General features: G+C 41.9%; 8 protein-coding genes and 1 non-coding gene across 10 annotated transcripts in view; 6 read left to right on the top strand and 3 right to left on the bottom strand.

Moving 5' to 3' along the window:
• The first annotated feature begins 11002 nt into the window (after positions 1 to 11002).
• Positions 11003 to 12698, top strand: cryba1b (crystallin, beta A1b). Its single transcript, XM_072374838.1, has 5 exons — positions 11003 to 11085; positions 11159 to 11277; positions 11360 to 11501; positions 11582 to 11724; positions 12344 to 12698. Exons 1-5 carry the CDS (start codon positions 11047 to 11049, stop codon positions 12489 to 12491), a joined length of 591 nt encoding a protein of 196 aa, XP_072230939.1. The 5' UTR covers positions 11003 to 11046; the 3' UTR covers positions 12492 to 12698.
• Positions 12699 to 14808: 2110 nt separating this feature from the next.
• On the top strand, positions 14809 to 22530 carry LOC140279963 (Golgi SNAP receptor complex member 1-like). 2 transcript variants are annotated; one of them, XM_072375185.1, is made up of 9 exons: positions 14809 to 14885; positions 15882 to 15996; positions 16241 to 16316; positions 16520 to 16627; positions 16718 to 16809; positions 18344 to 18418; positions 21812 to 21841; positions 21992 to 22074; positions 22296 to 22529. In XM_072375185.1, the coding sequence occupies exons 1-9, from the start codon at positions 14846 to 14848 to the stop codon at positions 22418 to 22420; spliced, it is 744 nt and encodes a 247-aa protein (XP_072231286.1). In that variant the 5' UTR covers positions 14809 to 14845; the 3' UTR covers positions 22421 to 22529. The 2 variants fall into 2 exon arrangements, with proteins under 2 accessions (XP_072231286.1, XP_072231287.1); XM_072375186.1 differs by having other exon boundaries at positions 14840 to 14885; positions 15896 to 15996; positions 22296 to 22530.
• A 128-nt stretch (positions 22531 to 22658) lies between these two features.
• On the bottom strand, positions 22659 to 24256 carry trarg1b (trafficking regulator of GLUT4 (SLC2A4) 1b). Its single transcript, XM_072374966.1, has 3 exons — positions 23541 to 24256; positions 23313 to 23439; positions 22659 to 23238 (listed from the first exon to the last, which is right to left on the bottom strand). The coding sequence occupies exons 1-3, from the start codon at positions 23940 to 23942 to the stop codon at positions 23225 to 23227; spliced, it is 543 nt and encodes a 180-aa protein (XP_072231067.1). The 5' UTR covers positions 23943 to 24256; the 3' UTR covers positions 22659 to 23224.
• Positions 24257 to 39931: 15675 nt separating this feature from the next.
• On the top strand, positions 39932 to 40003 carry trnaw-cca (transfer RNA tryptophan (anticodon CCA)). Its single transcript has one exon. It is a non-coding gene; the product is annotated as a tRNA-Trp (tRNA).
• Positions 40004 to 40382: 379 nt separating this feature from the next.
• Positions 40383 to 41681, top strand: liat1 (ligand of ATE1). Its single transcript, XM_072375308.1, has 2 exons — positions 40383 to 40709; positions 41008 to 41681. The coding sequence occupies exons 1-2, from the start codon at positions 40592 to 40594 to the stop codon at positions 41397 to 41399; spliced, it is 510 nt and encodes a 169-aa protein (XP_072231409.1). The 5' UTR covers positions 40383 to 40591; the 3' UTR covers positions 41400 to 41681.
• A 4436-nt stretch (positions 41682 to 46117) lies between these two features.
• On the bottom strand, positions 46118 to 89044 carry aifm5 (apoptosis inducing factor mitochondria associated 5). Its single transcript, XM_072374846.1, has 18 exons — positions 88971 to 89044; positions 88752 to 88861; positions 88490 to 88599; positions 88369 to 88413; positions 87691 to 87772; positions 87144 to 87256; positions 86989 to 87075; positions 86821 to 86912; positions 83687 to 83817; positions 82758 to 82873; positions 82618 to 82689; positions 82476 to 82539; positions 72685 to 72761; positions 72422 to 72539; positions 71569 to 71667; positions 71329 to 71404; positions 71138 to 71242; positions 46118 to 46728 (listed from the first exon to the last, which is right to left on the bottom strand). Exons 1-18 carry the CDS (start codon positions 89003 to 89005, stop codon positions 46695 to 46697), a joined length of 1566 nt encoding a protein of 521 aa, XP_072230947.1. The 5' UTR covers positions 89006 to 89044; the 3' UTR covers positions 46118 to 46694.
• Positions 89045 to 93555: 4511 nt separating this feature from the next.
• LOC140280295 (F-box only protein 40-like) lies at positions 93556 to 112262 on the bottom strand. The gene is made up of 8 exons (XM_072375595.1): positions 112193 to 112262; positions 111709 to 111811; positions 111562 to 111666; positions 110242 to 111406; positions 102739 to 103025; positions 102517 to 102648; positions 93893 to 94184; positions 93556 to 93774 (listed from the first exon to the last, which is right to left on the bottom strand). Exons 1-8 carry the CDS (start codon positions 112260 to 112262, stop codon positions 93556 to 93558), a joined length of 2373 nt encoding a protein of 790 aa, XP_072231696.1.
• A 2397-nt stretch (positions 112263 to 114659) lies between these two features.
• On the top strand, positions 114660 to 119366 carry LOC140280294 (F-box only protein 40-like). Its single transcript, XM_072375594.1, has 3 exons — positions 114660 to 114833; positions 118356 to 118502; positions 118785 to 119366. Exons 1-3 carry the CDS (start codon positions 114660 to 114662, stop codon positions 119364 to 119366), a joined length of 903 nt encoding a protein of 300 aa, XP_072231695.1.
• A 296-nt stretch (positions 119367 to 119662) lies between these two features.
• LOC140280293 (F-box only protein 40-like) overlaps positions 119663 to 124735 on the top strand; it is a 5581-nt gene continuing 508 nt past the window's right edge. Inside the window, exons 1-5 of the mRNA XM_072375593.1 lie at positions 119663 to 120163; positions 120378 to 120557; positions 120625 to 120866; positions 121211 to 121342; positions 124642 to 124735. The exon at positions 124642 to 124735 is cut by the window's right edge and continues 201 nt beyond it. Coding sequence (XP_072231694.1) covers positions 119663 to 120163; positions 120378 to 120557; positions 120625 to 120866; positions 121211 to 121342; positions 124642 to 124735 — 1149 coding nt within the window. The remainder of the gene's footprint in view (positions 120164 to 120377; positions 120558 to 120624; positions 120867 to 121210; positions 121343 to 124641) is intronic.

Below are 124735 nucleotides of genomic sequence, written 5' to 3'. Positions count from 1 at the left end.
CGGGACTCAGGAGCAGGACTCAGGACTCAGGAGCAGGACTCAGGAGCAGGACTCAGGAGCAGGACTCAGGAGCAGGACTCAGATGCAGGACCCAGGACCCAGGAACAGGACCCAGGAGCAGGACTCAGGAGCAGGACTCAGGAGCCAGGACTCAGGAGCAGGACTCAGGAGCCAGGACTCAGGAGCAGGACCCAGGAGCAGGACCCAGGAGCAGGATCCAGGAGCAGGATTCAGGAGCGGGACCCAGGAGCGGGACTCAGGAGCAGGACTCAGGACTCAGGAGCAGGACTCAGGAGCAGGACTCAGGAGCAGGACTCAGGAGCAGGACTCAGATGCAGGACCCAGGAGCGGGACCCAGGAGCAGGACCCAGGAGCAGGACTCAGGAGCAGGACTCAGGAGCAGGACTCAGATGCAGGACCCAGGAGCAGGACCCAGGAGCCAGGACTCAGGAGCAGGACTCAGGAGCAGGACCCAGGAGCAGGAGCAGGACCCAGGAGCAGGAGCAGGACCCAGGAGCAGGACCCAGGAGCAGGACTCAGATGCAGGACCCAGGAGCAGGACTCAGGAGCAGGACCCGGACAGGAGCAGGACTCAGGAGCAGGACTCAGGAGCCAGGACCCAGGAGCAGGACTCAGGAGCAGGACCCAGGAGCAGGACCCAGGAGCAGGACCCAGGAGCGGGACCCAGGAGCGGGACCCAGGAGCGGGACCCAGGAGCGGGACTCAGGAGCGGGACTCAGGAGCCAGAAGCAGGACTCAGGAGCAGGACCCAGGAGCGGGACCCAGGAGCAGGACCCAGGAGCAGGACTCAGGAGCAGGACCCAGGAGCAGGACTCAGGAGCAGGACTCAGGAGCAGGACTCAGGAGCAGGACCCAGGAGCGGGACCCAGGAGCAGGACCCAGGAGCAGGACTCAGGAGCAGGACTCAGGAGCAGGACTCAGGAGCAGGACTCAGATGCAGGACCCAGGAGCGGGACCCAGGAGCAGGACCCAGGAGCCAGGATCCAGGAGCAGGACTCAGGAGCAGGACCCAGGAGCGGGACCCAGGAGCGGGACTCAGGAGCAGGACTCAGGAGCCAGAAGCAGGACTCAGGAGCAGGACCCAGGAGCAGGACTCAGGAGCAGGACCCAGGAGCAGGACCCAGGAGCAGGAGCAGGACCCAGGAGCAGGACTCAGATGCAGGACCCAGGAGCAGGACTCAGGAGCAGGACCCGGACAGGAGCCAGAGGTAAACTCAAACTAGAGTGAGCATAGATGAGTTGGCAGCTAGAAAATGCCCCAGAGAACTAACAAAAGTAAACTATGCAACGTTAGGAAGGAAAACCACAGGGAGGAAGACTGAGGGAGCCGGTGTGGATCTGACAAAGACTGAGAGGAAGCCTGGAGACTAAATACTGTGATTAGTGATCAGCAACACCTGAGGAGAATTAGCACGATGGGAGCTGAGGGAAACAGGAAATGACAAGAACAGACTAGAAAGTAGAAAACCAGAATATAAAACTGAACCAGGAAAATACAAAACAACCAGGATCAGGTTGAATGAGCAGTGAAAGCAGAAAAAAAAAACATTTTGGAGGTTTGGAGACGTAAAACAAGCAGGAAGTTGGCCAGTTATGGACTTTAGCTACAAAGCAGTATCCTTTCTCAGGAGGAACTTCAGAGGAAGTCCCTGAATGTCCCGCTGGAGATCACATGACCATCCATCTGCGGTGAGACGATAACAGACCAACTGCAACTGCTGACAGCAGCAGCCGAAACAGCCGTTTGGACTCTTCTCCAGAGGGATTCTGAACTTTTCTAAGGCCTGAAAACATGTGGTTTGCATGAGGTTTGGATGGAAATGTTGCACCCTACAGGTAGTCTCTGTTTACTGCGAAATGAATGCTGATGGTTGGTCCTGTTCAGGAGGATTTTAATTAAAAGGATGCATCAGCATCACCTTTTCTGCCTCCTTCACCTTCTCATCATCAGTCACAAATCTCAGAAACATCTCCAAACTCAGTCCTATTCTCTCCCTCTCAGGTGCTGAAAAGCTCGTCCAAAGCCCTCCAGACTGGACTATCCCAGGTAAGAGCCTTCAGAGGCCAGGACCCCCCCCCCATCCTCCACTTACTCCACCGGCTTCCTGTCTCCACCAGGACTGAGTTTCCCTCCCTAAACAACCCGTTTATCTCTCTTAAAGTTCCTCCATCCACCCAGAACCAAGCTCAGGACCATGGGATGGAGCTTTCTGTGCCCCCCCGACACCCTGAGTGCACCACAACGCACTGACTCTTCTAAAAGGGGCCTAAAGACATCTCTTTTTAGCATTAAATATGCCCCCCCCCCGCTTAGAAGTCTGCCAAATTCTTTTAGCTTTTATACTGAACTGCTTACTTGTTTTATGCTTTATTGTTTTATCTTTATTGCTTGTTTCTATTTTATTTTTTAAACCGTAGCCCTTTGAGATCTTGCCATTTATAGCACACTACAAATAAAATGTGTTATTATTAGTTATTAGCCATTTAAAGCTACATTACAAATAAAATGTGTTATTAGCCATTTAAAGCTACATTACAAATAAAATGTGTTATTATTAGTTATTAGCCATTTAAAGCTACATTACAAATAAAATGTGTTATTATTAGTTATTAGCCATTTAAAGCACACTACAAATAAAATGTGTTATTATTAGTTATTAGCCATTTATAGCACACTACAAATAAAATGTGTTATTATTAGTTATTAGCCATTTAAAGCACACTACAAATAAAATGTGTTATTATTAGTTATTAGCCATTTAAAGCTACATTACAAATAAAATGTGTTATCATTAGTTATTAGCCATTTATAGCACACTACAAATAAAATGTGTTATTATCAGTTATTAGCCATTTAAAGCACACTGCAAATAAAATGTGTTATTATCAGTTATTAGCCATTTAAAGCACACTACAAATAAAATGTGTTATTATTAGTTATTAGCCATTTAAAGCACACTATAAATAAAATGTGTTATTATTAGTTATTAGCCATTTATAGCAAACTACAAATAAAATGTGTTATTATTAGTTATTAGCCATTTATAGCACACTACAAATAAAATGTGTTATTATTAGTTATTAGCCATTTAAAGCACACTACAAATAAAATGTGTTATTATTAGTTATTAGCCATTTAAAGCACACTACAAATAAAATGTGTTATTATCAGTTATTAGCCATTTATAGCACACTACAAATAAAATGTGTTATTATCAGTTATTAGCCATTTAAAGCACACTACAAATAAAATGTGTTATTATTAGTTATTAGCCATTTATAGCACACTACAAATAAAATGTGTTATTATTAGTTATTAGCCATTTAAAGCACACTACAAATAAAATGTGTTATTATTAGTTATTAGCCATTTAAAGCACACTACAAATAAAATGTGTTATTATCAGTTATTAGCCATTTATAGCACACTACAAATAAAATGTGTTATTATCAGTTATTAGCCATTTATAACACACTACAAATAAAATGTGTTATTATCAGTTATTAGCCATTTAAAGAGCACTACAAATAAAATGTGTTATTATCAGTTATTAGCCATTTAAAGCACACTACAAATAAAATGTGTTATTATCAGTTATTAGCCATTTAAAGCACACTACAAATAAAATGTGTTATTAGCCATTTAAAGCTACATTACAAATAAAATGTGTTATTATCAGTTATTAGCCATTTATAGCACACTACAAATAAAATGTGTTATTATTAGTTATTAGCCATTTAAAGCACACTACAAATAAAATGTGTTATTATCAGTTATTAGCCAATTAAAGCTACATTACAAATAAAATGTGTTATTATTAGTTATTAGCCATTTAAAGCACACTACAAATAAAATGTATTATCATTAGTTATTAACCATTTAAAGCACACTACAAATAAAATGTGTTATTATTAGTTATTAGCCATTTATAGCACAGTACAAATAAAATGTGTTATTATTAGTTATTAGCCATTTAAAGCACTCTACAAATAAAATGTGTTATTATCAGTTATTAGCCATTTATAGCACACTACAAATAAAATGTGTTATTATCAGTTATTAGCCATTTATAGCACACTACAAATAAAATGTGTTATTATCAGTTATTAACCATTTAAAGCACACTATAAATAAAATGTGTTATTATTAGTTATTAGCCATTTAAAGCACACTACAAATAAAATGTGTTATTAGCCATTTAAAGCTACATTACAAATAAAATGTGTTATTAGCTATTTAAAGCACTCTACAAATAAAATGTGTTATTAGCCATTTAAAGCTACATTACAAATAAAATGTGTTATTAGCCATTTAAAGCTACATTACAAATAAAATGTATTATTATCAGTTATTAGCCATTTATAGCACACTACAAATAAAATGTGTTATTATTAGTTATTAGCCAGTTAAAGCACACTACAAATAAAATGTGTTATTATTAGTTATTAACCATTTAAAGCACACTACAAATAAAATGTGTTATTATTAGTTATTAGCCATTTATAGCACACTACAAATAAAATGTGTTATTATCAGTTATTAACCATTTAAAGCACACTATAAATAAAATGTGTTATTATTAGTTATTAGCCATTTATAGCACACTACAAATAAAATGTGTTATTATCAGTTATTAGCCATTTAAAGCACACTACAAATAAAATGTGTTATTATTAGTTATTAGCCATTTAAAGCACACTACAAATAAAATGTGTTATTATCAGTTATTAACCATTTAAAGCACACTATAAATAAAATGTGTTATTATTAGTTATTAACCATTTAAAGCACACTATAAATAAAATGTGTTATTATTAGTTATTAGCCATTTATAGCACTCTACAAATAAAATGTGTTATTATCAGTTATTAGCCATTTAAAGCACACTACAAATAAAATGTGTTATTATCAGTTATTAACCATTTAAAGCACACTATAAATAAAATGTGTTATTATTAGTTATTAGCCATTTATAGCACTCTACAAATAAAATGTGTTATTATTAGTTATTAGCCATTTAAAGCACACTACAAATAAAATGTGTTATTATCAGTTATTAGCCATTTAAAGCACACTACAAATAAAATGTGTTATTATCAGTTATTAGCCATTTATAGCACACTACACATAAAATGTGTTATTATTAGTTATTAGCCATTTATAGCACTCTACAAATAAAATGTGTTATTATTAGTTATTAGCCATTTAAAGCACACTACAAATAAAATGTGTTATTATCAGTTATTAGCCATTTAAAGCACACTACAAATAAAATGTGTTATTATCAGTTATTAGCCATTTAAAGCACACTACAAATAAAATGTGTTATTATTAGTTATTAGCCATTTAAAGCACACTACAAATAAAATGTGTTATTATCAGTTATTAGCCATTTATAGCACACTACAAATAAAATGTGTTATTATTAGTTATTAGCCATTTAAAGCACACTACAAATAAAATGTTGTGTTATTATCAGTTATTAGCCATTTATAGCACACTACAAATAAAATGTGTTATTATCAGTTATTAGCCATTTAAAGCACACTATAAATAAAATGTGTTATTATTAGTTATTAACCATTTAAAGCACACTATAAATAAAATGTGTTATTATTAGTTATTAGCCATTTATAGCACACTACAAATAAAATGTGTTATTATTAGTTATTAGCCATTTATAGCACTCTACAAATAAAATGTGTTATTATTAGTTATTAGCCATTTAAAGCACACTACAAATAAAATGTGTTATTATCAGTTATTAGCCATTTAAAGCACACTATAAATAAAATGTGTTATTATTAGTTATTAACCATTTAAAGCACACTATAAATAAAATGTGTTATTATTAGTTATTAGCCATTTATAGCACTCTTCAAATAAAATGTGTTATTATTAGTTATTAGCCATTTAAAGCACACTACAAATAAAATGTGTTATTATTAGTTATTAGCCATTTAAAGCACACTACAAATAAAATGTGTTATTATTAGTTATTAGCCATTTAAAGCTACATTACAAATAAAATGTGTTATTATTAGTTATTAGCCATTTAAAGCACACTACAAATAAAATGTGTTATTATCAGTTATTAGCCATTTATAGCACACTACACATAAAATGTGTTATTATTAGTTATTAGCCATTTATAGCAAACTACAAATAAAATGTGTTATTATCAGTTATTAGCCATTTATAGCACACTACAAATAAAATGTGTTATTATCAGTTATTAGCCATTTATAGCACACTACACATAAAATGTGTTATTATTAGTTATTAGCCATTTATAGCAAACTACAAATAAAATGTGTTATTATCAGTTATTAGCCATTTATAGCACACTACAAATAAAATGTGTTATTATCAGTTATTAGCCATTTAAAGCACACTACAAATAAAATGTGTTATTATTAGTTATTAACCATTTAAAGCACACTATAAATAAAATGTGTTATTATTAGTTATTAGCCATTTATAGCACTCTACAAATAAAATGTGTTATTATTAGTTATTAGCCATTTAAAGCACACTATAAATAAAATGTGTTATTATCAGTTATTAGCCATTTAAAGCACACTATAAATAAAATGTGTTATTATTAGTTATTAACCATTTAAAGCACACTATAAATAAAATGTGTTATTATTAGTTATTAGCCATTTATAGCACTCTACAAATAAAATGTGTTATTATTAGTTATTAGCCATTTAAAGCACACTATAAATAAAATGTGTTATTATCAGTTATTAGCCATTTAAAGCACACTATAAATAAAATGTGTTATTATTAGTTATTAGCCATTTAAAGCACACTACAAATAAAATGTGTTATTATCAGTTATTAGCCATTTAAAGCACACTATAAATAAAATGTGTTATTATTAGTTATTAACCATTTAAAGCACACTATAAATAAAATGTGTTATTATTAGTTATTAGCCATTTATAGCACTCTACAAATAAAATGTGTTATTATTAGTTATTAGCCATTTAAAGCACACTACAAATAAAATGTGTTATTATTAGTTATTAGCCATTTATAGCAAACTACAAATAAAATGTGTTATTATTAGTTATTAGCCATTTAAAGCTACATTACAAATAAAATGTGTTAATATTAGTTATTAGCCATTTAAAGCACACTACAAATAAAATGTGTTATTATTAGTTATTAGCCATTTAAAGCACACTACACATAAAATGTGTTATTATTAGTTATTAGCCATTTAAAGCACACTACAAATGAAATGTGTTATTATTAGTTATTAGCCATTTAAAGCACACTACAAATAAAATGTGTTATTATTAGTTATTAGCCATTTAAAGCTACATTACAAATAAAATGTGTTATTATCAGTTATTAGCCATTTAAAGCACACTACAAATAAAATGTGTTATTATTAGTTATTAGCCATTTAAAGCACACTACAAATAAAATGTGTTATTATCAGTTATTAGCCATTTATAGCACACTACAAATAAAATGTGTTATTATCAGTTATTAGCCATTTATAGCACAGTACAAATAAAATGTGTTATTATCAGTTATTAGCCATTTAAAGCTACATTACAAATAAAATGTGTTATTATTAGTTATTAGCCATTTAAAGCTACATTACAAATAAAATGTGTTATTATCAGTTATTAGCCATTTAAAGCTACATTACAAATAAAATGTGTTATTATTAGTTATTAGCCATTTAAAGCTACATTACAAATAAAATGTGTTATTATCAGTTATTAGCCATTTAAAGCACACTACAAATAAAATGTGTTATTATTAGTTATTAACCATTTAAAGCACACTATAAATAAAATGTGTTATTATTAGTTATTAGCCATTTATAGCACTCTACAAATAAAATGTGTTATTATTAGTTATTAGCCATTTAAAGCACACTATAAATAAAATGTGTTATTATCAGTTATTAGCCATTTAAAGCACACTATAAATAAAATGTGTTATTATTAGTTATTAGCCATTTAAAGCACACTATAAATAAAATGTGTTATTATTAGTTATTAACCATTTAAAGCACACTATAAATAAAATGTGTTATTATTAGTTATTAACCATTTAAAGCACACTATAAATAAAATGTGTTATTATTAGTTATTAGCCATTTATAGCACTCTACAAATAAAATGTGTTATTATTAGTTATTAGCCATTTAAAGCACACTATAAATAAAATGTGTTATTATCAGTTATTAGCCATTTAAAGCACACTATAAATAAAATGTGTTATTATTAGTTATTAGCCATTTAAAGCACACTACAAATAAAATGTGTTATTATCAGTTATTAGCCATTTAAAGCACACTATAAATAAAATGTGTTATTATTAGTTATTAACCATTTAAAGCACACTATAAATAAAATGTGTTATTATTAGTTATTAGCCATTTATAGCACTCTACAAATAAAATGTGTTATTATTAGTTATTAGCCATTTAAAGCACACTACAAATAAAATGTGTTATTATTAGTTATTAGCCATTTATAGCAAACTACAAATAAAATGTGTTATTATTAGTTATTAGCCATTTAAAGCTACATTACAAATAAAATGTGTTAATATTAGTTATTAGCCATTTAAAGCACACTACAAATAAAATGTGTTATTATTAGTTATTAGCCATTTAAAGCACACTACACATAAAATGTGTTATTATTAGTTATTAGCCATTTAAAGCACACTACAAATGAAATGTGTTATTATTAGTTATTAGCCATTTAAAGCACACTACAAATAAAATGTGTTATTATTAGTTATTAGCCATTTAAAGCTACATTACAAATAAAATGTGTTATTATCAGTTATTAGCCATTTAAAGCACACTACAAATAAAATGTGTTATTATCAGTTATTAGCCATTTAAAGCACACTACAAATAAAATGTGTTATTATCAGTTATTAGCCATTTATAGCACAGTACAAATAAAATGTGTTATTATCAGTTATTAGCCATTTAAAGCTACATTACAAATAAAATGTGTTATTATCAGTTATTAGCCATTTATAGCACACTACAAATAAAATGTGTTATTATCAGTTATTAGCCATTTATAGCACAGTACAAATAAAATGTGTTATTATCAGTTATTAGCCATTTAAAGCTACATTACAAATAAAATGTGTTATTATTAGTTATTAGCCATTTAAAGCTACATTACAAATAAAATGTGTTATTATCAGTTATTAGCCATTTAAAGCTACATTACAAATAAAATGTGTTATTATTAGTTATTAGCCATTTAAAGCTACATTACAAATAAAATGTGTTATTAGCCATTTAAAGCTACATTAAAGGCAGCTTTTCAGAGTCCGTCAGCTGAGAGGAGTAAAAGTCTCTCCGCTCTCAGCTCCATGAGGAGCTTTGACTCGACTTTATTTAATTTTCCACAGGTAAGCGTGTGCACGAGGTGTTCGGCTGCAGGTGAATCTGAGCCCCCCACAGAGGAAAAAACGGGGGTTTCGCTCCCTGGATGTGTGTGAAATCTGTATGAGAGTCGGCTATATGGTCGCTGTGGGCTCTTCACATGGACCTGCTGAGTTTGCTTGTCCTTTTGTCACGTCTGAGCTGCCGGTGCTATCATCAGCAGAAACACACGTGCACACGTGCACACGTGCACACTCACACATGCATACATCCCTCTCTGGGCACGCATGTAGACCTGAATAAATTCACTATCAAGTCCCAAAACGCTTTTATTTGAAGGTCTGCATCCAGCTGTTCGTCTCATTTTGTGCTCGATGCACCCAGGACACACACATGTACACACACACACACACACACACACACACACACACCCTCACGTGCACAGACAGAGAGTCTGGGCAATGTGCTGACACCAGTAAGCCATTCCTAAATGTTTATTGTTCGGTGCAGCAAGAGGAGAGAGAAGGGTGAATGCTCAGCTCTGCACCGGCCGGCTTCTCACTCTCTTTTAATCACACAAATGCTGAAAAATATCCACCTTTTTCCCCTTTTTTTTAATAAAGACTCGCTCCTTCTTCTGCCACACATGCTGCAGTGTGAGGAGAACCAGCCGAGCAGCGGCATCTGAAAGTTAGGCTGCCAGTTGCAGCTCATGGGCCGGTGCCAAAGGGCTGCCGGAGCTGCCAATGAGACCTTTCACATGGTGCCGCTGCCCTCTGCTAACCTTTATTAGCATGATATTATTCAGCTGTGCACATTTACCAAAGACAGCAGCAGGTTTCTGCTCCTCTGCAACACGAGCTGCAGCGTAATGATGATCCATAAAAGCACCATTGATCCGGTTTATCCATTAAACTAACTAGTTAAAACACTAAAAAGTAACCACAGTGACCCCAACGCATTGAATTCACTGCAGAATGATTGATTTCTGATTAAGGATTGATGGTTTTCCATAAACAGCTGATTTCTCCTCCATGAGTGTAATTTGAAATGTGTCTAAAAGCTTGTGCTGGAGTCCTTTCCTGCAGGTGATTTAATGCAAAGGCCTATAAATAAATCCCCCCCCCCTGCTGTGGAAAGCCACACTGCCCCCCCCCCTAACATATAGCACCGTATAGCCGTGCGGCCCTTTGTCTTTGGATGAATCGACGTGTGTTAACCCCTCTGTGGCTCACACAACAACACAATGGAGTCCAAAGCAAAGTGCTGACATGAGCCCAGGCGTGCCGGCCCCCCGGCCCCCGACACCCCTGGGTGTATATATACCCCCATAAACACACTGTGCCTGCAGACTGTTCAGTGGAACCCTGCGACACATAGCTCACCACTTTGGGTAGGTCAAACCAGTTAATAATGCAGCACAGTTTCCCAATCTATGGACATCAAGCCTCTAATTATCAACCTGGAACAGGGAGTCTTTACTGAGCTTCTTTACTGTCTTTACTGCATTTAAAGCGGTTAATGAGGGTGAAAGAGAACTGAGGGTGCATAGATGATACAGAGACAGTGTTTTTCTTCCTCTGCCCTGACTGTTGGTGCATTCTCCCAACAGGTACTGCTGAAAAAGAAAAGCAACATGGCTCTGACAAACCCCATGCCCATGGGCCCCTGGAAGGTAAGCAGACACCTCCTCCTGAACTGTCCCTGCCTCCATCAGCTGCATTAAGCGCCTCCTTGTGTGGTTGCAGATCACCGTGTACGATCAGGAGTACTTCCAGGGCAGACGTATGGAGTTCACCGCCAGCTGCCAGAACATCATGGAGTGTGGGATGGAGAACATCCGCTCCCTGAAGGTCGAGTGTGGCGCGTATGTATCCCCAGAGCCAACTCTTTTGGGCACATTCAGGGGCTTAAACACGGTGCTGAGTGTCTGTTTTCACGGCTTGCAGTTGGGTGGGATACGAGCACTCCAGCTTCTGCGGCCAGCAGTTCATCCTGGAGAAGGGAGACTACCCTCGCTTTGAGGCCTACAGCGGCAGCAACTCCTACCGCATTGAGAGGATGATCTCCTTCAGGCCCGTTTGCTGCGCTGTAGGTCCAGCAGAACTCACCACAACAGCCGCTGAGCTTCGCCTCAAGCCACGCTAACTGACTTTTCCTCCTTTCCACAGAACCACAAGGACTCCCGCATGACCATCTTTGAGATGGAGAACATGACGGGCCGTCAGTTTGAGCTGTGTGACGATTATCCCTCTCTGCAGGCCATGGGCTGGATGAACAACGAGGTCGGATCCATGCACATCCAGAGTGGAGCGTAGGTTCAGCTTTTCGTGATGTTTGATAAGACCTGAGGCTTCCCAGCCGGAAACAGATCCCCGGGACACTCCGACGCCACTTCTTTTACTCGATTATGCTGAAATTCCCTTTGCTTTTCTGTCTCCCTGCAGCTTTGTGTGCTACCAGTTCCCTGGTTACTGAGTGCTGAGATATTTTAAAATAGATTTTATTCCTTCTACAACTAAACTAACATGATTATCTTTGAATGGAGCCTCCAGTCACCTGCATGCCCAACTGGAATGAGGGATTATGTTCCAAAAAAACAGCCAACCACTGTTTTTCCCAGATTTATTTGACTTTGTTCTTAATTTATCATTTGGAGAGGCTATTTTTCTATTCTTTGGGGCGTTTTCTGCCATCTCTAAGGGGGAGACTGAGTAGCAGTGCTGCCATTTTGCATGTGTGCTCCATTGTGTGGTTTAAGTCCCTTTAAGATGGCTGTGAATAGGTATATTGTTAATAAAGTCTATATTTTTTTGTATAGCAGTCTCTGGTTCTGGCTTCCCAGCCGGAAACAGATCCCCGGGACACTCCGACGCCACTTCTTTTACTCGATTATGCTGAAATTCCCTTTGCTTTTCTGTGTCTCCCTGCAGCTTTGTGTGCTACCAGTTCCCTGGTTACCGTGGCTACCAGTACATCATGGAGTGCGACTGTCACGGAGGAGAGTACAAGTGTTACCGTGAGTTTGGTTTCCACGCCCAGACTCCCCAGATTCAGTCCATCAGGAGGATCCAGCACTGAGAGGGAAGCGCTTCCCCTCCTCCTGCACTTCCATCCCTCCTTCTTCTTCCTCCACTCCCACACATCTATCTCCCCGGCTCTGTCGGTCCAGTCGGTCAAAGCCAGATCCTGAACTGGACTTCAGGCGCTTACCTACGTCAGTGGTTCACTGCACTTTTGATTATCTTTTCTTTAAATGAAGCATCATTAAGAAAAGGAAAAATGTGAGAAAGACAGAAAACAGGAGAGAAAAGCCTCGTCTGCTGAGGTTTGCTGCAGAACACCTTAAAGTTTTCTTTGCTCGTTTCCACCTTTGATGGCACCGTCATCATCACTGTCTTCTTCTGCATCAGCACAACCAGACCCGCTGTTATTGTGACATCCATGACTGCCTGTGTTCAAGACAATGAATAAAGAGAATGAGCAAAGAGAGATTCATGATACTGACATGTGATTCAGCTCCATCTGTGTCTTCTTTTCCTTTAGCAGCTTCATCAAGCAGCTCAAATAACTGTCATCAGCATGCAAAACACAGACCTCTAAGGCTTAAAATCCTTAAAACCAAAGCTCTAACAGCCTGAAAGGGGAAATGTGAGCAAACACACCCAAAGTGATGCCACTGATGGCTCCAAACGCTCTAATTCCTGAGCTGCAATGTGTTTTAAAATGCTTAAACCAGCAGAAAGGGGCAGGAACATGAGTTCAGTTCATGCTTAAACAGTATTTTGAAGTCTGCTGAACACTAAACTAGTATTTGTTTTATTCAGTGGGAATAAGAAAGACTGATGAACCATTCAGATTATAACTGAATTATAATCTGTGTGACTGACGCAGCCACATTTATTCAGTTTTACTCAAAGTCCTTCGATGAAATATTCATAGTTTCATAGTTTTACTGCAGAAAAAAGATCAAAAATCTGATGTAGAGTTAAAGGACTCAGCCACACATTGATTAAGGTTGGTGTGTAATCAGCTTTTTACAGATCTAAGTTGGAGGGGAAGAAATGTTTTAAATTACATGAAATAAAGTGACTTTTAATCACCTGTTTTTGGGAAATCAGAGCAGATTCATTCCATTTATTCTAAATGTTTTATTTGAATGACTCATCTTAATAAGAAGTTGGTTAAACTGACAGAAACATATACGTCTATTTTAAATCACTGATCAAACGCCCTTACAGCCAGTTAAAAGTTGTATAAAAAAAGTATAATATAAGTGCAAATATATATATATAAGAGCAGTCCCTGACCAGGCTTATGGTAATTACTTTCCACCGCTTGCAGCAATAAAACCTTTAAATAAAGCCTTTTAAAAGCACTTTGAAGAAGGGGTCCAAATTAAGGTGATTTATAATAAAATATAAATAAAATAAAATAAAATAAAATAAAATAAAATAAAAAATAATATAATAAAAAATAATAAAATAAAATAAAATAAAAAATAATATAATAAAAAATAATAAAATAAAATAAAATAAAATAAAATAAAATAAAATAAAATAAAATAAAATAAAATAAAATATAATATACTTACTTTTTAGATGTTTGAAAGCATGATTTTAATATTATCATTTAGCTGTTTTATTTGTTGTATGAACTGTTTGAAGGCAATCTATGTTGGGAGGGGACTGATCTACTGGATGAGTGTTTAAAGACTGAGTGCTGAGATATTTTATAATAGATTTTATTCCTTCCACAACTAAACTAACATGATTATCTCTGAATGGAGCCTCCAGTCACCTGCATGCCCAACTGGAATGAGGGATTATGTTCCAAAAAACAGCCAATCACTGTTTTTACCAGATTTATATGAGTTTGTTCTTAATTTATCATTTGGAGAGGCTATTTTTCTATTCTTTGGGGCGTTTTCTGCCATCTCTAAGGGGGGAGACTGAGTAGCAGTGCTGCCATTTTGCATGTGTGCTCCATTGTGTGGTTTAAGTCCCTTTAAGATGCCTGTGAATAGGTAAACTGAGTGTTCGATCTCATTTAAATTGGGTTGTGTGTAGTGGTGTTTCAGTCACAAATTGCCATGTATTTGTGATTTTTTTCTCTTGCTGTGCATAACTTCACAAGTCTAGTCCCAGGGCTGTTTTCATTTGAACCATTTCATGTTTGGTTTGATTTAGTCTTTTATTATTTACTCACTCTAGAGATCTGTATTTTATCAAATAAAATAAAGTCTATATTTTTTTGTATAGCAGTCTCTGGTTCCAGTTTATTCGGGGTCTATCACTTGGTCACATTTGGAAACAGCTGTAAAGGAAAAGCTGTGCGAGGGCAATGAAATTGGTGTTACACGTGTCGCCACTAGAGGGAGCTGTGGGTGAGCAGAGAAGCGCGACAGTTGTTTTTCCTTTACGGCTGATGATGACATGTCAACAACAAACATGGCAGCCAGCAGCTACTGGGAAGGTAAATTATGTCAGAGCACCGATTTTATTGTCTGTTAAAGCTTGTACATCTTGTATTAGTCTCCCCCGACGTAGACCGGCCACAGACGCTACGTTGATAAAGTTTATTCCTGCAGAGCAACGACATTTTAGGTGTTTGAAAGCTAATATTTGAGGCTAATCTGTTAGCTTGGTGAACGGAAGCGGCGAAGTTGAAAAGTTTCCTTTGACAGTCAGAAAAGCTGGTTAAAGTTTCGTTTAAGTTCACAATCTGCTGCCTGTTATTAAAAACTATTTCAGAAAGTAAGACATTTCAACGGCGATAAAAGTTTACCTGAATACATTAAAGCAAGTCGTGTGCCGTGAATGTAATTTAATGTAATTTAATGTAAGCTGTACCTTAATTTAATGTAATTTAATGTAATTTAATGTAAGCTGTACCTTAATTTAATGTAATTTAATGTAATTTAATGTAAGCTGTACCTTAATTTAATGTAATTTAATGTAATTTAATGTAAACTGTACCTTAATTTAATGTAATTTAATGTAATTTAATGTAAGCTGTACCTTAATTTATTGTAATTTAATGTAATTTAATGTAAGCTGTACCTTAATTTAATGTGATTTAATGTAATTTAATGTAAGCTGTACCTTAAAGTTTGTTTTTCCCATAAAAGCATTTACTCCAGAACTCAAACACATGTTTTAAACTGTTGAGCAGCAATATAATTTAATGTATTTTGACTTCTATTCTTGTGTTTCTTTGATTTAATGGTGTCATACAGTAACTCTGGAGCTCTGTTGCACAGAAGATCAGATATTATTTCCCCCACTACTATACTGTGTGTCTTTCTGAGTGGTTTAATTTCAAAGTTATTTACTTTATGTGATTTACTTTAGTGCTTTTACTTTAGAAAAGTACTGAACTTGTTGGGAAAGCTGTTTTCTGGCTTCAGGAATGAACAGAAATCTCCCTGCAGCGCTGCAGATTCATTTGTTTCTCTGTTCCTTCTCTCAGATTTACGTAAACAGGCCAGACAGCTGGAGAATGAGCTGGACCTGAAGCTGGTCTCCTTCAGCAAGCTGTGCACCAGCTACAGCAGCAGCCGTGAGCAGCGGCCCAGAGACAGCCGGTAGCAGCAGCCTCACCAAACGGATGTTCTCTGACTTAAAGAGCATCCTCACACGTTTAAAGTTGTTTCATCCAGACTTTTGTTGTTGTTTTTAACATTTTAAAACTGTAACTGAACAGATGTTGCACATAATGCTAGTTTTATCTCAGATGTACACTTGGTAACAGGAATAAAACTCCACTTCTTTATAAACTAAATGCTTTTTTGTGGAAAAACAAGTGAAACACTTTCCTTCTCATATCAGGTCTGACTCTTTTGGTCCCTCTCAAGACAATATGCTCGTCGCCATGACGACTGAACTGGAGCAGCTCTTGGCCAAAGTAGGTGAAATGTCATCTGAATGCTTTTCAGTTGGTTTTTCCTGGATGTTTCCTGCTTTTTATCATTTTTATTGACTGCATTAGTTTGAACTTGTTGTTTCATTGTGTAATAAGTTGGATTCCTTTTTATTTTAAAGCCACTCAGCCCTTAAAGTCATTACGGCGATGCTTTCCTGATGTTGACTTTGTGTTTTTTACGGCAGCTTTCGGCGGCCAATGACCAAATGGCCGAGTACACGAACACGCCTGGAACGTCTTCGCAGAACGCGGCGTTAATGCACACTTTACAGCGGCACAGAGACATTCTGCAGGTACGAGCCGCTTCTCTCTCTGGGGAAAGGGAGCTGCTGTAAATATGTTTCTGTGCTTTGTACCAGTACCACCGGGCTTTTGTCTTGTAGGACTACACTCACGAGTTCCACAAAACCAGAAACAACTTCGTCAGCCTGCGAGAGCGAGAGGATCTGCTGGGCTCCGTTCACAGAGACATTGAGTAAGCACATTTCCATCTTCTCACCAGCAGAATAACACCAGCTGATCCTCAGTGAAGGTGCTTCTGGGTTGCACATGTAGAGATTTTCACCTTTTATCACTTCTTTTACTTTTATTAACCTTTATTTATACAGGTAAAATCTCATTGAGACCCAGGGTCTCATTTGCAAGAGAGACCTGTTCTTTAAAAGGGATAAAAGGTTTATTCTGGTAAAATTAATCTGCATTTGAAGATGATCTAACTTTATTTAACCACATCTGTTTCCAGTTAAATTGAATGTGTTGCCCTTTAATATCCTCTTAGATCTCTATTCCTCCAGTGATTAGTTGTTACATGTTAAAATAGTTGCATGTTGCATTGCAAAAACTCCTAAAATGACGATTCTGTTACTGCAAATATCAGAGAAAACAGTTGTTTACAGTCGAGAAAGTTGGAACCAAGCAAAGTTTTTGCTTTTTGACTTGAATAAAATTGTTAGAATTAATTTATTCATTAATTTTCTGTTCAGAAAACTATTGACATGTCCTTAATGCAGCTCAGTTAAGACTCTGACACTTAAAAGAATGTTATTTCTGCCTGTTTTGCGTCCTGAAACTTCATGGACATGAATTCATGGATTAATGAGTCCTTTCTGCATCTTTGTGGCAGCTTTCTGTCCTGAACTCTTTCTATTCTTCACACGGTTTCTTTAATCTTTCTCTCGTTCCTTTCAGATTTATTCTTCTGTGCATTTCCTTATCCTCCAGCTATGCTGTTCTTAACCAGCAGGAGGCAGAGATGTCCTCTCTGTCTGATTCCCCCAGCCTTTTAACACTCTCCCTTCCCTCTATCACATTACACTCCCTAATAAGAGGAACCTCCTCTCATTATCCTGTCATCCCTCCTTCTTTCTCTGTCTGTTTCTCTCTCTTTCTCTGGGGGAAACCTTCCCTAAGTGCCCTCTACAGTAAATCAAACCACAGGGCTTTCATTTGCCCGAAGCTGAGGGAGAGTGGTTACATCTTGCCATCCCCAGTGCAGATAAATGCTTTATCAGGGCAGGAGAAGGAGAGCGAGGCAGCCGGAGGGAGATGGAGAGATGTGTCCTGATCTGAAGTTGACTGATAACAAAAAGGATGAGAGTAGATTTTAATTATTTCCTTAAAGATGAGCGGCGACGTGTGTTGGAAACAGAGCAGATGATGAATTGAATAGATCATGAGTGCAGAAAGCAGAGCAATGCTTTAAGGAAGAGATGGAGGATAGTGTTTAGAATTAAGCTGATCACTTAAAAGCCTGAGCTCAGGAAGCACGTCATGCAGGTATCGCTTTACAAGAGTTAAACACCTGTTGGTGGCAAACCTGTGAAAGATGGGGGTCTCTTCTGTTAGCATCTGACTGGATCCCCCTTTTCCTCTGACTCTGTGGGCTTGAGAAGCTTTCTTTAGGAGCACATATCTGAAAGCTAACTGGGAAAGTGACCAGATGGTTTTCATTTGATTTCCTTTGCCGAGTGCAGTTCACCATCTGATGTTTGCTCTCTTTTCTGACTCAGGTCCTACAAAAGCAGCTCAGGGGTGAATAACAGAAGAACTGAGCTCCTCCTGAAGGAAAGTGAACATCTCAGAAAGTAAGGGACTGTTTCGTTCTCCTCAGAGCAACTTTTTAGGGGAAAAACCCAACAAATAATTGATAAAATGTTGAAAAGGTCAGAAATGATTCAAAAAGGTCAGAACATGCACTCAAACAGCAGGGCGCTAAAAAAGAGAAAGACTGAGGTGGGTTTGTAGCACAGCTGGTGCACACCTGAAATTCAGCATGCTTTACTAATAATCAAATAAAGAAAATAGAAAAATAACAGATTAATTAAGAAAAAGGAACACGTGTATGCAAAAGACAACAAACCAGAGTGAATGAAATAGAACTGCAGGATCAAAATGTAGGTGTAAATGTATAAATGTATGTATAAATGTATTAATGTAGGTATAAATGTATAAATGTAGGTATAAATGTATAAATCTAGGTATAAATGTAGGTATAGATGTATAAATGTAGGTATAAATGTATAAATCTAGGTATAAATGTAGGTATAGATGTATAAATGTAGGTATAAATGTATAAATCTAGGTATAAATGTAGGTATTAATGTGTAAATGTAGGTATAAATGTATAAATGTAGGTATAGATGTAGGTATAGATGTATAAATGTATAAATGTAGGTATAGATGTATAAATGTAGGTATTAATGTGTAAATCTAGGTATAAATGTAGGTGTAGGTATAAATGTAGGTATAGATGTATAAATGTAGGTATAAATGTAGGTATAGATGTATAAATGTAGGTATAAATGTATAAATGTAGGTATAGATGTATAAATGTAGGTATAGATGTATAAATGTAGGTATAAATGTAGGTATAGATGTATAAATGTAGGTATAGATGTATAAATGTAGGTATAAATGTATAAATGTAGGTATAGATGTATAAATGTAGGTATAGATGTAGGTATAGATGTATAAATGTAGGTATAAATGTAGGTATAAATGTATAAATGTAGGTATAGATGTATAAATGTAGGTATAGATATAGGTATAGATGTATAAATGTAGGTATAGATGTATAAATGTAGGTATAAATGTATAAATGTAGGTATAGATGTAGGTATAAATGTATAAATGTAGGTATAGATGTATAAATGTAGGTATTAATGTAGGTATAGATGTATAAATCTAGGTATAAATGTATAAATGTAGGTATAAATGTATAAATCTAGGTATAAATGTAGGTATAGATTTATAAATCTAGGTATAAATGTATTAATGTAGGTATAAATGTATAATTGTAGGTATAGATGTATAAATGTAGGTATAGATATAGGTATAGATGTATAAATGTATAAATGTAGGTATAGATATATAAATGTAGGTATAAATGTATAAATGTAGGTATAGATGTAGGTATAAATGTATTAATGTAGGTATAAATGTATAAATGTAGGTATAAATGTATAAATGTAGGTATAAATGTATAAATCTAGGTATAGATGTATAAATGTAGGTATTAATGTGTAAATGTAGGTATAGATGTAGGTATAAATGTATTAATGTAGGTATAAATGTATAAATCTAGGTATAGATGTATAAATGTAGGTATTAATGTGTAAATGTAGGTATAGATGTAGGTATAAATGTATTAATGTAGGTATAAATGTATAAATCTAGGTATAAATGTATAAATGTAGGTATAAATGTAGGTATAGATGTATTAATGTAGGTATAAATGTAGGTATAGATGTATAAATCTAGGTATAAATGTATAAATGTAGGTATAAATGTAGGTATAGATTTATAAATCTAGGTATAAATGTATTAATGTAGGTATAAATGTATAAATCTAGGTATAAATGTAAGTATAGATGTATAAATGTAGGTATACATGTATAAATGTAGGTATAAATGTATAAATATAGGTATAAATGTAGGTATAAATGTATAAATGTAGGTATAAATGTATAAATGTAGGTATAAATGTAGGTATAGATGTATAAATGTAGGTATAGATGTATAAATCTAGGTATAAATGTCGGTATAAATGTATAAATGTATTTATATAGGTATAAAGGTATAAATGTAGGTATAAATGTATAAATGTAGGTATAGATGTATAAATGTAGGTATAAATGTCGGTATAAATGTATAAATGTAGGTTTAGATGTAGGTATAAATGTATAAATGTATTAATATAGGTATAAATGTGATAAAGCAGCTAATGTCTCTCTGTAGTTTGGGCCCTAGTTTCAGTTTTAGATTAAAAAGGAGAACAGGGAGAACATGCTTTCAGGCCTCCTGTTCGTCTGCTTTCGATGTGCACAGCATGTTCAGAAGCCGTAACCAAGCCGTAACCAAGCCGTAACCAAGCCGTAACCAAGCCGTAACCAAGCCGTAACCAAGCCGTAACCAAGCCGTAACCAAGCGGCGTTCAGAAGACCAGCCGTAACCAAGCCGTAACCAAGCCGTAACCAAGCGGCGTTCAAAAGACAAGCCGTAACCAAGCCGTAACCAAGCGGCGTTCAGAAGACCAGCCGTAACCAAGCGGCGTTCAGAAGACCAGCCGTAACCAAGCCGTAACCAAGCGGCGTTCAGAAGACCAGCCGTAACCAAGCCGTAACCAAGCCGTAACCAAGCCGTAACCAAGCCATAACCAAGCCGTAACCAAGCCGTAACCAAGCCGTAACCAAGCGGCGTTCAGAAGACCAGCCGTAACCAAGCCGTAACCAAGCCGTAACCAAGCCGTAACCAAGCCGTAACCAAGCCATAACCAAGCCGTAACCAAGCCGTAACCAAGCCGTAACCAAGCCGTAACCAAGCCGTAACCAAGCGGCGTTCAGAAGACCAGCCGTAACCAAGCGGCGTTCAGAAGACCAGCCGTAACCAAGCGGCGTTCAGAAGACCAGCCGTAACCAAGCCGTAACCAAGCTGCGTTCAGAAGACCAGCCGTAACCAAGCCGTAACCAAGCCGTAACCAAGCCGTAACCAAGCCGTAACCAAGCCGTAACCACACCCATGACCCAGGGTTCTTCACACAGCTGTTCACAGCTGCACATAAGTGGGCAGCACATGTGTTCGGTGCCAGAACAGGAGCAGGGTGGTGGGGAGGGAATAGATGGAGGAAATATAAATCACAGTATTGATTTTTGGTCTCCAGTGGAGTCTGAAAGGAAGCGCACGCTGCCCTCGTGCGCTCTGCTAAACCCTCGGCCGAACACTTCATTTATCTCAGCAGCTAATGGCCGCCAGAAAGCTCACTGCTGTGTTTTCCATCGGTCTGCAGCACGAAGCCGGTCTCACATCCCCACCTTAAAATTTTATCCACTTTCTGCTCTTACAGGAAGTGCTTTTCTGTCTTTTTTGGGTTCTGTTCCACCTCCTGACCCACACGAATGTGCTTAAATCTTCGTGGAAGGTTATTTTAGGGAGTGTGTCTCTGCTGGTTAACTGTTGTCTTCTTCTTCTGCTGTTCACAGCTCAGACAGCCTGATTGACAGTGCAATAAGGTAAGCTTTCCTGCTCCACCGCGCTCTGAGCACGAGGAACCGTGATTGGTCGATTAAAACAGACCTTCTTGCTCTCATTAAAAGCAGCATAAGTGTGACGCTGTAAAGACTAACGCTAACTTTTCCTGTTCTCGGCTCGTCTCCATCCAGCATCGCCATGGCGACCAAGGAGAACATCACATTTCAGCGTGGGACGTTGAAGTCCATTCAAACCAGGGTCACGACTCTGGCCAGTATCCTTTCCGGCCTGATTCTCCTCCTCCTCCAGGCTACTTTCTCTGGGTTTGATAAGAACACAAACGTTAGCTTAAAGCGTCTCAGCTGAGCCCAAATCATTAGCCTCCATTTGCAGGTGGCTCGGCTGCGTCGGGAATCCTGCTGATGGATTTTCCCTCATGCTTTCTGCCTGAAAGGCGTTTGGATCTGGATCATTTTCCTTCACCACACTTCTCAGATCGTTTCCCTGCCATCAACGGCCTCATCCAGAAAATCAATTTGCGCAAGAGGCGGGACTCTCTGATTCTGGGCGGGGTGATTGGCGTTTGCACCATTCTCCTGTTGCTCTACACTTTCCGTTGATCCAAGGCTTCATGCTTTCTCCTTTCAGTTTCAATCACTCCCCATAAAACATGTGCTGAAAGAGCACTAATGATGTCATTTCTGTGTGTTTTTACTGGGATTGTATGCTGCTGATGTCATACTTTGTTAATTAAAGGTGATGAGCTCACATCATGCTCATTCAAGTTTATTTCAGACATGCAGAACTATGGCACAGTCGTACAGTATAAATGTATAAACATGAACATCAGAGTGGAAAGACAGCGGGAAAACAGCCTCAGGCACCATTTGCAGCAGATTATAAACAGAACGAGGTTCAGAGATCCACAGAAACGGTAAGAAAACATCTTCCAACAGTCAAAAGTCTGCCGTCAAACACAAAGGAACAGCTCAGAAGCAGATATTACGGAGAAGCAGGGCAGGCAGAAGGGAAATTACAGACTAGAGATGCTACCTGTTGTTTCTGTCTGTCCACAGCTCACATAATTAGTTTCTTAATGATTCTTTAGGCTTTAAGGAAGGTCTTTTTGGTGAGAGTGAGTCAGTGCACCGCTCCTTTGGTCTATATGAAGCTTGCATTGCCTCCACATTGTTTCCTCTTCATTCCTGAGTTCGGAAGGCGGGGGGGGGGGGGTTATCGAGCAAGAGTCCATAGTCTATAGTTCATAGCAGAAAAGAACAAACAGAAAAACAACTTTAGCGTCTCTTCAGCCTTTTTCAACTCATATTTGTGCTTTTTGGTCTTCATCTTCTTCTTGTTTCTTCAGTGCAAACTGTAGCTCTGATGAAGTTAAAAGGGGGGGGGGGCTCCTTCCATCCCACGGGTCACTTCTGGATCTCTGGGAGAAAGAGAGCAGAGAAAGTAAATTAAAGGCTCTGCGCTAAACGGCTGTTTCATGCCGGTGTTCCATACCTAATGAAAAGCCTATGAAGATGAACACAGCCACACCCAGCAGCATGGCCAGAGCGCTCAGCAGCATGGACAGACGCCCATACTTCTTTGCGCCCTCAGTATCCCCAGTTTGGGAAACACTCATCGACTAGGGAGAAAGGGAAGGAGACCAGCCATGAATCATCATTCAGAACATACTCTAACATGTATAAAGAACATTTCCAGGGAGAAAGTGGAAGCAGAACTCACCACATGCGCATACCACAAGGCGCAAACGTTGAGCGGCACAGCGGGGCAGAAGCAGGACAGCACGGCGAGCCAGAAGTAACAAGGGTGTGCGGAGCCCGGTGGCACCGGGGAGGGCAGCTGACCCAGGCTGATCCGGGAGGAAGATTTGGGAGGGGTCGACAGCTGCCCGACAGAGCCCGATTTCAGAGGCGATCTGTGTCCGATCTGGTCCGCATCCAGGGACCGGACGCTGCCCCTGATGTTCAGGGAGAAGGAGTCGGACGGCTTGAGGTTGCTCTGCCCCGTCGGCTCGCTCGTGGCGGTGCTCAGTAGCATCTCCGTGTCCTGGAAGTTGGTCGGGTTGGAAACTTCCCTCTCGCCAAGGGCGCTTTTCCCATAGGCAGCATCAGTGTTGATAGCCATCACCGAAAGATGAATTAAATCCAAGGCGTGTTCCTTCTCCGGAGGCGCTGCTGTCCCGATGATGGCGATACTGCAAAGACTTCCGTCAGATGCTCTCCGTTGGGGGTCATCAGATTAAAATTAGGAATCTGGAGCAAAGTACACACGAGTCAGTCTATTCAATTAAGCAGACTATCTCCATGAAAATGTCTTATTGATGAGCGAGATGTTATTGATGTCTGAGTCTCTCGCGTTTAGTTGGCGGGTGCGCGTCCAAACGCACGTCTTGATTTTAGCCCCCCCACCGCCCTGTATTGTGTCGTGAGATATTACCGCATCCCGTTCATCCTTAGTGCCAGAGGCCTTCAGCTCCAGGCGAGGCGTGGAACATGCAAAAAAAACAAAAACGGCAACAATTCAACCTCTTTTGAAGCGAACACGCCCGGTGCGTAAAAGCTTTCCATTTACGCGTGGGGGTAGCAGCTTGATCAGCATATAGGACGCAGCAAAGTGTCTGATGGAGAGAGGGAGCAGAGCGAAAACGGAATCGCAAGCCTTTTAATAATTTGCCCACCTGCTGACTCAGAAACTCCGGTAAAGTTCTGCCATTGAAGCATTTATCAGGAGCCGAAATGTCTGAATGCATGAGTAGTTTAGTTTAGCCTCTTTTGCTTCAGGTTTTTTGTGTCAAGACATAATATGAAGGCATTTGGTAGTTGCTAAGTCGTTTATATTAAACTGTTTCATTATTTATTTTAGCAAAAATTAAGCTAAAATGCAGAAGCAGTGTGTGAGTAACCATGGAAACCTGCTTCCACAGGAACTAAGAGACATTTTGGGGATTAATAAAGTATTATTGAATCGAAAATTGAACAAAAACTAAGCTAAAAGACAGAAGCATCTTTCATCTTTCCATCCACAGGAACTAAGAGGGTAAGAAGCAGCCAGGAGCTGCTGATCAATGCTCTGATTAACTGATCCTCAGTCAGTGTGAGCAGCTCTATAAAAGCAGGAGTTCTGTCAGTTTAACACGATGCCAAGGAGGAAAGACACCAGCAATGATCTCAGAGAAGCAGCTGCTGCTGCCCATCAGTCTGGGAAGGGTTATAAGGCCATTTCCAGACTATCTGGAGTCCATCATTCTACAGAGAGAAAGATTATTCACAAGTGGAAAACATTCAGGACAGCTGTCAATCTTCCCAGGAGTGGACGTCCCAGCAAGTTCACCCCAAGGTGAAGAAGCCCAGAGCTACATCTCAGACTCTACAGGCCTCAGTTAGCATGTTAAAGGTTAAAGGTCACCCCAAGGTGAAAAAGCCCAGAGCTACATCTCAGACTCTGCAGGCCTCAGTTAGCATGCTAAAGGTTAAAGGTCACCCCAAGGTGAAGAAGCCCAGAGCTGCATCTCAGACTCTACAGGCTTCAGTTAGCATGCTAAAGGTTAAAGGTCACCCCAAGGTGAAAAAGCCCAGAGCTACATCTCAGACTCTACAGGCCTCAGTTAGCATGTTAAAGGTTAAAGGTCACCCCAAGGTGAAGAAGCCCAGAGCTACATCTCAGACTCTACAGGCCTCAGTTAGCATGCTAAAGGTCAAAGGTCACCCAAGGTGAAAAAGCCCAGAGCTACATCTCAGACTCTACAGGCCTCAGTTAGCATGCTAAAGGTTAAAGGTCACCCCAAGGTGAAAAAGCCCAGAGCTACATCTCAGACTCTACAGGCCTCAGTTAGCATGTTAAAGGTTAAAGGTCACCCCAAGGTGAAGAAGCCCAGAGCTACATCTCAGACTCTACAGGCCTCAGTTAGCATGTTAAAGGTTAAAGGTCACCCCAAGGTGAAAAAGCCCAGAGCTACATCTCAGACTCTACAGGCCTCAGTTAGCATGCTAAAGGTCAAAGGTCACCCAAGGTGAAAAAGCCCAGAGCTACATCTCAGACTCTACAGGCCTCAGTTAGCATGCTAAAGGTTAAAGGTCATGACAGCACAGTTAGGAACAACAGCGGCTCGTATAACCCTTAGTTCACCTGGAAAGGGTCTGCTAACGGTTTATAGTCCTAAGAGAAAACATTGTAAAGCATCTTTCAGACACTGTGCTGCTTATTTCTGGAACAAACTCCCTGAAACACTGAGATGTGCCAAAATGTTGCTGCTTTTAAATTAAAGCCCAAAACTTTCTTGTTTTGTCAGGCCTCTGAAATGTGATGATGGGTGGTCAGAGTTCCAGATACTCTTGATTATTATCTCCTTTTTACTTGTATTATCCTTTCTTACCAAAGCATTTTATTAATTCTATCTGGCACTACTTCTGGTGTGGAGTAGATTTTACAGAAAGCTTCATTGTCCTGCTTTGTTTTACGTGTCTTTGCACCTTTTTATCCTTTTATTCTGTTATTTCCCTGCTATGTAAAGCACATTGAGTTGCACTTGTGTGTGAAATGCTTTGGAACAGCGTGTTTATTCAACTGATTAAATCATATCAGGAGCAGTTTCTGTCATTAAGCTTTGAATTGATTATCAAAGTCATTACAATTTAGCGAATAAAGTACATAAGAGGCCCTGAGATGCACTGACAACCTGTCCGGGGTGTACTGGCCGTTAAGATCAGCTCTTCAATGTGCTAAAGCTAAAGCTTGAATGAAATCGTGCCACACAACAGTGACCCAGCAGCAACAGAATGTCTGGAAAAGAAAAGGATGAAGAAGAAGCACAGGTCCAGTCACATTTCAGCTTTAAATGCTGTGGTTCTGGTCAAACTTCTGCCACAGTGATGCTGTTGAAGCTGTTGAATTATGGGCCGTCCTTCAGCATTAACTGTGCAGAATATTGTGAAAAGACACTCACTCACACGCAAAATACGTTTGCTGGGAATGTGCCACCCGAGCCATTTTCTGAATGTTTCCAAGCATTCGCCGAAGAGGCCATCTGGCATTACTCAGACTGAAGAGGATGGAGCAAAAGATTTTAAATTAAGCAGATGAACATTTCGAGTTTTTAACATAAACTTATGAGCATAAGAAGGCTGTTTTTTTACTCTGAGCTCTCTGTCTCAGTCTGTCTTGGTTCACTTATTTCAGTTTAACCTCACAGCTGTGAAGCTCGTTACTGACAGTTTCAGGATGCTTTAAAAGTGGCTCAAAAGGTGCAAACTGGCTCCTGATGGTGCTTGAAATGTGATGCTGTTAGGTCCTGAAAATGGAGGGCAGTTTAGTTTAGTTTAAGGGAATCTTGGTGTGTTAAATCCTGAGATAATAATGAAACGTTTCACACATGACGCTCAAATTCTAAGCAAACAGGAATTTTCCACCATCAGTGCGTCTGATTTCAGGCTGCAGCTGCAGAAGATCACGTCATCTGGTGGTGACTTTGAGAAAGTGCAGCAAACACCCTAAAGTTCCTGGTTTCTCAGCACACATCATCTCTAAAACTCCTATCAAAGCCGATCTCTGGAGACTCTGAAGACTCTAAAACGAGTGTAAATGGCTTTAACTGCAGGTTAAAACTCTGAAACTGCAGGTTGTGTTCAGGGATAATCGCTCATGTCTTAATGCAGCTTCTCCTTGATTCCTTCCCAGCATGCATCTGACTGCCCTTGAATTTGAAATGTGTGAAGATTTGTTCAGTTAAAGCAAATGATCTTTGGTTAAGAGACATTTATTAAAATCACAGCATTAAAGGCACAGAGTTTTATGAATCTCAACACTGTCAGCTTCAGTAGTTCCTCTTCTCCTGTCTCCCAGTTTGAAAGACTTGAGATTTCACAAGTTCACATGCTGTGAAAGAATTCCACGAAGCAGCCGGTGACGCCTCGGGGCCCTGAAGAGCAGACGTTAGGTAAGCTTTGCTTCTCCCTTTATGTGGAACAGCAGCTGGATCGGACTAAATATGAGCCTGAAACCTTCTGTGTAACGGTGATAAAAAGGATTTACCTTAAAGAGCATCTGATCTGCGTTGTTCTCCTTTAATGTCATCAGCAAATTGCTCAAAGTTCAAAGTCAGACACGCTTCTGTGCGCTTTCCTGAGTGCGTGTTATTTTTGGAAGGAGATCCTTCGCTGCTGGAATGCATTTTATTACCTGTTGTGTGCAGTTGACAATAAAACTTCAGGGAGAACATTTTGTTCTTTATTGTGAGGTGGAAAAAAAAAACAGGGAACATTTCAGCAGTTTGAGTGAAAAACAGACACGTTTGAGCATGAAATTAATATAAAACAAGCTAAACAATGGCAGTAAAAATCAGACAGGATGCAAAAGTCCGACTGAGTCATACTCCCACCACCACACATCCTCTTCCTCGTGTTGAATCATCCGGGGCAGGGCTGACCAGAGCAGTTCTTCAGCTGGCAGCTTTAGCATGTGTACACCAACATAAAGCTTGCCAGTGAAGAACTGCTGTGTGTCAGCCTTTTGGGGCCATGGGTGAGGGAGCACCGGGGGCCACTCAGCAGCCGAGACCCCCCCAAAGACGGAGTCTTTCTTCCTCCTCCTTCAGATTTAGGCGTTTCTGCAGAAAGAGAAGAAGAGATGGTTTAACTTCCCCATAAAGTCCCTGCTGAAGGAGCGTGGGCAGGAGGCGGCGTGCAGCCCGCCGCACTGTGGGCGGGTGCAGGCGAGCTGAAGTGTGCACCATCAGCTGTGAGTAAGTGGCTGAAATGCAGAAACGACAGGGGAGATTCACACAGGATCACGGGTCAGATTACCGGCAGAATGGCCTCGTGGAAAATTATTCTAGTCAGTTACCGTGGTTACGAAAGGATGAGGGAGCGCTGATGAGGAGGAGTAGACGGCCTGTAAATAAAATCAGACATCTTGGAAAGCTTTTAGCAGTTCAGAGAGATAGTTTTTGGGAGTTTCTGAAGAAGCCAAACTTATTTATTCAGTTTAAAATGAGTCTTTGTACAAAACGGACCGAGTTCAGGTTATGAAACACTCAAATTTCTCTTCCTCAACAGCCTTCATCCGCAGAGAACATGCAGCTGCAGCTGGACTGCATCAGGACTTCTGTTTGAATCTAAAACTGTGTGGATAGAAATGAGCAGAGCTTCCTGATGGCGTCTGAACGGCTTACAGGCAGGTAAACCGTCTCAAACCAACAGCTATTTGAGCTTTTTCCAGTGCACCTGCATTCAGACGATGTCTTTAGCATGAAACAGGATTTCTTGTCCCAGATATGGATCAGTACCATATCTGCTGGATGCCTGGAGAGGCCAGACATCGCTTCTAAAGGCATATAAAGGACCGACTGTCCTGCCTTTTCATAAATAAAGTTTCCTTATCTTTAAAAATCTGTTACAGGGTTTTGTTTGACTGTTAATCGATCAAATATTCCCAGAATGCCCCCCAACACACACCTTAAAGTGTGGATCCTGTTAGGTCAGACACAGAAAGCTCGAGCAGGTCCGTGCCTCTCCTGCCTGCAGAGAACCTAATCTTGTGTTGATCTTAAAGTTTCACATGAGCACGATGAGTAACACATGTTGCACATTCCTTCTGTTAGGAGAGCCGGAATAATTTCAGGTATTTCAGAGCCCTGCACGCAGCGCACGGCCCGGGGAGCTGGGTGTGTCCCAATCAGCAGGCCTCAATGAGACTTCATGAAGAAATGTCTTCACTGACTTTCTGGCAGCATCCTGAAAAGGAGCCATTTGCATTCAGAGAGACGAGAAACGGTCGGTGAGGCTACAAACTCACTTCCTGACTAATTCAACGGGATAAATGTCAGTTTTTAGTCCTGAGCTGGGGAGTCGGCTGCTTGTGACTGAAAAAAACGAACTGAAAACTGCCAGAATTACACTTGACCTTTGATTAAATCAAAGCATTTAAAAACTAATCCAAATACAAGTTGTTTTTAGCCATTTTGGGTGTCTGCAGCCAGAGCTGGACTCACTGGGAATGCACTGATCTGCAGTTCCACAGCCTAGAATGACCTTTCTGTAACCTTTGTTTACTTTAAATTAAATATTCAGATTTAAACCCATCCCACCGAGCCCATTTGGAGCTTTCACATCCAAAGGTGGACGCATTTACTCATAATCCCTCTTGCCAGCCATACATCTGCATCTGGAGTGCAGCTGTTTCTGCCCACTTTGCACTTTAAATTGGCAGCAGGTTACAGATGTGAACAGAGTCAGCAGCTCCTGAAGAGGTTGGCAGAGATCCTGTCAGTCATATGAAAGCATGTCAGATAAAATCAGTCCTTTAAAATATATATAAACACTCCGAGGTTTGAGAGCCAACACAGATCCTACCCCAGGTTTTGACCTGGAAATAGCAGCAGAATCTAGAGCAGCCAACCTTTGGACTGTCAAAGAGACACGGCTCATGCTGTGTCAGCAGAAACGAATCCAATCGAAACCAGCGTCAGATCGTCATGGTGTCCTGATGGAGTCGGAGCAACGAATAGATTCTCGATGCTGGACAAAGACGGTAATCTATGGACTGTAAACTATCATTTTAGCTGCACTTAACTGTCTAAATAAACACAGATTTCTGTTTTTTCCACTCATTGATTGGAGTTCCTACGGAGAGTTTTTGGACCATTTGGAAACTATTAAAGGCATCTTTCCCATAAACACTGTGGCTCGATATGAATATTTCTTCCATCTCAGTCGGCTCACCTCGTGGAAGTGTCTGCTGAAGGTTCAGGGATCTCAGTGGAGCAGCACTGCAGTAAACAAGTCTGATGTTATCCTCATGGAGATATGCAGCAGCCATAATGTTTGCCATCTTAATTTAGAGCGGCTGCATGCAAACCATCGCTGAGACTCATCCTGTTGACATCAGGGCTGCAGAAAATGTAACGGCACCATCAGCCGGAGCCAAACGGGTCGGATCAGACTCATCTACCGCTGACCTTTGGCTGCTGAAAACCTAATAAAATGAGTTTTTTCCTTTAAATGGTGGCTGGTGTCGTGGAGTGAGTGAAGCAGAAGGACAGCAGTTGCTCTCAGAGTGGAGTTCAGTGTTTCTGTGGGTCCTGTGGTGGCTCTCCACCCCACATCTGAGCTCCATATGAGCAGAGTCTGATACAGAAGCTCTGTTTCCAGCGTTTACTCGGTGCCTCGGAAGGCAGGCAGCCATGGAGCGTCGGCACCTGGTGCTTTGCCTCCAGGGAGCGTCAGAATGAGTCGGGTTGGGACGGCGAGCCTCGTGGCAATGGAAGTCAAACAGACACTGAATCAGTTATTTGTTCCTGAACGTGACGCTCTCTGCCCAAACAGTGACTCTGTAGTTTCACATTCACAAAGGCAGCCAGTGTTGCTGTGCCACTCTTTGCCATATCTCCCCTACTTCAGCTTTCCCTCGGCTTTCCTGGCCCGGCCGGCCTCTCCACCCTCTTTCCCTCGGTCAGATCAGACTGTCCTGCATTCCTCACATTCCGGCTGCGTATGTTAGAAATTCCATCCGGCTGCTGTGGGCTCGCAGTCTCCTTCACTCCTCCTTTTCCATCCCCTCTCCGTCTACATCTGCTCTGCCCTGGATGCAGCTTTACTATCAGGCCGACCCTCACCTTCGCCCGCCTGCACCCCCGCTCCTCTTCCTTCCTTCCTTCTTTCTTTCTTTCTGCCTCATCTGAGAAAGGGAGGCGAGCAGTGGCCTTGAGACGAGCTTCTATCCATGTGGCAACAGTGAAAAAAGATAACATTCAGTCTAATAAACAAAAGACTGGGCTTATCTGGGCTGGAGCCGTGCATTCTGGGCCACGGCGAGCCGAGAGGACGGCAGCCGTGCTTCAGTTGAAAGGCTAGCATGTGAGAAATCTGAATGATTATGTCTAAGCAAAGAAGAAATGAGCGACTGAAGGAGATTGCTTATCAAGCCTCAGCCACAAGTCACGAGCAGAGCCTCAATTTGTCTGTCGTCAGAACTCCAAACCGTCTTCAAAAGTAGATAAATTCAAGGCAGGTTGGGATATATCTGGCTGCAACGAACAGAAAGAGCCGCAGCAAACAGCCTGACCTTAAGCCCTTTTCCTACTGCGACTCGTGTCACTGTGCACTATTAGTGCACGAGGTGAAGTAAATACCAGTGAAACTACTGAGGTGAAAAGAGAAGCACTGATTTAAGGAACTGGAAGGTGAAGAAATGCTGAATGCAGGTACTTTCCTCTGCTGGGGAGGATTTACTGTCCCAGATTGCAGTTTGGGACACAGACTGATCGTTTTAAACTGGGAATGGGGACAGAAATCAGGGAAAGGGCGGCGGCTCAGCCTCTTCTCGGTTAGCTAGACTTTAAAGGCCGTCTTACTTTAACCCCGAGATGACGGCGAATAGAACGCTGCTGGGAAATGGTGATGCACTGCAGGAGGCCCATAAGCCTGTCCTCAGGCAGCCGGTGCCATTTTAACTCAGAGAAAAACAGCTTTTTTCCTCTGCTTTCTCTTTTAAATGAACACATTCCTTCTTGCCCCATCCTTCCTTGACATGGCACGCAATAGGAATGAAGGGTGGAACCCAGGTTGAGCAAGATGGCCTCACTTCTGCAAAGGAGAGCAGTTACAGAGCTGCTCACTCTGCCTGGACACGAAGAAAACCGCACATGTAGGCAAGATGGGCCGCTTTTTAAGTGACATCCTGTCACTGCCATGTGATCCTCATTCACAGGGTGGATTATGTCACACTCCGGCTCGCAATGGCACAAATGCAGCTCGTGACACAGTCTATTGCGCATTCCTACCGGCACGCTGAACTCTAGCTGCACAATTATGTAAGAGCGTCTCCACCGATGTAACATACATAAGAGTGAGCTTTAATCTCCAGCCGTTTGTCCCCGGGGAACTCTGCCGATACATAAATGCACTTTGCTGTAAAAACACCTTTAACAAGTGTGTCAGACTGTGAAGACTTGCAGGGAAGTGAGGCGATCTGAGGCCTACACACGGTTACATCATCTGCCTTAATAATCTTTCACTGGTTCCTACAAACATGCACTTTAACTCATCTTTTGCTGGAGGAATTTGCCAAATGGCTGCTGGAGTCAGTGCATTTCTGAGAAATGCCGCCGCCATCCTGGTTTTCACCTATCGCCTACTGGAGCGCAGGCTTTTTCCTCGGCCTATCATGAACTCAGCAAAATGCAAGAGGCTCCGGGTGAAGACACTTCTGGACGAGTTGGACAAATACAGGCCTGGTGCTTTCAGCTGCAGCGTTTTACTGTGGCCTTTGAAATGATGAATGAAAGTCATTCTGGGGAGGCTTGAAAACACGATTCCTGCTTTTTATTACATACAAAAGTCTAAATATGGCTGTAAAGCGATAGATTTCTCATCAGGGATAAATGTGGCCTTTGCAGGCTCATCTGTTATCTTCTGGATTCTTTCATTTTGACATTTAATTCCACATTTAGCGGCTCTTTGGCTGCTGAAAGTCTTTTTTTAAATAACTGCATGTTCCTGAGAATTAGCCAAATCTAAATTAACTTCTTGTCGGTTGTGCTGGGATGACCAAATGTCCCGTTTCCACTGTGCCTGGAAGTCCTAGGAGCTCCCCAGAGTCCGTGGGCCTGGACTCTCAGACAGGCCCTCAGCCAGAACAACTCGCACATCACAACTGAATCCTCGAGAATCTCAGAACCTGTTGTTATAAAACTCAAATACGACCCACAGAGGCGACTTTTTCTTGGAAACAGTCATGCAAAGGACCGTTTCCGAGTTGCCATTTCTACGCAAACTGGGTCACGGAGCCACCACGGGCTAAACCAGGCTGGCAGGAACACGCACTGAGCCAGCAGAAGCACACGCACCGCTTCAGCTTCGGTAAGTTAATACGCCCCACCTTGACCGCCGGCCGGGTCGCTCCTGCCTGCTCCGGCACATCTGAACGCTCCGGCGGACTTCAGCAGGCTGCCTCGCCCACAGCTCGGCGGAGTCTCGGCGCTCTGCAGGGTGTGTCGCTGTCTGGGGATTTATTTAGCGTCCGCGCTGCAACCAGCTTTGGCAGAATTTGAGTATCTGGAGGCTTTTTATCGCGGAGAAGGCAGCGCAGGACTTCAGCCCCTTTTACACAACTCCTGCCCCAGTCCTCCCTCCCTCTATAGCTCACACACACTCACACGCCCAACCCAGACGCACACCCGGCTTCTCAGTCCGATCAGCTGGCAGCGTAATGACGTAGGCATCACGAGAAGCGCGCGTCAGAATTAGCACAGATCTGACGCGCGCACGCAGGACAGCTGTTTGCGTGAGGCAGCGGATTGAGGTGTTTATAAAATGAAGCAAACATGAGGAAGGTGGTGTTGGCAGGAGCCAGCTGCAGAGGAAGTACAGGTGACGGTGTAAATATCTCTGAGAGATGCGGAAGGATTCAGTAAAAGTGGAAAAGTAGGCCTTCTGTTTCCACTGGGATGCAAGGATCTTCATTTTATTCATCTGTATGAACATTAGTCAAATAAAGGAAACTATTGGAATAATCAAAAAGGCAAGCAGGAATTACAGTTAAGGGTCGTTTATAGCGTCTTTTCATTAGAAGAAATAGCAAAGCAAGCCTCTTATTATGCTCATCTATCAGTTCTGTGATGTCCTATAAGAGGATATTTGTGTGTTTTATGTCTGAAAATGCTGGTGTGGCCACAGCTTGGGAGGCTGAATAGTTATTCTTCAGTTAGAATACACATGGATTGATCCTATACTTTTACAGTTAAAAAAATCACCTAAAATTTATAATAAAAGCGTTGGTTTGCTTTGTTATTGTGTCACAGAGGCAATCTTATTCTAATAATAACATAATGTTAAGGTAGAAAAAGCCACAAAAGGGAAATGTGCTGTTCTGGAAGGTCGGCCTACTGTTTCTCAACATGAATCCCAGATAGTACAGCTGTGAGAAACTAACTCAGCATCACTGTGAATGGTAGGATAGCTTTATCTTTTTCCTTAACTAACAATGGTTCAGTGCTTTTTATGCAAGGTAGACACCAAAGGAGACACTAAAGCTCCTTTCCTTCATTCGACCAGCTCTTATCGTGCAGCCATTTGGATATTTTCAGGTCATTTCCCTTCGTTAAGACTCTTCCATGAGCAAAAAAGACCATCCAGCTGCACCCAGAGATTGCTCAGAAGCGACAGGCCACGCTGAAGAGTCATTTCCTGTTTTCCCAAACTAAACTATTCCTTTAATAGACCAACGGCAACACATCGTCTGACTGATTAAAGTGGACCCATTTACTTCTCTCAACACTAAACTGGCTTTTTTCTGCCTCACTGCATGTCATACATAAATGTATGCCACAAAAATAACACAGACACATGGCAAAGTTAGCAAATCTACTCAATTAACCACTTACTTCCTGGTTCTAGCTCCATCCTATCCATGCACACAGCAGCCAGAGCTCTTCGGCTGGCGTGCTGCTGCCTGGAGAAGTCGGCATACTCTCAACTTTGGGAGGTTATTGACTCATTTTTGTGTTATAAACAGTGATAAGGGGGGTGCTACATAGGCAGCCATATATTTGACTCAGAAATCTTCTGTGGTTTGAAATCAGGGCCCTAAATCTCATCCAAGAACCTAACCAGCATATCATCTAATTTGCTTGAATGCTGTTTTGTCTGATGTCACCGTGGCGGTAAAATCAGGAATTTACGAGAGTCTGGAAATGCTTTAAGTGACCATGAGTTGACATGTAGTTTAAATTTATTCTGATTAATGCAGCTGACGAAAGAAACAGGAAAATATGTGAACGAGAGCAGGTTTTCTGATGGATAAAACAAGCTTCTGCGGAGCATTTTGAGTCTAGCTGAGCACAGACATGCAGGAGTGACTCGATCCCCATCGAATGTCAGGTTTACATGCTTCATAAAAGCAGCCAGAACCACAGTTTAGGAGGCCAGAAGTTTCCATTAGCCCAGCTTCTAATTGTTTTATCATCTTTGGTGCAGCAGCTCGTAGAAATTGTTGTTCGTAGAAATGAGTCTAAATATGTAAAGTTGTAGCAACCAATAGATGGCAGCTCCAGAACAACTTCTTCTTCATGACATTATTTAGAGTTAGTTTGACTCCTGTTTAACTACATTTAGTTAAAGGTGGTCAGATGTCATCACATCTGGGCTCCTATTGGTCATTAGATGCAACGCTTAAGAGCAGCTCTGCCTCCAAACTATCAGCATCAGGCCGAGTCAACAACCTGTCAACATTCAAATGGGTTAAGTTTGCTGACAGAGCCTAACGTTTCATTTTGAACCTGCACAAATTGCACTAAAGACAGAACCACAGTTTAGGAGGCCAGAAGTTTCCATTAGCCCAGCTTCTAATTGTTTTATCATCTTTGGTGCAGCAGCTCATTCTTTCTCTGAGGCACTTGGAAGGCACCGAACAAAGGTCTGACATGGCGGCGATGCTCAGGAAAGAAAGAAGCAGTACAAATGAACACTTATCCAGACAAATCACAGTTTTATTTCTATTTCAGTTTCACTAGATTTCCACAGAGGTAAGAAAAAACATGCGTCTGGAGAGAGAAAACCAGCCAGGTCACATGACCAAGTGAGCTAGTGACGCAGCATCTTTGCTAACAAGCTAACGTTAAATGAATCTCCTGTTGTTCGTAGAAATGAGTCTAAATATGTAAAGTTGTAGCAACCAATAGATGGCAGCTCCAGAACAACTTCTTCTTCATGACATTATTTCAAGGCCGTCTGTTTGAGCTAGTGACGCAGCATCTTTGCTAACAAGCTAACGTTAAATTAATCTCCTGTTGTTCGTAGAAATGCTGTAGCAACAAAATCTCAGATTATTACACCAATAGATGGCAGCTCCAGAACAACTTCTTCTTCTTGACATTATTTAGAGTTAGTTTGACTCCTGTTTAACTACATTTAGTTAAAAGTGGTCAGATGTCATCACATCTGGGCTCCTATTGGTCATTAGATGCAACGCTTAAGAGCAGCTCTGCCTCCAAACTATCAGCATCAGGCCGAGTCAACAACCTGTCAACATTCAAATGGGTTAAGTTTGCTGACAGAGCCTAACGTTTCATTTTGAACCTGCACAAATTGCACAAAAGACAGAACCACAGTTTAGGAGGTTTCCAGCTTCTAATTGTTTTATCATCTTTGGTGCAGCAGCTCATTCTTTCTCTGAGGCACTTGGAAGGTACCGAACAAAGGTCTGACATGGCGGCGATGCTCAGGAAAGAAAGAAGCAGTACAAATGAGCACTTATCCAGACAAATCACAGTTTTATTTCTATTTCAGTTTCACTAGATTTCCACGGAGGAAAGAAAAAACACTGACATGCATCTGGAGAGAGAAAACCAGCCAGGTCACATGACCAAGTGAGCTAGTGACGCAGCATCTTTGCTAACAAGCTAACGTTAAATGAATCTCCTGTTGTTCGTAGAAATGAGTCTAAATATGTAAAGTTGTAGCAACCAATAGATGGCAGCTCCAGAACAACTTCTTCTTCATGACATTATTTCAAGGCCGTCTGTTTGAGCTAGTGACGCAGCATCTTTGCTAACAAGCTAACGTTAAATGAATCTCCTGTTGTTCGTAGAAATGTTGTAGCAACAAAATCTCAGATTATTACACCAATAGATGGCAGCTCCAGAACAACTTCTTCTTCATGACATTATTTAGACATTATTTAGAGTTAGTTTGACTCCTGTTTAACTACATTTAGTTAAAAGTGGTCAGATGTCATCACATCTGGGCTCCTATTGGTCATTAGATGCAACGCTTAAGAGCAGCTCTGCCTCCAAACTATCAGCATCAGGCCGAGTCAACAACCTGTCAACATTCAAATGGGTTAAGTTTGCTGACAGAGCCTAACGTTTCATTTTGAACCTGCACAAATTGCACAGAAGACACTGTAAGCAGTTCATCTCAGCCCACCCTGGCTGAGATGAACTTGTTACCCTCTCGGCGCTGACGCACACGCAGCCAGGACTGGAAGGCCAGACTCTCTCCTCCGAACCTGGGCTTGTCACTCTGCAGCTTTAAGGCTGCAGCAGCTTGGAAACCTGCTTCCTCGCGTCACCCGACACGCCGAGCGCACGCTGCAAATGCATGCAAGGCCAGAGCCAGCCGCCTACCTCCTCTGCCTGCGGGCTCTGTTTGGTGTATTTCCCCCACTTTATAGATCATTTTAGCACAATAACAGCTGGGTTTTCTGTAAATATCAGCATGACCTCCAAACTGATTCCACTTCTTTGTGAATTCCCAGTTTTCTCACACTTGCCATAAGACTTTGATTACCCACCACATGCTGTTTCTGCGGGGCTGTTAATCACTCTGCTCACTGCCGTCTCTGTAACCTTCGCTGCCTTCTGAGTCAGACACAGTGTCCTTTTTAGGTATTTGTGGGGGAGGAACTCGTTTGGGATTGTCTTGACACCACTTTAGGACCCGTGTTATCTGCTATAAGTTGCTTGTTGCCTATAGCAACGTCACGATCATGTGAAAAAGTAAAATAATTATATAACATTTACTAATTTCAGGTCCAGAGAATAAGCTGTACTCTGCATCTGTTACTCAATACTTTTAACACAGAATAACCTACTTCAGCTTGTAAGATGATCCACTTTCTGGCGTGCCTGCAGGGATAGTAGTTAGGTTAAACTCCCCCCACCTTTAGGACCTTCACCCCACGTGAACTGACATTTATTCAATGTGCAGGTCTCTCCAAATAAGATCTAAATGGGCATGTTTGCAGAAGTTGTGGAGTTGTTGCTGACAGTGGCCCTGCGAGCCGATCCAGCTGAAGATCTGGAGAAACATGCAAGTCTTCCCCCTCCGCCGCCCGTGACCTGCGAGCTCGTCGGAACAAGAGGTGACCGAGGTGTGGTTTACAACCCAAAGAAATCATATGACCTGGCAAAGGAGACTGGAAACTATGGGTCATGTGAAATGAGTTGCTCTGATGAAGCTATAGATTGTCTAAGCTTGTAAAATCTGATTTTGTATGAAGTCGGCGCTCAGTTCTAAGAGGAGGGCTGCAGAAACACTGGTATCGTGAACTTTGTCACTCCTGCGTGGATAAATGCTACGTGTCCTCTCTGACTCAGCAGGATGATTTATCCTCTTTCTTCCTGTAGTTCTTACTGGTAAAGTTCAGTTATGTGGGAAATGCAGAAGCAGGAGAGACTTGTTCTGTGCTATTCTTAGCCCTGGTGCATGTGAGGTTTAATAGCAGTCAGAACATAGAGTCCGAGGCCCAGTTTGATTACCTTTACCATTGAGTGAGTTTACAGTGTGATCAGTGCTTTCATTTAAAGAAAATAATACATATCACTGTTTCTGTCGGTGCATTCTTGTAAAGTATTTACAGAACTGATGACTCAGGATGGAAACTCCCTTCAAGTTGTCTGGTGCATTAAACATAAACGCTCATAAGAACGATAAGAATGATGAGAATGCTGAAGTTTCCAGGCAGTCACTGGATGAATCACTCATTTCTGGGATGGACATTTAGATTTTTATATGCCAAACTCATCATGCAAATGTATTGATTATGTAGGTAAGTGACTGAAGCCTTGAATGCCTACGAGGCGTTTCAGGTATTTTGGGGTCTAACTGGTTCTGATAGACCTTGTACAAACTATAAAAGTTTAAAATAAAATGTATAGCATGATGCATACTTTATTATGATCAGGATAGGGCAGAAACTGTGCTTATTATTAACCAAAACTGTAAATAGGTAACAGAGTTTCACCCATTCTTCCTGCTTCCTGAAAGGTTTTCTTCTCTTGAATGTCTTTCAGTCATGCTGGAGTTATGAAGGAGCATTTTTCAAAGATTGTCATTGGCCTTTTATAAAGAGGCTATTTGGACATTTTATCAAGTTGCTCTTAAGCTCCCCAAAACCTTACTTTGGCTTCATGTCCATTGCCCAGAGCTGAAAATAACCCAACAGATCTCTCTGTTTCCTGAGAGGATCATGTGCGCTTTCAGGTGTCGTTTTTCTGTAAAAAAAACAGGAAGAGTGTGGCTGAAATGTTCCTCATAACACTACACAGGTACAGTCAAACATTACATGACATATGGACTCCTTCTGGAGCCATAATATTGTGTTTTTTCGTATTATTTTCAGACTTCGTGGCGCAACGGTAGCGCGTCTGACTCCAGATCAGAAGGTTGCGTGTTCAAATCACGTCGGGGTCAAAACTATCTTTCTTCTCGGGCCATTTATGTTTCATTATGCGCTCATCTTCTCATATATGTATTGAAGCTAATTATGTCAACGCCAAGCACATAATTAAACTGTCCGCCCACTTTTCAAGAGATTAGCAAAGTATTCAGTGACAGTACGCGGAACAGGCTGCTGGAAACGTCGCAGAGAAACTTATATTTGATGGAATACAGCTAGAAGCATCTGATTTTATCTATGTTTGTGATTTTAAAGACATATAACTGCATTTAACGGCTAGCTTAGCCTAGCCTAGCCTAGCTACAAGTGAGGGAGTGTCCTGTCGCCATGGAGACGCGTCGCAGGGCAACGCCGCAGTTGAGTGTGATTGATGAGACGTTTGTTCCGGAACAAGCAGGAAAGTAGCGATGCAGCGTAGTGTTTCCCCCACTTTTTACTTACTTTGTGGGGATTGAAGTGATTTGTCTGGATATTAAAGCTCGGTTTACACCCACCATTGAAGTCGAAACGAAGGTTTCTACGTTTCTACGAGGCTTTTCATCCTGAACCTCTGTTAATCAGCTTGCTCTGCCTGCAAATATTCTGCTCAGCAAGACGGCATCATGCCAGAGGACAAACCCTGCAAGTTGGTCCAACCCCCGAAGATCTCTGAGCACAGAAAGACGAAAAAGAAGAAAAGAAAGAAAGCAGCTCATTCCACTTCTGCATCAGGAAATAAAGGTAAATAAAGGGCTGGAAGACGCTTTGAGTCCAGGAAAAAGTTCTGTCTATGTTGAGTTGTTACTCTGCTTAGTTACAGCAAAGGAAATGTAATTATTAATGAATTATTAGTAAAAAAAGAGGACAAGCTGCAGATGTACACACTGGTAAAGAACTGAAATTAATCCTCTTTCAGCAGGATTAATGTGCACAGACAGATCTTATTATTCTTATTTGAGATGATGCTAATGTATCACTTTAACCCTCGGTGTTTTCGGTGACGTGCAGGATCCTGTTTCTCTGTGTTTTCTCCCTGCAGAGAAGCCTCTGGCTGTGTCTTTGCCTCCTGATGCCATCCCAGTATCGCTGCTGCCCCTCACCCATCCGGGTACGAGCCGAGGCCCTCTGCCCAAGCTCAGAGCAACCAGTAAGAAGAACAGAGAGCAGCGCAGCGGCAATGACCAGAAGAGCAAGAAACAACACAAAGATCCACAGGCTCTGGCGTTAAGCCACAGATCCAGTGGCAGTGAGAGCTTGGCACGTGTGACAGAGCCCAGCGTCCAGGCCAGGGAGAGCCTGAGGTGGGAAGGAGCGCTGCAGGACCCCCTGGAGGAGGCACAGAGGCTGGAGCAGTACAGGGCCAACAGGCGGCAGCGTTACATCGCTCACAGAGAGGCTCTGTCGAAGGAAACCAAGCAAACTTTGAGATAAACTTCTCTTAGTGATTCTGGTTCTGAGCTCACTAGCTTTAGTCGTTCAGTTTAAAGCCGATTTGGATTCAAAGGTGTGATGCTTCCATGCTTTGGTTTGTGTTGAGGAGAAGCTGGAGTTTCTTTGTCTGGTACAACATACACATTCACACAGGAGCAGGACTCCGCTTTATGCAGGATTTCAGTTTGTAGTCCAAAACAGGAGCGGATAATCAAAGCTGAGCAGGATGAGGCGACCCACTGAACCCACCATGGTCACCACTGAGGTGCAGGAGGGTTGGATGGAGCTGGAGCTCCTCTTCAAAGTAAGAAAACAGGTTTATCTACGAGATAAAGTGTGTGGAAGCTTTCTGTCCTCTCAAACCCCAGCTGGGCCAGGCGGATGGCCACCCTTCCTGGTTCTGGTTCTGCCAGAGGTTTCTTCCTGGTTCTGGTTCTGCCAGAGGTTTCTTCCTGGTTCTGCCATAGGTTTCTTCCTGGTTCTGCCATAGGTTTCTTCCTGGTTCTGGTTCTGCCAGAGGTTTCTTCCTGGTTCTGGTTCTGCCAGAGGTTTCTTCCTGGTTCTGCCATAGGTTTCTTCCTGGTTCTGGTTCTGCCAGAGGTTTCTTCCTGAGTCTGGTTCTGCCAGAGGTTTCTTCCTGAGTCTGGTTCTGCCAGAGGTTTCTTCCTGGTTCTGCCAGAGGTTTCTTCCTGGTTCTGCCATAGGTTTCTTCCTGGTTCTGGTTCTGCCAGAGGTTTCTTCCTGAGTCTGGTTCTGCCAGAGGTTTCTTCCTGAGTCTGGTTCTGCCAGAGGTTTCTTCCTGAGTCTGGTTCTGCCAGAGGTTTCTTCCTGAGTCTGGTTCTGCCAGAGGTTTCTTCCTGGTTCTGGTTCTGCCAGAGGTTTCTTCCTGGTTCTGGTTCTGCCAGAGGTTTCTTCCTGAGTCTGGTTCTGCCAGAGGTTTCTTCCTGAGTCTGGTTCTGCCAGAGGTTTCTTCCTGGTACTGGTTCTGCCAGAGGTTTCTTCCTGGTTCTGGTTCTGCCAGAGGTTTCTTCCTGTTAAAGGGAGTCGTTCCTTTCCACAGTCCCTCAGGCTCAGGACGGGAGATTGGACTGAAGACAAGTTTGGGTCCAATCTGTTGGTTTCCTTAGCTCGGATATTATTTTTTGAATTGGCTCCATATGAATTATTTGGATTATGATTAAAATGAATTGAATTCCAATTGGCTTGAATTGGACTTTATTACTTAAGTGCCTTGAGATGACAATTGTTGTAATCTGGCGCTTTATAAATAAAGCTGAATTGAATTTAATTGAATTAAACCTCTTATTTGGAAAAATGTCCCAATACTGCCGACCCTAACGGCTTCTCTAAAAAGACCAAAAGAAAAGATTTGAGTTCTTACTCCTGTGGCAAACACCAGTTATTTCCTGAGATGTACAATCCTGAGTAAAGTGGAGATAATAACGGAGTGAAATCATCTGAGAATCTTCAACAGAAAGAAAATAATCTTCTCATTTAGACTCCATGAAAAGGTTTGGGGCTGGAACAGGTTTCAGCTGATTCACAGCAGCTTTAAAGTCCTCAGACTTACATATTACATCCACATGCTGCTAAATCAAACTTATGGAGGACACGAATGACTTTGAGTCACGTAAAAGGTTCAGATTGTGGCCTCTGTTGATCCTGAACACGTGCATTACAGAAACACTTCCGCCGGTGGACAGCAGGTGGCCTCAGTGAGCCGCAGTCAGTGAACACAGCAGAGACGGAAGTGTTGGGCTTTCAATGGTTTTTAATGTATAATCAGAGTGAAACACAGAAACAAAATGTCTAAATGACAGGTAGGTCATTTCTATCACTTTGAACTGAAGACAAATGTGTTACAAGAGGACTAATAATCAGCATCGTCACTTCTTAGTCTTAAATCAGGCAAACTTTCACTTAAAAGAGAAAAATCCCACACTGGGAAAAAATGTCTCCTCTGAACAATGATACATTTTCTGATGAAAACATGATTTATATGTTGAAGCATCAAAGCAGTCGGTGCTGATTTTTGGGAGAAAATGTGGCCCAAAGATGGATGATTTTAAGAGTTTGTGGTGAAATCACTGGAGAATTTAGCAGTTCTTTGGTGTAAAAACAAATCTCTGTCACAGCCGCGCACGTGGATCAGCTGTCATGCTGAGGAGGCCACAAAGACGCCATCAGAAGCACACAAAAAAATGTCAAGCGACTGTAAAGCTAAAAGGTGTTGGTGTGGGGCTGGAAACCGAAGCTGCTTCATCTGGTCTCCAGATGTTAGAAGCTGTACTTTCCAGGTTCACTAACTTCTTTAGCGTTGCTTCAAAGAACCAAAGAAGAAGAAGTAGTTGTACTTTCCAGGTTCACTAACTTCTTTAGCGTTGCTTCAAAGAACCAAAGAAGAAGAAGAAGAAGCTGTACTTTCCAGGTTCACTAACTTCTTTAGCGTTGCTTCAAAGAACCAAAGAAGAGTTAGAAGCTGTACTTTCCAGGTTCACTAACTTCTTTAGCGTTGCTTCAAAGAACCAAAGAAGAAGAAGAAGTTGTACTTTCCAGGTTCACTAACTTCTTTAGCGTTGCTTCAAAGAACCAAAGAAGAAGAAGAAGCTGTACTTTCCAGGTTCACTAACTTCTTTAGCGTTGCTTCAAAGAACCAAAGAAGAAGAAGAAGTTGTACTTTCCAGGTTCACTAACTTCTTTAGTGTTGCTTCAAAGAACCAAAGAAGAAGGAGAAGCTGTACTTTCCAGGTTCACTAACTTCTTTAGCGTTGCTTCAAAGAACCAAAGAAGAAGCTGTACTTTCCAGGTTCACTAACTTCTTTAGCGTTGCTTCAAAGAACCAAAGAAGAAGGAGAAGCTGTACTTTCCAGGTTCACTAACTTCTTTAGCGTTGCTTCAAAGAACCAAAGAAGAAGAAGCTGTACTTTCCAGGTTCACTAACTTCTTTAGCGTTGCTTCAAAGCACCAAAGAAGAAGAAGAAGCTGTACTTTCCAGGTTCACTAACTTCTTTAGTGTTGCTTCAAAGAACCAAAGAAGAGTTAGAAGCTGTACTTTCCAGGTTCACTAACTTCTTTAGCGTAGCTTCAAAGAACCAAAGAAGAAGAAGCTGTACTTTCCAGGTTCACTAACTTCTTTAGTGTTGCTTCAAAGAACCAAAGAAGAGTTAGAAGCTGTACTTTCCAGGTTCACTAACTTCTTTAGCGTTGCTTCAAAGAACCGAAGAAGAAGAAGCTGTACTTTCCAGGTTCACTAACTTCTTTAGCGTTGCTTCAAAGAACCAAAGAAGAAGAAGAAGGGTTTCCAGGTTCACTAACTTCTTTAGCGTTGCTTCAAAGAACCAAAGAAGAAGAAGCTGTACTTTCCAGGTTCACTAACTTCTTTAGCGTTGCTTCAAAGCACCAAAGAAGAAGAAGAAGCTGTACTTTCCAGGTTCACTAACTTCTTTAGTGTTGCTTCAAAGAACCAAAGAAGAGTTAGAAGCTGTACTTTCCAGGTTCACTAACTTCTTTAGCGTAGCTTCAAAGAACCAAAGAAGAAGAAGCTGTACTTTCCAGGTTCACTAACTTCTTTAGCGTTGCTTCAAAGAACCAAAGAAGAAGAAGAAGAAGAAGTACTTTCCAGGTTCACTAACTTCTTTAGCGTTGCTTCAAAGAACCAAAGAAGAAGAAGAAGGGTTTCCAGGTTCACTAACTTCTTTAGTGTTGCTTCAAAGAACCAAAGAAGAGTTAGAAGTTGTACTTTCCAGGTTCACTAACTTCTTTAGTGTTGCTTCAAAGAACCAAAGAAGAAGAAGCTGTACTTTCCAGGTTCACTAACTTCTTTAGCGTAGCTTCAAAGAACCAAAGAAGAAGAAGCTGTACTTTCCAGGTTCACTAACTTCTTTAGTGTTGCTTCAAAGAACCAAAGAAGAGTTAGAAGCTGTACTTTCCAGGTTCACTAACTTCTTTAGCGTTGCTTCAAAGAACCAAAGAAGAAGAAGCTGTACTTTCCAGGTTCACTAACTTCTTTAGTGTTGCTTCAAAGAACCAAAGAAGAGTTAGAAGTTGTACTTTCCAGGTTCACTAACTTCTTTAGCGTTGCTTCAAAGAACCAAAGAAGAAGAAGAAGAAGAAGTACTTTCCAGGTTCACTAACTTCTTTAGCGTTGCTTCAAAGAACCAAAGAAGAAGAAGAAGAAGGGTTTCCAGGTTCACTAACTTCTTTAGTGTTGCTTCAAAGAACCAAAGAAGAAGAAGCTGTACTTTCCAGGTTCACTAACTTCTTTAGCGTTGCTTCAAAGAACCAAAGAAGAAGAAGAAGAAGTACTTTCCAGGTTCACTAACTTCTTTAGTGTTGCTTCAAAGAACCAAAGAAGAAGAAGCTGTACTTTCCAGGTTCACTAACTTCTTTAGCGTTGCTTCAAAGAACCAAAGAAGAAGAAGAAGAAGAAGTACTTTCCAGGTTCACTAACTTCTTTAGCGTTGCTTCAAAGAACCAAAGAAGAAGAAGGGTTTCCAGGTTCACTAACTTCTTTAGCGTTGCTTCAAAGAACCAAAGAAGAGTTAGAAGCTGTACTTTCCAGGTTCACTAACTTCTTTAGCGTTGCTTCAAAGAACCAAAGAAGAAGAAGAAGGGTTTCCTTTGCGGTTACTCTTCTCACGTGATTATCATTTAAAAAACTACATTTTAAAACTATACTTTTAGCATCCTGTGATGTAAAACCAAAGGTGGGAGTTCACACACATTAAAATGCTTTTCTTAAAGAACTAAATGAGACCCACATGTGGAAACGGTTCACTTCGCCGTGTTTAAAGCACGGACAGGAACCGACAGGTGAAGACGATGATAAACCAGCAGACTGTGGAATAGGAGAGGAGAACACAGCATTTCTTTTGTGAAGCGGGGCCTTTGTTTGCTGAGGGCCCGGCGGCCCCCTGCAGATGGGTTTTGTCATCGTTGCCTGTTTCAGCGTCTCTTTTTCAAAGCGCTGACCACCTCCTAATCCCCGCCTCCGACCCACTGACCTGTGTTTGTTCAGCCGGCTCAAACAGCCTTTTAGATATTAACACACATGTAATGTCTCTGGACTGTCGCCGTTACTCCTGGAAGCGTGGAGTCAGTCGGGGAAAAGGTTTAAAAAATGACGAGGTTAAAAAGAAGTCCAGAAGGCTGCGTACATTTGAGGTATCTGTTGTGTGCACGATGAACTCCCCTTCTCCCCTTCTCCTTTGAATAAAACATCTGAAGAACCTCCGACTCCTCGTCTCAGCTGAGAAGATGGAGAACTCTGTGGCTGCAGGTGGAGAAACCAGAGGATCAGGACAGGTGCAGCCAGCTCAGATCATCCGACCTGTCAGAGAAAAGAAGAAATTAAAGGGATTTAGTTGTAAATCTGAGCCTCTTGTGTATTAATTTACATTCGAGCCATTTCAATTCAATAAAATTCAAGTCAGCTTTATTTATAAAGCGCCAGATTACAACAATCGTCATCTCAAGGCCTTAAGTAATAAAGTCCAATTCAAGCCAATTGGAATTCAATTCATTGTAATCATAATCCAATTAAATTATATGGAGCTAATTAAGAAATTATAAATAAGGAAACCAACAGATTGCACCAATGGTTCTTCAGACCATTTCAGAATGATTTTCTCGTTCATTCACACAAATACAGTCACACAAAGTGAACACATGGAGGGCAAAGTGGGGTTCAGTGTGACTTGGGAAGAAGCTGAGGATCAAACCCTCAACCTGGTAGGAAAAGCTGCTGATCCACGGCCAAAGTTGGATTCATTTTGAGCCACGTGGCTAGATTAAAAACGGCCTGATGTCCAAACCGCAGGCATGGATCACATTTAACCGCAGGTATGGATCACATTTAACCGCAGGTATGGATCACATTAAACAGCAGGTATGGATCACATTAAACCGCAGGCATGGATCACATTAAACCGCAGGCATGGATCACATTAAACAGCAGGTATGGATCACATTTAACCGCAGGTATGGATCACATTTAACCGCAGGTATGGATCACCTTAACCGCAGGTATGGATCATATTTAACCGCAGGTATGGATCACATTAAACCGCAGGTATGGATCACATTAAACCGCAGGTATGGATCATATTTAACCGCAGGTATGGATCATATTTAACCGCAGGTATGGATCACATTAAACCGCAGGTATGGATCACATTAAACCGCAGGTATGGATCACATTAAACCGCAGGTATGGATCATATTTAACCGCAGGTATGGATCATATTTAACCGCAGGTATGGATCATATTAAACCGCAGGTATGGATCATATTAAACCGCAGGTATGGATCATATTTAACCGCAGGTATGGATCATATTTAACCGCAGGTATGGATCATATTCACCTTAACCGCAGGTATGGATCATATTCACCTTAACCGCAGGTATGGATCATATTCACCTTAACCGCAGGTATGGATCATATTCACCTTAACCGCAGGTATGGATCATATTCACCTTAACCGCAGGTATGGATCATATTCACCTTAACCGCAGGTATGGATCATATTCACCTTAACCGCAGGTATGGATCATATTCACCTTAACCGCAGGTATGGATCATATTAAACCGCAGGTATGGATCATATTAAACCGCAGGTATGGATCATATTAAACCGCAGGTATGGATCATATTAAACCGCAGGTATGGATCATATTCACCTTAACCGCAGGTATGGATCATATTAAACCGCAGGTATGGATCATATTCACCTTAACCGCAGGTATGGATCATATTCACCTTAACCGCAGGTATGGATCATATTCACCTTAACCGCAGGTATGGATCATATTAACCTTAACCGCAGGTATGGATCATATTAACCTTAACCGCAGGTATGGATCATATTAACCTTAACCGCAGGTATGGATCATATTAACCTTAACCGCAGGTATGGATCATATCCACCTTAACCGCAGGTATGGATCATATCCACCTTAATCGCAGGTATGGATCATATCCACCTTAATCGCAGGTATGGATCATATCCACCTTAATCGCAGGTATGGATCATATCCACCTTAATCGCAGGTATGGATCATATCCACCTTAATCGCAGGTATGGATCATATCCACCTTAATCGCAGGTATGGATCATATCCACCTTAACCGCAGGTATGGATCATATCCACCTTAACCGCAGGTATGGATCATATCAACCTTAATCGCAGGTATGGATCATATTAAACCGCAGGTATGGATCATATCCACCTTAACCGCAGGTATGGATCATATTCACCTTAACCGCAGGTATGGATCATATTAAACAGCAGGTAAGGATCATATTAAACAGCAGGTATGGATCATATTTAACCGCAGGTATGGATCATATTTAACCGCAGGTATGGATCATATTTAACCGCAGGTATGGATCATATTTAACCGCAGGTATGGATCATATTAAACCGCAAGTATGGATCATATTCACCTTAACCGCAGGTATGGATCATATTAAACCACAGGAATGGATCATATTCACCTTAACCGCAGGTATGAATCATATTCACCTTAACCGCAGGTATGAATCATATTAAACTTAACCGCAGGTATGGATCATATTCACCTTAACCACAGGTATGGATCATATCAAACCGCAGGTATGGATCATATCAAACCACAAGTATGGATCATATTCACCTTAACCGCAGGTATGAATCGTATTAAACCACAGGTATGGATCATATTCACCTTAACCACAGGTATGGATCATATTAAACCGCAAGTATGGATCATATTCACCTTAACCGCAGGTATGAATCATATTAAACCACAGGTATGGATCATATTCACCTTAACCACAGGTATGGATCATATTAAACCGCAAGTATGGATCATATTCACCTTAACCCCAGGTATGGATCATATTAAACCACAGGAATGGATCATATTCCCCTTAACCGCAGGTATGAATCATATTAAACTTAACCGCAGGTATGGATCATATTCAGCTTAACCACAGGTATGAATCGTATTAAACCGCAGGTATGGATCATATTAAACCGCAGGTATGGATCATATTCACCTTAACCGCAGGTATGAATCGTATTAAACCACAGGTATGGATCATATTAAACCGCAGGTATGGATCATATTCACCTTAACCACAGGTATGGATCATATCAAACCGCAGGTATGGATCATATTAAACCGCAGGTATGGATCATATTCACCTTAACCGCAGGTATGGATCATATTCACCTTAACCGCAGGTATGGATCATATTAAACCGCAGGTATGGATCATATTCACCTTAACCGCAGGTATGGATCATATTTAACCGCAGGTATGGATCATATTTAACCGCAGGTATGGATCATATTCACCTTAACCGCAGGTATGGATCATATTAAACCGCAGGTATGGATCATATTCACCTTAACCACAGGTATGGATCATATTTAACCGCAGGTATGGATCATATTTAACCGCAGGTATGGATCATATTTAACCGCAGGTATGGATCATATTTAACCGCAGGTATGGATCATATTAAACCGCAGGTATGGATCATATTCACCTTAACCGCAGGTATGGATCATATTTAACCGCAGGTATGGATCATATTTAACCGCAGGTATGGATCATATTTAACCGCAGGTATGGATCATATTTAACCGCAGGTATGGATCATATTCACCTTAACCGCAGGTATGGATCATATTAAACCGCAGGTATGGATCATATTCACCTTAACCGCAGGTATGGATCATATTTAACCGCAGGTATGGATCATATTCACCTTAACCGCAGGTATGGATCATATTTAACCGCAGGTATGGATCATATTCACCTTAACCGCAGGTATGGATCATATTCACCTTAACCGCAGGTATGGATCATATTCACCTTAACCGCAGGTATGGATCATATTCACCTTAACCGCAGGTATGGATCATATTCACCTTAACCGCAGGTATGGATCATATTTAACCGCAGGTATGGATCATATTAAACCGCAGGTATGGATCATATTAAACCGCAGGTATGGATCATATTAAACCGCAGGTATGGATCATATTTAACCGCAGGTATGGATCATATTTAACCGCAAGTATGGATCATATTTAACCGCAGGTATGGATCATATTCACCTTAACCACAGGTATGGATCATATTAAACCGCAGGTATGGATCATATTCACCTTAACCGCAGGTATGGATCATATTTAACCGCAGGTATGGATCATATTAAACCACAAGTATGGATCATATTTAACCGCAGGTATGGATCATATTAAACTTAACCGCAGGTATGAATCATATTAAACTTAACCGCAGGTATGAATCATATTAAACTTAACCGCAGGTATGAATCATATTAAACTTAACCGCAGGTATGAATCATATTAAACTTAACCGCAGGTATGGATCATATTAAACCGCAGGTATGGATCATATTAAACCACAGGTATGGATCATATTCACCTTAACCACAGGTATGGATCATATTAAACCACAAGTATGGATCATATTCACCTTAACCACAGGTATGAATCATATTCACCTTAACCACAGGTATGAATCATATTCAACTTAACCGCAGGTATGAATCATATTAAACCACAGGTATGGATGATATTTAACGGCAGGTATGAATCATATTAAACGTAACCACAGGTATGGATCATATTAAACCATAGGTATGGATCATATTTAACCGCAGGTATGGATCATATTTAACCGCAGGTATGGATCATATTTAACCGCAGGTATGGATCATATTTAACCGCAGGTATGGATCATATTAAACCACAGGAATGGATCATATTAAACCACAGGAATGGATCATATTAAACCACAGGAATGGATCATATTAAACCACAGGAATGGATCACATTTAACCGCAGGTATGGATCACATTTAACCGCAGGTATGGATCACATTTAACCGCAGGTATGGATCACATTTAACCGCAGGTATGGATCACATTTAACCGCAGGTATGGATCACATTTAACCGCAGGTATGGATCACATTTAACCGCAGGTATGGATCACATTTAACCGCAGGTATGGATCACATTTAACCGCAGGTATGGATCACATTTAACCGCAGGTATGGATCACATTTAACCGCAGGTATGGATCACATTTAACCGCAGGTATGGATCACATTTAACCGCAGGTATGGATCACATTTAACCGCAGGTATGGATCACATTAAACAGCAGGTATGGATCACATTAAACAGCAGGTATGGATCACATTAAACAGCAGGTATGGATCACATTAAACCGCAGGTATGGATCACATTAAACCGCAGGTATGGATCACATTAAACCGCAGGTATGGATCACATTAAACCGCAGGTATGGATCACATTAAACCGCAGGTATGGATCACATTAAACCGCAGGTATGGATCACATTAAACCGCAGGTATGGATCACATTAAACCGCAGGTATGGATCACATTTAACCGCAGGTATGGATCACATTTAACCGCAGGTATGGATCATATTCACCTTAACCGCAGGTATGGATCATATTCACCTTAACCGCAGGTATGGATCATATTCACCTTAACCGCAGGTATGGATCATATTCACCTTAACCGCAGGTATGGATCATATTCACCTTAACCGCAGGTATGGATCATATTCACCTTAACCGCAGGTATGGATCATATTAACCTTAACCGCAGGTATGGATCATATTAACCTTAACCGCAGGTATGGATCATATTAACCTTAACCGCAGGTATGGATCATATTAACCTTAACCGCAGGTATGGATCATATTAACCTTAACCGCAGGTATGGATCATATTAACCTTAACCGCAGGTATGGATCATATTAACCTTAACCGCAGGTATGGATCATATTAACCTTAACCGCAGGTATGGATCATATTAACCTTAACCGCAGGTATGGATCATATTAACCTTAACCGCAGGTATGGATCATATTAACCTTAACCGCAGGTATGGATCATATTAACCTTAACCGCAGGTATGGATCATATTAACCTTAACCGCAGGTATGGATCATATCCACCTTAACCGCAGGTATGGATCATATCCACCTTAATCGCAGGTATGGATCATATCCACCTTAATCGCAGGTATGGATCATATCCACCTTAATCGCAGGTATGGATCATATCCACCTTAATCGCAGGTATGGATCATATCCACCTTAACCGCAGGTATGGATCATATCCACCTTAACCGCAGGTATGGATCATATTAAACCGCAGGTATGGATCATATTAAACCGCAGGTATGGATCATATTCACCTTAACCGCAGGTATGGATCATATTAAACCGCAGGTAAGGATCATATTAAACAGCAGGTATGGATCATATTTAACCGCAGGTATGGATCATATTTAACCGCAGGTATGGATCATATTTAACCGCAGGTATGGATCATATTTAACCGCAGGTATGGATCATATTAAACCGCAGGTATGGATCATATTCACCTTAACCGCAGGTATGGATCATATTAAACCACAGGAATGGATCATATTCACCTTAACCGCAGGTATGAATCATATTAAACTTAACCGCAGGTATGGATCATATTCACCTTAACCACAGGTATGGATCATATCAAACCGCAGGTATGGATCATATTAAACCACAAGTATGGATCATATTCACCTTAACCGCAGGTATGAATCGTATTAAACCACAGGTATGGATCATATTCACCTTAACCACAGGTATGGATCATATTAAACCGCAAGTATGGATCATATTCACCTTAACCGCAGGTATGAATCATATTAAACCACAGGTATGGATCATATTCACCTTAACCACAGGTATGGATCATATTAAACCGCAAGTATGGATCATATTCACCTTAACCCCAGGTATGGATCATATTAAACCACAGGAATGGATCATATTCACCTTAACCGCAGGTATGAATCATATTAAACTTAACCGCAGGTATGGATCATATTCAGCTTAACCACAGGTATGAATCGTATTAAACCGCAGGTATGGATCATATTAAACCGCAGGTATGGATCATATTAAACCGCAGGTATGAATCGTATTAAACCGCAGGTATGAATCGTATTAAACCGCAGGTATGGATCATATTAAACCGCAGGTATGGATCATATTAAACCGCAGGTATGGATCATATTCACCTTAACCACAGGTATGGATCATATTTAACCGCAGGTATGGATCATATTTAACCGCAGGTATGGATCATATTTAACCGCAGGTATGGATCATATTTAACCGCAGGTATGGATCATATTAAACCGCAGGTATGGATCATATTAAACCACAGGAATGGATCATATTAAACCACAGGAATGGATCATATTAAACCGCAGGTATGGATCATATTCACCTTAACCGCAGGTATGGATCATATTTAACCGCAGGTATGGATCATATTCACCTTAACCGCAGGTATGGATCATATTCACCTTAACCGCAGGTATGGATCATATTAAACCGCAGGTATGGATCATATTAAACCGCAGGTATGGATCATATTCACCTTAACCGCAGGTATGGATCATATTTAACCGCAGGTATGGATCATATTTAACCGCAGGTATGGATCATATTTAACCGCAGGTATGGATCATATTTAACCGCAGGTATGGATCATATTCACCTTAACCGCAGGTATGGATCATATTAAACCGCAGGTATGGATCATATTCACCTTAACCGCAGGTATGGATCATATTCACCTTAACCGCAGGTATGGATCATATTTAACCGCAGGTATGGATCATATTAAACCGCAGGTATGGATCATATTAAACCGCAGGTATGGATCATATTCACCTTAACCGCAGGTATGGATCATATTTAACCGCAGGTATGGATCATATTCACCTTAACCGCAGGTATGGATCATATTCACCTTAACCGCAGGTATGGATCATATTCACCTTAACCGCAGGTATGGATCATATTCAACCGCAGGTATGGATCATATTCACCTTAACCGCAGGTATGGATCATATTTAACCGCAGGTATGGATCATATTTAACCGCAGGTATGGATCATATTTAACCGCAGGTATGGATCATATTTAACCGCAAGTATGGATCATATTTAACCGCAGGTATGGATCATATTCACCTTAACCACAGGTATGGATCATATTAAACCGCAGGTATGGATCATATTCACCTTAACCGCAGGTATGGATCATATTTAACCGCAGGTATGGATCATATTAAACCGCAGGTATGGATCATATTAAACCACAAGTATGGATCATATTTAACCGCAGGTATGGATCATATTAAACTTAACCGCAGGTATGAATCATATTAAACTTAACCGCAGGTATGAATCATATTAAACTTAACCGCAGGTATGAATCATATTAAACTTAACCGCAGGTATGAATCATATTAAACTTAACCGCAGGTATGAATCATATTAAACTTAACCGCAGGTATGGATCATATTAAACTTAACCGCAGGTATGGATCATATTAAACCGCAGGTATGGATCATATTAAACCACAGGTATGGATCATATTCACCTTAACCACAGGTATGAATCATATTCACCTTAACCACAGGTATGAATCATATTCAACTTAACCGCAGGTATGAATCATATTAAACCGCAGGTATGGATCATATTTAACCGCAGGTATGGATCATATTTAACCGCAGGTATGGATCATATTTAACCGCAGGTATGGATCATATTTAACCGCAGGTATGGATCATATTTAACCGCAGGTATGGATCATATTTAACCGCAGGTATGGATCATATTTAACCGCAGGTATGGATCATATTAAACCACAGGAATGGATCATATTAAACCACAGGAATGGATCATATTAAACCACAGGAATGGATCATATTCACCTTAACCGCAGGTATGAATCATATTAAACCACAGGTATGGATCATATTAAACCGCAGGTATGGATCATATTCACCTTAACCGCAGGTATGGATCATATTCACCTTAACCGCAGGTATGGATCATATTAAACCGCAGGTATGGATCATATTTAACCGCAGGTATGGATCATATTTAACCGCAGGTATGGATCATATTAAACCACAAGTATGGATCATATTTAACCGCAGGTATGGATCATATTTAACCGCAGGTATGGATCATATTCACCTTAACCGCAGGTATGAATCATATTAAACTTAACCGCAGGTATGGATCATATTAAACCACAAGTATGGATCATAATTAACCACAAGTATGGATCATAATTAACCACAAGTATGGATCATAATTAACCACAGGTATGGATCATAATTAACCACAGGTATGGATCATATTTAACCACAGGTATGGATCATATTAAACAGCAGGTATGGATCATATTTAACCACAAGTATGGATCATATTAAACCACAAGTATGGATCATATTAAACCACAAGTATGGATCATATTAAACCACAAGTATGGATCATATTAAACCACAAGTATGGATCATATTTAACCGCAGGTATGAATCATATTAAACTTAACCACAGGTATGGATCATATTAAACCGCAGGTATGGATCATATTCACCTTAACCACAAGTATGGATCATATTCACCTTAACCGCAGGTATGAATCATATTAAACTTAACCGCAGGTATGGATCATATTAAACCGCAGGTATGGATCATATTCACCTTAACCACAGGTATGGATCATATCAAACCGCAGGTATGGATCATATTAAACCACAAGTATGGATCATATTTAACCGCAGGTATGGATCATATTAAACCACAAGTATGGATCATATTTAACCGCAGGTATGGATCATATTAAACCGCAGGTATGGATCATATTAAACCACAGGTATGGATCATATTCACCTTAACCACAGGTATGGATCATATTCACCTTAACCACAGGTATGGATCATATTCACCTTAACCACAGGTATGGATCATATTCACCTTAACCACAGGTATGGATCATATTCACCTTAACCACAGGTATGGATCATATTCACCTTAACCGCAGGTATGGATCATATTAAACCGCAGGTATGGATCATATCAAACCGCAGGTATGGATCATATTTAACCGCAGGTATGGATCATATTTAACCGCAGGTATGGATCATATCAAACCGCAGGTATGGATCATATCTAACCGCAGGTATGGATCATATTAAACCACAAGTATGGATCATATTAAACCACAAGTATGGATCATATTAAACCGCAGGTATGGATCATATTAAACCACAAGTATGGATCATATTAAACCGCAGGTATGGATCATATTAAACCACAAGTATGGATCATATTAAACCGCAGGTATGGATCATATTTAACCGCAGGTATGAATCATATTTAACCGCAGGTATGGATCATATTAACCTTAACCGCAGGTATGGATCATATTAAACCACAAGTATGGATCATATTAAACCGCAGGTATGGATCATATTTAACCGCAGGTATGAATCATATTTAACCGCAGGTATGGATCATATTTAACCGCAGGTATGGATCATATTTAACCGCAGGTATGGATCATATTTAACCGCAGGTATGGATCATATTCACCTTAACCGCAGGTATGGATCATATTAAACCGCAGGTATGGATCATATTAAACCCTAGGTATGGATCATATTCACCTTAACCGCAGGTATGGATCATATTTAACCGCAGGTATGGATCATATTCACCTTAACCGCAGGTATGGATCATATTAAACCACAAGTATGGATCATATTAAACCGCAAGTATGGATCATATTAAACCGCAGGTATGGATCATATTTAACCGCAGGTATGGATCATATTTAACCGCAGGTATGGATCATATTTAACCGCAGGTATGGATCATATTTAACCGCAGGTATGGATCATATTTAACCGCAGGTATGGATCATATTAAACCACAAGTATGGATCATATTAAACCGCAGGTATGGATCATATTTAACCGCAGGTATGGATAATATTTAACCGCAGGTATGGATCATATTTAACCGCAGGTATGGATCATATTTAACCGCAGGTATGGATCATATTTAACAGCAGGTATGGATCATATTAAACCACAAGTATGGATCATATTTAACCGCAGGTATGGATCATATTTAACCGCAGGTATGGATCATATTTAACCGCAGGTATGGATCATATTTAACCGCAGGTATGGATCATATTTAACCGCAGGTATGGATCATATTTAACCGCAGGTATGGATCATATTCACCTTAACCGCAGGTATGGATCATATTTAACCGCAGGTATGGATCATATTCACCTTAACCGCAGGTATGGATCATATTAAACCGCAGGTATGGATCATATTCACCTTAACCGCAGGTATGGATCATATTTAACCGCAGGTATGGATCATATTAAACCGCAGGTATGGATCATATTCACCTTAACCGCAGGTATGGATCATATTTAACCGCAGGTATGGATCATATTCACCTTAACCGCAGGTATGGATCATATTCACCTTAACCGCAGGTATGGATCATATTCACCTTAACCGCAGGTATGGATCATATTCACCTTAACCGCAGGTATGGATCATATTCACCTTAACCGCAGGTATGGATCATATTTAACCGCAGGTATGGATCATATTCACCTTAACCGCAGGTATGGATCATATTAAACCGCAGGTATGGATCATATTTAACCGCAGGTATGGATCATATTTAACCGCAGGTATGGATCATATTAAACCACAGGTATGGATGATATTTAACGGCAGGTATGAATCATATTTAACCGCAGGTATGGATCATATTTAACCGCAGGTATGGATCATATTTAACCGCAGGTATGGATCATATTTAACCGCAGGTATGGATCATATTTAACCGCAGGTATGGATCATATTTAACCGCAGGTATGGATCATATTTAACCGCAGGTATGGATCATATTTAACCGCAGGTATGGATCATATTAAACCACAGGAATGGATCATATTAAACCACAGGAATGGATCATATTAAACCACAGGAATGGATCATATTAAACCACAGGAATGGATCATATTAAACCACAGGAATGGATCATATTAAACCACAGGAATGGATCATATTCACCTTAACCGCAGGTATGAATCATATTCACCTTAACCGCAGGTATGGATCATATTAAACCACAAGTATGGATCATAATTAACCACAAGTATGGATCATAATTAACCACAAGTATGGATCATAATTAACCACAGGTATGGATCATATTTAACCACAGGTATGGATCATATTAAACAGCAGGTATGGATCATATTTAACCACAAGTATGGATCATATTAAACCACAAGTATGGATCATATTAAACCACAAGTATGGATCATATTAAACCACAAGTATGGATCATATTAAACCACAAGTATGGATCATATTTAACCGCAGGTATGAATCATATTAAACTTAACCACAGGTATGGATCATATTAAACAGCAGGTATGGATCATATTCACCTTAACCACAGGTATGGATCATATTAAACCGCAGGTATGGATCATATTAAACTTAACCACAGGTATGGATCATATTAAACAGCAGGTATGGATCATATTTAACCGCAGGTATGGATCATATTTATCCGCAGGTATGGATCATATTTATCCGCAGGTATGGATCATATTTAACCGCAGGTATGGATCATATTTAACCGCAGGTATGGATCATATTAAACCACAAGTATGGATCATATTAAACCACAAGTATGGATCATATTCACCTTAACCGCAGGTATGAATCATATTAAACTTAACCGCAGGTATGGATCATATTAAACCGCAGGTATGGATCATATTCACCTTAACCACAGGTATGGATCATATCAAACCGCAGGTATGGATCATATTAAACCACAAGTATGGATCATATTTAACCGCAGGTATGGATCATATTAAACCACAAGTATGGATCATATTTAACCGCAGGTATGGATCATATTAAACCGCAGGTATGGATCATATTAAACCACAGGTATGGATCATATTCACCTTAACCACAGGTATGGATCATATTCACCTTAACCACAGGTATGGATCATATTCACCTTAACCACAGGTATGGATCATATTCACCTTAACCACAGGTATGGATCATATTCACCTTAACCACAGGTATGGATCATATTCACCTTAACCACAGGTATGGATCATATTCACCTTAACCACAGGTATGGATCATATTCACCTTAACCACAGGTATGGATCATATCAAACCGCAGGTATGGATCATATTTAACCGCAGGTATGGATCATATTAAACCACAAGTATGGATCATATTAAACCGCAGGTATGGATCATATTAAACCACAGGTATGGATCATATTCACCTTAACCACAGGTATGGATCATATTAAACCGCAGGTATGAATCATATTTAACCGCAGGTATGAATCATATTTAACCGCAGGTATGAATCATATTTAACCGCAGGTATGAATCATATTAACCTTAACCGCAGGTATGGATCATATTAACCTTAACCGCAGGTATGGATCATATTAAACCACAAGTATGGATCATATTAAACCGCAGGTATGGATCATATTTAACCGCAGGTATGAATCATATTTAACCGCAGGTATGGATCATATTTAACCGCAGGTATGGATCATATTTAACCGCAGGTATGGATCATATTCACCTTAACCGCAGGTATGGATCATATTTAACCGCAGGTATGGATCATATTTAACCGCAGGTATGGATCATATTTAACCGCAGGTATGGATCATATTTAACCGCAGGTATGGATCATATTCACCTTAACCGCAGGTATGGATCATATTAAACCGCAGGTATGGATCATATTAAACCCTAGGTATGGATCATATTCACCTTAACCGCAGGTATGGATCATATTTAACCGCAGGTATGGATCATATTCACCTTAACCGCAGGTATGGATCATATTAAACCACAAGTATGGATCATATTAAACCACAAGTATGGATCATATTAAACCGCAGGTATGGATCATATTTAACCGCAGGTATGGATCATATTTAACCGCAGGTATGGATCATATTTAACCGCAGGTATGGATCATATTTAACCGCAGGTATGGATCATATTCACCTTAACCGCAGGTATGGATCATATTTAACCGCAGGTATGGATCATATTCACCTTAACCGCAGGTATGGATCATATTAAACCGCAGGTATGGATCATATTCACCTTAACCGCAGGTATGGATCATATTTAACCGCAGGTATGGATCATATTTAACCGCAGGTATGGATCATATTTAACCGCAGGTATGGATCATATTAAACCGCAGGTATGGATCATATTTAACCGCAGGTATGGATCATATTTAACCGCAGGTATGGATCATATTTAACCGCAGGTATGGATCATATTCACCTTAACCACAGGTATGGATCATATTAAACCGCAGGTATGGATCATATTTAACCGCAGGTATGGATCATATTTAACCGCAGGTATGGATCATATTAAACTTAACCGCAGGTATGAATCATATTAAACTTAACCGCAGGTATGAATCATATTAAACTTAACCGCAGGTATGAATCATATTAAACTTAACCGCAGGTATGAATCATATTAAACTTAACCGCAGGTATGAATCATATTAAACTTAACCGCAGGTATGGATCATATTAAACTTAACCGCAGGTATGGATCATATTAAACTTAACCGCAGGTATGGATCATATTAAACCACAGGTATGGATCATATTAAACCACAGGTATGGATCATATTCACCTTAACCACAGGTATGAATCATATTCACCTTAACCACAGGTATGAATCATATTCACCTTAACCACAGGTATGAATCATATTCACCTTAACCGCAGGTATGAATCATATTAAACCACAGGTATGGATGATATTTAACGGCAGGTATGAATCATATTAAACCATAGGTATGGATCATATTTAACCGCAGGTATGGATCATATTTAACCGCAGGTATGGATCATATTTAACCGCAGGTATGGATCATATTTAACCGCAGGTATGGATCATATTTAACCGCAGGTATGGATCATATTTAACCGCAGGTATGGATCATATTAAACCACAGGAATGGATCATATTTAACCACAGGTATGGATCATATTAAACCACAAGTATGGATCATATTAAACCACAAGTATGGATCATATTAAACCACAAGTATGGATCATATTAAACCACAAGTATGGATCATATTTAACCGCAGGTATGAATCATATTAAACTTAACCACAGGTATGGATCATATTAAACCGCAGGTATGGATCATATTCACCTTAACCACAAGTATGGATCATATTCACCTTAACCGCAGGTATGAATCATATTAAACTTAACCGCAGGTATGGATCATATTAAACCGCAGGTATGGATCATATTCACCTTAACCACAGGTATGGATCATATCAAACCGCAGGTATGGATCATATTAAACCACAAGTATGGATCATATTTAACCGCAGGTATGGATCATATTAAACCACAAGTATGGATCATATTTAACCGCAGGTATGGATCATATTAAACCGCAGGTATGGATCATATTAAACCACAGGTATGGATCATATTCACCTTAACCACAGGTATGGATCATATTCACCTTAACCACAGGTATGGATCATATTCACCTTAACCACAGGTATGGATCATATTCACCTTAACCACAGGTATGGATCATATCAAACCGCAGGTATGGATCATATTAAACCGCAGGTATGGATCATATTTAACCGCAGGTATGGATCATATTAACCTTAACCGCAGGTATGGATCATATTAACCTTAACCGCAGGTATGGATCATATTTAACCGCAGGTATGGATCATATTTAACCGCAGGTATGGATCATATTTAACCGCAGGTATGGATCATATTTAACCGCAGGTATGGATCATATTCACCTTAACCGCAGGTATGGATCATATTAAACCGCAGGTATGGATCATATTAAACCCTAGGTATGGATCATATTCACCTTAACCGCAGGTATGGATCATATTTAACCGCAGGTATGGATCATATTCACCTTAACCGCAGGTATGGATCATATTAAACCACAAGTATGGATCATATTTAACCGCAGGTATGAATCATATTTAACCGCAGGTATGGATCATATTAAACCACAAGTATGGATCATATTAAACCACAAGTATGGATCATATTAAACCGCAGGTATGGATCATATTTAACCGCAGGTATGAATCATATTTAACCGCAGGTATGGATCATATTCACCTTAACCGCAGGTATGGATCATATTAAACCACAAGTATGGATCATATTTAACCGCAGGTATGAATCATATTTAACCGCAGGTATGGATCATATTAAACCACAAGTATGGATCATATTAAACCACAAGTATGGATCATATTAAACCGCAGGTATGGATCATATTTAACCGCAGGTATGGATCATATTTAACCGCAGGTATGGATCATATTTAACCGCAGGTATGGATCATATTAAACTTAAGCACAGGTATGAATCATATTAAACCACAGGTATGGATCATATTCACCTTAACCGCAGGTATGGATCATATTAAACCACAAGTATGGATCATATTTAACCGCAGGTATGGATCATATTCACCTTAACCACAGGTATGGATCATATTAAACTTAACCACAGGTATGGATCATATTTAACCGCAGGTATGGATCATATTTAACCGCAGGTATGGATCATATTTAACCGCAGGTATGGATCATATTTAACCGCAGGTATGGATCATATTTAACCGCAGGTATGGATCATATTTAACCGCAGGTATGGATCATATTAAACCGCAGGTATGGATCATATTTAACCGCAGGTATGGATCATATTTAACCGCAGGTATGGATCATATTCACCTTAACCGCAGGTATGGATCATATTAAACCGCAGGTATGGATCATATTTAACCGCAGGTATGGATCATATTCACCTTAACCGCAGGTATGGATCATATTAAACCGCAGGTATGAATCATATTAAACTTAACCGCAGGTATGGATCATATTAAACCACAAGTATGGATCATATTTAACCGCAGGTATGGATCATATTAAACCGCAGGTATGGATCATATTAAACCACAAGTATGGATCATATTAAACCACAAGTATGGATCATATTAAACCACAAGTATGGATCATATTAAACCACAAGTATGGATCATATTAAACCACAAGTATGGATCATATTAAACCACAAGTATGGATCATATTAAACCACAAGTATGGATCATATTTAACCGCAGGTATGGATCATATTAAACCGCAGGTATGGATCATATTAAACCACAAGTATGGATCATATTAAACCACAAGTATGGATCATATTAAACCACAAGTATGGATCATATTAAACCACAAGTATGGATCATATTAAACCACAAGTATGGATCATATTTAACCGCAGATATGGATCATATTCACCTTAACCACAGGTATGGATCATATTAAACCACAAGTATGGATCATATTAAACCACAAGTATGGATCATATTAAACCACAAGTATGGATCATATTTAACCGCAGATATGGATCATATTAAACTTAACCACAAGTATGGATCATATTAAACCACAAGTATGGATCATATTAAACCACAAGTATGGATCATATTAAACCGCAGATATGGATCATATTCACCTTAACCGCAGGTATGGATCATATTAAACCGCAGGTATGGATCATATCAAACCGCAAGTATGGATCATAATAAACTACAGGTATGGATCATATTAAACCACAAATATGGATCATATTAAACCACAGGTATGGATCATATTCTTCTTAACCGCAAGTATGGATCATAATAAACCGCAGGTATGGATCATATTTAACCACAGGTATGGATCATATTAAACCACAGGTATGGATCATATTAAACCACAGGTATGGATCATATTAAACCACAGGTATGGATCATATTAAACCACAGGTATGGATCATATTAAACCACAGGTATGGATCATATTAAACCACAGGTATGGATCATATTAAACCACAGGTATGGATCATATTAAACCACAGGTATGGATCATATTAAACCACAGGTATGGATCATATTAAACCACAGGTATGGATCATATTAAACCACAGGTATGGATCATATTAAACCACAGGTATGGATCATATTAAACCACAGGTATGGATCATATTAAACCACAGGTATGGATCATATTAAACCACAGGTATGGATCATATTAAACCACAGGTATGGATCATATTAAACCACAGGTATGGATCATATTAAACCACAGGTATGGATCATATTAAACCACAGGTATGGATCATATTCACCTTAACCGCAAGTATGGATCACAATAAACGGCAGGCATGGATCACATTAAACGGCAGGCATGGATCACATTAAACGGCAGGCATGGATCACATTAAACGGCAGGCATGGATCATCTTGACCCTAACCGCAGGCAGGGATCATCTTGACCCTAACCGCAGGTAGGGATCATCTTGACCCTAACCGCAGGTAGGGATCATCTTGACCCTAACCGCAGGTAGGGATCATCTTGACCCTAACCGCAGGTAGGGATCATCTTGACCCTAACCGCAGGTAGGGATCATATTAAATAGCAGGTATGGTGTTAGGTTCTGGAGAGGACTGGACCCAAAAGCAGACAGAAAGTGAAAATCAAAAGGGATTCATTAAGGGAGGGGGGAGATAAGGATCTCAGGAGGCGAGGAGAATGAACCAGGGTCCGGGTGACTCCGTGTAAGGCTCGGGGGACGAGTGATTCCCGTGTTCCAAAGTTCCCGTGTAAGGCTCGTGAAGACAGGCTCGGTTATGGGCTGCGGGCTGAATCAGTAGCAGACTGGGCTGGGTAGAGATCTCTGGCTTGACATCCAACTGGCCGTAGTGAGACAATATTCCAACACCGCAGGCCAGGAGGGAGCAGGCTTTAACAGGTGCCTGATTGGTAATGGGGCACAGGTGGGAATGGCTCCTCTCAGCCGTCCAGCCCAGCCTGAAAAAACAACAGGAGACAACCAGCCGGCACCCAGGTACAAATGTAACTAAATGGCAACAAAAGGTCATAATCACCACAGTACCCCTCTCTCAACGGACGCCTCCTGGCGTTCTCCCGGATCTGCCCAGGTTGGCCTCGTAAAAATCCCGGAGGAGCGTCGGGTCCAGGATCAGGCGGCAGGAGATCCAGGAGCGCTCCTCAGGACCATAACCCTCCCAATCCACCAGATACTGGAAACCTGATGTCCAGTATCCTGGAAACCGTAAAAGCCGGGTAATCGATGAGCCGGGGGGGTGGGGGGTAACGACCGGAGGACTGAGGTCACTGGTGGAGACAGGCTTGAGGAGGGAAACATGGAACGTGGGATGAATCTTCATCGAACCCGGGAGGATAAGACGGACAGAGGAAGGGTTTATTATGCGGGAAATTGTGAAGGGCCCCACATAACGGGGAGCCAGCTTATGGGACTCTGGAGTGGGAGATCTGGGGAGGAGAGCCACACTTTTTGCCCGACCTCATACTCAGGGGCCGGAGAGCGATGCAGGTCCGCTAGCCGCTTGTTGTTCTCAGCGGAGCGAGTGAGTGCTGCCTTCACGTTTCTCCAAACCTCCCGAATCCTCCGGAGATGCTCCTCCACGGAAGGAACTGCCACCTCCTCCTCTTGGGCTGGGAACAACGGGGGTTGAAAGCCGTAACAAGCCATGAATGGGGACATGAGAGAGAGTTGTGTGCATACTCGATCCAGGGCAGGAAAGAGCTCCAGGAGACCGGGTGATGAGGGTAGTGCTGCTTCCAGGTCCTGATTGGCCTGTTCCATCTGGCCGTTTGTCTGGGGATGATAACCCGAGGAGAGACTGGCTGCTGCTCCCACCGCTTTACAGAAAGCGCTCCACACTCGGGAGGCGAACTGCGGTCCGCGATCAGACACGATGTCAATGGGAATCCCATGGAGCTTAAACACATGCTTGGACAGAAGATCTGCGGTCTCCAAGGCACAGGGTCATTTGGGGAGGGGAACATAATGCACAGCTTTGGAGAAACGATCAATGATGGTGAGAATGACACTGTTACCTTCTGATGGGGGTAACCCGGTGACGAAATCCACGGCAATATGTGACCCTGGGCGGCTGGGGATGGGTAGAAGACGCAGCAGACCTGCAGGAGGCCGATGGGAAGCTTTGGTTCTGGCACAGACAGAACATGCAGCCACGAACTCGCGAACATCCCCAGCCACCAGAAGCGATGGCGGAGAAAGACTACGGTACGTTGGGTTCCTGTTTGACACGTCAGCTTAGACGAATGTCCCCACTGCAGAACCTGTGATCGGACTGCAGGGGGAACGAACAAACGATTAGGAGGACCACCGCCAGGATCCGGAACGTTCCCCTGAGCTCCCTTCACCACCGACTCAATCTCCCAAGATGCCGCCCCACCACACAGGTGGAGGGAACAATAGGATCCAAATCCTGGGGACTTGAGTGATAAGACAGCGTATAATTGAACCTGCTGAGGAACAGCGACCAGCGGGCTTGACGTGGATTGAGCCGGCGAGCAGAACGGAGGTAAGAGAGGTTCTTGTGGTCGGTCCATATGAGAAATGCTTGCTTGCAGCCCTCGAGCCAGTGCCTCTACTCCTGAAGAGCCAGAACCACTGCCAGCAACTCATGGTTTCCCACGTCGTAGTTACTCTCGGCAGGGCTGAATCGACGGGAGAAGAAAGCACAATGATGCAGTTTCTGAGTGGAGGGATCTCTTTGTGACAGAACGGCTCCCACTCCTGCATCAGAGGCGTCAACCTCCACCACAAACTGGAGGGAAGGGTCTGGATGCTTAGGGATGGGGGCACTCGTGAACAGAGACTTAAGCTTGGAGAAAGCGCTGTCGGACTCAGGGGTCCACTGGAAGGTGATCTTGGTGGAGGTCAGACGGGTGAGTGGGGCGGCTACTTTACTGTAATCCCTTATGAAGCGGCGGTAGAAGTTGGCGAAACCCAGGAAGCGTTGTAGCTCCTTGCGGTTCTCGGGAGGAGGCCAGTCGGCGACGGCTCTTATTTTGACAGGGTCAGGCTCCAGCTGGCCTTGAGCGATGATGTAACCAAGGAAGCTGACGGAGGGGGCGTGGAACTCGCATTTCTCTGGTTTGACATACAGTTTATTTTGTAGCAGACGCTGGAGAACTAACCTCACATGCTGACGGTGTTCCTTGAGAGACCGAGAGAAGATGAGGATGTCATCCAAGTAGATAAAAACGAAATGGTTCAGCATATCCCGGAAGAGGTCGTTCATGAGGGTCTGGAAAACGGCGGGGGTATTAGTGAGTCCAAAGGGCATGACCAGGTATTCAAACTGTCCCAGGGGCGTGTTGAACGCGGTCTTCCACTCATCTCCTTCTCGGATCCTGATGAGGTGATAGGCGTTCCGGAGGTCCAGCTTGGAAAAGACTTGGGCGTGGCACAACGGCTCGAATGAGGGATCGATGAGTGGCAAAGGAGTCTTATTCTTAACGGTAATCTGATTGAGACCCCGGTAATCAATGCAGGGGCGTAAAGATGCATCCTTTTTCTCGATAAAAAAGAAGCCCGCTCCCAGAGGGGATGAGGAGGGTCGAATCAGACCAGAAGCCAGACACTCGTTGATATATGGCTGCTCTCTCCGGGCGAGACACATTGAACAGCCTACTAGTGGGGAGAGGGGCTCCAGGGAGCAGGTCGATGGCGCAGTCATAAGGGCGGTGGGGGGGTAGAGTGCGTGCTAAATCCTTATCGAAGACCATGGCGAGATCCTGGTACTCAGAAGGTGACTGAGGAAACGCAGACTGACGGGGCTCCGGACTGGCAGACTTGAGACAGAGAGCATGGCAGGAGACACTCCAGCTAGAAATGGAAGGGGATTATGCTGTTTTAGCCAGGGTAGACCAAGGACTGCTGGCGACAGAAGGGAAGGTATCACATACAGCTGGATAATCTCACTGTGGTTGCCTGAAATAGTGAGTGTGAGGGGGACAGTGCGATGGGTAACCTTGGCAATGAGCCAACCGTCCAGGGCGTTGACAGACTTGGGGGTTTCTAAGAGCTCGAGAGGGATGTTGGTTTGTGGGACAAAGTTCTCATCAATGAAGTTGTCGTCTGACCCAGAGTCTATGAATACATGTAGGGGGTAGGACTGGAGGTCGCGTCTCAGCGTAGCAGGAGGAGGTGTTGCTCACCAGAGTGCTCTCTGTCACTGGTGAGCTGGATCTTTTGGCGAGGCCAAAGGCTTTTTAATGGCCCGCGAGTCCACAGTAAAGGCAGAGTCGAAGTTGCATCCGTCGCTGGTGTTCTGAGGGAGATAGGCGTCTCGGCCCAGCTGCATAGGTTCTTCAGAGGAAGGAGGGGGAGCGGAAGGCCTGGCGGGACTCCAAGATGGGGAACCAGGGGCGTGAGAACCGGGACCCGCTGATGGGGCTGGGCTACGGGTCCGATTGGCCCGTTCCCAGAGACGATTGTCTAGCCCAGGGGTCGGGAACCTTTTTGACTAAGAGAGCCATGAAAGCAAAAAATTTGGAAAATTATTTCAATGAGAGCCATATAATATATTATATTCTTTCTGCTGTCTCCTGCCGGGTATTTTGATGCAAAGGTAGCATGGCGCGTGTTTTTCGACCGTTTCATCATGTAATTTTGTCTTTGCAAATTAGACACACCGCAGAATTTGCTCTCTCCACAAAGGCGAATTCTTCAGTCCATTCAGCCTGAAATGTACGATACTCGTCATCTTTTTTTCTTTTCGCCATCTTCTTCGTCGAAGGGTTAGCTTTGAGCTAATGACCGAGCAGACTGATTCAAAAGGGGCCGTTTACCTGTTTTACAACGGCCAACGTAGTCCAGTATCATCCAATTAAAATAATGGACAATTGCTCCTGCAGCCCTGAACAGGACATGAAAAATCGATGGATGGATTAAAACAAGTGAGAATATTTTGTTTTATCTGCGAGCCAGATGCAGTCATCAAAAGAGCCATAGGTTCCCGACCCCTGGTCTAGCCTAATGGCTAAAGCAATCAATTGCTCGAGAGAGAGAGGTCGAGTCATCTCGAGAGGCCAGTTCATCCTTTAATTCTTCGGACAAATTCCTGGCAAACAAGGTTCATCCCATCCACACTCTGCGGCCAAAATACGAAACTCAACGGAAAAGCTGGCCACTGATCCAGACCCTTGTCTTAACGAAAATAGCCGGTTCATGGCCTCTTGCCCCTTAACGGGATGATCAAAAGCTTTACGAAGCTCAGTCGAAAACATTGAGAAAGAACTCAAACCTGCCGAGTGGCTATTCCACAACGCAGTGGCCCACTGGGCCGCTTTACCTCTTAATAGATTAACACAAAACGCTACCTTAGCTTTGTCAGGGGAGTAACTAGAGGGCTGAAGGTCAAAGACTAAGGTGCAATTTAACAAAAATCTACTGCATGAACCTGGTTCACCAGCGTAGGGTTCTGGGGTGGGAACCATGGGTTCCTTTCCAGGAGCCGAGGGTAAAGTGACAGGTGGGTTGTTTACTGGTGGAGGCGGAGCTGGCCGCTCAAGCTGAGAGACTTGAGCGGCTAACAGCTGATCATGTTTACCGATCAAAATGCCTTGTGTGCTGAGGGCTTCCTGGAGGGCGTCTGGGTTCGCTGGAGCCATATTTCTTGGTCGGATTATTCTGTTAGGTTCTGGAGAGGACTGGACCCAAAAGCGAACAGCAGACAGAAGGTGAAGATCAAAAGGGATTCATTAAGGGAGGGGGGTAAGGGAGATGAGGATCTCAGGAGGCGAGGAGAATGAACCAGGGTCCGGGTGAGGTGGAAGGAGGTCTTGCGTCCGGGTGAAACCGTGTAAGGCTCGGGAAGACAGGCTCGGTTATGGGCTGCGGGCTGAATCAGTGGCAGGCTGGGCTGGGTAGAGATCTCTGGCTTGACATCCAACTGGCCGCAGTGAGACAATATTCTGACACCGCAGGCCAGGAGGGAGCAGGCTTTAACAGGTGCCTGATTGGTAATGGGGCATAGGTGGGAATGGCTCCTCCCAGCCGTCCAGCCCAGCCTGAAAAAACAGCAGGAGACAACCAGCCGGCACCCAGGTACAAATGTAACTAAATGGCAACAAAAGGTCATAATCACCACATATGGATCATATTAAACCGCAGGTATGGATCACATTAAACGGCAGGTATGGATCACATTAAACCGCAGGTATGGACCATATTAAACGGCAGGTATGGACCATATTAAACCACAGGTATGGATCATATTCACCTTAACCGCAGGTATGGATCACATTAAACGGCAGGTATGGATCTACATGTATCTGTTTTATATATCAGCACCTATCTTGATAACTTATTGATTATCGGTTACACCAACAAACACAAAAACACACAAAGTGACTCTTAGAGTTTAAAGATGTTTCCCATCATCAGCCAACGTGTGTTTTCGAATCTTTCTTGCACAAGTTACCTGTTTGCATTAATAACCAGTCAATAATCAATATAAGGCACGATTGATGGCAGCCACATGCACGTATTAAACAGACTTCTGAGGCTCGGGGGCTCTGCTTTGCATCAGGAGCTCCACTGAAGCGACTCATGCATGAGCTGCCTGCAGTCCTTGTACTTCTTTAATGAAGCCGATTCATTCTAATTCTAAATTAAGTCTTAATTTGCTCACGTCTAAGTGGCTGCATGCATTTTCTCTGCTTGGTAACCAGCAGGCTGGTGCAGAACATGAACGTCTCGCTCGCAAACTTCGGTTTTGGTCAGACTGAATCAAAGAAAACAAGGAAAACTGGAATCATTTTACATACTGAGCCTCTTTCTTTGAGATAACTTTTCCTGAAAAGAGCCTCTCAGCCACTGCAGACACAGCTGGATCGAAATCGAGGCCCACTGCTGCTATGACCTCCTCATTCCTACAAGATAACAGACAGAACATGGGAATTTAGACATTGTTTTAAGAGGACACAGCAGCAGGATTTGTTGTCATTTTTCATCTTACTTGATGTACAAAGCCAGGAACTTGTAGTCTTGCACATTTCCTTTCATTACTATCTCAGTGTATCCCTCCCCATAACCTGTCAGAGTGAAGGAATAATGAAGGAAAAACATTATTTTATTCAGAGTTATTCAGCAACAAGTTTCGGTAACTTCACATTGTACTGATAGAACATAAAAAGGGTTGCTGGGTCAACCTAAATCATGTGTCTGAGCTCTCAGGTGCACCTGTTTGAGTGCTTACCTGCATATCTGATGGTTTTACCCAATAGGACGGTCCAGTAGAAAGGAACTGCTCTGAGTTCAGCTGGCTTGCCCAGCATGTTTAGAGCTGCTATCCTCCCTGGAACAGAAGCACAGCAGGGTTTAACATGCTAATAACACAGATTTGCTGTAATCTAAGACTTCATAGGAGCAAGAAACTGCTTCAAGCTGCTTCAAGGTGGCGGAGGATCCAGAGAGGAGAGGTTTTAACTCTTCATCCACAGGTGACAAGACACATTTCAACCATTTTGGATTCATAAGGAAATGTTTTTTCCCCCCAAAGCATTTTCAGCAGAAGACTGAATAAGTATAAAGGACACGTTTCCATGGTAACGTACAGTGATTGATTGGTGGCCATCAACAGTAACTTTTCTGCAAACACACAACAATGAGAATTTCATCGGTTTAAATCCATGCTGAGCCCCGACTGAGGAGGAAACAGTCCAGCTCTGCTAATATTTTAGCCCAGAGAGCGTTCTTTTTGCATGCTTTATGTTATGTTTATGCATTTTAGACGCTTTTATCCAAAGCGACTTACAGACAGGGTAAAGGGGTCTTGCCTAAGGACCCCTACTGGAGGGAATACCTTTCATGCAGGGGATTTGAAGCCAGGTCTGAGCCTGGAGCCTGAAGGTGGCCATCATACCACCACACTATCCAGCTTTACCCATCACCTACTTCCCTGGAAAATCCCATTTAACCTTAAACTGGACAGAAGCGGTTTCATTAGGGTGAAAAATTAGAGCTAATTAATTAGCATCTGATCATTTAACATGTCTACCTGAGGGGAAACGCCATCTTTGTGAAAATTGAGACATTTTCTTCACCATTACCTTGCGCTTGTGCCATCTGCCAGTGTCCGATGCTGACCGGACGGTTTTTGGCTATCGCCAGAGGGAAGGAGGTCAGGTCACCCGCACAAAACACATCTGGGACGTTGGTGCGCATGTTCTGCAGGAAAATCCAGGCAGAGCCACGTTAAAAGAGGAGGATGCACTGGTTTTAAATGTATGTTTATCAAGCCTGAGGGAGTAGCAGGTGGTCTCAGAGCGCTGAGATACACAATCAGGCGAGCAACAGCAGACGAAAGGCTGACCTTGTCAACTGTTACAAAGTTTTTTGCGGTCATCTGTATTTTTGAGCCTTTCAGGAACTCTGAGTTGGGGATGCTGCCTGGTGGAGGAAAGAAAAGGAGGGTAAAAGAAGGTTTTCTCACACATATTTTGCTGCAAAACATGAAAAAATAACCATTGTGCACATAGAAAGCGATGAGAACACAAGAGAAGCAAAGAGGCAAAAGAGCTTTTAGTATTATCCCCAAAAAAATGAGCCAAACAACCCTTTAATGCTTCATCTTCACCAGTTTTCATTTACAGGCCCCTTTTCAACCCCCAGCTCCACTCATCCATCAGTGATGTCATCACCACGCTTAAGTCAAAGAAGCTGCTTTCAGGCTTTCTGCTAAACGTCATTCAGTCTGGAAGAAAGGCGAAAGAGACTCATTCTTTCAGTCCCATCTCTAAGCTGCCGTGGCAACAGCAACAAATAGATCTCCTGATTAGGGCTGGTTTGGTTTGTCCAATCAGCAGCTTCTCCAATCAATGTTACGGATTCAAAGAACCTCAAGTATCTCAGTGGCAGCCATGATAAGAGTTGTTTGAATCCTCCAGATGCTCCAATGCTTCTTCTAGCATCTCATTTTGCATTGGGCTACACTGGACCATCCTTTATGAAAGAAGAGATAAAAATGTCCCACAATTCCTTGCACCTGGACAGCAAAGCTGGATTGCATCACAGCCTGTGACAACACTTTTAATCACAAACGTTGACACTTCTATATATATATCTGTTTAAAAACCGGACCTTTCAGTTAGATTTAAAGCAACAGATGCTGAAACAGTCTAAAACAGGACCAAAGTCAGGGTTAATGTGGAAAGGGAAGTTACACCACGTGTTTGTCAGGTTTACCAGAGGGACTCAGGACTCAGATGCAGGGTCGTGTGGGTTCAATGGGTTTTTATTATAAACACAAAACCACGGCACTGCAGGGCGATCTCCCGGCAGCGCAAAAGAAGAGGTTATAAACGCCTAAGCGCGCTCCCGGCAGCGCAAAAGAAGAGGTTATAAACGCCTAAGCGCGCTCCCGGCAGCGCAAAAGAAGAGGTTATAAACGCCTAAGCGCGCTCCCGGCAGCGCAAAAGAAGAGGTTATAAACGCCTAAGCGCGCTCCCGGCAGCGCAAAAGAAGAGGTTATAAACGCCTAAGCGCGCTCCTCCGTACCTGTGGTGGAGGAGGAGCGCAGCTAAGAAAACTAACAAAGAAACTCTCTCCAAACTGGGAGATAAACAGAAAAGCTATGAACACTTAAAGCAAAGTCACGCTCTCAAAATGAGGCGGAATAAAACAAAAGGCGCACTCTTTCAAAACAGAGGCTCTATCAAACTTTAACTTTAAACTCCCCTTTAACGGAGGAGACTATGACAGGTAACAACGAAAAATCACTCCGTGAAAACGGAAAAACAAAGCTATGAAACTTACCGTTATAATAACTAAACTAAGGCTGTGGACGTAGAATAAATGACCAAATAAGATGCACTGCAGGAGAGTCGCTCACTGCAGGCTCGAGGGATCAAGACAAGGAGAGAGGCTGGTAATGAAGCTCAAAAGGAGACAACAAACTGGCACAAGACAAGGGAAACAGACTATTTGAGCACGTGAGGGACCAAAGGGAACAGGTGGAAACACTTTGGGAATCAGGGAAGACAATCAGACACACGGGAGGAAGGGCAAGGTACCGGAAACCAGAGGAGAAGGTCACTGGTTTTTCAAAATAAAACAGGAAATGACGAGGCATGGAACAGAAAATAAACCGTGACAGTGTTGGGATGAGAACGCCATCTTTTCAGGTCACCTGTACCTGCTTTGTTTGGCCAAAGCGTGGCTCAAAAGGCTCAAGTCTGACAGAGAAGTAAAGAGTTGAAGGAAGGTAAGGAGACAGAAAAGTGAGAGAAATCAAACGATATTAATGACCTGATCTCCTCTGCAAAATCTGAACAACATTTCTAAACTTTTTCCTTTGGAAGAGGTTAAAAGGTTCACAGATTACAGGAATGAATGATGTCATCTCTGAGTAAATGTGTATTATTCACCATGTTAACCTTAAAAAAGTTAGTTTTTTTATGATAAATGTTGGCTGTTTACACAGGCCTCAGGCTTCTGGCACCGAATCTGACCATTTTCACTAGTTTAACTAGTTAACAGCTGCTGAAAGAACAGAGATAATCTGTGAAAGTTAGTTTTTTTTATGATAAATGTTGGCTGTTTACACAGGCCTGAGGTTTCTGTTGCTTTGAGGAAAACTGGCACCGAATCTGATCATTTTCACTAGTTTAACTAGTTAACAGCTGCTGAAAGAACAGAGATAATCTGTGAAAGTTAGTTTTTTTGATGATAAATGTTGGCTGTTTACACAGGCCTGAGGTTTCTGTTGCTTTGAGGAAAACTGGCACCGAATCTGACCATTTTCACTAGTTTAACTAGTTAATAGCTGCTGAAAGAACAGAGATAATCTGTGAAAGTTAGTTTTTTTTATGATAAATGTTGGCTGTTTACACAGGCCTGAGGTTTCTGTTGCTTTGAGGAAAACTGGCTCCGAATCTGACCATTTTCACTAGTTTAACTAGTTAACAGCTGCTGAAAGAACAGAGATAATCTGTGAAAGTTAGTTTTTTTTATGATAAATGTTGGCTGTTTACACAGGCCTGAGGTTTCTGTTGCTTTGAGGAAAACTGGCTCCGAATCTGACCATTTTCACTAGTTTAACTAGTTAACAGCTGCTGAAAGAACAGAGATAATCTGTGAAAGTTAGTTTTTTTATGATAAATGTTGGCTGTTTACACAGGCCTGAGGTTTCTGTTGCTTTGAGGAAAACTGGCACCGAATCTGACCATTTTCACTAGTTTAACTAGTTAACAGCTGCTGAAAGAACAGAGATAATCTGTGAAAGTTAGTTTTTTTATGATAAATGTTGGCTGTTTACACAGGCCTGAGGTTTCTGTTGCTTTGAGGAAAACTGGCTCCGAATCTGACCATTTTCACTAGTTTAACTAGTTAACAGCTGCTGAAAGAACAGAGATAATCTGTGAAAGTTAGTTTTTTTATGATAAATGTTGGCTGTTTACACAGGCCTGAGGTTTCTGTTGCTTTGAGGAAAACTGGCACCGAATCTGACCATTTTCACTAGTTTAACTAGTTAACAGCTGCTGAAAGAACAGAGATAATCTGTGAAAGTTAGTTTTTTTATGATAAATGTTGGCTGTTTACACAGGCCTGAGGCTTCTGTTGCTTTGAGGAAAACTGGCACCGAATCTGACCATTTTCACTAGTTTAACTAGTTAACAGCTGCTGAAAGAACAGAGATAATCTGTGAAAGTTAGTTTTTTTATGATAAATGTTGGCTGTTTACACAGGCCTGAGGTTTCTGTTGCTTTGAGGAAAACTGGCACCGAATCTGACCATTTTCACTAGTTTAACTAGTTAACAGCTGCTGAAAGAACAGAGATAATCTGTGAAAGTTAGTTTTTTTATGATAAATGTTGGCTGTTTACACAGGCCTGAGGTTTCTGTTGCTTTGAGGAAAACTGGCACCGAATCTGACCATTTTCACTAGTTTAACTAGTTAACAGCTGCTGAAAGAACAGAGATAATCTGTGAAAGTTAGTTTTTTTTATGATAAATGTTGGCTGTTTACACAGGCCTGAGGTTTCTGTTGCTTTGAGGAAAACTGGCACCGAATCTGACCATTTTCACTAGTTTAACTAGTTAACAGCTGCTGAAAGAACAGAGATAATCTGTGAAAGTTAGTTTTTTTTTATGATAAATGTTGGCTGTTTACACAGGCCTGAGGTTTCTGTTGCTTTGAGGAAAACTGGCACCGAATCTGACCATTTTCACTAGTTTAACTAGTTAACAGCTACTGAAAGAACAGAGATAATCTGTGAAAGTTAGTTTTTTGATGATAAATGTTGGCTGTTTACACAGGCCTGAGGTTTCTGTTGCTTTGAGGAAAACTGGCACCGAATCTGACCATTTTCACTAGTTTAACTAGTTAACAGCTGCTGAAAGAACAGAGATAATCTGTGAAAGTTAGGTTTTTTTATGATAAATGTTGGCTGTTTACACAGGCCTGAGGTTTCTGTTGCTTTGAGGAAAACTGGCACCGAATCTGACCATTTTCACTAGTTTAACTAGTTAACAGCTGCTGAAAGAACAGAGATAATCTGTGAAAGTTAGTTTTTTTATGATAAATGTTGGCTGTTTACACAGGCCTGAGGTTTCTGTTGCTTTGAGGAAAACTGGCACCGAATCTGACCATTTTCACTAGTTTAACTAGTTAACAGCTGCTGAAAGAACAGAGATAATCTGTGAAAGTTAGTTTTTTTATGATAAATGTTGGCTGTTTACACAGGCCTGAGGTTTCTGTTGCTTTGAGGAAAACTGGCTCCGAATCTGACCATTTTCACTAGTTTAACTAGTTAACAGCTGCTGAAAGAACAGAGATAATCTGTGAAAGTTAGTTTTTTTGATGATAAATGTTGGCTGTTTACACAGGCCTGAGGTTTCTGTTGCTTTGAGGAAAACTGGCACCGAATCTGACCATTTTCACTAGTTTAACTAGTTAACAGCTGCTGATAGAACAGAGATAATCTGTGAAAGTTAGTTTTTTATGATAAATGTTGGCTGTTTACACAGGCCTGAGGTTTCTGTTGCTTTGAGGAAAACTGGCACCGAATCTGACCATTTTCACTAGTTTAACTAGTTAACAGCTGCTGAAAGAACAGAGATAATCTGTGAAAGTTAGTTTTTTGATGATAAATGTTGGCTGTTTACACAGGCCTGAGGTTTCTGTTGCTTTGAGGAAAACTGGCACCGAATCTGACCATTTTCACTAGTTTAACTAGTTAACAGCTGCTGAAAGAACAGAGATAATCTGTGAAAGTTAGTTTTTTGATGATAAATGTTGGCTGTTTACACAGGCCTGAGGTTTCTGTTGCTTTGAGGAAAACTGGCACCGAATCTGACCATTTTCACTAGTTTAACTAGTTAACAGCTGCTGAAAGAACAGAGATAATCTGTGAAAGTTAGTTTTTTTTATGATAAATGTTGGCTGTTTACACAGGCCTGAGGTTTCTGTTGCTTTGAGGAAAACTGGCACCGAATCTGACCATTTTCACTAGTTTAACTAGTTAACAGCTGCTGAAAGAACAGAGATAATCTGTGAAAGTTAGTTTTTTTTATGATAAATGTTGGCTGTTTACACAGGCCTGAGGCTTCTGTTGCTTTGAGGAAAACTGGCACCGAATCTGACCATTTTCACTAGTTTAACTAGTTAACAGCTGCTGAAAGAACAGAGATAATCTGTGAAAGTTAGTTTTTTTGATGATAAATGTTGGCTGTTTACACAGGCCTGAGGTTTCTGTTGCTTTGAGGAAAACTGGCACCGAATCTGACCATTTTCACTAGTTTAACTAGTTAACAGCTGCTGATAGAACAGAGATAATCTGTGAAAGTTAGTTTTTTATGATAAATGTTGGCTGTTTACACAGGCCTGAGGTTTCTGTTGCTTTGAGGAAAACTGGCACCGAATCTGACCATTTTCACTAGTTTAACTAGTTAACAGCTGCTGAAAGAACAGAGATAATCTGTGAAAGTTAGTTTTTTGATGATAAATGTTGGCTGTTTACACAGGCCTGAGGTTTCTGTTGCTTTGAGGAAAACTGGCACCGAATCTGACCATTTTCACTAGTTTAACTAGTTAACAGCTGCTGAAAGAACAGAGATAATCTGTGAAAGTTAGTTTTTTGATGATAAATGTTGGCTGTTTACACAGGCCTGAGGTTTCTGTTGCTTTGAGGAAAACTGGCACCGAATCTGACCATTTTCACTAGTTTAACTAGTTAACAGCTGCTGAAAGAACAGAGATAATCTGTGAAAGTTAGTTTTTTTTATGATAAATGTTGGCTGTTTACACAGGCCTGAGGTTTCTGTTGCTTTGAGGAAAACTGGCACCGAATCTGACCATTTTCACTAGTTTAACTAGTTAACAGCTGCTGAAAGAACAGAGATAATCTGTGAAAGTTAGTTTTTTTTATGATAAATGTTGGCTGTTTACACAGGCCTGAGGTTTCTGTTGCTTTGAGGAAAACTGGCACCGAATCTGACCATTTTCACTAGTTTAACTAGTTAACAGCTGCTGAAAGAACAGAGATAATCTGTGAAAGTTAGTTTTTTTTATGATAAATGTTGGCTGTTTACACAGGCCTGAGGTTTCTGTTGCTTTGAGGAAAACTGGCACCGAATCTGACCATTTTCACTAGTTTAACTAGTTAACAGCTGCTGAAAGAACAGAGATAATCTGTGAAAGTTAGTTTTTTTTATGATAAATGTTGGCTGTTTACACAGGCCTGAGGTTTCTGTTGCTTTGAGGAAAACTGGCACCGAATCTGACCATTTTCACTAGTTTAACTAGTTAACAGCTGCTGAAAGAACAGAGATAATCTGTGAAAGTTAGTTTTTTTTATGATAAATGTTGGCTGTTTACACAGGCCTGAGGTTTCTGTTGCTTTGAGGAAAACTGGCTCCGAATCTGACCATTTTCACTAGTTTAACTAGTTAACAGCTGCTGAAAGAACAGAGATAATCTGTGAAAGTTAGTTTTTTTTATGATAAATGTTGGCTGTTTACACAGGCCTGAGGCTTCTGTTGCTTTGAGGAAAACTGGCACCGAATCTGACCATTTTCACTAGTTTAACTAGTTAACAGCTGCTGAAAGAACAGAGATAATCTGTGAAAGGTAGTTTTTTTTATGATAAATGTTGGCTGTTTACACAGGCCTGAGGTTTCTGTTGCTTTGAGGAAAACTGGCTCCGAATCTGACCATTTTCACTAGTTTAACTAGTTAACAGCTGCTGAAAGAACAGAGATAATCTGTGAAAGTTAGTTTTTTTTATGATAAATGTTGGCTGTTTACACAGGCCTGAGGTTTCTGTTGCTTTGAGGAAAACTGGCACCGAATCTGACCATTTTCACTAGTTTAACTAGTTAACAGCTGCTGAAAGAACAGAGATAATCTGTGAAAGTTAGTTTTTTTATGATAAATGTTGGCTGTTTACACAGGCCTGAGGTTTCTGTTGCTTTGAGGAAAACTGCCACCGAATCTGACCATTTTCACTAGTTTAACTAGTTAACAGCTGCTGAAAGAACAGAGATAATCTGTGAAAGTTAGTTTTTTTTAATGATAAATGTTGGCTGTTTACACAGGCCTGAGGCTTCTGTTGCTTTGAGGAAAACTGGCACCGAATCTGACCATTTTCACTAGTTTAACTAGTTAACAGCTGCTGAAAGAACAGAGATAATCTGTGAAAGTTAGTTTTTTTTATGATAAATGTTGGCTGTTTACACAGGCCTGAGGTTTCTGTTGCTTTGAGGAAAACTGGCACCGAATCTGACCATTTTCACTAGTTTAACTAGTTAAAGCTGCTGAAAGAACAGAGATAATCTGTGAAAGTTAGTTTTTTTTATGATAAATGTTGGCTGTTTACACAGGCCTGAGGTTTCTGTTGCTTTGAGGAAAACTGGCACAGAATCTGACCATTTTCACTAGTTTAACTAGTTAACAGCTGCTGAAAGAACAGAGATAATCTGTGAAAGTTAGTTTTTTTGATGATAAATGTTGGCTGTTTACACAGGCCTGAGGTTTCTGTTGCTTTGAGGAAAACTGGCACCGAATCTGACCATTTTCACTAGTTTAACTAGTTAACAGCTGCTGAAAGAACAGAGATAATCTGTGAAAGTTAGTTTTTTTTATGATAAATGTTGGCTGTTTACACAGGCCTGAGGCTTCTGTTGCTTTGAGGAAAACTGGCACCGAATCTGACCATTTTCACTAGTTTAACTAGTTAACAGCTGCTGAAAGAACAGAGATAATCTGTGAAAGTTAGTTTTTTTTATGATAAATGTTGGCTGTTTACACAGGCCTGAGGCTTCTGTTGCTTTGAGGAAAACTGGCACCGAATCTGACCATTTTCACTAGTTTAACTAGTTAACAGCTGCTGAAAGAACAGAGATAATCTGTGAAAGTTAGTTTTTTTTATGATAAATGTTGGCTGTTTACACAGGCCTGAGGTTTCTGTTGCTTTGAGGAAAACTGGCACCGAATCTGACCATTTTCACTAGTTTAACTAGTTAACAGCTGCTGAAAGAACAGAGATAATCTGTGAAAGTTAGTTTTTTTATGATAAATGTTGGCTGTTTACACAGGCCTGAGGTTTCTGTTGCTTTGAGGAAAACTGGCACCGAATCTGACCATTTTCACTAGTTTAACTAGTTAACAGCTGCTGAAAGAACAGAGATAATCTGTGAAAGTTAGTTTTTTTTATGATAAATGTTGGCTGTTTACACAGGCCTGAGGTTTCTGTTGCTTTGAGGAAAACTGGCACCGAATCTGACCATTTTCACTAGTTTAACTAGTTAACAGCTGCTGAAAGAACAGAGATAATCTGTGAAAGTTAGTTTTTTTTATGATAAATGTTGGCTGTTTACACAGGCCTGAGGTTTCTGTTGCTTTGAGGAAAACTGGCACCGAATCTGACCATTTTCACTAGTTTAACTAGTTAACAGCTGCTGAAAGAACAGAGATAATCTGTGAAAGTTAGTTTTTTTTATGATAAATGTTGGCTGTTTACACAGGCCTGAGGTTTCTGTTGCTTTGAGGAAAACTGGCACCGAATCTGACCATTTTCACTAGTTTAACTAGTTAACAGCTGCTGAAAGAACAGAGATAATCTGTGAAAGTTAGTTTTTTTTATGATAAATGTTGGCTGTTTACACAGGCCTGAGGTTTCTGTTGCTTTGAGGAAAACTGGCACCGAATCTGACCATTTTCACTAGTTTAACTAGTTAACAGCTGCTGAAAGAACAGAGATAATCTGTGAAAGTTAGTTTTTTTATGATAAATGTTGGCTGTTTACACAGGCCTGAGGTTTCTGTTGCTTTGAGGAAAACTGGCACCGAATCTGACCATTTTCACTAGTTTAACTAGTTAACAGCTGCTGAAAGAACAGAGATAATCTGTGAAAGTTAGTTTTTTTTATGATAAATGTTGGCTGTTTACACAGGCCTGAGGTTTCTGTTGCTTTGAGGAAAACTGGCACCGAATCTGACCATTTTCACTAGTTTAACTAGTTAACAGCTGCTGAAAGAACAGAGATAATCTGTGAAAGTTAGTTTTTTGATGATAAATGTTGGCTGTTTACACAGGCCTGAGGTTTCTGTTGCTTTGAGGAAAACTGGCTCCGAATCTGACCATTTTCACTAGTTTAACTAGTTAACAGCTGCTGAAAGAACAGAGATAATCTGTGAAAGTTAGTTTTTTGATGATAAATGTTGGCTGTTTACACAGGCCTGAGGTTTCTGTTGCTTTGAGGAAAACTGGCACCGAATCTGACCATTTTCACTAGTTTAACTAGTTAACAGCTGCTGAAAGAACAGAGATAATCTGTGAAAGTTAGTTTTTTTTATGATAAATGTTGGCTGTTTACACAGGCCTGAGGCTTCTGTTGCTTTGAGGAAAACTGGCACCGAATCTGACCATTTTCACTAGTTTAACTAGTTAACAGCTGCTGAAAGAACAGAGATAATCTGTGAAAGTTAGTTTTTTTTTATGATAAATGTTGGCTGTTTACACAGGCCTGAGGTTTCTGTTGCTTTGAGGAAAACTGGCACCGAATCTGACCATTTTCACTAGTTTAACTAGTTAACAGCTGCTGATAGAACAGAGATAATCTGTGAAAGTTAGAAACAAACTCCAGTAAAATGGATTCCACTTACCGATACCCACAATCAGCACATCACAGGGGATGACTTTTCCACTTTTAAGCACAACCTCCTGGACCTGGATGAAAAGAGGAGCTCTTTAACATCCTCCTGCAAACACAGCCTCCCTCACTCTGCCTGCTGGGTCTGATCTCACCTTGCCCTCCGAGCCTTTGGCCTCTACCACGCTGTCATTCATGAAGAATCTCACGTTTTTCTCTGACAGCATCTGCAGAAACAGAAGGGTTCAAACACGAGAGACTGAGCAGAGAAGACAGGATGGATACTCTCTCTTACCGACAGGGTGATCTTTCCCACCTCCCGACCCAGAGTGTTTTGGTACGGCAGCTCGCTGCTCCCGATCACCGTGATGCTCGAGGCTTTGTCTATCAAATAAGATGCAACTTCCATCCCTGAAAAGAAGCGAATGCATCAGGGTTGGTGCTGTGAATAACTGAGGAGGCAGACAATGGAAAGAATGGGAAACGATTCTGAATCGGACTGAAATGAGACCAGAAAAGCAAAGAGTTTAAGATATTAAAAGGAACCTTACAAACCTGTCCTTTAGGAGAAGAAGGTTTTAATTACTGCAGCCTTATATAGGCGTTTATAACCAAAATATCCACGATTAGAGAAATAAAACAAAGAAAATGAGCTTTTTATTTCCTAAAACTCTCATCTTCAGTCCTCAGATAACAGTAAAATCTATTTTGGGCTCCTTTTACTCTCTTTTTAAAGCCCTGGAGGTGCTTTAGCAACCTTTAGATGTCCTCTGACCCCTAAAGAAAGGAAAGTCACACCCAAGCTCAGCTCTATGCTGCTACACTTCGACAGCTGGTTCAGGAGCTCCCACACTGACCTCTGCACAACCTGCTCTGGGCTGCAGTGGCAGTGCAGGGAAGCTACTGCATTCCTGAACTCAAGTGGTGTGTTGGTAATACTTCTGTTATTGAAGCCCTGCACATAGCAACAGCGCCACACGGCCATAGCAACCGCAGCATTGGCTGAAGTCCAGCGGCTGGAGAAGGTTGGGCCTCCAAAGTGAGAACCAACCTGAAGCCAGAGCTGTTCTTGTGGGTCACCAGAACCACTGCAAAGGTTACTGCAAGGTAGCACAGCAGTGAGCCGCTCTAAAATCAGTGAAACCTAAGTGTTTCTCCACGTTGAAAGGAAAAAACAACACAAAGCAACTCCATCTCAAACACATATGGAAGCAGCCACAGTACCAACAAAAGAGGTTCCCACGAGGACCACGTTGCGGCCCAGACTGGCGGCGTGGATCTTCCTGGCGTCCTCTGGCGTCTCCAACATCTTGATGTTCTCCAGCTTGATGCCGGGCACATCCAAGCCCTTCGCTCTGCAGGACAGACCACATCTCAGTTAGCATCTTTACGGGTCTGCCTAAAAGGTCAGTCAGACACCTGCAGCTCCTCCAGAACTCAGCTGCTGGAGTCCTACTGAGACCAAAGAAGTGGAGCAGCTCAGTCCAGCTGTGAGGTCTTTCCACCGGCTGCCGGTCCATCAGAGGATAGACTTTAAAGTTCTGCTGCCGGTCCATCAGAGGATAGACTTTAAGGTTCTGATGCTGGTCCATCAGAGGATAGACTTTAAAGTTCTGATGCTGCTCCATCAGAGGATAGACTTTAAGGTTCTGATGCTGGTCCATCAGAGGATAGACTTTAAAGTTCTGATGCTGGTCCATCAGAGGATAGACTTTAAGGTTCTGATGCCGGTCCATCAGAGGATAGACTTTAAGGTTCTGATGCCGGTCCATCAGAGGATAGACTTTAAAGTTCTGATGCTGGTCCATCAGAGGATAGACTTTAAGGTTCTGATGCTGCTCCATCAGAGGATAGACTTTAAAGTTCTGATGCCGGTCCATCAGAGGATAGACTTTAAAGTTCTGATGCTGGTCCATCAGAGGATAGACTTTAAGGTTCTGATGCCGGTCCATCAGAGGATAGACTTTAAGGTTCTGATGCCGGTCCATCAGAGGATAGACTTTAAGGTTCTGCTGCTGGTCCATCAGAGGATAGACTTTAAAGTTCTGATGCCGGTCCATCAGAGGATAGACTTTAAAGTTCTGATGCCGGTCCATCAGAGGATAGACTTTAAGGTTCTGATTCCGGTCCATCAGAGGATAGACTTTAAGGTTCTGATTCCGGTCCATCAGAGGATAGACTTTAAAGTTCTGATGCTGGTCCATCAGAGGATAGACTTTAAGGTTCTGATGCCGGTCCATCAGTGGATAGACTTTAAAGTTCTGATGCCGGTCCATCAGAGGATAGACTTTAAAGTTCTGATGCCGGTCCATCAGAGGATAGACTTTAAAGTTCTGATGCTGCTCCATCAGAGGATAGACTTTAAAGTTCTGCTGCCGGTCCATCAGAGGATAGACTTTAAAGTTCTGATGCCGGTCCATCAGAGGATAGACTTTAAAGTTCTGATGCTGCTCCATCAGAGGATAGACTTTAAAGTTCTGATGCCGGTCCATCAGAGGATAGACTTTAAGGTTCTGATGCTGGTCCATCAGAGGATAGACTTTAAAGTTCTGATGCTGCTCCATCAGAGGATAGACTTTAAAGTTCTGATGCCGGTCCATCAGAGGATAGACTTTAAGGTTCTGATGCCGGTCCATCAGAGGATAGACTTTAAGGTTCTGCTGCCGGTCCATCAAAGGATAGACCTTAAAGTTCTGATGCTGGTCCATCAGAGGATAGACTTTAAAGTTCTGATGCCGGTCCATCAGAGGATAGACTTTAAGGTTCTGATGCCGGTCCATCAGAGGATAGACTTTAAGGTTCTGATGCCGGTCCATCAGAGGATAGACTTTAAGGTTCTGATGCCGGTCCATCAGAGGATAGACTTTAAGGTTCTGATGCCGGTCCATCAGAGGATAGACTTTAAAGTTCTGCTGCTGCTCCATCAGAGGATGGACTTTAAAGTTCTGATGCCGGTCCATCAGAGGATAGACTTTAAGGTTCTGATGCCGGTCCATCAGAGGATAGACTTTAAGGTTCTGATGCCGGTCCATCAGAGGATAGACTTTAAAGTTCTGCTGCTGCTCCATCAGAGGATAGACTTTAAAGTTCTGCTGCTGCTCCATCAGAGGATAGACTTTAAGGTTCTGATGCCGGTCCATCAGAGGATAGACTTTAAAGTTCTGATGCCGGTCCATCAGAGGATAGACTTTAAAGCTCTGATGCTGGTCCATAAAGCTCTGACCTCTGACCTCCTGACCCACTATGAACCTCCCAGACCCCTCAGGTCATCTGGATCCGGTTCTTTATCAGTTCCCAGAGTCAGAACCAGACCTGGAGAAGCTGCATTCAGCTTCTATGCTCCACATGTCTGGAACAAACTCCCAGAAAGCCTCAGATCAGCTGAAACTCTCAGGATTTAAGTCCAGGCTGAAGAAACATTTGAATAAGCTTGAGTTTCAAAACGGAATCATATTTTAACTGATCTTATCTTTCATTTATATAATTTTTTCTGATTTTATCTATTGTTCTTATTTCTTTCTTTTATTTAAATTTTAAATCCTGCTTTTTATTTCTTCTGTTTTAATGTCTCTGTAAAGCACCTTTTCCTTGAATTGTGCTATAAAATAAACTCGTTCATAAGCCTCGCTGTGCAGCGACCACTTTCCTCACCAAAGGCCACAGCCTGCTCTTTCACAGTCTATGTTTTATCGGTCACAGTTTGTTTAATCATGGTTTCACTTGTGTTCTAGTCCTATTTTTCCCACCTCGGTTCACTCAGGTCACCTGGTTAATTGTTCACAGCTGCTCCTCCTTCACTGATCCCTCCCTCCTCAGTATTTAGCTTCCTGGTTTCCTTTCAGTCACTGCAGAATCCTCACTATCCCTCCATGCTTCCATGGAAAAAGATACGTTTGATTGCCTCATAGCCTGTTTAATATAGCCATAGTGGTTTGTTTAGTGTCTTCCTTTCATGTTGGGTATTTTTGGATATTTTTGCCTTTTGTTCCTGCTCCCCGTTTAGTAAATAAACCTTTTTGATTTTGGAAAAAAACTGCATCTGGGTCCTATCTCTCTGAACCGTGACACCAAAGGCCACAGCTTCCTGCTGTTCAAGTATGGCAGAAAAACTGTTAAATCCAAACTGTTGGGATGGAAAAGAAGGTAAAGTGCAACAAACTCCTCAAAGCTTTCAGCCTGATGCATGCTTACAGAGCATATCTGCACAAATCCTTCCTGGAAGCTTACCCAGATGCTGGTATTTCTGAGTGGAGACGCATTTTTACTGAGATTAAATCAAAAGTCGGCAAAGAAACGGCTCAGTTTTACCTCCATCTGCACACGCTGAAGAGCAGCTTTTGCCCTAAATGTTTGTGTACCTGCAGCCTGTGGAGATGAGCATCTGATCATAACTCTGGACTGAGCCGTCGTCAAATGTGAGCGTCTTCTTGTCTGTGTCCAAGGACAACGCCTGAAAACACAGCAGCTGGTTTGTGACCTTTCCAGCTGAATATTTCCTTCTTATAGTCACAGCAGGTAACACTCACTTCTTTCTGGAGCCACACCTCGATGTTATACTGATGGAAGAAGTCCTTACTCCTCAGCAGGATGGTGTTACTCTCCACGTTCATCACCTGCAAACAGCACCCAGCCTTTAAATACAGCCGGTAAATCTGAGCAGAAACTGGTCTAAAAGCTGCACCTTGCTCAGTCGGGTTTTGTCATAAGGGAAAAGCTCTTCTCTGGAGACCATGATGATTCTCCCGCCAAAGTTTTGCTGCCGCAGCGTCTCGGCACAGATCAGGGATGCAGCTCCTGGGAGTTAAAGCACGGTTTCACTGACCGATGGAGCATATCAGGACCATCACACCTCATGTTATCCGCACAGTAAAGGAGAATAAATCACATAAACTGGAACATTTATAAATAATCAGGAGTGTTATCCTTCCAGTCTGATTCAATTTGTTCCTCCAAAAGCAAAAAAAACTCAAAAAAACATTAATTTTTAACTGCAGTGATGTCAGATGTGATAAAAAATCACAAATCTTAACATATGGGTCGTTAGATCTCAAGATTATTGGGTACTTTGGCTTAGAATGAGGTTTAAAGGGTTACTATGAATGTATAGATTGAAAGTTGGTGCCAGATTTATGAAGAAACTCTGATTTGATCTGATCTGCACAGCATTGATTGACAGTTTGGCTTTAAATGCCGACACCACACAGGTTATAAAGACGGTCCGTCCTCACCTCCTCCCAGGAGCAGAACCGTGTGACTGACTCCTGGCACCGCAGCTCCCATACTCCGTATCCGTTTTTGCTGCCAGATGTTCTGAATCATGCAGAAACACAACTCCTTAAAAACTCACGAGAAGAGGAGGATGAGTGGTGTGAAAAAGGCTCGCCTGAATGGTTCAGACAGCATCCTAATGTTAATCTTAATGTTCTGTATTAATGATTTTAACCCTCTGAGGTCTATGATCATTGCGGTGTCATAGAAAACAAACTAGGTCACCTGGAGCGCTGTCGTCAACTTTATTCAAAAGTGCAGATGTGAAACTATCTCCTGGTTTTTATTTGACTTTGATTCACCACGTAAAACCGGAGATATGATCGTTTCAATTTGGTGGTAAAAGAATATTTATCCGATCGTTAAAAAAGGGGCAGGAGTTGCATTTCTATCCATATCTTCGTGATTTTTTGTGAGGATGAGAGGTGTGAAAAAGGGTGTCTTTGCTCGCCTGAATGGTTCAGCCGGCATCCTAATGTGTGTTCTGTATTAATGATTTTATCCAGCTGTATTCCAGCTGTGTCCTGGTTTCAGCAAAAGAAAATTCAGCTGATTCAACAACTGTTTTCTGTTCCAGAGTCACTTTATTCCTGCTGAAAATACTGCACAGAGCCTTATTCTAGTAACTGAGTACTTACCTTTCTGTTCACAGACACGTACACTTTGCTGTTCTGAACTTTGACCTGTGAAAAAGGAAAAGGATAAATCAGAATGACCACAGATGTCCTGAGGAGCAGCAGAGGCTGCGTGGGTTTCTACCTTGTGGCAGGGTAGGCAGTCCATGCCGGGGAACTCCTCCAGGTCTCCGGTGTGGGCGTTGAAACAGGAGCCGTGCCACGGGCAGCGCACTTTGTTCCCTGTCAAAACGCCTGCGCACGTGCACGTGCACGGTGTTTACGCATAAAGAGGGAGAATGAACAGATTAACCTGGGACAATAATGACCCCGATGCGTGGCGCTGCTGCACCAAAGCTGCGGCTCAGGAAGGTGAGACCCACAGATGTGCGTAAAACGCTTCTTACCTTGGCTGAGTGGCGCGCCGTAGTGCGTGCACTGGTTGGCAAGGGCACTGAATTTCCCTTCACAGCGTGTTAACAGCACGGCATGGTGTCCCACTTCAACCTCCATCATCCTTACAGACACACATTCATGCTGTCAACGCGGCTTTCAGCTGAGGCTCAGATAGATGTGGATCGTTATAAAAGAACAAGAGAATGGGTCACAGTGAGTAAATGTCTTACTGTCCGTCCTTCAGGTCTGACTCCAGACACACCATCTGAGTTAGCTCCTCCGAATCCTCAGGATCTGAGTCTGTGAGGTCGCCGCGCACTGAACAAACCATTTCCACAGCATTTAAGTCTCCAGCACAAGCTCATTCTCCCACTTTTGAGCTGTCAAACTGCTCTGTTAACCGTAGAAACAACCAAAACTTACGTGGTCCAGTCCCAGACATGTCGTCTCTCACTCAACTGTGACACTACAGAGATACTCAGACCCGCTCCAAAAACATTCAACGCCGGTCAGATGGAGGCAGTTAAAGCTGCGGCCGGAGGTCACTTGGATTTCCTCTGACAGCAGACCGTTTCCACAGCAACTGGTCCATCCCCAGCCCTCATTCTCGGGCCCCGAAAGCTGCAAAATGCGCACAGTTTGGGTCCGATAAGACAAGCAAAAGTTAGTTTCGTGTCTCTGGTGAATTAAGCGTTTTGATAGAGAGGCTGCGCCCTGTTATTGTTCCACAGAAAGGGACCGGTGCCAATCAGGGTGCTCTTTTGTTTGTCCTGGCCAGCATAGAGAAAGGCTGACGCGGCTGAAAGCTGAATGAACAGCCGACAAAGCCCCACTTACAAAACCGGAGGCTGCTGCCATGGTTCAGACTCTGGTTCAAGTTTCAGCGCTGCAGAACCTGCCGAGAAAACCACCAACGCTGTTCATGTTTGTGCTGGATAATCTCTATTCTTGGCCTGGCCAATACTCTATTTATTTATATATCTATATTATATATCTATTGGCTTATATGTGAGGCAGCAGTGGAAGAACTGTCTCAAAGAGGAAACTAATCGCTGTATTTCTCTTCAATTACGTACATTTTTCTTAATGCAAACTTCATTTCCATTAAAGTAATAAGTGCAATAAAACCTTAAATCTGTCATTCAATCAATCTAAACCTTTATTTAACAAAAGATCCAAAGGAGGGATTTTCAGGGTCTTTGCTTCATTATATTTAGAACATTTAAGCTAATTTAATAGCAGTAACAGCCTCAGAAAAGTTGGGATTGAGGCATATTTGCTGTTGTTTTACATAAACCTTCCTTTAAAAGACATTTTTAATCATTTGGAATTGCTTCAATCACCTGGATTGTACCATTTGTCTCTCTGAGAGTCCAATAAAAGCCTCCACGACAACAATTTTCTCAATTGTCTCATTTTGCTCTTTTAAAAATCAGAACGTGGACAAAGCAGCCCTTCTGCAAGTGAATCATCCATCCATCCATCTTCTATACCCGCTTTTAGAGACTCCAGTTAACCTAACAGCCTGTTTTTGGACGGTGGGAGGAAGCCAGAAGAGAACCAGCCGGGAATCGAACCTGTAACCAAATGAATTAGATCAGATCACATGAAAAACACTTTGAATACTAATTAATCTGATTTAAATGAGCGAAATGCAAACAGAAACGTATATTCAGCAGGATAAAGAATCAGAAGAGATCAGTTTTAATGCTTTTACTCAGTCAGAGGAAGTCGTTGCACTTTAAACTCCTCATTCAGGAACTAACTGTCTGCCAAATCTGATCCTTTCCACCGCCGGCCTTTATCTAACTAATGATTAGATTATTTGAATTATTTGTATTTATGTGCAGCCTCAGAAGGTGTGTTCAGATTCAGCAGCTTTCCATGGAGACATGTGCAACATCTGCCTGACCTTTGACCTTAAATACATAAAACAGACTCCAGTAAAACTGCAACAATAACTGTGAAGGTGTCCAGAGTCGCTCAGAGTCATTTTCATAGCAGGGTTCCTTAAATCAGCTGCTGATTCAGAGGATCTAAACATGTCCTCACATTAAATCCTGGTTCAGGGTCTGGAGCAGCTGCTGCAAACCTGCAGGACAACGTGTTTCTTTCTTTTATGATTTGTTTTATTTTCTTTAATGCGTTGGAAAGACGACGCCGTGGGGAACAGCTGGAGCCAGTTTTACTAAATAAATCTAGAAATAAATCATGTGAAAACTCCCATCCAGTTCTTTAGAATTGGAAAAATCATTTTGCAGTATTCCAAATATTAAGTTATATGCATGAAACAGAAAAGCCAGTTCCTATATTGTGTATTTCTACAAATCTTTTATCAGTGAAACTAATAGAAGTTTGAAGGAATCGATCTTCATTGGAAACACCTGTAAAAAATCCCCTAAAACCATGAGGACGGGACATAAATCCCATTTCAGCAGCATTTGACATCATATTTCATGTTTGTTTGCATTTTATTGAACTAAATAAAGCGACTGTGACATGTTCAAAGTGACTAAATTAACCATAGTAAAGAAAAACAAGGGTGGGCCGTAAGTAACTGGCTTAATTCCATTTATTTTTATTGCGTTTAATCGCTTTGTGTCCCAAAAAACACGAGTTGATGTTCTGCAGGAGACTGAAAGGTGAAAATACAGCTTTATAAAAAAGCTTTTAGTCAATATGACTTCTTCACAGCTAAATCAAATCAATAAAAACGTTATTTACAGCCATTAAACTAAGCATCTGCATGAAAAAACAAAAGCTAAATGCATTCTGTGGCTAAAATACATTTAGTTAGTTTTCTTCTTCTGATTAGTTCTGATTCAGACTCCGAACTTATTCTTATTTTCTACATGCTCCCACTGGCACAGATTATAAAAAACAACCAAATAAACTACCACAGCTATGCAGATGACACACAGATATATATTACAATGTCCCCAGGAGCCCGAGGGCCTGTACAGGCCCTTGGAAAATGCATTTAGGGGATAAATGACTGAACTTTCTCCAGTTAAACAAAAACAAAACTGAGGTAATCGTCTTTGGAGCCAAAGAGAAACGATTGAGCTTCAATCTGTAAATCTAAAAACTACTATAAACTATTATTTTTCCTTAAACAAACACTTATTTTTGTGATTCAAACGCCAGCGATGGTCTTCGGGTCCTGAAGTGATTATTTAAAGTCAAAACTCTGCATCAACAGCCACAGGAAGGAGTTTCCAAAGGCCTTCGGGGGGGAAAGGACGGATTAATACATCAAAATGTATTTAAGCACAGGTTAGGGGTCTAAAAACTACCTAAAAACTACCAACCAGGCCAGAAATCTGGGTTTAGTGATGGATTCAGACCTAAAAACACATTCAGGCAACAACAAAGTCAGCCGACTATCACCTTAAGAATATATCAAGGCTAAAAGATCTGGAAAAACTGCTCCATGCATTCATCTTTAGGAGGTCTGATTATTGTAAAAGCATCTTTAAAAAGTCAGTCAGACACCTGCAGCTCATCCAGAACTCAGCTGCTGGAGTCCTACTGAGACCAAAGAAGTGGAGCAGCTCAGTCCAGCTGTGAGGTCTTTCCACCGGCTGCCGGTCCATCAGAGGATAGACTTTAAAGTTCTGATGCCGGTCCATCAGAGGATAGACTTTAAAGTTCTGCTGCCGGTCCATCAGAGGATAGACTTTAAGGTTCTGATGCTGGTCCATCAGAGGATAGACTTTAAAGTTCTGATGCCGGTCCATCAGAGGATAGACTTTAAAGTTCTGATGCCGGTCCATCAGAGGATAGACTTTAAAGTTCTGATGCCGGTCCATCAGAGGATAGACTTTAAAGTTCTGATGCTGCTCCATCAGAGGATAGACTTTAAGGTTCTGATGCTGGTCCATCAGAGGATAGACTTTAAGGTTCTGATGCCGGTCCATCAGAGGATAGACTTTAAGGTTCTGATGCTGGTCCATCAGAGGATAGACTTTAAAGTTCTGATGCCGGTCCATCAGAGGATAGACTTTAAGGTTCTGATGCTGGTCCATCAGAGGATAGACTTTAAAGTTCTGATGCCGGTCCATCAGAGGATAGACTTTAAAGTTCTGATGCCGGTCCATCAGAGGATAGACTTTAAAGTTCTGATGCCGGTCCATCAGAGGATAGACTTTAAAGTTCTGATGCTGGTCCATAAAGCTCTGACCTCTGACCTCCTGACCCAGTATGAACCTCCCAGACCCCTCAGGTCATCTGGATCCGGTTCTTTATCAGTTCCCAGAGTCAGAACCAGACCTGGAGGAGCTGCATTCAGCTTCTATGCTCCACATGTCTGGAACAAACTCCCAGAAAGCCTCAGATCAGCTGAAACTCTCAGGATTTAAGTCCAGGTTGAAGAAACATCTGAATAAGCTTGAGTTTCAAAACTGAATCATATTTTAACTGATTTTATCTTTCATTTATATAATTTTTCTGATTTTATCTATTGTTCTTATTTCTTTCTTTTGTTTAAATTTTAAATCCTGCTTTTTATTTCTTCTGTTTTAATGTCTCTGTAAAGCACTTTGAATCACCTTTTCCTTGAATTGTTACAGATAAACTTGCCTTTTTCCTTCATTAATTCTCACAGAGAGTAAAACCAGATTAATCTAACAAACCCTCACTGGTCCTTTTCATCTGAATCTCCTGAATAAAAACAGCAGACGTCTGTTGCTTTCTTTACTTTATTTCATAGATATTCAGCACACAGATTTGGACACAAAATGCTGAATTAAACTCATTTCTGCATCACGTCTCGTGGCATTTTTCCAGGGGAAAAGACAGCTTCTAACAGCAGATCTACATCATGATCCTCTTCTGCTGCAGCAGGGCGACCAGTGAGGGAGCTCTGCAGCTCGTGTTGATCTGCGCTTTTTCTCGGATGCGTGGCAGCTGAATCTTCTCCGTCTTGGACTCTTTCTCATTGTAGGGACACACCTTTAGATGCTCGGAGATGGGGGACGTGTCTCTGAAACACCAGGTGTCCACAGAGGAGAACGAGGTGCTGAAGTGCCACACCTGCAGCAACAAAGGGAGACTCTGTTTAGCTCCAGCTTGATTTATATTCATCAACAATGTGTTTCTCTTTCAGATAAAAGTTCAAATCATCCCGTCTTTACTCCCCATAACCTCTCACCCTCTGCTTCACTCTCCACTGGGCTCCTCCATGTGAGGAGGTCTTCTTCTCCCAGCGCAGGGTGACCATCCCTCGCTCCTGCAGCAGAGAGGAGCACACCTGCCTCATGAGCTGGGACACCAGGGCCAGCTGGGACAGGGACAGGCTGTCCAGGAAACCGGCCAGGTGGCACAGCACCTCGTAGGGCAGAGAGCTCAGAGAGTCCTCAGCTCCTCTCCTCCTCTGAGAGGCGTCCGCTAAGTCCAGGGAGGAGGTGGCGGCGGGATGCAGGCTAAAGCAGCCCAGCTCCTCACTGAAAGCAAAGATTCAGCGTCAGATTTTTACTGCACAGTGGCAGCAATTCAGGAACCGATGAGTTATTAATTCCCTCAAAGCACTCAGCTTTAAGGCAACACTTGAAGCTTCCACAATAAATCAAACCAACAGATCAGCTGACCTTATAGCAAAGGGGTCACCAGTAAAAACTCACTAAATCAGGGATGTCAAACTCCGGTCCTCGAGGGCCGCTGTCCTGCAGGTTTTAGATGTTTCCCTGCTTCAACTCACCTGATTCAGAGTAAATGGATCTCTTCAAAAGATTGTTAAGTTCTGCAAAAACCAGCTAATGAGGCATTGATCTAAATAAGGTGCGTTGGAGCAGGGAAACATCTGAAACCTGCAGGGAAACATCTAAAACCTGCAGGGAAACATCTAAAACCTGCAGGGAAACATCTGAAACCTGCAGGGAAACATCTAAAACCTGCAGGGAAACGTCTAAAACCTGCAGGAAAACATCTAAAACCTGCAGGGAAACGTCTAAAACCTGCAGGAAAACATCTAAAACCTGCAGGGAAACATCTAAAACCTGCAGGGAAACATCTAAAACCTGCAGGAAACATCTAAAACCTGCAGGGAAACATCTAAAACCTGCAGGGAAACATCTAAAACCTGCAGGGAAACATCTAAAACCTGCAGGAAACATCTAAAACCAGCAGGAAACATCTAAAACCTGCAGGAAAACATCTAAAACCTGCAGGGAAACATCTAAAACCTGCAGGAAAACGTCTAAAACCTGCAGGAAAACGTCTAAAACCTGCAGGGAAACGTCTAAAACCTGCAGGGAAACATCTAAAACCTGCAGGGAAACCTCTAAAACCTGCAGGGAAACATCTAAAACCTGCAGGAAAACATCTAAAACCTGCAGGGAAACATCTAGAACCTGCAGGAAAACATCTAAAACCTGCAGGAAAACATCTAAAACCTGCAGGAAAACATCTAAAACCTGCAGGGAAACATCTAAAACCTGCAGGAAAACATCTAAAACCTGCAGGGAAACATCTAAAACCTGCAGGAAACATCTAAAACCTGCAGGGAAACATCTAAAACCTGCAGGAAACGTCTAAAACCTGCAGGGAAACGTCTAAAACCTGCAGGGAAACGTCTAAAACCTGCAGGGAAACATCTAAAACCTGCAGGAAAACATCTAAAACCTGCAGGGAAACATCTAGAACCTGCAGGAAAACATCTAAAACCTGCAGGAAAACATCTAAAACCTGCAGGAAAACATCTAAAACCTGCAGGGAAACATCTAAAACCTGCAGGAAAACATCTAAAACCTGCAGGGAAACATCTAAAACCTGCAGGAAACATCTAAAACCTGCAGGGAAACATCTAAAACCTGCAGGAAACGTCTAAAACCTGCAGGGAAACGTCTAAAACCTGCAGGGAAACGTCTAAAACCTGCAGGGAAACATCTAAAACCTGCAGGGAAACATCTAAAACCTGCAGGAAAACATCTAAAACCTACAGGGAAACATCTAAAACCTGCAGGGAAACTTCTAAAACCTGCAGGGAAACGTCTAAAACCTGCAGGGAAACATCTAAAACCTGCAGGGAAACAGCTAAAACTTGCAGGAAACATCTAAAACCTGCAGGAAACATCTAAAACCTGCAGGAAACGTCTAAAACCTGCAGGAAAAATCTAAAACCTGCAGGAAAAATCTAAAACCTGCAGGGAAACAGCTAAAACTTGCAGGGAAACATCTAAAACCTGCAGGAAACGTCTAAAACCTGCAGGAAACGTCTAAAACCTGCAGGGAAACGTCTAAAACCTGCAGGGAAACGTCTAAAACCTGCAGGGAAACGTCTAAAACCTGCAGGGAAACGTCTAAAACCTGCAGGAAACATCTAAAACCTGCAGGGAAACATCTAAAACCTGCAGGAAACATCTAAAACCTACAGGGAAACATCTAAAACCTGCAGGAAACAGCTAAAACCTGCAGGGAAACATCTGAAACCTGCAGGGAAACGTCTAAAACCTGCAGGGAAACATCTAAAACCTGCAGGGAAACATCTAAAACCTGCAGGAAACATCTAAAACCTACAGGGAAACATCTAAAACCTGCAGGAAAACATCTAAAACCTGCAGGAAACGTCTAAAACCTGCAGGGAAACGTCTAAAACCTGCAGGAAACATCTAAAACCTGCAGGGAAACATCTAAAACCTGCAGGAAACATCTAAAACCTACAGGGAAACATCTAAAACCTGCAGGAAACATCTAAAACCTGCAGGAAACATCTAAAACCTACAGGGAAACATCTAAAACCTGCAGGGAAACATCTAAAACCTGCAGGAAACATCTAAAACCTGCAGGAAAACATCTAAAACCTGCAGGGAAACATCTAAAACCTGCAGGAAACGTCTAAAACCTGCAGGAAAACATCTAAAACCTGCAGGGAAACATCTAAAACCTGCAGGGAAACGTCTAAAACCTGCAGGGAAACATCTAAAACCTGCAGGGAAACGTCTAAAACCTGCAGGGAAACGTCTAAAACCTGCAGGGAAACATCTAAAACCTGCAGGGAAACGTCTAAAACCTGCAGGAAAACATCTAAAACCTGCAGGGAAACGTCTAAAACCTGCAGGGAAACGTCTAAAACCTGCAGGGAAACATCTAAAACCTGCAGGAAACATCTAAAACCTGCAGGAAACATCTAAAACCTGCAGGGAAACATCTAAAACCTGCAGGAAAACATCTAAAACCTGCAGGGAAACATCTAAAACCTGCAGGAAAACATCTAAAACCTGCAGGGAAACGTCTAAAACCTGCAGGGAAACGTCTAAAACCTGCAGGGAAACATCTAAAACCTGCAGGAAAACGTCTAAAACCTGCAGGGAAACATCTAAAACCTGCAGGGAAACGTCTAAAACCTGCAGGGAAACGTCTAAAACCTGCAGGGAAACATCTAGAACCTGCAGGAAAACATCTAAAACCTGCAGGAAAACATCTAAAACCTGCAGGAAAACATCTAAAACCTGCAGGGAAACATCTAAAACCTGCAGGAAAACATCTAAAACCTGCAGGGAAACATCTAAAACCTGCAGGAAACATCTAAAACCTGCAGGGAAACATCTAAAACCTGCAGGAAACGTCTAAAACCTGCAGGGAAACGTCTAAAACCTGCAGGGAAACGTCTAAAACCTGCAGGGAAACATCTAAAACCTGCAGGGAAACATCTAAAACCTGCAGGAAAACATCTAAAACCTACAGGGAAACATCTAAAACCTGCAGGGAAACTTCTAAAACCTGCAGGGAAACGTCTAAAACCTGCAGGGAAACATCTAAAACCTGCAGGGAAACAGCTAAAACTTGCAGGAAACATCTAAAACCTGCAGGAAACATCTAAAACCTGCAGGAAACGTCTAAAACCTGCAGGAAAAATCTAAAACCTGCAGGAAAAATCTAAAACCTGCAGGGAAACAGCTAAAACTTGCAGGGAAACATCTAAAACCTGCAGGAAACGTCTAAAACCTGCAGGAAACGTCTAAAACCTGCAGGGAAACGTCTAAAACCTGCAGGGAAACGTCTAAAACCTGCAGGGAAACGTCTAAAACCTGCAGGGAAACGTCTAAAACCTGCAGGAAACATCTAAAACCTGCAGGGAAACATCTAAAACCTGCAGGAAACATCTAAAACCTACAGGGAAACATCTAAAACCTGCAGGAAACAGCTAAAACCTGCAGGGAAACATCTGAAACCTGCAGGGAAACGTCTAAAACCTGCAGGGAAACATCTAAAACCTGCAGGGAAACATCTAAAACCTGCAGGAAACATCTAAAACCTACAGGGAAACATCTAAAACCTGCAGGAAAACATCTAAAACCTGCAGGAAACGTCTAAAACCTGCAGGGAAACGTCTAAAACCTGCAGGAAACATCTAAAACCTGCAGGGAAACATCTAAAACCTGCAGGAAACATCTAAAACCTACAGGGAAACATCTAAAACCTGCAGGAAACATCTAAAACCTGCAGGAAACATCTAAAACCTACAGGGAAACATCTAAAACCTGCAGGGAAACATCTAAAACCTGCAGGAAACATCTAAAACCTGCAGGAAAACATCTAAAACCTGCAGGGAAACATCTAAAACCTGCAGGAAACGTCTAAAACCTGCAGGAAAACATCTAAAACCTGCAGGGAAACATCTAAAACCTGCAGGGAAACGTCTAAAACCTGCAGGGAAACATCTAAAACCTGCAGGGAAACGTCTAAAACCTGCAGGGAAACGTCTAAAACCTGCAGGGAAACATCTAAAACCTGCAGGGAAACGTCTAAAACCTGCAGGAAAACATCTAAAACCTGCAGGGAAACGTCTAAAACCTGCAGGGAAACGTCTAAAACCTGCAGGGAAACATCTAAAACCTGCAGGAAACATCTAAAACCTGCAGGAAACATCTAAAACCTGCAGGGAAACATCTAAAACCTGCAGGAAAACATCTAAAACCTGCAGGGAAACATCTAAAACCTGCAGGAAAACATCTAAAACCTGCAGGGAAACGTCTAAAACCTGCAGGGAAACGTCTAAAACCTGCAGGGAAACATCTAAAACCTGCAGGAAAACGTCTAAAACCTGCAGGGAAACATCTAAAACCTGCAGGGAAACGTCTAAAACCTGCAGGGAAACGTCTAAAACCTGCAGGGAAACGTCTAAAACCTGCAGGAAAACGTCTAAAACCTGCAGGAAAACGTCTAAAACCTGCAGGAAAACATCTAAAACCTGCAGGGAAACATCTAGAACCTGCAGGAAAACATCTAAAACCTGCAGGAAAACATCTAAAACCTGCAGGAAAACATCTAAAACCTGCAGGGAAACATCTAAAACCTGCAGGAAAACATCTAAAACCTGCAGGGAAACATCTAAAACCTGCAGGAAACATCTAAAACCTGCAGGGAAACATCTAAAACCTGCAGGAAACGTCTAAAACCTGCAGGGAAACGTCTAAAACCTGCAGGGAAACGTCTAAAACCTGCAGGGAAACATCTAAAACCTGCAGGGAAACATCTAAAACCTGCAGGAAAACATCTAAAACCTACAGGGAAACATCTAAAACCTGCAGGGAAACATCTAAAACCTGCAGGGAAACTTCTAAAACCTGCAGGGAAACGTCTAAAACCTGCAGGGAAACATCTAAAACCTGCAGGGAAACATCTAAAACCTGCAGGGAAACATCTAAAACCTGCAGGAAACATCTAAAACCTGCAGGAAACGTCTAAAACCTGCAGGGAAACATCTAAAACCTGCAGGAAAAATCTAAAACCTGCAGGGAAACATCTAAAACCTGCAGGGAAACATCTAAAACCTGCAGGAAACATCTAAAACCTGCAGGAAACGTCTAAAACCTGCAGGAAAAATCTAAAACCTGCAGGAAAAATCTAAAACCTGCAGGGAAACATCTAAAACCTGCAGGGAAACATCTAAAACCTGCAGGGAAACATCTAAAACCTGCAGGGAAACATCTAAAACCTGCAGGAAACATCTAAAACCTGCAGGAAACGTCTAAAACCTGCAGGAAAAATCTAAAACCTGCAGGAAAAATCTAAAACCTGCAGGGAAACATCTAAAACCTGCAGGGAAACATCTAAAACCTGCAGGGAAACATCTAAAACCTGCAGGGAAACATCTAAAACCTGCAGGGAAACAGCTAAAACTTGCAGGAAACATCTAAAACCTGCAGGAAACATCTAAAACCTGCAGGAAACGTCTAAAACCTGCAGGAAAAATCTAAAACCTGCAGGAAAAATCTAAAACCTGCAGGGAAACATCTAAAACCTGCAGGGAAACATCTAAAACCTGCAGGAAAACATCTAAAACCTGCAGGAAAACATCTAAAACCTGCAGGGAAACATCTAGAACCTGCAGGAAAACATCTAAAACCTGCAGGAAAACATCTAAAACCTGCAGGAAAACATCTAAAACCTGCAGGGAAACATCTAAAACCTGCAGGAAAACATCTAAAACCTGCAGGGAAACATCTAAAACCTGCAGGAAACATCTAAAACCTGCAGGGAAACATCTAAAACCTGCAGGAAACGTCTAAAACCTGCAGGGAAACGTCTAAAACCTGCAGGGAAACGTCTAAAACCTGCAGGGAAACATCTAAAACCTGCAGGGAAACATCTAAAACCTGCAGGAAAACATCTAAAACCTACAGGGAAACATCTAAAACCTGCAGGGAAACATCTAAAACCTGCAGGGAAACTTCTAAAACCTGCAGGGAAACGTCTAAAACCTGCAGGAAAAATCTAAAACCTGCAGGGAAACATCTAAAACCTGCAGGGAAACATCTAAAACCTGCAGGAAAACATCTAAAACCTGCAGGAAAACATCTAAAACCTGCAGGGAAACATCTAGAACCTGCAGGAAAACATCTAAAACCTGCAGGAAAACATCTAAAACCTGCAGGAAAACATCTAAAACCTGCAGGGAAACATCTAAAACCTGCAGGAAAACATCTAAAACCTGCAGGGAAACATCTAAAACCTGCAGGAAACATCTAAAACCTGCAGGGAAACATCTAAAACCTGCAGGAAACGTCTAAAACCTGCAGGGAAACGTCTAAAACCTGCAGGGAAACGTCTAAAACCTGCAGGGAAACATCTAAAACCTGCAGGGAAACATCTAAAACCTGCAGGAAAACATCTAAAACCTACAGGGAAACATCTAAAACCTGCAGGGAAACATCTAAAACCTGCAGGGAAACTTCTAAAACCTGCAGGGAAACGTCTAAAACCTGCAGGGAAACATCTAAAACCTGCAGGGAAACAGCTAAAACTTGCAGGAAACATCTAAAACCTGCAGGAAACATCTAAAACCTGCAGGAAACGTCTAAAACCTGCAGGAAAAATCTAAAACCTGCAGGAAAAATCTAAAACCTGCAGGGAAACAGCTAAAACTTGCAGGGAAACATCTAAAACCTGCAGGAAACGTCTAAAACCTGCAGGAAACGTCTAAAACCTGCAGGGAAACGTCTAAAACCTGCAGGGAAACGTCTAAAACCTGCAGGGAAACGTCTAAAACCTGCAGGAAACATCTAAAACCTGCAGGGAAACATCTAAAACCTGCAGGAAACATCTAAAACCTACAGGGAAACATCTAAAACCTGCAGGAAACATCTGAAACCTGCAGGGAAACGTCTAAAACCTGCAGGGAAACATCTAAAACCTGCAGGGAAACATCTAAAACCTGCAGGAAACATCTAAAACCTGCAGGGAAACATCTAAAACCTGCAGGAAAACATCTAAAACCTGCAGGAAACGTCTAAAACCTGCAGGGAAACGTCTAAAACCTGCAGGAAACATCTAAAACCTGCAGGGAAACATCTAAAACCTGCAGGAAACATCTAAAACCTACAGGGAAACATCTAAAACCTGCAGGAAACATCTAAAACCTGCAGGAAACATCTAAAACCTACAGGGAAACATCTAAAACCTGCAGGGAAACATCTAAAACCTGCAGGAAACATCTAAAACCTGCAGGAAAACATCTAAAACCTGCAGGGAAACATCTAAAACCTGCAGGAAACGTCTAAAACCTGCAGGAAAACATCTAAAACCTGCAGGGAAACATCTAAAACCTGCAGGGAAACGTCTAAAACCTGCAGGGAAACATCTAAAACCTGCAGGGAAACGTCTAAAACCTGCAGGGAAACATCTAAAACCTGCAGGGAAACATCTAAAACCTGCAGGGAAACGTCTAAAACCTGCAGGAAAACATCTAAAACCTGCAGGGAAACATCTAAAACCTGCAGGGAAACGTCTAAAACCTGCAGGGAAACATCTAAAACCTGCAGGAAACATCTAAAACCTGCAGGAAACATCTAAAACCTGCAGGGAAACATCTAAAACCTGCAGGAAAACATCTAAAACCTGCAGGGAAACATCTAAAACCTGCAGGAAAACATCTAAAACCTGCAGGGAAACGTCTAAAACCTGCAGGGAAACGTCTAAAACCTGCAGGGAAACATCTAAAACCTGCAGGAAAACGTCTAAAACCTGCAGGGAAACATCTAAAACCTGCAGGGAAACGTCTAAAACCTGCAGGGAAACGTCTAAAACCTGCAGGGAAACGTCTAAAACCTGCAGGAAAACGTCTAAAACCTGCAGGAAAACGTCTAAAACCTGCAGGGAAACGTCTAAAACCTGCAGGGAAACGTCTAAAACCTGCAGGGAAACATCTAAAACCTGCAGGGAAACATCTAAAACCTCGAGGACCCAGCCTCATTGGAGTCAAGCTTTTAAACTGCAGTTTGAGTTTGATCACATCTATTCATCCTCTTTCCCGTCTTCTTCATTCATTTGTCTCACTTGTAGGTGACGGTGGCGTCGTGTGTTGAGGGCTGAAACCTCCTCTGGCTGTAGGTGCAGCCCAGATACGCCAGAGGGCATCTCTGCTCGAACCAGCCGTTCACACTCATCTGGATGTCGCTGTGGATGTTCCTGCATTTGGAGGCATATCGATCAGTAGAATAGAATAGAATAAAGGGATGTGTTGTGATATATATCAGGAGTAAGACTGTAGAAACTCACTTGTAGTGTTTGCCGTATTCTCTGCGCTGGAAGGTGTTTCCACAGAGGAAGGTGAAGGCGGAGTTGGCCTTGTGGTGTCGGCCGGTGACGCTCTCCACCTGCAGCTGAAGATGCAGCTCCGGTGGTTTCTTAGCCGTCAGGTCCGCCAGCGACATGTTCGCTTGGAAAGGAGCAGATGGGAAGTTGTAGGTCTGCGTGCCTTCATGCGACAGCAGGCTGTCGGTGCTTGAGCACTCGGCAATGAGGTGACCCCTCTGCTCCCGCTCCAGGCAGCACAGCAGGGAGGCCTGGGAGGAAAATCAGACACCCAAATACCTTTAAAACAGAAGCTAATGTGGATTTTATCTGTTAAAAAGCACGTTTCCTGAAAAGTCTTTGAGTTCTCTGTGTTCTCTGGGAGGAAAATCAGACACCCAAATACATTTAAAACAGAAGCAAATATGGATTTTATCTGTTAAAAAGCATGTTTCCTGAAAAGTCTTTGAGTTCTCTGTGTTCTCTGGGAGGAAAATCAGACACCCAAATACCTTTAAAACAGAAGCAAATGTGGATTTTATCTGTTAAAAAGCATGTTTCCTGAAAAGTCTTTGAGTTCTCTGTGTTCTCTGGGAGGAAAATCAGACACCCAAATACCTTTAAAACAGAAGCTAATGTGGATTTTATCTGTTAAAAAGCACGTTTCCTGAAAAGTCTTTGAGTTCTCTGTGTTCTCTGGGAGGAAAATCAGACACCCAAATACCTTTAAAACAGAAGCAAATGTGGATTTTATCTGTTAAAAAGCATGTTTCCTGAAATGTCTTTGAGTTCTCTGTGTTCTCTGGGAGGAAAATCAGACACCCAAATACCTTTAAAACAGAAGCTAATGTGGATTTTATCTGTTAAAAAGCATGTTTCCTGAAATGTCTTTGAGTTCTCTGTGTTCTCTGGGAGGAAAATCAGACACCCAAATACCTTTAAAACAGAAGCTAATGTGGATTTTATCTGTTAAAAAGCATGTTTCCTGGAAAGTCTTTGAGTTCTCTGTGTTCTCTGGGAGGAAAATCAGACACCCACATACCTTTAAAACAGAAGCTAATGTGGATTTTATCTGTTAAAAAGCATGTTTCCTGAAAAGTCTTTGAGTTCTCTGTGTTCTCTGGGAGGAAAATCAGACACCCAAACACCTTTAAAACAGAAGCAAATGTGGATTTTATCTGTTAAAAAGCATGTTTCCTGAAATGTCTTTGAGTTCTCTGTGTTCTCTGGGAGGAAAATCAGACACCCAAATACCTTTAAAACAGAAGCAAATGTGGATTTTATCTGTTAAAAAGCATGTTTCCTGAAAAGTCTTTGAGTTCTCTGTGTTCTCTGGGAGGAAAATCAGACACCCAAATACCTTTAAAACAGAAGCAAATGTGGATTTTATCTGTTAAAAAGCATGTTTCCTGAAAAGTCTTTGAGTTCTCTGTGTTCTCTGGGAGGAAAATCAGACACCCAAATACCTTTAAAACAGAAGCTAATGTGGATTTTATCTGTTAAAAAGCATGTTTCCTGGAAAGTCTTTGAGTTCTCTGTGTTCTCTGGGAGGAAAATCAGACACCCAAATACCTTTAAAACAGAAGCTAATGTGGATTTTATCTGTTAAAAAGCATGTTTCCTGAAAAGTCTTTGAGTTCTCTGTGTTCTCTGGGAGGAAAATCAGACACCCAAATACCTTTAAAACAGAAGCAAATGTGGATTTTATCTGTTAAAAAGCACGTTTCCTGAAATGTCTTTGAGTTCTCTGTGTTCTCTGGGAGGAAAATCAGACACCCAAATACCTTTAAAACAGAAGCAAATGTGGATTTTATCTGTTAAAAAGCATGTTTCCTGAAAAGTCTTTGAGTTCTCTGTGTTCTCTGGGAGGAAAATCAGACACCCAAATACCTTTAAAACAGAAGCTAATGTGGATTTTATCTGTTAAAAAGCATGTTTCCTGAAATGTCTTTGAGTTCTCTGTGTTCTCTGGGAGGAAAATCAGACACCCAAATACCTTTAAAACAGAAGCTAATGTGGATTTTATCTGTTAAAAAGCATGTTTCCTGAAATGTCTTTGAGTGCTCTGTGTTCTCTGGGAGGAAAATCAGACACCCAAATACCTTTAAAACAGAAGCAAATGTGGATTTTATCTGTTAAAAAGCATGTTTCCTGAAATGTCTTTGAGTGCTCTGTGTTCTCTGGGAGGAAAATCAGACACCCAAATACCTTTAAAACAGAAGCTAATGTGGATTTTATCTGTTAAAAAGCATGTTTCCTGGAAAGTCTTTGAGTTCTCTGTGTTCTCTGGGAGGAAAATCAGACACCCACATACCTTTAAAACAGAAGCTAATGTGGATTTTATCTGTTAAAAAGCATGTTTCCTGAAAAGTCTTTGAGTTCTCTGTGTTCTCTGGGAGGAAAATCAGACACCCAAACACCTTTAAAACAGAAGCAAATGTGGATTTTATCTGTTAAAAAGCATGTTTCCTGAAATGTCTTTGAGTTCTCTGTGTTCTCTGGGAGGAAAATCAGACACCCAAATACCTTTAAAACAGAAGCAAATGTGGATTTTATCTGTTAAAAAGCATGTTTCCTGAAAAGTCTTTGAGTTCTCTGTGTTCTCTGGGAGGAAAATCAGACACCCAAATACCTTTAAAACAGAAGCAAATGTGGATTTTATCTGTTAAAAAGCATGTTTCCTGAAAAGTCTTTGAGTTCTCTGTGTTCTCTGGGAGGAAAATCAGACACCCAAATACCTTTAAAACAGAAGCTAATGTGGATTTTATCTGTTAAAAAGCATGTTTCCTGAAAAGTCTTTGAGTTCTCTGTGTTCTCTGGGAGGAAAATCAGACACCCAAATACCTTTAAAACAGAAGCAAATGTGGATTTTATCTGTTAAAAAGCATGTTTCCTGAAAAGTCTTTGAGTTCTCTGTGTTCTCTGGGAGGAAAATCAGACACCCAAATACCTTTAAAACAGAAGCAAATGTGGATTTTATCTGTTAAAAAGCACGTTTCCTGAAAAGTCTTTGAGTTCTCTGTGTTCTCTGGGAGGAAAATCAGACACCCAAATACCTTTAAAACAGAAGCAAATGTGGATTTTATCTGTTAAAAAGCATGTTTCCTGAAAAGTCTTTGAGTTCTCTGTGTTCTCTGGGAGGAAAATCAGACACCCAAATACCTTTAAAACAGAAGCTAATGTGGATTTTATCTGTTAAAAAGCATGTTTCCTGAAATGTCTTTGAGTGCTCTGTGTTCTCTGGGAGGAAAATCAGACACCCAAATACCTTTAAAACAGAAGCAAATGTGGATTTTATCTGTTAAAAAGCATGTTTCCTGAAATGTCTTTGAGTTCTCTGTGTTCTCTGGGAGGAAAATCAGACACCCAAATACCTTTAAAACAGAAGCTAATGTGGATTTTATCTGTTAAAAAGCATGTTTCCTGAAATGTCTTTGAGTTCTCTGTGTTCTCTGGGAGGAAAATCAGACACCCAAATACCTTTAAAACAGAAGCTAATGTGGATTTTATCTGTTAAAAAGCATGTTTCCTGGAAAGTCTTTGAGTTCTCTGTGTTCTCTGGGAGGAAAATCAGACACCCACATACCTTTAAAACAGAAGCTAATGTGGATTTTATCTGTTAAAAAGCATGTTTCCTGAAAAGTCTTTGAGTTCTCTGTGTTCTCTGGGAGGAAAATCTGACACCCAAACACCTTTAAAACAGAAGCAAATGTGGATTTTATCTGTTAAAAAGCATGTTTCCTGAAATGTCTTTGAGTTCTCTGTGTTCTCTGGGAGGAAAATCAGACACCCAAATACCTTTAAAACAGAAGCAAATGTGGATTTTATCTGTTAAAAAGCATGTTTCCTGAAAAGTCTTTGAGTTCTCTGTGTTCTCTGGGAGGAAAATCAGACACCCAAATACCTTTAAAACAGAAGCAAATGTGGATTTTATCTGTTAAAAAGCATGTTTCCTGAAAAGTCTTTGAGTTCTCTGTGTTCTCTGGGAGGAAAATCAGACACCCAAATACCTTTAAAACAGAAGCTAATGTGGATTTTATCTGTTAAAAAGCATGTTTCCTGGAAAGTCTTTGAGTTCTCTGTGTTCTCTGGGAGGAAAATCAGACACCCAAATACCTTTAAAACAGAAGCTAATGTGGATTTTATCTGTTAAAAAGCATGTTTCCTGAAAAGTCTTTGAGTTCTCTGTGTTCTCTGGGAGGAAAATCAGACACCCAAATACCTTTAAAACAGAAGCAAATGTGGATTTTATCTGTTAAAAAGCACGTTTCCTGAAATGTCTTTGAGTTCTCTGTGTTCTCTGGGAGGAAAATCAGACACCCAAATACCTTTAAAACAGAAGCAAATGTGGATTTTATCTGTTAAAAAGCATGTTTCCTGAAAAGTCTTTGAGTTCTCTGTGTTCTCTGGGAGGAAAATCAGACACCCAAATACCTTTAAAACAGAAGCTAATGTGGATTTTATCTGTTAAAAAGCATGTTTCCTGAAATGTCTTTGAGTTCTCTGTGTTCTCTGGGAGGAAAATCAGACACCCAAATACCTTTAAAACAGAAGCTAATGTGGATTTTATCTGTTAAAAAGCATGTTTCCTGAAATGTCTTTGAGTGCTCTGTGTTCTCTGGGAGGAAAATCAGACACCCAAATACCTTTAAAACAGAAGCAAATGTGGATTTTATCTGTTAAAAAGCATGTTTCCTGAAATGTCTTTGAGTGCTCTGTGTTCTCTGGGAGGAAAATCAGACACCCAAATACCTTTAAAACAGAAGCTAATGTGGATTTTATCTGTTAAAAAGCATGTTTCCTGGAAAGTCTTTGAGTTCTCTGTGTTCTCTGGGAGGAAAATCAGACACCCACATACCTTTAAAACAGAAGCTAATGTGGATTTTATCTGTTAAAAAGCATGTTTCCTGAAAAGTCTTTGAGTTCTCTGTGTTCTCTGGGAGGAAAATCAGACACCCAAACACCTTTAAAACAGAAGCAAATGTGGATTTTATCTGTTAAAAAGCATGTTTCCTGAAATGTCTTTGAGTTCTCTGTGTTCTCTGGGAGGAAAATCAGACACCCAAATACCTTTAAAACAGAAGCAAATGTGGATTTTATCTGTTAAAAAGCATGTTTCCTGAAAAGTCTTTGAGTTCTCTGTGTTCTCTGGGAGGAAAATCAGACACCCAAATACCTTTAAAACAGAAGCAAATGTGGATTTTATCTGTTAAAAAGCATGTTTCCTGAAAAGTCTTTGAGTTCTCTGTGTTCTCTGGGAGGAAAATCAGACACCCAAATACCTTTAAAACAGAAGCTAATGTGGATTTTATCTGTTAAAAAGCATGTTTCCTGGAAAGTCTTTGAGTTCTCTGTGTTCTCTGGGAGGAAAATCAGACACCCAAATACCTTTAAAACAGAAGCTAATGTGGATTTTATCTGTTAAAAAGCATGTTTCCTGAAAAGTCTTTGAGTTCTCTGTGTTCTCTGGGAGGAAAATCAGACACCCAAATACCTTTAAAACAGAAGCAAATGTGGATTTTATCTGTTAAAAAGCACGTTTCCTGAAATGTCTTTGAGTTCTCTGTGTTGTTGAGAAGTCTTGCAGCCACAAGGTCCACAGAATCGCTCATTTTTACTCATGTGAGCCTAACATTTTACAGCCTGGTGTCTGTTCTGCTACAGCGAAGAGAAGCGAGCTTCCACTTTGAGGCTTTTGGTCAAATAGCCCCTCTGTTGGTGCAGTTTTGAAGCAGCTTGTGAAGAAGCTCAGTAATGGAGGCTGTTTGGTTGCTCCGGTCTTTCTCGAGGACATGTAATGTTATATCTGAGGGACAGAGTTAGTAGGGAAAATTAACTAGAAGGTCAGATTTCTGGCTCAGAAAGTCAAAGAACCATAAAAAGCTGCTGTAATAACTGTGTATTCGTACTTCTGTCACTTCATATAATCAGTCCCACACATGGTGCTATCAGTGAACAGCCTGCAGGTGTTAATATTTATAATATATTTATATATTTATCCAGCAGAATGTCCTGTAATCAAGCTATATTGGAAAAAAATAGCTTGTTTTATCAGTTAGGAAATATCTGTGGTTTTCCATCTTTGCTAGCTTGGGTGTTAGCTCCCTCAGCTCTGAGTTCCAACTTCCGAGGCCAACGTTTTCCCAGTTTCTCTGCCTTTAACTGTCTAATCTTGGTGGGTTAAACAGGTTTTGATAGAGAAGAACATCAGCTGGAGGGTGTTTAAACTGGTTTACACAGTGTGCTCATGGCTTGTTTTCGCTGGAGGTCCATAGGGGACGTCCCTCATGGGTGGCAACACCCATTCCGACATCCCGCTATTCCGACAAGGCTTTCCGTATATGGAAATGTGCGTTACTCAACAGGTGAGCCCCTTCTTTCTGTTCATGCAATTTATATGTTTAACACATGTTTACAGATAAGCGTTATTAAAAACACAAAGTCTCGGCAACTGGAGGAGGAGAAGCAGACCGCGGTGGGTTTCAATCACACACTCCAATGCCACTTGTTTCAACTTCCGAAAATTTAAACCAGGAAAAAAAGGCTTACAAACATGGACCGAAACGGCTCCATAATACGCACAAGAATCCAAAATAAACGAAAGTTAACTAAAAGAAAGCAAATAAACAGCATGAAGTGGTCAAAATCGGTTTTACGCATGCCTCTGTGCGTCTGGCACATGCGTCTTCGGGCTCTCCCACGTTGGTTTGTGGATGAAAGCTATATGTTCAGCTGTAATGTCATGTAAAAACAATCTCTACATGACATTTACTCCCAGGTGTGACCAGTTAGGTCCTTAAGATATCAACAGGCTGTAGAAAGCCTTGCGCAACGGCTGTGTGTTTGTGCCAAATGCGCAAAGCCCATCCGCGCTTCCCAAAATTGGAGCGAGAACTCATAAATCACGTGAATTACATGAATAAACGTTTTTACTGCATTTTGTTGTGTTTTATACGTTCTATGCTGTCATTTCTCTCCTCTCCTATTGGCAAGGCAAGGCAGAGTGCTCGCAACTGTGTCCTGTGCAGTAGCCGTGATCTGTAATTGCAATTATTACTTTTGCATATGATGACAGCGTGGAAAAGACGCATCTGTGGAGAGCTCCGCTCCATCTGGCTGCTGACAGCTCACTGACACTGTATTTCTGCTTAATCAGCTTCAGTCTCGCCAGAGTTACATTAATATCTGTATTTTTATATTTGACATTTCAGGGGATTTTGATAATAGTTTATTAAAGTTTGTTTGCGAGGCTGTGGCCTCTGCATGTGCAGAGTTTGTGCGCCAAACTTTAGGGCGTATTTGCGCCGGCATATCATTAGTGCAAAATGTTTTGGGTAAAAAATAGGCTATTAAAAGAAACTGTCGGGATGGTGGTATGTTAAAAAAAAAAAAAACATACCGCCATTCCGACCATAGGAGGAAAAAAGTGTCGGAATGACGGGACGTTTGAGAGAAAATTAAGTGTCGCAGCATGTAACCGTCCCTCACCTGAACTTCCTCCCACACGGGCATGTCCTCTTGCGCCACCCCCAGGTCGCTGGTGTCCACTGCTTCACTCACTTTCTTGTAGAAACCAGGATTGCGGATGCGGTTGTGCCTGGCAGAGAAGCTGGTTGGGATTTTAAAGGTGCGTACGGTGATGATCTTCATCGGTTCCACGCGTTCGTACACAAACTTCTTCATTTTAGCTTTCCCAGCAGCACAGGAGGAAGAGGAAGATGCCCCACTCACTGATGCTGCTGCACCTGCTGCACCTTCCTCTGTCAGAGTATCCAGGCGCCCCCCCCTGGCTTTAGCCGGTCCTTTAGCTGCAGCTTCCCCTGTGGCTTCCCTGCAGCCGCCCATCTCCATGCTGAACATGCGCTCCCAGCTGTTGTAGTTCGCTAACAAATCAGCGTCCACTGATGCCCTGGCAAGAGCTTCCCTTTCTTCTTGAGTTAACTCTGGCTGATATTCATCATCCTCCTCCTCCTCCTCGGCCTTTTTCACACGAGGGAAGTTAATGTTGTGTATGTTGAAAGACTTCCAGGTGTTATCGCCGACCTCTTCTGCAGCTGCTCTCTCTGCTTCCTCCTTCTCCAAGATGGCCTTTTCCTTTTCCTTCCTCTCCTTTTCCTTCCTCCTCTCCTTGTTCCTCCTTTCTGCCTCCCTCTCCTCTTCCTCCACGCTCTTGATCAGCTCTGGGAACAGCTTCTTCATCTTTATGGAGTGAAACAGACGATCCTGATCTTTCAGGGCCATAGCCAGATCAAGACTTCCCCCCGGTTCTCTGATCAGGTTCTCATGAAGCTCTGTATTCTGATGGGAGTGGGCATCATCGGTGGGCCAGCGGAGCCACTCCATGGAGCAACAAACCACACTGGCCGGGCACGCCTGGAGGTGAGCTGCTCGTGAGGAGCGGGGCATCTGAGCTGGGCAGCCGTACTCAGCATTGAGGCAGGGCACCCTCACGTTAGGGCAGAGCAGCAGGTGATCTTCCTCTTTGCACAGGTGGAAAACAGCCCCACAAAGCAGGCGGCAGGGGACGACCGCACAGCACACCGACACCTCAACCCGAGCCCTGCAGCGCCGGCTGTAGCAGGAATCACAGTGAACATGCTGTCGCACCCTGGAGGCTCGAGAGCGGTGACTCTGGGGGGAAAATAAAGTTAGATGCAGTCATGTGAGAAAGAAAGGACGCCCCTTCCAATTAGGACATGCAAAAAAAGGCATTTACCAGCATCCATCCATTTTCTATACCAGCTTAATCCAATTTAGGGTCGCAGGGGGGCTGGAGCCCATCCCAGCTGCCATTGGGTCCAGGTGCACCTGAACCAGTCCAGGGGGGACCTGAACCGGTCCAGGGGGGACCTGAACAGGTCCAAGGTGCACCTGAACCGGTCCAAGGTGCACCTGAACCAGTCCAGGGGGCACCTGAACAGGTCCAAGGTGCACCTGAACCGGTCCAAGGTTCACCTGAACAGGTCCAAGGTGCACCTGAACCGGTCCAGGGGGACCTGAACCAGTCCAGGGGCATCTTGGACCGGTTCAGGTGCACCTTGGACCTGTTCAGGTGCACCTGGACCGGTTCAGGTGCACCTTGGACCGGTCATCAGTCCAACACAAGGCCACACAGAGACACACGAGACACACAAGCATGTATCCTCACACCTAGGGACAATTTAGAGTCACCAATGAGCCTAACGAGCATGTTTTTGGGTCATTTACCAGCATTATTTGATCAAAAATAAAAAGGCAAAATGCAGAAACAGTGTGTGATTGAACAGCTTTGAATAAATAGAAATGATGTAAAAGATGTTCTGGTTTGGTTCAGTTTTTACATAAACTCCATGATGCTGCCCTTATAAAAGTGGAGCCCTGACTTCCAGGACCTTAAACCTACTGAGAGGGAAGCAAACCTTAATGACTGCTGGTTCCACGGCTGAAAATAAAACCTTACCATCCTTTAGGTCTTCTGCTGTCGGGTTTCTTGATCTGAAGGCCTGTCCTGCAAACAAAGAGAACAACATAACTCCCCGAGTCTGTCAGTGCAGTCGACTTGGAAGGAATAAAATGACTGGTTACCGTGTCCTGAGAGTTAAACGTTAGCCCCTGAACTCTGTCCTAAGCTTATAAAGAGTGAGTTACTCCTAAAAGAAGAGAAACGAGCCCCTGAACTCTGTCCCTGGCTTATAAAGACTGAGTTACTCCTAAAAGAAGAGAAACGAGCCCCTGAACTCTGTCCCTGGCTTATAAAGACTGAGTTACACCTAAAAGAAGAGAAACGAGCCCCTGAACTCTGTCCCTGGCTTATAAAGACTGAGTTACACCTAAAAGAAGAGAAACGAGCCCCTGAACTCTGTCCCTGGCTTATAAAGACTGAGTTACACCTAAAAGAAGAGAAACGAGCCACTGAACTCTGTCCCTGGCTTATAAAGCGTGAGTTACTCCTAAAAGAAGAGAAACAAGCCCCTGAACTCTGTCCCTGGCTTATAAAGACTGAGTTACTCCTAAAAGAAGAGAAACGAGCCCCTGAACTCTGTCCCTGGCTTATAAAGACTGAGTTACTCCTAAAAGAAGAGAAACGAGCCCCTGAACTCTGTCCCTGGCTTATAAAGACTGAGTTACTCCTAAAAGAAGAGAAACGAGCCCCTGAACTCTGTCCCTGGCTTATAAAGACTGAGTTACTCCTAAAAGAAGAGAAACGAGCCCCTGAACTCTGTCCTAGGCTTATAAAGCGTGAGTTACTCCTAAAAGAAGAGAAACGAGCCCCTGAACTCTGTCCCTGGCTTATAAAGACTGAGTTACTCCTAAAAGAAGAGAAACGAGCCCCTGAACTCTGTCCCTGGCTTATAAAGCGTGAGTTACTCCTAAAAGAAGAGAAACGAGCCCCTGAACTCTGTCCCTGGCTTATAAAGACTGAGTTACTCCTAAAAGAAGAGAAACGAGCCCCTGAACTCTGTCCCTGGCTTATAAAGACTGAGTTACTCCTAAAAGAAGAGAAACGAGCCCCTGAACTCTGTCCCTGGCTTATAAAGACTGAGTTACTCCTAAAAGAAGAGAAACGAGCCCCTGAACTCTGTCCCTGGCTTATAAAGACTGAGTTACTCCTAAAAGAAGAGAAACGAGCCCCTGAACTCTGTCCCTGGCTTATAAAGACTGAGTTACTCCTAAAAGAAGAGAAACGAGCCCCTGAACTCTGTCCCTGGCTTATAAAGACTGAGTTACACCTAAAAGAAGAGAAACGAGCCCCTGAACTCTGTCCCTGGCTTATAAAGACTGAGTTACTCCTAAAAGAAGAGAAACGAGCCCCTGAACTCTGTCCCTGGCTTATAAAGACTGAGTTACTCCTAAAAGAAGAGAAACGAGCCCCTGAACTCTGTCCCTGGCTTATAAAGACTGAGTTACACCTAAAAGAAGAGAAACGAGCCCCTGAACTCTGTCCCTGGCTTATAAAGACTGAGTTACTCCTAAAAGAAGAGAAACGAGCCCCTGAACTCTGTCCCTGGCTTATAAAGACTGAGTTACTCCTAAAAGAAGAGAAACAAGCCCCTGAACTCTGTCCCTGGCTTATAAAGCGTGAGTTACTCCTAAAAGAAGAGAAACGAGCCCCTGAACTCTGTCCTAGGCTTATAAAGACTGAGTTACACCTAAAAGAAGAGAAACGAGCCCCTGAACTCTGTCCCTGGCTTATAAAGCGTGAGTTACTCCTAAAAGAATAGAAACGAGCCCCTGAACTCTGTCCCTGGCTTATAAAGAGTGAGTTACTCCTAAAAGAAGAGAAACGAGCCCCTGAACTCTGTCCCTGGCTTATAAAGAGTGAGTTACTCCTAAAAGAATAGAAACGAGCCCCTGAACTCTGTCCCTGGCTTATAAAGCGTGAGTTACTCCTAAAAGAATAGAAACGAGCCCCTGAACTCTGTCCCTGGCTTATAAAGACTGAGTTACTCCTAAAAGAAGAGAAACGAGCCCCTGAACTCTGTCCCTGGCTTATAAAGCGTGAGTTACTCCTAAAAGAAGAGAAACGAGCCCCTGAACTCTGTCCCTGGCTTATAAAGCGTGAGTTACTCCTAAAAGAAGAGAAACGAGCCCCTGAACTCTGTCCCTGGCTTATAAAGCGTGAGTTACTCCTAAAAGAATAGAAACGAGCCCCTGAACTGTGTCCCTGGCTTATAAAGTCTGAGTTACTCCTAAAAGAAGAGAAACGAGCCCCTGAACTCTGTCCCTGGCTTATAAAGACTGAGTTACTCCTAAAAGAAGAGAAACGAGCCCCTGAACTCTGTCCCTGGCTTATAAAGCGTGAGTTACTCCTAAAAGAAGAGAAACGAGCCCCTGAACTGTGTCCCTGGCTTATAAAGAGTGAGCGTTTCTGCATGCGTGTCTGTTATGTGTGCATGTTATAAATAGAGCTGAGCACTGACCGAGAAATGTTACACAGCTGGTCAGAAATACGGTTTGGTTTCCAGCCCTCTCAGCCGCTTACATCAGGAAATCTGCCTCTGCTGTATGTCCTGCTGCTGCTGGACGTTCGTTTCAACCTGCACTCCCCACAAAATCAGCTCGATTTGAATCCCAAACAGTGTCCTCTAGTGGAGATTTGGGTGCACAAAAAATCCAGTCGTTGGTATTGTGGCGTTGATTCCAGCTGAACTATTGACTCTCCAATAGAAACAGGTGCTTATATATATATAAACTCACCCCCTGAAGAGGTGTTAGATAAAGGTGGACACCTTGTGTTTTCTGCAGTAGCAAGAAACAGGGGGGGGGGGGTTATTTCTCCTCCTGAACCTGCTGCTTGGCTAATTTTAACCTGCCTCTGAGAGGAGCACATGCAAGGACTGAAACGAACATTATAGAACCAAAGAGGCCAAACAAGCGAGTCGACCTGGTAAGAATTCTGCTGAATTACTTCTAAACAGAAGAAACCTTGAAGGTAACACAAGAGTAGATGTTTTAATTGCTTTAAAGTTTGTCCAGATTTACCAGCTTTGCATAGAGATTTTTGCATGAAGACTAAAGAATCTGCTGCTGATTGGTCAGTTTCTGCTGACACATGGACTCAAACATTACATTCATATGCGTTTTAGCCACGCTCGGGACACTGTTTTCATCCAGTCTTTGGGTTTTTCTTAAGTTTCTGTGGGGGCGGGGGGGCACAGCTGTGGTATTTAAGAGAACTGGATAGATTAACACAAATCTCACTGACATTTCTTTCAGAAGAAGATTGATTATAAAGACAAAGGTGGTGCAATAACTTGCTGGTTTATGGTCAGGCTGTTTAGCTCTGATTAGGACATGTTAGCATGTTGCTAAGCTAAGATGGTTCAGCCTTCACTTCAGCATCATGCTGTCAAATGACCGTCTTCTTCTGACTTAATGATCAGGCTTATGGGAGCAGTGATAACAGATCATGAAGGAAAACTGATTTGTTTTAATAGGTCACGGGTCAAAAAGGCTAATGACCACTTTGATTAAGTGTTTTGGGCTGATGTTATCATCATTAATACTTTCCGTCTCTTCTTCAGGATCACAAAACCAGCCAATCATGGTGAGTGACAGCCTTTCTGTTGTATTCAGAGCATTTCAGTGGTAATATGTATGTTGGTGAAGCCACGGTTTGCGTTTTTTAAACAATACTTTCATATTTTACTCTCAGAATTGACTGAGAACCATTTAGTATTGCCTGTAGAAAAGCCAAAATGCAGAGGCAGAGTGTGAACAGCGAAACAAATCTTTACTGCTTCCTCGGGAATGATCAGCATGTTTGAGCGCCTCGATCATTAGAACAAGACCAAACAAGGCAGGAGGAAGCCTCTTCTCTCTAAAAAGAACAAAAATGCTTCTGACACAATGTCCTTTGGACAGACCAGACCAAAGTGGAGATGTTTGGTCATAATGGAAGGGTTATAAGGCCATTTCCAGACTATCTGGAGTCCATCATTCTACAGAGAGAAAGATTAGTGGAAAACATTCAGGACAGCTGTCAATCTTCCCAGGAGTGGACGTCCCAGCAAGTTCACCCCAAGGTGAAGAAGCCCAGAGCTACATCTCAGACTCTACAGGCCTCAGTTAGCATGTTAAAGGTTAAAGGTCACCCCAAGGTGAAGAAGCCCAGAGCTACATCTCAGACTCTACAGGCCTCAGTTAGCAGGTTAAAGGTTAAAGGTCACCCCAAGGTGAAGAAGCCCAGAGCTACATCTCAGACTCTACAGGCCTCAGTTAGCATGCTAAAGGTTAAAGGTCACCCCAAGGTGAAAAAGCCAAGAGCTACATCTCAGACTCTACAGGCCTCAGTTAGCAAGTTAAAGGTTAAAGGTCACCCCAAGGTGAAGAAGCCCAGAGCTACATCTCAGACTCTCCAGGCCTCAGTTAGCATGTTAAAGGTTAAAGGTCACCCCAAGGTGAAAAAGCCCAGAGCTACATCTCAGACTCTACAGGCCTCAGTTAGCATGTTAAAGGTTAAAGGTCACCCCAAGGTGAAAAAGCCCAGAGCTACATCTCAGACTCTACAGGCCTCAGTTAGCATGCTAAAGGTTAAAGTTCACTCCAAGGTGAAAAAGCCTAGAGCTACATCTCAGACTCTACAGGCCTCAGTTAGCATGCTAAAGGTTAAAGGTCACCCCAAGGTGAAAAAGCCCAGAGCTACATCTCAGACTCTACAGGCCTCAGTTAGCATGTTAAAGGTTAAAGGTCACCCCAAGGTGAAAAAGCCCAGAGCTACATCTCAGACTCTACAGGCCTCAGTTAGCATGCTAAAGGTTAAAGTTCACTCCAAGGTGAAAAAGCCTAGAGCTACATCTCAGACTCTACAGGCTTCAGTTAGCATGTTAAAGGTTAAAGGTCACCCCAAGGTGAAAAAGCCCAGAGCTACATCTCAGACTCTACAGGCCTCAGTTAGCATGCTAAAGGTTAAAGTTCACCCCAAGGTGAAAAAGCCCAGAGCTACATCTCAGACTCTACAGGCCTCAGTTAGCATGCTAAAGGTTAAAGGTCACCCCAAGGTGAAGAAGCCCAGAGCTACATCTCAGACTCTACAGGCCTCAGTTAGCATGTTAAAGGTTAAAGGTCACCCCAAGGTGAAAAAGCCCAGAGCTACATCTCAGACTCTACAGGCCTCAGTTAGCATGCTAAAGGTTAAAGGTCACCCCAAGGTGAAAAAGCCCAGAGCTACATCTCAGACTCTACGGGCCTCAGTTAGCATGTTAAAGGTTAAAGGTCATGACCGCACAGTTAGAAAAAGACTGAACAAGGATGGCTTGTTTGGAAGGGCTGCAGGAGAAAGCCTCTTCTCTCTAAAAAGAACATGGCAGCACAGCTTAGGTTTGCAAAGCTGCATCTGAACAAAGCTCAAGACTTCTGGAACAATGTCCTTTGGACAGACCAGAGCAAAGTGGAGATGTTTGGTCCTAATGCACAGCAGCACGTTTGGAGGAAACCAAACACAGCATATCAGCACAAACACCTCATACCAGCTGTCAAGCACGGTGGTGGAGGGCTGATGATCTGGGCTGGTTCTGCAGCCACAGGACCTGGGCACCTTGCAGTCATTGAGTCCACCATGAACTCCTCTGGATACCAAAGTATTCTAGAGTCAGATGTGAGGCCATCTGTCCCCCAGCTAAAGCTGGGCTGAAACTGGCTCATCAACAGGACAAAGATCCCAAACACAGCAGCAGATCTACAGCAGAATGTGGGAAAAAGAACAGAATCAAGGTGTTGCAATGGTCCAGTCAGAGTCCAGACCTCAGCCTGACTGAAATGCTGTGGTGGGACCTTAAGAGAGCTGTGCAGAAACCAAAGCTGCAAACCTCAATGAGCTGAAGCATATTTTGGGTCTATGTGAGAGACTAATTGCATCAATCAGAAAATTATTACTTTAAGTTACTGCAGCCAAAGCTGTTCAATCACACACTGTTTCTGCATTTTGCCTTTTTATTTTTGATCAAATAATGCTGGTAAATGACTCCGGCCTCCTCCCACCACCCAAAAACATGCATGTTAGGCTCATTGGTGACTCTAAATTGTCCCTAGGTGTGAGGATACATGGTTGTGTGTCTCGTGTGTCTCTGTGTGGCCTTGTGTTGGACTGATGACCGGTCCAAGATGCACCTGGACCGGTTCAGGTGCCCCCTGGACTGGTTCAGGTGCACCTTGGACTGGTTCAGGTGCACCTTGGACTGGTTCAGGTGCCCCCTGGACTGGTTCAGGTGCACCTTGGACTGGTTCAGGTGCACCTGAACCAGTCCAGGGGGGACCTGAACAGGTCCAAGGTGCGGCCTGTGTGGCCCTGTGTTGGACTGATGACCGGTCCAAGATGCCCCAGGACTGGTTCAGGTGCACCTTGGACTGGTTCAGGTGCACCTTGGACCGGTTCAGGTGCACCTGGACCCAATGGCAGCTGGGATGGGCTCCAGCCCCCCTGCGACCCTACATTGGATTAAGCTGGTATAGAAAATGGATGGATGCTGGTAAATGCCTTTTTTTCCATATCCTAATTGGAAGGGGCGTCCTTTCTTTCTCACATGACTGCATTTAACTTTGTTTCCCCCCAGAGTCACCGCTCTCGAGCCTCCAGGGTGCGACAGCATGTTCACTGTGATTCCTGCTACAGCCGGCGCTGCAGGGCTCGGGTCGAGGTGTCGGTGTGCTGTGCAGTCGTCCCCTGCCGCCTGCTTTGTGGGGCTGTTTTCCACCTGTGCAAAGAGGAAGATCACCTGCTGCTCTGCCCTAACGTGAGGGTGCCCTGCCTCAATGCTGAGTACGGCTGCCCAGCTCAGATGCCCCGCTCCTCACGAGCAGCTCACCTCCAGGCGTGCCCAGCCAGTGTGGTTTGTTGCTCCATGGAGTGGCTCCGCTGGCCCACAGATGACACAAATCCAAATGGCTTTAAAGCCGTGCAGGACAGTGAGGCGCAGGGAGATGCTCTCGAAATGTCCATGGCTATGGTTGATCAGTCTGACTTATATAAGCGCCTCAAAATGAAGCCCCTCTATCCAGAGCTGGTGGAGGCAGATGAGGAGGACATAAAAGACGAGGTGAAAGAGGAGGCAGCAGTTGGAGGGCTTGACAGTGATGTTCCACACGAACTTCCCAGTGAAGGTGAGACATGGTCCAAGTACTTTCTAAGTTTCTAAGGTATCTAAAGGACCTGCGAGATTTTTCTCACTTGAAACAAACACTTTGATTGTTGTCAGATTTAAAAGGTTTAAAGTCAGTGAACATCCCAGTGAAGGTGAGACATGGTCCAGCTCTGGTCCAATATGAGATCAGTACTTTCTAAGTTTCTAAGGTATCTAAAGGACCTGCAAGACCTGAGAAGATGTTGTCAGATTTTTCTCACTTGAAACAAACACTTTGATTGTTGTCAGATTTAAATTCAAACTGATTTATAGTGACTTATGAGAGACTATTTTACAGCAGAACAATCCAAATGTATTGTGTTTTTCTGAACCTTGTAGAAGAAACCTTGCAGAACGGCGTGGGGCCGGTTTTAGTCATCGACAAAGAGAAACACAACCTGACTGAGATGATGTTCAGCATGGAGAGAGGCGGCTGTATGGTCGCTCAAGAAAAGCTCGACAATCTAAAGCCACACAAAAAACCTGGCGAGGAGGCAAAGACCCAGAGCGGGACGGATCCCCAAGAGGAAAATGTACCTGCAGAGCACAAAAGCACAGAGGAAGACAGCTCCACAGGAGACCAAAACGGCCCTGAGCCTGACATATGTAAGACGGGGCATGCGCCGTGGCAGGAGGGCGTCCTGCAGCGTCTGGGGCAGGATCTCAGCCCCCAGGAGTACAACATGTACATGGTGCATCATGGGCGCATGCTGCTCACCTTTGGCCAAATCGTGGCCTGTACCCCAAGGGAGAAAGACTTTGTCTACGGCAGCCTGGAGCCCATCCCGGTCCAGACGCTGCGCTCTTTCAAGGTGATGATTTCAAGCTGCGTGACTAACGCAGAAAATAGGAATGAAATGTGCCGGTACTTTCATTTAATAACCACGGCCTTCTGTCTTTGAGGGAACATTTGAAGCTTTTTGGCTGCCTTTCTGCCTACTGTTCCAGTTACTTATAAACTCTGATGCTAGGCTGTAGCAGAACGTCTCATTAAAACCTGTCATTCTCCATATGTCTTCCTGGGAGGTCCCTGAAAGTTATCACTACAGGCATCGGGTTCATATGTACGAAAACATTGCAAGAATCCAGACTGAACATCGAAGTGTCGACACGTCAGACCTCGGAGTCAGTGAGGACGACTGGTTCGCTGATGAAGCAGCAGCCACCCTGCTGGGCTACGCTGAAAAGGCAGTCATGGGTCACAAGGTAGAAGAAGTATGATTCATTACTTTGCAGACGCATTTCTTTCTAATCATTCATTCATTTCTTGTAGATCAGCGAGTCAAAGGGGACCGATGGGCTTTATGTCGACATAGGAACACAGACATACTCTTTCCGCTCAGCTCCATTCAAAGGGACGACGACACTGGCGGAGGTGATGGTGGACAGGCCTCTGAAGCTGTGTCTGCAGCTGCAGGCCGAGAGCGTCAACAGCAGGAACAACAGGGCCAGCTGTGTGTTCACCTTCCTCTGCGGTCACACCTTCCACCGCAGGGAGTTTGCAACACACTTCAGGTGTGTTTGACTCGGCAATCAATCCCAACATTAAAGGAGAGAACGACAATAAGATTTTATTGGAAATCCAGGGTCCAAAACAGACGTCCAGGCTACAAGCTACAAATATCTAGCAGAGAACAAAGACTAGCACATATATGCACTGGGGAAGATAATGACTAGCATGGTGAGAAGAGCAGGAAACAGAACGAACACAAGGCCCAGTGAAAGCGAGCTTTAAGGAATAAAACAAGAAGTAAAGTTACTCAGGGTGCAGAGGAAATGAAAATGAGATTAAACCCTTTTACACCCTGTATCGATGGGGACGTGTGTAGTGATTATGTGAACCATCTTCTCCTTTCCAGGAACGTCCACAGTGACATCCAGACATGTCTGAGCGGATGGTTTGAGCAGCGGTGCCCCCTGGCTTATCTGGGATGCAGCTACAGCCAGAGGAGGTTTCAGCCCTCCACACACAAAGCCACCGTCACCTACAAGTGAGCACGACTCACACCCACTCCTCCACATTCCTTTAAAGCATTTAGGTCGAATATATATCCTTAAGTTAACTAATGACTTCAGATTATGTCAAACAAATGCCAAGGCTGATCAGCAACTGCTGAATATGTAAAGATGGACAGCTTTGTGTTCACTGTAAAGAAGGAAACTGTTGGTCCATTGCTTGGAAACATGAGAAAAGTTTGCTTTCAACAGCAGAGCAAAGCTAATAAATATTAATAATAACTTGAACTTATATAACGCCTTTTGAGAAACCCAAAGTGTTGAATGAACAGCCAATTATTTAAAGGTCACTGAGGGGCAAGATAGGATAAGGGTGCAAAACTCAGAGTCCTCACACACACCAGGTCCTGGCAGCTTTTGCAGAGTTTTGCACAAACTGGAGCCTGTCCAGGGCTTTGCTGGGAACCCCGAACAGGACTCGGTTGAAATAGTCCAGACGGGAGGTGATTAAGGCATGGATGAGTGTCTCTGCCACAAAGTCAGGGAGTGAGGGACGGAGCTGGGAAATGTTTTTAAGACCAAATACTGAGGTGTTCAGATACAGATGAGTGCCATCAGTGTAGCAATGAAAGGTGAGGCTGTGTTCACCAATGATCTGACCCGGGAGGATCATGTAACTGTGAAAAGTAGGGGGCCGAGCATGGAGCCCTGAGGAACACCTTGTTTGACTATGGCAGGAGATGAAGAGGAACCATTTATGCAGACAAACTGTGTTCGGTTTGAGAGGTAGGGCTGAAAAACAAGAGAGGACTGCATCAGTAATGCCAACATGATTGGATAAGCAGTGGGAAACTGTGTCAAAAGCTGGTCCAAAGAGGTCCAGAAGGATGAGTCTGATATAACCAGAGTCTGCGGCCACAAGGAGGTCATTGGTGATCTTGATTAGGCTGGCCTCTGTGCTGTGGTGTGCTCTGTAGGCGTACTGTAGGGGTTCGTAGAGCTGGATTGATGGATCTGAATGCCCACTGTTCTTTTCAGGGTCTCGCTAAGGAAAGGGAGGTTGGACATCTTATTGTTGAGATTATCAGGGTCCAAACCAGGCTTCTTGAGGATGGGAATGATGGAGGCGATTTTGAGGCTGGAGGGAACTGAACCAGATGCAAGGGAGGAGTTAATTATGTTTCTGGTGAAGGGTCAGAGAGTTGGAAGGCAAATAACACAAATAAGAGAAGCCCAGATGGTTCCTGACATTTATGAGACTGACTACAAGAGGCAGCAAAACGCTAAAACATTAAACGTGCACTTGCAAGGAAACGATGGAAGAAAACTGTTTAGTCCAGGGATGTCAAACTCTGGTCCTGGAGGGCCGCTGTCCTGCAGGTTTTAGATGTTTCCCTGCTTCAAAGCACCTGATTCAGATTAAATGAATCTCTTCAAAAGATTGTTACATTCTGCACAAACCAGCTAATGAGGCATTGATCTCAATCAGGTGTGTTGGAGCAGGAAACATCTAAAACCTGCAGGAAAACGGCCCTTGAGGACCGGAGTTTGACATCCCTGGTTTAGTCCTTGAAAAGCTAACAGCACCTAGCCCTTAGAGATGGTACAACACGTTGGTCGTATGCTGTTTTATTGAAAAACTCCACCAAACAGCAGCTTTTGGTCCACTATGACTTATAGTTCTTGTGTGAAATAGGGCAAAGCTAAAGGACAGACAACAGCACTAACATCCTAAATAGTTCTGCATATCGCCAACACATCCTCCAGGTGGCCATGCTTGGATCCTCAGTAACGTGGGGTTCATAACACAACAGGTCATGGTAGGCACCAGATATTCAGTTAGTCTAATATGTGGTGATGGGCAGCACAAGGTTGCTGTTTTTGGTTGAGATTGTGTAGTTAATGACGTCTCTCCACAACTCGATCGTTGCAGCTGCTTCACACAAACGTATATATATATATATTATAAAAGAAAAACTGTGTTCACACCCACAGATGCCCCATTATTGGAGCCTTATTGGTTCACAAGTGAACCACAGTCTTTAGACTGAACAGCTAAAGTTTCAGGTTCATAGTTCATGGATTATATCTATAGTCCAGCTGCTAAGACAGAAGAGGAGACTTCTTGGCTCAGCTGTACGGTGAGAATTATTGTGAAGAAAAGCACAATAATGAGCGGTTTTCTGTGGCAAACTGCATTCCTTCTACAGGGTTAGGGTCGGTTTTGACTGATGAAACGTCTGTACACTACTTTTAGTGCGCCAGGCTATGGCGTAACCACGCATTCTTTGGGGGGGTCGTGTCCCCCGAAATATTGAGAAAATACCAACCTGTCCCCCCAAAAAAAATACAGAAGAAAACATGTAAAATGCATGTTCTCCTTTTATGAACCCTGTCAAGGGATCGGTCTCTTGTTATGTCTTGTTTATTTTCAGTTTATTTCCGTGTGTTACCATGGGAACGTAACGGCTGCGCCGCGGTGGCCGTTGGTGATGCTAACAGCCAATGAGAGTGACCCACCGGGCGCGCCGCCGGGCGCGCCGCCGTCTCAGCAGCGGCTCTCCTTATCTTTACGTTGGACTTCTACTTTTGACGGAGCCGCTGCTCAACAGAGCAGATTGTACCAGAACAGGAAATCCAACACAGAACCAACAAAATAAACTTCCGCCCCCTTTCAAAATAAAACAACTTAAAACAAAAATAGCATTAGACTATTAGACTTTTCATTGTTAATGCACATTTTGAGACATTGACACAATAGAAATGAACCTGGACTTAAAAGTCCTCAGCACATTTTTTTGTTAAAGGAAAAGTCTGTAATTTGTTACATCATTAGTTGTCCTTATTAAAATATTTCCATAAACATGCTTTGGGTATTTGGTCGTTTTCCATTGGAAGCTGTCCTATTTGCTACAGAACTACTGGAAGAGCATAACTGTAATTGGTAGGTGTGTTTAAGGTCAGTAAACAGTAAGTAACTAACCAAAACAAAGTGGGGGGGCAGTCACTGTCTCGGAGAAATTACACTATTCCTTTAGATGTGAACTTACATGGTCAATGTAGTCCTCTAAACTATGTTCTAAATGTCCAATTTTTCATATATAAATAAAGAATTGTAGATAATGCACTAAACAATTTTGTTTTTCTTGGACCCCCCCAATGTCTAAACCATGGTTACGCCCTTGGCGCCAGGTGACAAGTTTGCCGTGCACCATGAAGTTTCTGACTAAGTTTAGAAGAGCACAAGAAAAGGCTGACTCAGCACAAAGTGGACCATACAGTGACTGAGTGAATAATCAGAACAAGACAAATCCTTTTCTTTTTGTTCTTATAGCCAGCAGCTGAGGAGCTTCAATTTGCGTCCGACCACTCCACCCTCACTGGACTCCTCCGCTGACCAAAGAAAAAGTGGAGCTGAGGGAGGGGAG

Source organism: Leuresthes tenuis, unplaced genomic scaffold (genome assembly GCF_036924035.1).
Source record: "Leuresthes tenuis unplaced genomic scaffold, fLeuTen1.0.hap1 SCAF_21, whole genome shotgun sequence".
In the NCBI taxonomy this organism is placed as follows: domain Eukaryota; kingdom Metazoa; phylum Chordata; class Actinopteri; order Atheriniformes; family Atherinopsidae; genus Leuresthes; species Leuresthes tenuis.
Note: the sequence above shows the minus strand (reverse complement) of the source record. Positions and strands in the feature narration are given on the sequence as shown.

What these genes read in the sequence shown, in the direction of transcription:
- aifm5 (XM_072374846.1), bottom strand. Translation starts at nt 89,005, where the DNA reads ATGGTGTGTCTGGAGTCAGACCTGAAGGACGGACA. An exon ending in CGTGGGAACCTCTTTTGTTG is followed by an intron (nt 82,874 to 83,686) that starts GTACTGTGGCTG and finishes GCTTCTTTTCAG; the next exon opens with GGATGGAAGTTGCATCTTAT. An exon ending in TGGGAAAGATCACCCTGTCG is followed by an intron (nt 82,690 to 82,757) that starts GTAAGAGAGAGT and finishes CTGTTTCTGCAG; the next exon opens with ATGCTGTCAGAGAAAAACGT.
- LOC140279963 (XM_072375185.1), top strand. Translation starts at nt 14,846, where the DNA reads ATGTCAACAACAAACATGGCAGCCAGCAGCTACTGGGAAG. An exon ending in CAGCGGCCCAGAGACAGCCG is followed by an intron (nt 15,997 to 16,240) that starts GTAGCAGCAGCC and finishes TTCTCATATCAG; the next exon opens with GTCTGACTCTTTTGGTCCCT. An exon ending in CAGGGTCACGACTCTGGCCA is followed by an intron (nt 22,075 to 22,295) that starts GTATCCTTTCCG and finishes CACACTTCTCAG; the next exon opens with ATCGTTTCCCTGCCATCAAC.
- cryba1b (XM_072374838.1), top strand. Translation starts at nt 11,047, where the DNA reads ATGGCTCTGACAAACCCCATGCCCATGGGCCCCTGGAAG. An exon ending in CTGAAGGTCGAGTGTGGCGC is followed by an intron (nt 11,278 to 11,359) that starts GTATGTATCCCC and finishes CACGGCTTGCAG; the next exon opens with TTGGGTGGGATACGAGCACT. An exon ending in ATGCACATCCAGAGTGGAGC is followed by an intron (nt 11,725 to 12,343) that starts GTAGGTTCAGCT and finishes GTCTCCCTGCAG; the next exon opens with CTTTGTGTGCTACCAGTTCC.
- trarg1b (XM_072374966.1), bottom strand. Translation starts at nt 23,942, where the DNA reads ATGGCTATCAACACTGATGCTGCCTATGGGAAAAGCGCCCTTGGCGAG. An exon ending in CCTTGTGGTATGCGCATGTG is followed by an intron (nt 23,440 to 23,540) that starts GTGAGTTCTGCT and finishes CTTTCTCCCTAG; the next exon opens with TCGATGAGTGTTTCCCAAAC.
- LOC140280294 (XM_072375594.1), top strand. Translation starts at nt 114,660, where the DNA reads ATGTTACACAGCTGGTCAGAAATACGGTTTGGTTTCCAGCCCTCTCAG. An exon ending in GTCCTCTAGTGGAGATTTGG is followed by an intron (nt 114,834 to 118,355) that starts GTGCACAAAAAA and finishes GGACCGGTTCAG; the next exon opens with GTGCCCCCTGGACTGGTTCA. An exon ending in GGGACCTGAACAGGTCCAAG is followed by an intron (nt 118,503 to 118,784) that starts GTGCGGCCTGTG and finishes GTTTCCCCCCAG; the next exon opens with AGTCACCGCTCTCGAGCCTC.
- LOC140280295 (XM_072375595.1), bottom strand. Translation starts at nt 112,262, where the DNA reads ATGTTGTTCTCTTTGTTTGCAGGACAGGCCTTCAGATCAAGAAACCCG. An exon ending in AGCAGAAGACCTAAAGGATG is followed by an intron (nt 111,812 to 112,192) that starts GTAAGGTTTTAT and finishes GAACCGGTCCAG; the next exon opens with GTGCACCTGAACAGGTCCAA. An exon ending in TGCACCTTGGACCTGTTCAG is followed by an intron (nt 111,667 to 111,708) that starts GTGAACCTTGGA and finishes GGACCTGTTCAG; the next exon opens with GTGCCCCCTGGACTGGTTCA.
- liat1 (XM_072375308.1), top strand. Translation starts at nt 40,592, where the DNA reads ATGCCAGAGGACAAACCCTGCAAGTTGGTCCAACCCCCGAAGATCTCT. An exon ending in TTCTGCATCAGGAAATAAAG is followed by an intron (nt 40,710 to 41,007) that starts GTAAATAAAGGG and finishes TTCTCCCTGCAG; the next exon opens with AGAAGCCTCTGGCTGTGTCT.